The sequence below is a fragment of the Loxodonta africana genome, chromosome 1 (assembly GCF_030014295.1).
Source record: "Loxodonta africana isolate mLoxAfr1 chromosome 1, mLoxAfr1.hap2, whole genome shotgun sequence".
Lineage (NCBI taxonomy): Eukaryota > Metazoa > Chordata > Mammalia > Proboscidea > Elephantidae > Loxodonta > Loxodonta africana.
In genome coordinates, this window is record NC_087342.1 from 31,326,235 (window position 1) to 31,469,696 (window position 143,462).

At 44.4% G+C, this 143,462-nt stretch overlaps 1 protein-coding gene across 3 annotated transcripts; it reads left to right on the forward strand.

Annotated features, from left to right (window-relative positions):
- The first annotated feature begins 49,981 nt into the window (after positions 1–49,981).
- KLHL6 (kelch like family member 6) lies at positions 49,982–120,520 on the forward strand. 3 transcript variants are annotated; one of them, XR_010321066.1, is made up of 8 exons: positions 49,982–50,503; positions 74,549–74,714; positions 95,325–95,774; positions 104,801–105,038; positions 110,448–110,650; positions 112,396–112,609; positions 114,728–116,814; positions 118,266–120,520. XR_010321066.1 is itself a non-coding variant. In XM_003412879.4 (7 exons), exons 1-7 carry the CDS (start codon positions 50,211–50,213, stop codon positions 115,027–115,029), a joined length of 1,866 nt encoding a protein of 621 aa, XP_003412927.1. In that variant the 5' UTR covers positions 49,982–50,210; the 3' UTR covers positions 115,030–120,520. The 3 variants fall into 3 exon arrangements, 2 of the variants coding, with proteins under 2 accessions (XP_003412927.1, XP_064135566.1); XM_003412879.4 differs by having other exon boundaries at positions 114,728–120,520; XM_064279496.1 differs by lacking the exon at positions 49,982–50,503 and adding an exon at positions 68,459–69,089 and having other exon boundaries at positions 114,728–120,520.
- Positions 120,521–143,462: the final 22,942 nt, after the last annotated feature.

Here is a 143,462-nt window from a genome sequence, read left to right on the forward strand (position 1 = left end):
CTTTTTTTATTATATCAGGTGAGGAAAAAGCTAAATTTATAGTATATTTCCATTTTTATTAAGCATTTTAGACATGATTGGCAGCATGTTGTATACATAATTTTTATCCTTTTTTTCTTAATATTTCATGACTATTCTCATGATCACAAAAGCATTCTTTTTAACTCTCATTTTTAATGATTGCTTAGTATTCTATAGCACGATCTAATCACAATTTATTTATCCCTTTTCATTACTTTGGACCTTTAAGTTGCTTCTAGTTGTTTGCTGTTAAAATACCGCAGAGAACATCTTGGTCCATAAATCTTTGTCTTAAATTTGGTCTAGTTTGTTTATGGACCTGATTAGGTCAGAATCTAAAAGAGCTTATTTAAGGCTCTTACTATATGTACGTTGGAGTTGTATCCTTTCACCATACTTATTCAAACTGTATGCTGAGCAAATAATCTGAGAAGCTGGACTATATGAAGAAGAATGGGGCATCAGAATTGGAGGAAGACTCATTAACAACCTGCGTTATGCCGATGACACAACCTTGCTTGCTGAAAGTGAAGAGGACTTGAAGCACTTACTAATGAAGATCAAAGACCACAGCCTTCAGTATGGATTGTATCTCAACATAAAGAAAACAAAAATCCTCACAACTGGACCAATAAGCAACATCATGATAAAAGGAGAAAATACTGAAATTGTCAAGGATTTCTTTTTAATCGGATCCATAATCAACACCTATGGAAGCAGCAAACAAGAAATCAAATGACATATTGCATTGGGCAAATCTGCTGCGAAAGATCCCTTTTAAAGTGTTAAAAAGCAAAGATATCACTTTGAGGACTAAGGTGTGCCTGACCCAAGTCATGGTATTTTCAATTGTCTCATATGCATGAGAAAGCTGAACAATGAATAAGGAAGACCAAAGAAGAGCTGATGCCTTTAAATAATGGTGTTGGCGAAGAATATTGACTATATCAAGGAGTGCCAGAAGAATGAACAAATCTGACTTGGAAGAAGTGTGGCTAGAATGCTCCTTAGAAGTGAGTATGGTGACACTGCATCTTATATACTTTGGACATGTTGTCAGGAGGTCTTCAAGGTGACATCTTTGCTTTGCAACACTTTAAAGAGGTCCTTTGCAGCAGATTTGCCCAATGCAATATGTTATTTGATTTCTTGATTACTGCTTCCATGGGTGTCAATTGTGTATCCAAGTGAAATGAAATCCTTGAAAACTTCAGTCTTTTCTCTGTTTATCATAATGTGGCTTATTGGTCCAGCTGTGAGGATCTTTGTTTTCTTTATGTTGAGTTGTAATCCTTAAGAAGGCTGTGGTCTTTGATCTTCATCAGTAAGTGTTTCAAGTCCTCTTCACTTTCAGCAAGCAAGGTTGTGTCATCTGCATAACGCAGGTTGTTAATAAGTCTTCCTTCAATCCTGATGCCCCGTTCTTCTTCATATAGTCCAGCTACTCGGGTTATTTGCTCAGCATACAGGTTGAATAGGTATGGTGAAAGGATACAACCCTGCCACACACCTTTCTTGACTGTAAACCACTCAGTATCACCTTGTTCTGTCTGAACAACTGCCTCTTGATCTATGTACAGGTTCCTCAAGACCACAATTAAGTGTTCTGGAATTCCCATTCTTCGCACTGTTATCCATAATTTATTATGATCCACACAGTCGAATGCCTTTGCATAGTCAATAAAACACAGGTAAACATCTTTTTGATGTTCTCTGCTTTCAGCCAGGAACCACCTGACATCAGCAATGATATCCCTGGTTCCGCGTCTTCTTCTGAATCTGGCCTGAATTTCTGGCAGTTCCCTGTTGATATACTGCTGCAGCCACTTTTGAACGATCTTCAGCAAAATTTTGCTTGCATGTGATATTAATGCTATTGTTTGATAATTTCCACATTCAGTTAGATCACTTTTCTTGGGAATAGGCATAAATATGGATCTCTTCCAGTCAGATGGCCAGGTAGCTGTCTTCCAAATTTCTTGGAGTAGATGAGTGAGCACTTCAGTGCTGCATCTGTTTGTTGAAACATCTCAATTGATATTCCGTCAATTCCTGGAGTCTTGTTTTTTGCCAATGCCTGCAGTGCAGCTTGGACTTCTTCCTTCAGTACCATCTGTTCTTGAACCTACCCGGAGCAAAGAAAAATGAAGAAGACCAAAGACACAAGGAAAATATTAGCCCGAGAGACAAAAGAGTCACATAAACAAGAGACTCCATCAGCTTGAGACCAGAAGAACTAGATGGTGCCCAGCTACCACCCATGACCACCCTGACAGGGAACACAACAGAGAGTGCCTGATGGAGCAGGAGAAAACTGTGGTGCGAAACTCAAATTCACGTAAAAAACACCAGACTTAATGGCCTGACTGAGACTAGAGGAACCCTCAAAGACATGGCCCCGGACTCTCTGTTAACCCAAAACTAAAACCATTCCCGAAGCCAACTCATCAGACAAAGATTAGACTGGACTGTAAAACATAAAATAATACTCATGAAGAATATGCTTCTTAATTCAAGCAGATACACAGGCAATGGGAAGAGTGCAGAGTTGAGAGACACAGGGAATTCTGTTAAAGTACTTATTTATAGTCTGAAGGTAGATCATATCCTAAGGAACTCCACTGTCAACTGACTGGGAAGATTATATTAGATTACATTATGGAAGATGATTGCGTTAATTGTATTCGATTAGATTATGGAATAAGCAGCTCATCTAGCTTTGGAAAAACCACTGGGAACCATAGCCTAGCCAAGTTGCCACATGAAATTAACCATCGAAGTTTGGTAAGGAGAGAGGGCAACAGTTTGGTGGGGGGAGGATGTGTGAGTTCCCCAGCCAAGTGAACTCTGCAGTGGGTCCTACCCCAGATGCTATCTGCCAGGACTCCAGCAGTAGGAGGAGTGGCCACGGGTCAGGAGCTGGGGGGGGTGGAGGATAACAAATTAGGCAGAGGGAACACCACTCACGTCCGGGAACCACGCAGTGCAAAGGTTCCCAGGGGGATTCCGAAGAACTAACGAATGCTTCCCTTCTAAAGAGCTAGCTTTTGAACATCTACCACAATGGTGGACACACTGGGTAGCTAATGTTAGTCAAGAGACACCACAAACTGCACCAGCCTAAGTGACAAGATCTTTGTCCCCTTTTTCTCCTCCCTAACTGGATCCTGGACAAGTCTGAAAACTGAGAAAGGAGGATGAGGGGGGCCAGGAGAGTAAAGTTACAGACCACAAAGGGTGCCTTCTCCCCAGATGCTTACCCCCAGCCAGAGTCAGGCTGCAGGTAGGGAAAGGTAGTGAATTGGCTGTGAGGATTTTTGTTGAGATTGGACTGGACTTTAAAACATATCCCCCCAGTGAGGCTATTCATATAACTGCAAGACCTGAAAAACTACAAGATCTTCCTGTCTTCCTGAGAAGTTGTCCAGGGGCTAAAAAAAGAGATCCAGCAGGGCACTTTGCTAAAGGACAATGTTAGAAGACAGGTAGAACCATTTCCTGTTTGTACCTCATTGAGTTCAGTTATGTGTGCGCGTGTGCATGTGTGCCTATGTGTGTGCATGTGTGTATATATATGTGTGTATACATGTGTATATGTGTATATACGTGTGTGCATAAGGGTATGTGTATATGTGAGTGTATTTTCATGTGTATATATATGTGTGTGTATGTGTGTGTGCCTGTGTGCATATATGTGTATGTGTGTGTATATATGTGTGGTGTGTGTTTGTGTGTGTATATGTGAGTGGTGTGTGTGTGCCTGTGCATGTGTGTAGCTTCAGCTGTGTTGGCGGAGTGGGGGTGCGTGGAGAATTTCTCCTCCTTTACTATAACGCACACCTTTCTAGCGACCCATTAAAAAACCTAAACCTGTTGCCATTGAGTTGATTCTGACTCATAGCGAGCCTCTAGGACATAGGAGAACTGCACCATAACGTTTCCAAGGAGCGTCTGGTGGATTTGAACTGCTGATCTTTTTGGTTAGCAGCCGAACCCGTATCCACTGTCCTGTCTCTCGCCTTTGGGCAGTGCTAGGTAAATACAGGCAGAGACTATCTATTTTCGTTATGAATCTTGGAAGGATTCTGTCTACAGCTTTTCCAGATGCTTCTCAGACTTGACATGTTTCCACACCTGCAGGTCCTCTCTCAGGAGTTACTTTTGAAATTTGTGCCTCTCTTTTAAGAGCTGCATCCTGGGCCCCTTCTTGGAAATTGATGAAACAATCACATTTATCAGTAACACATGCAAATTAGTGACTGCAAACTGGCAATACCAGTATTTCTGTATTTATTTCAGAATTTGTAAAATAAAATAAAAATCATGAGAACTGCATATGTGTTTCAACCACACACACACAGAATTAAACCCGCCATGAAACACCTGTTTGACCACTGCTGCTGCTGCTGCTGCTTGGACTTTGGTCCTCTCTGTCTGGGGGTGGGTGGGGGGGTGGGGGGGTGGGGGGCTCAGTCTGAGTGGCCACAGGGAGATGCTGGGCCAACCTGCTTTAGTATTTTTCTGTTCCGTTCAACTCTTCGGAGGTGATCTTTCTGGCCTGCTTATAGCAAGTTTGATTTCCCTTTTCCAACCCTGGAGAGATGGCTCTGCCCTGGGTCTTGCTTGTTCCCCTTCCCCAGCAGAGAGACCTACCCGATTTAGAGGGGGGAAGGGGGCCTGGAACAAGAGATGGGAGGGGACAGGTAGGAGCTGACTGGGCAAGACAAGGGCTTGTGACAAGGGGTGCCAAGGAGGGTGAGAAGGTATAGAGAAAAGGTTTGGAGAGAGAGCGAGGAAGAGTGCATGAAACCTTTGATCAAAAATGGCATCACTTCAACAAAAATACTGGCATTTGGGTACTTAAAAATAGTGCAGTGTGGAACCTTTATATGGCAATCATGATCACAAATCTTCCGGGAAGATCGCTACAGGTGGCCCGGAATATAGAGTTTTATTTTGATTATTGCTAGCTTTGGTCTAATTTTTGGTCTAAAGGTTTGCATCCTGTGACTTTTTCTCCAGACTTTGGGATTTGTCCTTTTTGCATCCTGCAGCTCCCACGGTAAAGTGGAAAAGAGTTCGTGAAAGGTTTTGGAATCAAACAGACCTGAGTTGTCTGTATCATCTATTATTAATTGCAACCTTGGGCCCATTACATAATTTCTCTGAATCTTGATTTTCCCATCTGTAGTATCTATCTGAGAGACTATTAAGTTATTGAATATAAATATAAAAATTAATTTTTTGGAACACCCAGCACAATGTCTGGCACACAGCAAATACTCAATAAAACAGACCAAATCCATTGCCATCGAGTTGATTCCGACTCACAGAGACCCTACACAACAGAGTAGAACTGTTCCACAGTGTTTCCAAACAGTAGCTGGTGGATTTGAACTGCTGACCTTTTGGTTAGCAGCTGAACTCTTAACCACTGTGCCACTGGTGCTCCAAACGCTCAGTAAAATAATGGTTAAAATTATCAAAATAGTTGTGTATAGTATTCCATCATGTTAAAAATCTTAGTTTGATTAATTATTTTCTGTAGCTGGAGTTTTTTGGTCTTTCCAAGGTTTTGTTTGTTTGTTTGTTTTTTAAAAATCTATTCAAAATAGTCCTACCACAAAAACTTTTGCCCAGAACGCAAATTTCCTTGGTGCACATGCCTAGAAGTGAAATTACTAGGTCAAAGGGTGTAAACAGTTTTGTAGCCTGAAAGTTTTTTTTTCCCAAATTTCTGAAACTTTTTGTTTTGCAAATTTTGTTATTTATTTATTTTTTATTGTGATTTAGGTGAAAGTTTACAGAGCAACTTAAACACTTAATACAGAAATTGCTTTGTGACATTGGTTGTGAACCCTGTGATATGTCAACACTCTCCCCTTCTCCACTCCAGGTTCCCTGTTTCCATTCATCCAGTTTTCCTGTCCCTTCCTGCCTTCTCATCTTTGCGTTTGGGCTGGTGTGTCCATTTAGTTTCCTCGTATACCTGATTAAACTATGAAGCACGTCATTCACGTGTATTATTGTTGGCCCTATGGACCTGTCTAATCTTTGTCTGAAGGGCAAAGTGATTTCGGTACTGAGTTAAAAGGGTGTCCAGGGGCCATATTCTTGAGGTTTTTCCAGTCTCTGTCAGACCAGCAAGCCTGGTCTTTCTTTTTTTTGTGTGAATTTGGTTTTGTTCTACATTTTTCCCCCACTCTGTCTAGGGCCCTCTGTTGTGATTTCTGCCACATCAGTCAGTGGTGGTAGCCAGACACCATCTAGTTGTTCTGGGCTCAGCCTGGTGGATGTTGTAGTAGTTGTGGTCCATTAGTCCTTTGGATGAGTCTTTCCCTGGTATCTTTGGTCTTCTTCATTCTCCTTTGCTCCAGCTGGTATGGGACCGGTAGATGTATCTTAGATGGCTGCTCACAGGCTTTTAAGTCCCTGGCCACTACTCACCACAGTTGGATTTAGCCTGAAAGTTTTTGCTGGAGAAAAAGTCAGACTAATTTGAAGCACAAAGGAGTTATCTGAGTGTATCTGGCCAATAGTCATAATCTGGTCAATGATTATACCTTAAAATATTAAATTTGTGTGCCTTTGATTGCTAGTGAGGCAGCAAGGCTGAACATTTTGCTAGACGATGTGTCAACATTTTGCTGATGAAACATTCTGAGCTCATCTCTAAATACCACTTACCTATCCATTGGGTTTTTTTTTTAATCCGTTGGATGGAGCCCTCGTGGCGCAGTGATTAAGAGCTCAGCTGCTAACTAAAATGTCGACAATATGAATCCACCAGCCACTCCTTGGAAATCCTATGGAGCAGTTCTAACTCTGTCCTATAAGGTCGCTATGGGTCAGAAATGACTCGATGGCAACGGGTTTGGTTTTTTTCCGGTGGGTGCTAACAGCTGTCCTTGTATATAAAGTTCAAATCTTCATACTTCTAATGAGCTTTTTCAGTCATCTTTGTCTTGCATACTTTCCTCCAGTCTGTTGGCTTTATTTGTGGTAGGATCCTATTCCATTTCATTGTACTGAAGTTTTTGGATACATTCAAATGTATCTTATCATAAAAAATGCATTTTATTTTTCTATAATAGTCATAAATTTATCATACTTTAAAATAAAAAATTAAAAATATTAAATTCTTTAGCATGCTTGAACTTAAGACGCTGAACAAACTCATTGCCGTCGAGTTGATTTCTGACTCACAGCTACTCTGTAAGAGTAGAACTGCCCCATATGGTTTCCAAGGAGTGCCTGGTGGATTCGAACTGCCAACTTTTGGTTAGCAGCAATAGCTCTTAACCATTATGCCACCTGGGTTTCCAAGACACCAAATAGTAGGTGTTATTATTAGGGCATTTTCCAGGAATATTTATTAAATAACGTTTAATATGCACAAATGTGTTACTTGTTTTACCCAGTGGGTTCTTACAGTCTGGTATTTTGAACCTATTTCTGGGATCTTTTGATTTAATTTCACCTGTCTTTTTTTTTTTTCCCCCTGATTTTAGCCCCATATGAAACAGACTTCATAATTATGGTTATGCTTATTTAAATAGTCATTCCTAATCTTGAGAATTAAAATTCATCATAGAGTTTTAGTTTTCTGAAATAGCCTATGGTATTTTAATTGGTATTCCTGCAACCTGTACCTAAACCTTGGGTGAGTGTTCATTTTATTATTATTATCTGTATGTTCAATTTTTTTTCCATAGTGAACATGCCAGATCAATATGATTTTTAATTTTTTTTATTGTGGTAAAATATGTATAAGAAAACATTTACCATTTTAACCATTTTTAAATGTACGATTCAGCAACATTAATTGCATTCACCATGTTGTGCAAACATCACCATCCATTAGGTACAATATACTTCTAAAACTTAAAAAAATATATATGGTATAAAGATTCTGTAATGGTAATACAAAGAAATATAACAGGGCAATACAATTGTAACTTCCTGACTAAAAGTTGATTAAAATAGGCAGAGAAGTGTGGGTTGCCTCACTGGATTCTGTACATGGATTTTCCAACCTCTCAGATTTATTGAGGACTGGCGCATTTAACTCTTCTTAGCTAAACTCTGAAAGAACCATATCAAGGTTTGCCTAACCAGGAATAGTCTTGGCATAACACAGGTGTTTGTTTGGCATACATATTGGTGTCACCTTGATAAATTTTTTTCTGTTTTCCTGACTAATAATAATTGACACAACTATTGGTGGTATTTCAAATAAAAGAGGTGATTGGAGGAGATTCACGTCTGATTTCTTTTTTTGATTGAAATGAGGTGACTTTGCTTCTGGACTTGATGGAGTAATAGGGCCTGATATGATACCCCAGCCTTTATCAGCTAGAACATTAAACCAAATAGCTATAACCAAAAAGCTATAACAATAGCTTTCAGAATTTGGCAAACAGGCTGTACAGATCTATGATCCTTGAAAGAAGGAAAGCAAATGAGATACGTTTTACAACTGACCTAATTGACTGCTTACAGGGAGATTTCAGGACTCCGTACAGGGAGAGGGAGCACAGAGACCAGAAGTCTGTCTGAGTTGAAAACATAAATTGGAGTTCAAAGGGCCAACACAGGTAGAATTTGTGGGGCACAGTACAGAAGAGGATGGAACTGCACAAAGGGAAAGCTCTGGATATTTACAGAGAAACCCCATTAAGCCTTTTGCTGAGTAATATGGACATGCATGACAGGAAACTATGGAGACCACAAAGCAGTAATCTGAACAATTCCTGGAGCTCAATTCCTGGAGCTCACACGGGGCTGGGAATAGTTGGTGTTCCACCAGCCAGGGTGGTAAGATCTCATAATTTCCAAGACACTAGGTAGAGCTCTCAGAAGTGTATTAAAACAAACAAGCAAAAAAATACCCATTGCCATTGAGTCAATTCCATCTCATAGAGACCCAATACGATGGAGTAGACCTGCCCCCATGGGGTTTCTAAAGAGTGGCTGGTAGATTCAAAGTGATGACCTTTTGGTTAGTAGCCAGAGCTCTTAACCTCTGCACCACCAGGGCTCCCAGAAGGGTCTTAGTGGGGCTAAGTTATCCCCTAGGCTAAAGGATGTTCTGAACCTACCCTAACCAAACTTAAAAGCAAATTATGAAAGGAACAAATTGATTCCAAGTAATATAACTGCACACCAAACAAAATCCAACACTGATTGAAGAAATTCAGCACCCAACAATGTAAAATTCACAATGTTTGGCATGCAAATAAAGAATGACCAGATACACAAAGAATCAGGAAAATATGACCTGGAACCAAGAGTAAAATCGGTGAATAGAAGCAGACTCAGAAATGACAGAATAATGGTATTAGAGGGTAAAGATACTAAAAAGGCTTTTGTAAATATAATCTATATGTTCAATAATGTAGAGGAAAACATAAGAGACAAATGGAAGATACAAAATTGACTCAAATGGAACTTCTAGAGATGAAGAATACAATATATAAAATGAAAAATATAGTGGATGGGATTAACAGCAAATTAGATACTGTAGAACACTAAAAAAAAAAAAAAAGTGAACCTGAAGTCATAGCAATAGAAACTATTCCAAATGAGACACAGAGATAAAAAATACTGAATACAAAAGAACAATAAATAAATAAATATATTTTTTATAAAAGAACAGATTATCAAAATTTGAGGGACAATGTAAGCAGTATAACATACATGCAATTGGAGTCCCAGAAGGAGAGGAGAGGAGGAGTGAACAGAGAAAAGAGAAAAAAAATTTGAAGAAATAATGGCTAAAGTTTTTCAAATTTGATGAAAACTATAAACCCATATGCAATGAACTTCAAGTGGAACAAATGTAAAGAAAACTACACAATGGCACATGATAATAAAATTGCTGAAAACCAGTGATAAAGAGAAAAACTTAAAAAACAGCCAGAGGAAAAAGGACACACTGTTTACAGAGGAACAAAGATAAGATAAACAAGCAAATTTCTCATCAGACAATATGCCAAGCAATTACCTATCAATTTCTTATCGATCATTCTGTTTAATAGAATACAAGTAATAATTCTCCCCAAATTAAAAAAAAAAGATGAGTTTTCTTTCTCATTTGTGATTTTCCATTTTTATAAAATTCAGCTAGTGGTTTATGAATTTTAGTAAATATTTAATCAAGCCAAATTTTGATGATTTCTATAGTTTAAAAATTTTCTAAATTTTAAATTCTATCTTTTTATTTGCTTTAAATATTTTTCTTAGTTTATTTTGGCTCTTTTCCATTTCAGTTTTTAAAAATAGTTATAAACTCAATTAAAAAAAATTCAACTTTCTCTTTTTATGAAGTCCGTATAAGCATTCATGGCCTTATCTTTTTTCTTGTACTTAATTCAGCAAATATTTAGGATGCATCCACCTTACGCTATGTTTTGTGGCAAGAATTCTTGCTTCAATACATATCATGTATACCTATGAATGAACTGAGTCAGGAGGCAAATTGTGTTTCTCTTTGTGTATCGTGACCAAAAGCATTTTGAAAACATTGTTCAGTCTCCCTGGTGGTCCAGTGCTTAAGAGCCTGGCTGCTAACCAACAAGTGGGGGGTTTGAAACCACCAACTGCTCTGTGGGAGAAAGATGTGGCGCTCTGCTTCCGTAAAGATTACAGTCTTGGAAACCCTATGGGACAGTTCTACTCTGTCCTATAGAGTCACTATGAGTCAGAATTCACTTGACAGCAAGATTTGGTTTTTCGGTATAGGAGTTGAAAGCAGTCCTGGTGGCACAACGCTTAAGTGCTCAGCTGTTAACCGTAAGGTTGATGGTTTGAACCCACCCAGCAGCTCCAAGGGAGGAAGACCTGGCATTTTGCTTCTGTAAAGATTACAGCCTAGAAAACCCTATGGGGCAGTTCTACCCTGTCACATGGGGTCACTGTAAGTCAAAAATCCACTCAACAGCACCTAACAACAACATAGTTGTTGAACACATCAAGGCAGAAAGAGCAGATCCAAGAACTCAGAAAGCATAGATTGTGGAAATTTAGTGAAGATGCTGGCTGCCCTCCATATTTCAACAGTTCTTAGGGACAATTTGATTTGAAGTTTCAGAAACTCACTCAGATTGACTTAAGCTAAAAATAGACATGAGAATACAAGGGTGTTTTACAGAACCTAAGAGGTAGAGAACGTTGCATGAGGTATCAGAAATGGATGCTGAAAAGCCATCAGAAACCAAGTTGTCTCTCCATCTTTGCCTCTTTATGTAAGGCTGCATGGTGTTTTTTTTTTTAACTGAGCTTTGGTGGAAGTTTACAGATTAAGTTAATTTCTCATACAAAAATTCATGCACATATTTTGTGACATTGGTTGCAACCACCACAATGTGACAGCACACTACCCCTTTCCACCCTTGGTTCCTGGCGTCCATTCAACCAGTTCCTGTCACTTCCTGCCACCTCATCTTGCTTTTGGACAGGAGCTGCCCATTTGGTCTCATATATCTCATTAAACTAAGAAGCATGTTCCTCACTGTATTATTTTTTGTTTTATAGTCCTGTCTAATCTTTGTCTAAATAGTGTGCTTCGGGAACGGTTTCAGTTCTGGGTTAACAGAGCGTCCGGGAGCCATAGTTGTAGGGGTTCCTCCAGTCTCTGTCAGACAGTTAAATCTGGTCTTTTTTGCATGAATTTGAATTCGGTTCTACATTTTTCTCCTGCTCCGTCACGGACTCTCTGTTGCGTTCCTTGTCAGGGCGGTCATTGGAGGTAGCCAGGCACCATCTAGATCTTGTGGTCTCCATGGTATTTTATTTCTGTTCTCTCTGAGCGTGTGCTTCAACCTTTTCTTTCCTTTGCTTTTCTGCCTGCTCAGCGCCCCGCCCACCCTCTTAAGTACTCATAGAGCCTGACTAGAATGAGTGTGTCCCAGTGCAAATTTCCACGAGAGACAATCTGATTGGTCCATGTGTGCCAGGGGTCTATCCATGGAGCAATCAAATGTGGCCAAGAGAGTGAAGTCAACAAGCACATGTCTATGGAAATTATCTCCATGGGAGAGGGCAGCTCTCAAAGAGAACCCCAGGGGTTTGGTACGATAATACTATATAGTCGATGGTCATTGCAAGGACCCATCAAGAGAAAAAGCATCAGGAAGATAACTAATACCTGCCTTATTCTAATAAGAAATGTTGCTTGGTCCTGCACCATCTTCACAATTGTTGGTGTTCTTGCGTCCGTTGTTGCAGCCACTATGTATTGTTGAGTGCCTTCCAACCTAGGTTACTCATCTTCCAGCACTATATTGGACAATGTCCTCTTGGAATCTGCAGGGTTTTTATTGGCTAATTTTCAGAATTAGAACCCTAGGCCTTTCTTCCTAGTCTTAGTCTGGAAGTTCCCCTGAAACCTGTCTACCATGAGTGTCCCTGAAATACCAGTGGCATAGCTTCCACCATCATAGCAACACACAAGCTACCACAGTATGACAAATGCTTTAATTCAAAACTATTAAAATTTTCAAGCATGATTCAGTAGTTTGAATTATCATCCTAGGTGGAAAATCTTATCCCTAGTGATTTCAGGCAAGCGTGGAGATTTTTAAAAGTGAGAGTTTGGCTGGTTGGTTTCTCTTTACTTAAACACAGTCCATGTTTTAACCAAAATTACTTTAGTAAGAAAGTGTGGTAAGACAAGAATTAGTCAATCAATTTGAATTTAATCAACAGAGGGAGCCGATTTTAGATATTTAAAATATTTTGGTCGATAGTAATGTTTTGGTTAACGAATTGTTAAAATTACATAAGGAAATGAAACCTAGTCGCCTGGCTTTCACCAGGTGTTTCTAGATGATTGTAGATTCTTGCACCCCACTGCAAGGGTGTTAAACATTTTGGGCTAAATATCTTCTTGTTTCACCGATAAATGAGGAGGGGAAGTGAAATGCGGAACAAATCATTACTCTGGACAGGAAGCAATAGAAAGGCAAATCGACATTGTTCTTGACTTGGTCCTTTGCATTGTTGTGATACTTTTACTGGATATGCTTTATAGCAATGCCCTTTTGGATCAACATTTACTTGCTCAGTAAGTATGTCGTCTGATATAGCTCAAGCCCCAGCTGGGACCGAATGTTTCTGTTCCCCTGGGGAAAGACCCTGAACCCTGAGTAATTTGCATATGGCTTCAGGTGGCTGGGAAAGGGAGCGACTGGGTGCCTTGGGGCCAGGCTTTCCACCTTGGAGGAGAGGGTGATGTGCTCCAACAGGCACGAGTGTGTGCCCTTCTGTGCAGTTATACTTGGAAAGTAGAATGTTAGGGGAGGGTTAAGTAACAAAAAACCGGGTTAGGTTGAGCTGACCTGCTGTCCTGGGAGTGAGACAAGTGAAACAGCTTGGAGGGTAAGACACTAACTGCAAGCTAGGCTTTTGGTTGGATCATGTTCCTTTATGAGAATGGCCCCCTCCTCAAAAAAAAAAAAAAAAACCCAAACCTATTGCCATGGAGTTGATTTCAACTCATAGAAACCCTATAGGCCAGAGTAGAGCTGCCCCATAGGGTTTCCAAGGAGCAGCTGGTAGATTTGAATTGCCGACTTTTGATTGGCAGCCTGAGCTCTTAACCACTGCGCTACCCAGGCTCCATCTTTGTGAGAGGAAGTGAAGATTTATGATGTCGGAGCCTCCCTGGGAAGAACCTCAAGAAAAAAGAGCTGGGCTCCTGCTGGTCTTTTTGAGCAGAGGCTGTCCTAGAGAGACCATCCCTGAAGGATCAGCCCTTGCCTCATCTCTAGACAAGAAGCTCAGATGTGGCCAAAGGGATTCTGTTAATAGGCTGCTGGGGCACTGTCGTAGTTATCTAGTGCTGCTACAACAGAAATACCACAAGTGGATGGCTTTAACAAAGAGACCTTTATTTTCTTACATTCTGGTACGCTAGAAGTCAGAAATCAGGGCTCCATCTCCAGGGGAAGGCTTTCTCTCTCTGTCGGCTCTGGAGGAAGGTCGTTGTTATCAGTCTTGCCCAGTCTAGGAGCTTCTCAGCACGGGGACCCCAGGTTCTAAGTATGTGCTACCCTCCTGGTTTTTCATTCTTGGTGGCATGGGATCCCCCTGTCTCTCTGCTCGCTTCTTTCTTTTATATCTCAAAAGAGATTGATTCAAGGTACAACCTAATCCTACAGATTGAGTCCTGCTTCATTATCATAACTGCCTCTAATCCTGCCTCATTAACATCATATAGGTAGGATTTACAACACATAAGGAAATCACATCAGATCACAAAATGGTGGACAACCACACAATACTGGGAATCATGGCCTAGCCAAGCTGGTACACATTTTTAGGGGACACAATTTAATCCATAACAGGGAGCATGCAAGCAGCAGTTGTCAGACAATGGGGAGAGTGGTAAGAAAATTGGCGCACTCTTATTCATAGTGGTTTCAGAACAATTAATGGGGAAGACTCCAGGAAAGCCTTTGTATTTTAAGTGAGGGGGCAAGAAAATACTTTCTCCTGCAACTATGCCCTCTTCCCTTTCTACTGGATCATTCTCTTCAAATTGAAATTTGCTACAGTATCACCCATCTTTAAAAAAGCCTTCACTAGATCCCTTATTTCCCTCCAGCTGTCAGGCTACTTCTTTGCCCCTCTTACCAGAAAAAGATCGCAGAAGAGTTGCCTACACTCTGCCTCCAATTTGTCACCTTCTTTTTTTCAGTCTGCTGTTTATCTTCAGGATGCTTTTGGCAATAAATATCATAAACCTCTGAATCAACTATCTAAAATAAAATGAGGCTCAAATAATTAGAACCCCACAGGTATAGTGGGCTCCAAGCATGGGTTCTGGCTCTTCTTTGATTCCATTCTCTTGGCTCTGCCCTCCTCTTTGAAGCTGACTTTATCCTCAGGCTGATACTGAGGTGGTTTCCACAAGTCTGGGTATCACGTGCAGATATGACAATAGCCGATGAAAGAAGAGGAGCTGTCTTTTCCTTCAGTCTCTTTTTAAGAAAAAAGAGACCTCTACTGAAATCTTCCAACACGCTTACCCTCACAGAATCGTATCCCGGGTCCATTCCTACACAAGCCATTGACAAAGGGAAGTGGACCACAGTGGTTGGCTTGGGCCAATCAGGATTTATACTGGAGCTGGTGGTTCTCTTTGTAAGGGAGGTGGGAAGAACAGATTCTGGGGAAGCATCTAACATTTCAATCTAACTTTTGTCCCCAACAATACACTCAAATGGCACTACATAAGGCACCAGTGATGTCCTGTTTCTCGATCCAATGAGCATTTATTTGTCTTCATTTTATTTGACGATTGTCTTAGACTGGGTTCTCTAGAGAAGCAAAACCAGCAAAGTGCATAAATGTATACATAGAGAGATTTATATCAAGGAAATAGCTCATGAAGTTGTAGAGGCTGGAATGTCCCAAGTCTATGGGTCAGGATAGAGGTGTCTCCTGAATCACATAGCTGCAAGGGCTGGTGAACCCAAGATTGACAGGTCAGAGAGAAGGGCTCTGGCTCACAGGCTGCAAAGATGGACAAAACTCAAGATCGACAGGCAAGACTGCAGGTATGCTGCTAGCTCAAGTCCCAAGAACCAGCAGTCAGACGAACAAGAGCCAGCTGCAGGATCCAGAGTGAGCAAAAGCCCATGAGCCTTGCCAGAATATCCACTTATATTTGATGCAGGCCAGACCCCCAAGGAAACTCCCTTTCAACTGATTGGCTAATCACAGCAGATCCATCATGGAGGTGATCACAACATATTAAGTCTCATCATGGAAGTGATCACAACATCATATGACTGTCAAACCACTGAGAATCATGGCCCAGCCAAGCTGACATAGAACATTAACCATCACAACCGTTTAGCAACATTTTACATAATTGAATACCCTCAGCTTCTGATAATATCACACTCCTCTGGGTTTTCTTTCCTTCTGGTTGCTCTTTCTCATTTTCCTGATTTAGGACACAGGATTTAAAAACAGGACTCATCCTATTCCATCTTCAGGGGAGGTCCCAACACAAAAGAAGGGTGCCCACATTTCAAAGTGAGGAATGAGGTGATTAGCTGAGACTTGGCAAAGGAGGTAGCCAAGAATGGATTTTTACAATCCTTAGTTGATTTAACAAGGAGTCCTGGTGGCACAATGGTTGAGTGCTTGGCTGCTAACCGAAAGGTCAGCGGTTCGAACCCACCAGCCACTCTGAGGCAGAAAGATGTGGCAGCCTGCTTCCGTAAATATTGATAGCTTTGGAAACCCTATGGGGCAGTTCTACTCTGTCCTATGGGAGTTGGAATTGACTCCAAGGCACAAAACAACAACAGTTAATTTAACACATCTGGTCTGCAAAAGAGGTTGAAGAGACCAAGTCGAATAGGAAACTGGAGAGAAAATTCCTTTAGAGAGATCTGCAATGCAAGTTTTCCCTTACAGTACGGAAGCGGTTGGGGTGGTGGTGGTGGTTGCTCTTCCCTGTCAGCTCAGGGAAACAGGCTTCACTGGGGACCACTTGGAGAGGGTGGGCACAGAGGATGGGAGTCTGACTAGCTACTCTGATGGCAGGGTAAAGGAATGAAGCTGTGTTGGGATGGCTGCTCTCTGGAATTTTGGACAAAGGATGCTTGAACGTTTCTCATGAACTCTATGTAGTACACATAGAGAGAGACTAGGTTTGGGGCTTTCTTGGATCCCAAGAGGGCTGGTTGGAAGGGGAAACCCCTCCCCCAAACAAACTCTGGAGATATACGATTAGCTTCCGAGGTGGTGAGGGAAGAATTTTAAGGGACCAGCCTTAGGAGATACATTCACTCACGGCAAGGGAACTGCCATTGCAAAATTTTCTGAGATGGTGGAGTCTCTGAAGAAACCATAAAATTGCCGCATGAGGGAGAAAGACTAAGCCTTAAACACTGCCAAGCCCCAGATAGCTCTGGTTAGTACAAAGCAGTACTAGTCATGTAAGATCTTTCCCACTCCATATCTTTTCTCAATTTTATGGCTTTAGTACCCCCCCGCCCCCAGCCCATGATGCTGACTTCTAAATGTTAACCTTTAGCCAAAATATTTTCTCTGATCTTCAGTATCATAAGTCTGATTTCCTACTGGCAGCTCCACTTGATGTTAAATAGGCGTCTTAACATGCCCCAAATTTCCCTGCCTCGTGTCCACCATCTTTTGTTCCCCCAATTCTTTCCTATAATAATAAAGAGTATTATCCAGCCAGTTCATTAAACCTAAAATCTGGGAGCCATTTGGATTTCTCCCTTTTCCTCATCACCTGCATCGACTCCATAACCTAATGCTGTCAGTTCTACCTGAAGAATATATTCCAAGGTCATCCTCTTTTCTCTACCGTCACCTCCAAGTCCAAGATACCGTTGTCTTTTGCCTGGACTACTACTGCTAAACCCTCCTATATGGTCTCCCTTTGTCCATTCTTGCCCCGTTTAGTCTGTTTTCTACATTGCCAAGTAAATTTTTAAGCATTTAAATCTAATCATGTCACTGCCCTGCTTAAGTTCTCCGTTATTTTCCTATTTCACATAGAATAAAATTCAAACTCCTGACCATGGCCTACAAAAGCTTTTATGATCTGGTCCCTGACTTCTTCACATTCATATTGACCACTCTCTCTCTCTGTCTCTCTCATTATTCTACAACCACTCTTCCTTGAATGCCCCAGACTCTTGCCTACCTCAGTGACTTTGCACTTTCTGTTCCCTCTGCCTGGAATGTTCTTTTGCTGGCTCGTGTATGGCACATCCTTCTCAACGTTCAGGTCTCTGGTCAAATATCACCTCTTTGAAGAAGCTTTCCCTGAGTGCCCTTTCTAGAGTAGTTCCTCCCACACCCTCTATTACCGTTTTTCAAATCACCTTATTTCTTTCACCCATTGTGCTTGCCACAAATTTAAATTATTGTACTACTTCTTTATTTACTAATTTTATTTTCTGTCTCTTTTCCAAAGCATAAATTTCATACAGATGAGGATCCTTCCATCTAGTTCACACCAACATTCCTGGCACCTGGAATAGTACCTGGCAGGTAGTAGATGCTCAATAAATACTCGGCGACTAAATGAATGAAAGGGACAGCACCCGGTAATGGTGTCCTCTGGAAGAATCACGTGGATCTGGGCTGGATGAGTCCAGAGTGAAATTAGAGGGCCCTAGGGCTTGTTCAAAGGGGAGAATTTCCTTCAAGGTGGGGTTTCCTCCAACTGAGTGCCCCATACCACCATGTTACCTGGGAGGAGGGGGGATGGTTATTTGGGGTCTGGGGAAGCTAGATGTCAACGGTGATTAATTCTGTTTTCTCTGCAGTCGAATAAATAGACGACGAAAGAGAAGAAAGCTTATGCAAGTCTTGGGCAGCCTCTTCTGCAAGAAAATCCTGTTAGAATGGGGGGAAACAGAAACATTTTCAGCATTCCACTCTTCAATGGGTAGACCGAAGGGACAACCCTTTGCTGCAGAGGGCCTAGATGAAAACCTCTCTCCTTGTGACAGAATAAGAGTACTCGAGACTTTCTAAAACCGAAAACATCTGGTGTACACTCAATTAATAGAAGATTCCAGATGACTTGGATGGGGTGCCATGAGTCACAGAAGTGATGAGGAATTCTGGAATACCATTCTATGTTTATAACCCCTGTTTCCTCCTCTACAGCCAAATTCAGATTTCAAATAGCAACAAGTGACAGTGACTATTTGGGTAGCATGGTATGGTAGAAACCACAAGAGCTTTGGGGTCAGAGACATCTGGGTTCAAATTACATCTCTGTCAATTATTGGCTGAACGATCTGAGGGGAGTTGCTTAACTTCTCTGAACCTTAGTTTAACTATCTATAAAATAGTTACCTTTGCAAAATTGTTGTTTCAATTAAAGGTGGCAAGTACCCAGCAAATGGTGGTCTGATCATTATGGCGGTAGATTTTTGGTTTATACCTCACAGTGCTAAAACCCTTCATAAACATTACAAAAGGTGTGCCTTACCTTTTTCCTCCTGTTTCTATAAACCCTGGAGAATCTGAGCCTTGCAGAGAAGCCAAATGCTTTAAAGCAAGAAGTTTATTTCAACTTGGGTCAAGGTTGATATCCAACATATCATGAGTGTATTTTAAGACTAATGGCAGCTGTGATCCATGCTGGAAGCAAAATGAAACCTAATTCCGAGGGATGGGAAGTTACCAGGAAGTATCAGGGTTATAATGTGGCAGGCTGAATCATGACTTGAGGGTAAGTCTAAATATAGCCAACGTATGCCAGATAAACTTCTTGGTGGGTAAATGGGAAACCACTTCCCAAAGGCCATTAAACCATGTTAAGTATCCCATCATATCATCCAGTTTCTTCAAAGCCTTTACCAATGACATCTTACACATCCCCTCAAGCAGTGGGTAATCGTCTGCCATGAGAGATGAGACTACAGCATATAAATATGCATTGCAGAGGCAGCCATGTTTTCTAACACATGTGTGGGGAAGCTGAATGAGCCAGTCTGCAGTGAGAAAAAAAAATAAAGCAGATATTTAGAGACTAAAAGAGAGTGTCTACTGGTTCATTTCCTGCCCGAAGCCTATGACCATTCCTTGTCACAGATCCAAAGAGTTATCCCTGTACCCTAACTAAAGCCAGTTTGAGTTGGGTTTTATCACTTGTAACTGCAAGAACCCTAACTAACAGCATATAATACAATGCTTTGTACATCGCAACCCCCCAGCAAATTATCACTATTATTATTACTGTCACCTTAGTACCAGTTCATGAAGATCATACCCCTACCTAGCCTCATTGGGGCATTCCTGAAACTCATTTTCAGTATGACCATCAGATACAGTTTGGGCAGGGTGATAAATCCTGGCCTTAAACTAAATCCTTGCAACTGGTTATATCTATGGAACATACCTATTCCTACATCCCTCTGTCATCCATCCATCCATCCACCCACCCACCCGTCCGTCCGTCTGTCTGTCCGTCCATCCATCCATGCATGCATGCCTCAAGTTCAAAAGAGTTTCCTTTTAGTCGAACGGTCTGATCACAAGACTCCTTAACCTCCCTGAAGGAACCCTCAGTAGAAGTCACCTGGAGTGAGGGAGTACATCTGGTGATGGTGTCCTATGAAGGAAGCCTTGTTAGAGTTGTATGCTTAGGGTTTTCTCATCACTGGACAGTACTTAGATGGGCCACGCCTTGTCTGCCAGTAGCTGTTATGGATTGAATTGTGAATCCCAATAACGTGTGTCAACTTGGCTAGGCCATGATCTCCAGTATTATGTGGTTATCCTTCATTTTGTGATCTGATGTGATTATTCTATGTGTTGTAAATCTAACCCTTATGATGTTAATGAATTAGGATTAGAGACAGTTATGTTAATGAGGCAGAACTCAATCTACAGGATTAGGTTGTATCTTGAGTCTTTTTTGAGTCTATTTCTTTTGAGAGAGAAGCGAGCAGAGAAGAGAGGGACCCATTACCCCCAAGCAAGAAGAGCCAGGAGCGGAGCATATCCTTTGGACTTGGGGTGCCTGTGCTGAGAAGCTCCTAGATGAGGGGAAGAATGATGACAAGGACCTTTCCCCAGAGCCAACACAGGAAGAAAGCCTTCCCCTATAGCTGGTGTCCTGAATTCGGACTTCTAACCTCCTAAACTATGAGAGTAGCTAACCCATAGCTTACAGGCCTGAGCTGATCCATGTTCTTCCTGACCCTGCCCGACCCTCGCATCAGCCTGGTCTCCCCTGTGCTTTGCCTGACTTTAATTATAACAGCTGCTGCCTCCTTCCCTGATCCTGTACCAAACCAACCCTGGCTTCCAGCTGGCTCCATGAGAAAAAAAAAAAAATTTTTTTTTTTTTTTTTTGCAGGCATCAAAAGGGCTGGGAGAAAGTTCCTGCATGTCTTTGCGGAGAGGTATTTTTCCTAATAGCATTGACCTCTTTGAGCTGCAGCAAGTCTCTTTTCTGTAATTCTTGCCATTCGCAGAGGAGTTTTCTGCTATTTGAGCTCACCATTGCCAGAGGTAGCCAGAGAAGCAATACATATTATTTAAGGAATGTGGCCTTGGATATGGGTCACTTTCATCAGGGAGGGAACCAAAATCACTCATTCTGCCTCTCCTGAGATCCACAGCTGTGAACTCACAAACTGCACAAAGAAGCAAAGCAGCTTAGTTAATGTGCTAGAAAATGCTCCACAAAGACATCAGAGGGGGGATGGCCCTGGGTCAGTGCCAAGGTGCGGTGAGTTGTCACCCTGCAGAGCTGTGGTCTCTTCTCTCAGGGCCCCACCAGCAGCCTTGGGGGACAGTATTTCAGGGAGTAAGTGCATCCACAGTTTAAAGGGGGTGGGTGCTTCTGGGCTCGGCACTATGGATTCCTGGCCTGATACCATCCTCAGTTCTGGAGATAGTTCTATTCACAGTAATGAGGCCAGGGTATGACGGTCACAATCTTGTCAGAAGGGGAGGGCTGTTTGCTGGAAGCAGCCCAAGACCATGCAGCCAGGGTGGAGATCCAAAATCACCCCCAAACAAGCAGCATAGTCAGAACGGAATAATGTGTGAGCATTGGGTCAAGGAGACTGGTCCGAAACAAAAAGGCTGTGGACCGCAGGTTTGTGGGGAGTTTCCCTTCCCTGTTGGGTTTACTGTGTGGCGTACAGGGCATGCAGATGGAAGGCTGAGCCTGGAACCTGCTGGAAGGGGAATTCCTCAAGTTCCTAGGTCTGAAGAAGTGTGGGGTCTGACAGATTCTTGATGCAGCCTGCCTCCCTGTCTATAAAGCTAAGTTTTGTATTATCTGTGGAGCTTCTCGTTTTCGTTAGCTGTGATAGTACAATGTGGACTGTTGTCATGTGAAGAGTATCTGGGAAATTTGCAAGCCTATAAACAACCTTCCTCACCCTTTTTAGGTGCTCTTCCTTGGGCCCAAGGTGGAGGCCTTGGTGTCTCACCTGTGCTAAGCCCTGATTTGTCACAGGTGCAAACTTGCTAGATGATAGGCAAGCCCTGTGTTCTCGCTCACAGCCAGCTGAGGCTCCTGAAATTGACTGATCCACAAAGCAGGTGACTGTTGTTTGGTTCAGGGTCTTCCATGTGGTCTCCACAGGGGCTCCATGATGTCTTTCTCGAATTTTTTTTTTTTCTGTTATGTCATCTAATCACTACCAGCAGAAAAGGAAACCATTTTTTTTTAAATTCAATGTTTGTGTTCTTTTAAACAGAGGGATATCATAGACAGCTGTGATAAACTTGAAAAAGACCACATCATATACATTTTGAGGAATACCTATTAGCCGAATCTGAAAAATAAATAATACAATGGAAATTCGAGTCTCAAATTAACATCATGGCCTCTCACGTTCTTTAACCTCCTCGAGCTTCATCTCTCTAAGGAGTGCGTGCCTAGAGCAGTGCTTCTCAGACTGTGATGCACACATGGCTTACCTGGGGTCTTGTTAGAATGCAGATTCTAGATCAGTAGCTCTGGGGTATGGCCTGGAAACTCCACATCCCATGTGATGCTAATGCTGCTGATCCAACTTCAGCAGCAAGGGTGTTAACCAAAAAAAACCCAAACCCATTGCTGTCCATTCCAACTTGTAGCAACCCTATAGAACAGAGTAGAACTGCCCCACAGGGTTTCCAAGTAGCACCTGGTGGATCCAAACGGCTAACCTTTTAGTTAGCAGCCATACCTCTTAACCGCTGCGCCATCAGGGGATAGAGGCCCTCTAAGTAGGGCCTCTGAGTCCCTAGGTGGTGCAATGGTTGCTAACCAAAAGTTGGAGGTTGGAGTCCATCCAGAGGCACCTTGGAAGAAAGGCCTGTAATCTGCTTCTGAAAAATCAGCTTTGAAAACCCTACAGACACACACGGGGTTGGCATGAGTTGGAGTTGACTTGATGGCAACTGGTTTTTTAAGTAGGGTCTCTAAGTAGTTCTCAATCCTGGATATAATGTCAGAATGTCCTTGGGAATTTACAAGTGTTCATAAAATATAGATAATACAGGTGCCTGGGCCTTACCTCCAGAGAGAATGGTACAGGTAGTCTGGGATGGGCCTAGGCATCCCAAAAAAACCCACCAAACCCATTACCATCGAGTTGACTCTGACTCATAGTGACCCTATAGCACAGAGTAGAACTGCCCCATAGGGTTTCCAAGGAGCAGCTGGTGGATTTGAACTGCTGACCTTTTGGTTAGCAGCTGAACTCTTAATCAGAGTTGAGTATTGCTATGATGAGCTCTAGGAGTCTATTAAAAAATATACATACACAAACATACATAAATACCTGTACACATGCATATGTGTATGTATACGTATGCATATACACACTTACGGAGCCCTGGTGGTGCAGTGGTTAAGAGCTCGGCTGCTAACAAAAAAGGTTGGCCGTTTGAATCCACCAACCACTCCTTGGAAACTCTATGGGGGGCTGTTCTACTCTGTCTTATAGGATCACTACGAGTTGGAGTCGACTCTATGGCAATGGGATTTTTGGTTTTATACGTACTTATATACACATATAAATATGCATACAGAGAGAGAGAATTCCTTTTAATTTTTTCAGAAAATGTGGAAAATTAGACTCTGCCCCTTTCTGCTTTTGCTGTGGGAGTGAAGAGAGCAGAGAAGGATTAGAGGAAACAGCAAAGTGTCCAGCCAAGGGCAAACAAGGCCAGCCCTTTACCTTGTGTAACCTGCAGAACAGCCAGGCGGGACTGGGCTCCAGTAGGCAGCGCTGGCTAACACTGAGCTTGTCACCTGTGGGGCCCACCAGACCTCGGGCTGGGGCCTGCCCAAGCTTTTAAACTAACACTCTTTCTCTTTGTAAATCTGAGTAGCTAGCACTATAAACCAGCAGGACCAAGTCACCGGCTAGCTCGTCATTTGGAACTTTATTCTAAGCTTGGAAAAATTGAGTTCACTTAGTACAGACGAGGCACCTGCAGTGAAAAGGAAAAAAAAAGAAAAAAAAGGTTTGCAGTGTTTATTCAAGCTGAAGGAGGCTCTTGTGCCTGATTTCCATTGCACCATTCACCAGAAAAGCTTTTGCCGTTAAGTCCTGTGAAGGGGAGAAAACGGCTCTTTGCAACCACAGCTGTCTTGAAGGAGAGTGAATGCTGTTAAAGAAAAAAAGGATAAAGTCAAAGCCTCTGATGAAAGGCTAAATGGTTTGTTCAGCAGAGCCATTAGTCAGGGTTTTCCAGAGACGCAGAACCTGTAGAGACCTCTCTCTCTCTCTCTATAGTGTATGCCTAAAAAAAAATGCCTACACAGTGATAAATACGCACACACACACATTTCTTTCTTTTTTTGAGAGAGATTTGCTCTAAGGACTTGGCTCACAGTTGTGCGGGACTGTCAAGTCAATATTTGTAGGTCAGGTGACAGGCTGGAGATTCCTGCAGTCTTGTGTCCCCAAATCTGTAGGCCAGGCGATGGAAAGAGAAGGTTCTGGAAACCCAAACCAAACCCGCGGCTGTCGAGTCAATTCTGGCTCACAGTGGCCCTATAGGACAGGGTAGAGCTGCCCCATAGGGTTTCCAAGGCTGTGAATCTTTACGGAAGCAGACTGCCACATCTTTCTCCAACAGAGCCACTGGTGGGTTCAAATTGCCGACCTTTCACTTAGCAGCTGAGTGCTTAACCACTGCACCACTAGGGCTCCTTTGAGTTCTGGCAACGTCTACGTATAGTCTGGTGGCAGAATATACTGTAAGGAAAACTCCCTTTTTGCTCTTAAGGCCTTCAGCTGGCTGGATGAGGCCCACCTGCTTATAGGGGATAATATGCTTCCTTTAAGACCAACTGATTCAATCACAGGTAGCAGTGCAGTGGTCACCAGCTCAGCTGCTAACCGAAAGGTCGGCAGTTCGAATCCACCAGCTGCTCCTTGGAAACCCTACGGGGAAGTTCTACTTCATCCTGAAAGGTTGCTATGAGTCAGAGTCGACTTTACGGCAACGGGTTTGGTTTTGGTTTTAACTACTTGACAACAGCATCTAGGCTAGTGTTTGACCAAAAAACTGGGCACCATAGCTTAGCCAAGTTGACACAAAGAATTAGTCACCACAAAGGGTTTGTTAAAAGGTGGATCTGGGGTAACTTTGGAATGATGGGTGAGTGGCTCATCTAAAAGTGTGAGGAAAATTTGGACTTTGTGGTAGTGGTGGTGACTGGAAAGATGGGGCAGAAGGAGGGAGAGGTACAAGCAAGGCCAGGATGTCCCAGGCAGTAAAAGAGGTGGAGAGGTATACCCTGGGGCTGAGTGTCCTAAGGGGCTTCAAGAACAGGTTGTCCACCTGAGTATCTGAGCTTGTGGTGTAGCACAGCATTGTAAAGCCCCCTCCCCCATGCCCCACGCCACAGCAGCCTCATTTCCACATTTTCTTTGAGAGGACTAAGCGGAAGCCTTGGTCCTGCCCTTGAGTAACATCAAGGTTGAGATAAGGAACAAGCGCCGGGAGCAGGATGGAGAGCCGGAATTCAGGACTGAAGGAGTCCTGAGCACTGAGGATTTTTCCGCCTGGCCATTTGCGGAAATACTGGAGACAATGAATTGGGATTTGAACCTGCCTTATCTAGATCTTAAAAGGGCAAGGCTAACCCAGCTGACATGAGGGCCACATTTCCAGTCAGGTTCATTGGATGATGTGATGGAGGGAGTTTGTCTTCCTCATGCCTGTGATCTGAACCATTACCAGGTGATGGGCATTTGGCAGCAGTCGAAAACAAAGGGTAGAGATGGTTGGCTTATTTTAATAAAATCAGTGGCTAGGATGAGGGGATTTGTTGACCTACTTCTTAAGAAAAATGACCTATTGGGAGTTTAAGCTCCGAGAGCCTCAAAGTCTACTAGACTGCCCTTCCTTAGGGACAAAACTTTGATACCTCACCTGGACACTGACCATGACACTCGTCCAGGGATGAGCAGTCCTTTGGCCCCAAACTGCACAACCAGAGATGGCCCTCACTTTCTATTTCTGAACTGCTCAGAGGTTGGTGAAGTCACAGGTTTTGAAGAGTTACAGAAGAGTTATTTTAAGTCAAATTGCAATCTTGGAACAAGTTTGATGAATTTGAATCATGCTTTGAATTTCTGTGGCTGCAGCTGGGATCATAGGAAAGGATTTCCAGAGTTCAGTTATTTCTCAGAAAAAATTGGTTTCTTTTGTTACGAATGTTAATTGAAAATCTGAAAAATGAGAAAACACACCAATGCACTTTGCCCTCAGTGAACGGGTGGACCGGGAGGTAAAGAGTGCTGGTAGACTACAGTACTATGCTGAGGTGGTGAGTTGGGATTGAAAGTCTTCCGGAGCTCCTCACACCAAGCTGTGTACCCCTGAGTGAGCCTGTATCTGCTGGGGAGAAAGGGATGCCTTTTTCTTTTTTTAAACTGTGCTTTAAGTGAAAGTTTATAGCTCAAGTTAATTTCTCATACAAAAGTTTATATACATATTGTTATGTGACACTAGTTGCCATCCCCACAATGTGACAGCACACTTCCCCTTTCCACCCTGGGTTTCCCATGTCCATCCAAGAATTAGGATGCCTTTTCCTAATTCTTCTGCCCAGAGGGAATACCTGTTGCTGGGAATTCGATTCCAACTCATGTTGACCCCAAGTGTGTCGGATTAGAACTGTGCTCTATAAACTTTTCAGTGGCTGGAATCTTATGGAAAGGAGGCCCAGTGGCACTATGGCTAAGTGCTCAACTGCTAACTGAAAGGTTGGTGGTTCAAACCCAATCAGCAGCTCTGCGGGAGAAAGACCTGGTGTTCAATCTACTTCTGAAAGAAAACCCGATGGGGAAGTTCTACTTTGTCACCTGGGGTACGCTATGAGTTGAAAATTGACTCAACCACACCTAACAACAACAATTTTATGGAAGTAGATCACCAGTCCTTTCTTCCTTTGTGCTGTTGGATGGATTTTGAACTGCCAACCTTCTGGTTAGTAGTTGAGTGCAAACTTTTTGTGCCACCCAGGGACCTCGAGAGGGGATACCTTTCCCTAATTCAAACAAGGGTGGCATGTAAGCAGGTTATTGAAAGACAGTAGCAAATGATGTCCCACGAAGGCAGGCCTCATTGTTTCCCTTCGCTATTCTGCCAGGGTAATCTGGGCGGGAAGCCCCGACGCAGGATGCAGGTGCTCGCATTGAAGGAGGCCGAAGAAAACTTAGGTGTCTCTCAGTATGGATCCCTTTGGACCAATGGTTTCTTAGTTGTCCTGGGAAAATTTAAAAAAGTTCATCAGACTTGTTATTTAGATTTGACTTCAAACTTCTAGATGTTTCTGAATTAGCATGGATGTGCCTTATGTGTTAAGGATTGAACTGAGTTTCCCCAAAATATGTGTTGGAATCCTAACCCCTAAGTACCAGTGGATGTAATCCTGTTTGGAAACAGGATTTTCTTTGTTACGGTAGTTAGACCACATCTGAGTAGGGTGGGCTCTAAATGTAATCACTTCTGAGTTACAGAAAGAGCAGATTAGACACACAGATGGGCACACCTGGGGGAAGACAGATGCTGTGTGAGGATCAACAAAGAACCAAGGAACACCAGAGGTTACAGATAAGGAAGGAATCAATGTGGTGGAGACCTTGGTTTGGACTTTCAGCTTCTAGAACAGTGAGAAAATAAATTTGTGTTCTTTAAAGCCAACTACTTGTGCTATGTATTTGTGTTACAACAGCACTAGGTAACTAAGACATCAGTGTATAACATTTCCAAGAGTTTAAACGTGAAAACATATTATGCCCATGAGGAAGTCTCAGGGTATCTGGAATTTTGGAAGTGAGTAGGTACCAGTGTACTCTAGACTGGATGCTCCATGAGGGTGTGGAGCTGGGTCTATTGTGTTCACTGCTGGGTATTCTGCCTTTAACACAGTGCTTACATAGAGTACCTGTTGCTGTCGAGTCGATTCTGACTCATAGCAACCCTATAGGACACAGTAGAACTGCCCTACAGAGTTTCGAAGGAGTGGCTGGTGGATTTGAACTGCTGACCTTTTGGTTGGCAGCCATAGCTCCTAACCACTGTGCCACCAGGGCATAGAGTAAGTGTTCAATATATATCTTTTCAATGGAAGGATGTATGAATGGTGCCCTGTGGAGTTAGACAAACTCCATGGAAAAGGTGAACTGCATGAGGTGGCTGACCAAAAAGAAAACCATATTTATTTGGGACACATATAAAACTGTTCCTTCATAAGAAGGACTTTTCAGGGAGATGGGGCTTGTGTTGGTGGTGGAGCCAAGAGTCAACAAGACTTTATGAAATTGCATGTTTATATCATATAAGTATCAAAGTATCTTTATTGGCGATAGAGTTGCCTGAGAAACACGTGTCTAGGGCATTCACTGTTTCATTTATCAGATTTTATTGACTATTTACTAAATTCCAGACACTGTGCCTGACCCTGGGAGATGCAAATACACAGGAGAGTTTCTTTCCTCGCATTGCACATAGTCATAGTGGAGGAACAGACACTGGAACAGATGTTTCCAGGAAAGGTGGCACACGCCATGACGGGGAAGTTCAGGGTTCCATGTGAGCAAATGAGAGGCACAGCTAACCCACCCAAGGCTGCTGAGAGAAGGCTTCCTGGAGGAGGTAGCCTCCTTGAACCCTCCTCAGCTGATGGAGTTCCTTTGCATTTGGTGGGCTGTGGCTGTGCTATTCTCTCAGTCTTCAAGAAGGCAGTCAGTCTTGCCTGAGGTTCTGTTCAGGTCATCACTATCCCTCCTTCCATGGAAAGCATCTTCACCACCTCCTCCCTGCAATTGCTACTTTACCCATTGCGAAGGAAACAAAAATTTCACTTAAATCTCTACCTTCTTACACAGGCCAACCATTGTTTAAAAGAACCTTGTACCTAGGGGATTTCTGAAGTAAAAATAACTGCTTATTGAGGTATTTCATTACGTTTTCTGATTCTAAGCCTGCCACATTCTCAGATTGAGAAATCTGATTTGATGTTGTGGCACTTAGAGTTTTCCATGGAAGAATAAAGATTCAAGTTAACTTGTGTTCCATTCCTTAGTGTTCAATTTTGTGAAGAGTAATTAGACAGGGAGGTGTTCAGTAGAGATGAGACCTTCTATCCTGGTAGGCGGTAGCAAAAATAAAGAGCGAAAATTTGGTTTGAGTTTAGAAAGTGCCCATCAACTGAAATAACAAAGGTCTCATTTTAAATAGAGTTTACAGGACATACATAATTATTTGTCTTTTGTACCCACATCCTGTTCTCACTTAGAACGGATCTTGAATGGGAGCAAATTTAAATTGATTGGTTATTAAAATGAGAGGCTAATAATATTCTAGACAGCAGGCAGCCCTAAAGGTGCTTACTGGTTGGTCCACAGAGAGCTCAGCAGCGTGGACAGGTTTGATGGAGGTCAGCAGTTGAAGAGGGAAAACAGGATACATGAATGTTTGTGGAGAACCCCGTGACTACTGTTTATCTCCATCTGGATGACCCCTGGACAATTCAAACTCAACCTGTCCAAACCTAAGCCCATCATCTCCTTCCTTAAATCTGCCCTGCCTCCTGTGCCCCCCGTCCTAGTAAAAGACATTACCATCTCTCCAGCAGGGTAGAGTAGAAGCTTGGCTGGTTTCCTTAATTCTTCTCTTTTATTCCTCCTCCCTTGCCTCCTGCCTCCTCCCTACCTCTAACCGTCACCAAATCCTGTTGCTTCTACTTTTTAAATACTAGTCGAATCCTTTCACTTTTCTCCAACCCCGCGGCCACTTCACTACTGCAGATTTCCGTCATCTCCCATCTGATTTGCTGCAAGTAGCAGCTTTCTGATTTCGCCATCTCCAGTCTTACTTCACTCCCAAGCCATCTTCCACAAGTCAGCCAGAGCTGGTTTTCTTAAAGTGCACATCTGATTGTTACTCACTTCTTAAAACCCTTCAGTGGTGCTACACTGCCTTTTAGGTAATGTCCAGGATCCTATGGCTCACACAACCTTAAGAAAGAACAGATCCTGAGTGTCTCTCCAGCTTTATCTGTTGTGCATCCAGAGTTCCACACCGCAGTCTGCTTCCTTCAGTTCATTGAAGGCTTTTTGTTCCCTCTTACCTTTTTCTTTACCTCAGTGTTTTGCCTCATGCTGTCTGTTCTCTTTGTCTGGAATGTGTGACTATCTCCTACTTGTCCTTCAGGTTTCAAATTAGATGTGACTTCCTCCATGAAAGTGTTCTCTGACTTCTGCAAGTATAGCTCAAGTTCCCCTGTTGTAGACTCCCAAAGCATCTAGTACATCCTCCATCATAGCCATTATTTTGTATTGTCATTGCTGATGACAAGCAGATGAGGAAAGACTTGAATGTGGGTCTGTCTCTGACTCAGTGTTATTATCTCCAGTAATTACAATAAACATTTGCCTAGAGTCCCTGAGTGTCCACGAGGGATGACTGCCTTCAGAAAGATTCGATCTCAAATATAATATGATTAAATATGATTAAAAATTTCTTTTAATAATTTTGTCCCCAACCCGTTCTCCTCTCTTTTGCAACCCAATCCCCCAAGTACTCTAAAGTTTTTATAATGAGTACATATAATGAGACAGCATGATATGGCAGAAAAAGCTTCAAATTTGGGATTTTAATAATGGCCTACCTTTATTGAGTTTTTACTATATGCCGGGCTGTGTCCAAAGCACACACCATCTGTTAACTCATTTAGTCCTCATAAAAGCATCAAAAACAGCTGGAAGGCTTATTAACACCAAGGTTTCTAGGCCCCATACTCAGAGTTTCTGATTCAGTAGGCCAGGCCTGAGGTCTGAAGATTGGCAATTTCTAACAATTTCTCAGGTGATGCTGGTCCCCGAACTATGATTTGAGAACTGTTGCACTGGGCTACAGATCTCAGAAGCTTAATGTAATTCAGGCAAAATGGAGACAATTAAGCAGGCTTAAAATGGTGACAGTGATGTTCTCAATTGACTGTCCATTGGCCTTAAATCCATCAGGTGTATATTGTAAAGGAAAGGAATGAAAATAACATTTTTAAGGAATATTTCATTGAAGAGTTTGTCAACCCTATTAGGTAGTGTTATGCATTGAATTGTGTCACCCCCCAAAATGTGTATCAACTTGGCTAGGCCATGATTCTCAGTATTGTGTGATGGTCCAACATTTTGTGATCTGATATGATTTTCCTATGTATTGTAAACCCTACCTCTATGATGTTAACGAGGCAGTAGAGGCAGTTATGTTAATGAGGCAGGACACAATCTACAGGATTGGGTTGTTTCTTGAGTCGATGTCTTTTGAGATATGAAAGAGAGAAGCGAGCAGAGAGAGAGGGACCTCCTACCACCAAGAAAGAACAGCCAGGAGTGGAGCATGTCTTTTGAACCCAGGGTCCCTGAGCTGAGAAACTCCTGGACCCAGGGGGGATTGATGACAAGGACCTTCCATCAGAGCTGACATAGAGAGAAAGGCTTCCTCTGAAGCTGGCACCCTGAATTTGGATTTCCAGCCTCCTAAACTGTGAAAGAATAAATTTCTGTTTGTTAAAGCCATTCACTTACGGTATTTCTGTTATAGCAGCACTAGGTAACTAAAACAGGCAGGTACTATTATTATCGACCCTACTTTGCAGATGAGAAAACTGAGACACACAGAGGTTAAATAACTTGTCCAAGGTCACACAACTAATGAGTGGTAAAGATGAAATTCAGACTCAGGTAGTAAGATGCCAAGTACCTTCTCTTAGCCAGGAACTGGTAAATAAGAGTGTGTTTCTGGGGACAATGTAACACGACATATAACATTAGGATTGTCCTGGGAAAGGTTGCTACATTCCTCTTTGGGCAAACTTCCTCAGTAGAGGGCCCATCAATGCTTCCTCCACCGGGGACAGTCAGGCAGCCCAGTGAGGTTGCAGTCTGAAAACGCTGCCTGCAGCTTAAGTGCCATACAGTCCTCTGGTAGGCAGACGGACCACCAGAATGATGTTGAAAGTGTGTTGCCCAGAGATCCTTTCTGGCATAGTCTTCTCCAGACTGTTATGTACCGTTCCTCTGATGCTAATGACAAGAGCTGAGTCCAGTTCCTCACTGAAAACCTCCATATGATTTGACCATAAACCCACTGCTATCGAGTCGATTCCAATTCATAGCAACACTGTAGGACAGAGTAGAACTGTCCCATAGAGTTTCTAAGGAGCGGCTGGTGGATTCCGACTGCCGACCTTTTTAACCGGCAGCCAAGCTCTTAACCACTGGTCCACCAGGGCTCCAAGTCAACAATAGGCAACTGCAAAGGCTTTGTCTGGCAGACCACAAGGGAAAGGTGCCCTCCCACCTGACTTGGTGCATGGACAGCCAATGCATTTTGTTCTCAGAAAGGAGTCAGCCAAGGATACAGGTGCCCTCCTGCCCCCCACCAGCCATGCTCTTTCACATCTCTGTATTCCTAGCCTAGGCACCCGCATACCGAAGCCTCTTTATTGGGGCCCTTTGGCAGATGACTTCTCAGGCACCTCTGTGGAAGACTTTTATCAGGGGGAATAGTGGGGGGCCCTGAAGACACATCCCCCCCCCCCCGCTTTGACTCAGTACTTTTCTACCACTAGCCCTTCCCCCTCATGCTCCCCCTGGGCTCCAAGGTCCATAAAATTGCAGGAGTTTCTGTTCGGGGTTCTGTTAACAGTGAGATGAACCCCATCTCAGCGCTGGTTCACCTGACCCTTGCCTAGTTGCTGTTCCTGGAGGATATGAAATGGGGGGAGCCAGGCGCCCCTCTCCAGGTCTGGCCTCTCGCTCATACTACTGCAGTTAGTGATTAGAAGCTTGACTGCTGCTTTCATTTTGGCTCATTGTCTTAATTGGCTACTTCAGACACCTGGCAACTCAGCTCAGCTCCTTGGCAAGAACCACAAGACTCACAAATTTAGCATAACGAGGCAAAGATGGACACTTCCAAGCAAACTAAGAGTTGTGGATTTTATTTTCTCATTTGAATGTACATAAGACTTAAATCCATTTGCTGAGTGTCCATTTGTTAAGAAAAAGAACTAAATTAAGCAACAGTAAAAACGCAGAAAGTGTACAATTAAAGCTTGGATCTAAAAGGGTCCATATAATTTAAAACCAGTTGCCCTCATGTTGGAGCCCTGGTGGCACCGTGGCTAAGAACTTGGCTGCTAACCAAAAGATCAGCAGTTGGAGTCTACTAGCTGCACCTTGGAAACCCTGTGAGGCAGTTCTATTCTGTCTTATAGGGTCGCTATGAGTCGAATGCAATGGGTTTGGTGGTGGCTTTTTTTTTTTTTTTCCCTCATGTTGATTCTGACTCAAGGCGACCCCATGTAGGTCAGAGTACAACTGTGCTCCGTGGGGTTTTCGGTGGCTGATTTTTTAGAAGCAGATTACCAGGCTTTCCTTTTAAGGCATCTCTGGGTAGACTGGAACCTCCAACCATTCCGTTAACAGCTGGGAAGATTAACCGTTTGCACTACCCAGGGATTCCTCTGCATAATTTAGGACTTCTTATTTTCCCATAGTACCCTGCAGAGTCCACATTCTGCTTGGAGATTTTATGTTCGCACGTTGGCCTCATTAGGCCAGAAGCTCTTAAGGGTAGGGCAGTGGGGGTGTTTATTCATCTCTGTGTCCTCTAGAGTCCAGCACAGTCTTGGCACTTAATAAATATTGATTAAGCCAACAAATTCTGGAAAGACACCTGCTTCAAAATTCTCATGGTCAGTATCCTTGTGGACACGTTGATGTCCTGGGACAGAGCCCACAGACAAAAGGGCAGCCTGCTGAAAGGTGTGTACTTCGTCCAGTTTAGGCAGAAAGCCTACGTTCCGTTATTTTGAGAGGGTTTGAGATGATTTACATGTCAGTCAGTCCGTGGCCAAAATGCTTCTCATTGTACCCGAAGGGAATTTGTGTCTCTGCCCTTATTTGCCTGCAGCTGGAAACTTTCGCTATTAATAATAATAGTTATTATTTATTTAGCACTATTGTATGTCAACGAGGCATTGATGGGTGAGTGATAGAATCCTTACCTTCCATGCCAAGGCACCCATGTGCAGCCAGCACCCATCTGTCAGGGGGCTGGGGACGCTTGTGTGTTGCTATGATGCTGAACAGGTTTCAGCGGAGCTCCTAGACTAAAACAGGCTAGGAAGAAAGGCCTGGTGATCTACTTGTGAAAATAAGCCAATGACAGCCCTGTGGACCATCATGGCCCGATCATGGGGATGGTGCAGGACCAGGCAGCATGTCATTCCTTTTTGCATGGGGCCGTCATGAGTTGGGGGCCAACTTGACGGCAGCCAACACAACATTCTTCCCGAAAAACCTCCAACTGCAAAAATAAATCCCCCAGAGAGAGAGAGTCACCTGGGTATGCCCCCTTAGAGTTTAAGTTGGGAACCTGCTCAGCTGAGAATAAGACCAAGGTACAACATGGGGTGCAGAAGATGGGGGCCCAGGGCTTCCAGTCAATCTCATTCTGGAACAACCAGGTGGCCTTCTCACATTTAAGATACTTCATCCCAGTGTAAAGAAATGTGATCAAGTCTGTTTGAAATTTCAAGCTAGAGATCTTCAACATACCCCTCAAGAGGGAAGTTAAATATATCCATGAGTGTATCATCCACATTATCCAGAGTTCCCTTAATTAACCAAAGTTCTTCTACACTTAGCAACCTGGAAATCCAAGACAATAAACTGGGGCAATAACTCCAGTCATTTATGATTTTTAAAAATATGTAGAAACATTTTAACACATTCCATAGCCGTTTGGGAGGGACTTTTAGATAATCTCAGTTTGCGTTAATGGTACGGCTGCTCAGCATTGTGGATGTGCATAAATAAGAAGAGAAAATATTATTAAAAACCAAAAAACCAAACCCATTGCCACTGAGTCAATTCCGACTCATAGCGACCCCGAAGGACGGAGTAGAACTGCCCCATATCGTTTCCAAGTAGGGGCTGGTGGATTTGAACTGCCAACCTTTTGGTTACCAGCCAAACGCTTAATCACTAAACCACCACGGTTAAGTGATATGGCTGATAACCAAAAGGCTGGCAGTTCAAATCCACCAGCTGCTCCTTGGAAACCATATGGGGCAGTTCTATTCCGTCCTACGGGGTCGCTATGGGTCGGAACTGACTCTACAGCAATGGGTTTAATGTTATTACAAAAAAAAAAAACAAGATGCCCTAAATAGCCAGCAATCTAGCCATATATAGTTAATCATCATATTAACCCTCCCAGGTACAAATATGGCAAGAGGTATTGAGGGTGGTGGGATGTAAAAGTTCAACTTCCTGCTCACTTCTGACTCTCCCACTGCCACTCTGCAAACGGTCTCCTTCAGCCTGGCGTGTGGGAAGGTGAAGGTGACCCATCCAGCTCAAACTAACCTGTTGCCGTCCAGTAGATTCCAATTCATGGAGACCCTATAGGGCAGAGTAGAACTGCCCCACAGGATTTACAAGGAGCGGCTGGTGGATTCGAACTGCTGACCTTTATAATCGAGGTTAAATTCACGTAACATAAAACTAACCATTTCAAAGTGAATAATTCAGCGGCAACTAGTACATTCACAATGTTGGGGACAACCACCTGTCTAGTTCCAAAACATCTTCATCACTCCAAAAGGAAACCAAATACCCACTAAGCGGTTGCTACTGTTGCCTATTGCTTTGCAGCTCCTGGTAACCACCAATCTGCCTTGTGTCACCACAGATTTACCTATTCTGGAGATTTCACATATGTGGAATCATACAACATGTGGCCTTTTGTGTCTGACTTCTTTCAATTAGCAACATATTTTTGAAGTTTAGCAGTACTGTAGCATGAATTAGTGTTTCTTTTCTTTTTATGACTGAATAACATTCCTTTGTATGGATATACCGAAATTTGATGATCTTTTCATTCATTGATGGACGTTTGGGTTGTTTCCATCTTTTGGCTGTTGTGAACAATGCAGCAATGAACATGTGTGTCATGGATTGAATTGTGTTCCCCCAAAATATCTGTCCAATTGGCTAGGTCATGATTTCCAGCATTGTATGATTGTCATTTTTTCAGCTGATGTGATTTCCCTATGTGTTGTAAATCCTGTCACTATGTTAATGGAAACCCTGGTGGCACAGTGGCTAAGAGCTATGGCTGCTAACCAAAAAGGTCAGCAGCTCAAATCCCCCAGGCGCTCCTTAGAAACCCTATGGGGCAGTTCTACTCTGTCCTATAGGGTCACTATGAGTCGGAATTGACTCAATGGCAATGGTACACAGCTGTGCTGTCTCATCCCTTTTCAGGGCCTATCTCTGAACCTGGAAACGGCCCTGGTCTGTGGAGAAGGGGTATCACAGTGGTTAGAGTGTGGGTCAGACAAACTTCACCATACCGTTCTGCCTCTATTTTGGTGAGGCCCATTGGATGTAAGAAACAGAGTCTCAATCAAGCTACCTTAAGGCTAGGGCGGTTTAGGCAGAAATCTCTATGAATTCCAACAGCAGAGTCCTCAAGGGACCTGGCAGGTGGGTCCAGACTCAGCGTGGGGGAGGTGGCTTCAGGACTTCAGCAACAGTAGCCCACATTCTCCACCCCATCTCAGATTGACCTGTCTCAGCCACTCTCTCTCCACACTTGCTTCAGTCTCCTCTTTTTACCTTCCAGGTCCCTCTGCTGACTTACAGTTCTTGCTTTTCAGAAGTCTGGCTTGTCATGGCTTTAACTTGTCATAGTTTCGGCTCTGTCTCATCTGCCTTCTATTTCTCCTCCTAGGTGGCAAGCTTATTCTGTGTTCTTCACTTCAGATTCCTGACAGAGGGTCTCTAATTGTCCCACCTGGTCTTTTAGAGACTGGTTGTACATGGCCTTGAACTAATCTCTGCAGGTGGCTATCTTTGGATGGGGGCACCTAACTCTAGTCAAATTAACAAGGTCATGTTATAGCTCAGTGGTAGAGCATGTGCTTAGCATGCATGAGGCCCTGGGTTCAATTCCCAGTACCTCTACTTTGGAGCCCTGGTGGTGTAGTTGTTAAGAGCTTGGCTGCTAACCAAAAGGCTGGGAGTTCGAATCCACCAGCTGTTCCTTGGAAACCCTATGGGGCGGTTCTACTTTGTCCCATTGGGTTGCTATGAGTTGGAATAGACTTGATAGCAACAGGCTTTTTGTTTTGTTTTGTTTTTTGATAGTACCAAAAATCTCTTTCTGGGCAAGAAAGGGCTTCGTCTGGGAACTTTTCATTAGAATAGAAGGTGAGCCGGTCAGATACTATATCTGAATTACCTAATACAGCCATCTACCACCTTTGTGACTTGGGACAAAGCACCCAACTTCAGTCACAATCGAGCCTCAGTTTCCTCAGTTGTAAAAAGAAGAAAGTAATCAGTTACTATCCTGTTCTATCAAGTTATCAGGACAGAAACAAACAAATAAATAAATAAGACGAGATAAAGCACACAGAGCACTTAGCCCTAACGGTAGTGTCATCTACAGCACATTAAACTGTTTTTCAAATTGTCTCTTTAAGGCTGGTTATTTCTGAGAAGACTTTTCCAGATGGCTAAATCCTTTTAGGAATTATTGTGACTCTGGTTAGAGTAACACTTTCTAACGCACAGGGTTGGGTGATGGGAATGTGTATTTCCCTGGGGGAGGTGGTGGTCTATGGGCCCCTCTATGGAAATGATCCAAGAAAACAAGGGGACTATGGACGGCCTGTAACGAGTCTGTCAAAGACCATTGTTCCACAGGAGTTTCTGGGTCAGCAGCCAGAGGCCAGACTTGTAATGAAACGCTCACACTTTCTCTTCTACAGAAAGGTTTGGATAATAATAGTAAACGGTTATATAGAGCATATAATGTTCCAGACACCGTTCTAAGGGCTTCGTTCATACTCATCTCCTCCTCCTCACAACACAGTGAGGTGGGTGGTATCATTACCTCCAGCACTGGTGGCTCAGTGGTAGACTTCTCACTTTCCACACAGAGACCTGGGTTCTGTTCCCAGCCAGTGCACCTCATGTGCAGCCACCACCTGTCTGTCAGTGGAGGCTTGCGTGTTGCTATGATGCTGAACAGGTTTCAGTGGAGCTTCCAGACTAAGAGAGACTAGGAAGAAAGGCCTGATGATCTACTTCTGAAAATCAGCCAAAGAAAACAGCACAACCCACAACTAAGCATGGAAACCAGCCAATGAATAAAAGGCTGACCCGCAACAGATCATGGGGATGGCGCAGGACGGAGCAGCATATTGTTTTACTACCCATGGGGTTACCATGAATTGGAGGCCAGCTTGATGGCCACTAACAAGAACAACAGATAAAGAAACTGAGACATTAAAAGACTAACTTGCTGGAAGTGTCACAGTGTGAACGTGGCAGAGCCAGGATTATGTCCTGGGCCGCCTGACTCCAGAAGCTGAGCTCTCACTGCCAAGCTTGTTTGCCTAAAAGGAGGCCCGTGTTACAGGGATCCTGGTGCTGGCTCTATGACCCCTCGCCAGAATCAGGTGTGGATTGAATAAAACCTCAGTCTGTTTGCAGTTCATTTCCAAGTGATACTGCAGGCTAGGGTAACCATCTCATCCTGGTTTGCCCAGGCTTGAGCCCTGGTGGTACAGTAGTTAAGAGCTTGGCTGCTAACCAAAAGGTTGGCAGTTCAAATCCACCAACTGCTCCTTGGAAACCCTATGGGGCATTTCTGCTCTGTCCTGTAGAGGCGCTATGAGTTGGAATTGGCTTGATGGCAACGGATTTTTTGGTTCCTGGTTTTATCACTAGAAGTCCTGCATCCCAGGAAACCATTTAGTCCTTGGCAAACCAGGATGGTTGGCCACCCCTGCTCCACCTTCACACTATCCCCTGCTCCCAACCCAGGCTCTGATTTAGTGAACACCTCGTGGGCACCCCCAAGATTCAGGCTCCCGTGGGCCCCAGATTATACTCTGAGACACACCTGCTGTAGGGAAATGACTGGACAGCCCTTAAGAGGAAGCTTAGTAGTCTCCTGCAGTGTGCCAAGCCCCAGCTGATACCATTTGTCCCCTATTTGCAGCTTTGGTCTGTCCTGAGTTCTGGGTCTCAGTCTGTGCCTACTTAAAGGAAACATAGGGTACCCTACTTCACAGCTTGATGCATGGGAACTGCTGGTACTAGGAACTGCTTTAGCAGCTATGGCATCCTGGGCTTGATGGGATAACAGTAAAAACTGAGCTTAGGTGGGTGAATTGTGTCCCCCCCGAAAAGTTGTGTTAGTCCTAACCCCTGTACTTATAAATCTGAGCATGTTTGGAAATAGAAGCTTTCTACTTTTTTTTTTTTTTAATATTAGGAATCTTTGGATGGCATAAAGGGTTAAGCTCTTGGCTACTAACTGAAAGGTTGTGGTTTGAAACTACCCAGAGGTGCCTGGGAAGAAAGAATCACAGCCACTGAAAATACTATGAAGTGCAGTTCTGCTCTGAAACACGTGGGGTCGCCATGAGTCAGAACTGACAGCACAGCAACTGATTTGGTTTTTGTTATGTTAACGAGGCCATACCATTGTAGGGTGGGTCCTAGACCTAATCCTTTCTGAGTGGTATCTTATACAGATACACACACACACACAGACACACACACAGACACAGACACATGCACACACACACCCAGACACACGCGCCCACACACACACAGACACACGGGCACATGCACACACACATACATAGACACACACACACAGACACACAGACACAGACACATGCACACAGACACACACACGGGCCCATGCGCACACAGACACAGGCACATGCACACAGACACACACATACACAGACACACACACAGACACACAGGCACAGACACATGCACACACACACACGGACACATGTGCACACACACAGGCGCATGCACACAGACACACACACAGACACACAGACACAGACACATGTACACAGACACACACACGGACACATGCACACACATGCACACAGGCACATGCACACAGACACACACACACTGACACATGCACACACACACATAGACACACACAGACGCACACACACAGACACGGGGAAGAAATGCTAAGGGTTGCAAACAGTTACTAGAAGCTGAGAGAGGCAAAGAACAACTTGCCTTTGGAACTGATGCCCTGAATTCAGACTTCTAGCTCCCTGAACTGTGAGAAAATACATTTCTGTTCTTTAAAGGCACCCAATTTGTGGTATTTTGTGATCAGCAGCCCTAGGTAACCAAGATGGTGAGTTTGCAGATTCTTATGAGACTTTACTGACTGAGGCTCACCGGCATCAGGGAAGCAGGTGACACAATGTCTTAAGACCAGCTCAAAGAACTATCTTCGTGCCTAGAGTTTATCAGGCTAAGTTTCTCTCATTGCAGGAATTCATTCACAATTCAGATTCCTTTTATCACCATGGCAACCTACATATCAATATAAGCAGTGGGAATTGCTGTTAAATGAGGAGCTGGATGAACTTTTCTGGAATTTCTTTTTTGGGAGGGATGTCTCAGCCGGTGGTCCTGCCTTCTTATGAGGCTTTGGTAACTTCTGATGCGTAGTTCTCTCCTGTTCACCCTGGAGCAATCTCTAGGCACTTCCAACATCTCAGCACCAAGGGCTTCTTCCAGCCCTTAGGGAACTAGCCTCCAGGCCTGGAGTCCGTGGAAGAACTTTAGTCTTGAGAAGAGAACCAGGAGGGGCAAGGCAAACAACACCAACCACAGCACCTAAGGGCCTAAGGACTGGAGATGCGTAGAAGGTCCCTGGAGAAGATCCCCACTGGCCATCCATACGTAAGATACAAGGAGAAAACCAGGAATGCATGAATTAATGGAGCAAACATGGAACAGGTAGGATTCTGGCTCTATCAGACTATATCCCAATTGTCAAAGGAATCAATAAAAAATTTTAAAATAAAGTAAAATGCAAGATGCTACTGAACACCATTGTGGTTGTTGGTTGCTGACTCATGATGACCCCGGGCACGATGGAACAAAGTGCTGCTGAGTCTTGCACCTTCCCCGTGATGTGTTGGGGATTGGACTGTTGTGATCCATAGGGTTTTTGCTGGCTGACTTTTGGAAGTAGATTGCCAGGCCTTTCTTCTGAGTCCATCTTAGTCTGGAAGCTCCGCTGAAATCTGTTCAGCATCATAGCAACAGGCAAGCGTCCACTGACAGACGGGGATTGGCTGTGCATGAGGTGCATTGGCTGGGAATTGAACCTTGGTCTCCTGCATGGAAGGCGAGAATTCTACCACTGAACCGTCGCTGTCTTGCACTGAACTCCATTAACCATAGTCAAAGAGATGCAGAATACCTGATTAAAAAAGTACTCTCCATGGGAACAACAAGCAAAAGAAATGCTGGCCAAATCACTGAGGCAGGATTCAGACCAGTAGAACTCACCCCAATTCTGTTGAATGTTTTGTTTTTTAAATCTTTCAATAAACCACAATCAACTGGCCTTACTTAGACCTTCCGTTTTTGTTAGGTGTCATCGAGTCACTCCAACTCAAAGCAATCCCATGTACAACAGACCGAGGCACTGCCTGGTCCTGCACCATCCTCACAATCGCCCTTATGTCTGAGTTCATTGTTGCAGCCACTGTGTCAATCCCTCTCACTGAGGATCTTCCTCTCCACTGACCCTTTACGAAGCATGACGTCCTTCTCCAGGGACCTTCTACACATCTCCAGTTCTTAGTCCCTTAGGTGCTGTGGTTGGTGTTGCTATTCCTCCAGAACTGGAGTCTTGCCTTGCCCCTCCTGGTTCTCTCCCCAATGCTAAAGTTCGTCCATGGACCCCAGACCTGGAGGCTAGTTCCCTAAGGGCTGCCACCAGGCCCCTTCATATCTTGAGCAAGCCTGGCCAAGAGGCAGACCAGCACACAAAACCATAATAGGACAATGGGTTTGAGGCTACAATAAGGCTAAATGGTTAAAAATTAGCTGTCTCTTGGGAAATTCCCTTTGTGAGAATACTGGGTTTGGCCTCAGCGCAGGCATTGAAGCTTGAAAGTGCCAAGTTGGGCTGCAGATGTGGCCTTCATAGCAATTACTGGAGGTGAGGGCAACACTGGGGTCTTGGAGAAAGTGTAGCATGGTGGAACACACCGTCAGTTTCCCAACACTGCCCTGCCTCTGGTCCAGTGAGCACTGTTTGGATGTGAGGAACAGAGTCACAGTCAAGCTACTTCAAGAAAAGGGATTTAGGCAGAATTTCTCTGGAATCCAGAGGAAGGCTTAAAAGGAGATGAAGGGTGATCCAGAGTCAGTCAGGTCTTCAGTAGTGGCACTCAAGGGGAAGGTTGGGATATCAGTAGTATGATGGTAAATTTTAACAGCCAGCTTAAAAAAAAGAAAGCCCTGTTTTGAAGTGTTTACCTGTTCCCATAGGTCCCTGGGTGGTGAAAAGGGTTTGTGATCAGCTGCTAAATGAAAGGTTGGTGGTTTGAACTCACTCAGCAGTGCCATGGAAGAAACACCTGGCAATCTGCTTCTGTAAAGATTAAACCAAACCAAAACCAACCCACTGTTATCAGGTTGATTCTGACTCATAGCGACCCCATAGGGTTTCCAAGGCTGTAAATCTTTATGGAAGCAGACTGCCTCATCTTTCTCCCATGAAATGGCTGTTGGGTTCAAACTGCTGGCCTTTCGGTTAGCAATTGAGCACTTAACCATGTGGGGTCGCCATGAGTAGGAATTGACTCAACAGCAATTTTTTTTTCTTCAATTCCCATGGTGTAAGTACTCCTACCATGGTGGATTTCAAGTTACCAGCACGATGTCACTGACCTTGAACTTGGGAAGAAACGCACACCGTTGACTCTCTCCAGGCAGCACAGCCTACTCCAGCACACCAAACATTCATTTTGATGCTTTTCTGAATTTCCCAAGTTTTCAACAAGGTACATTTATTATTTTTTTAATCAGAAAAATACCTAACAAAAGCTATTTTTTTTAAAAAAAGAAATACATGAGAAGCGAGATTTCTCCCCTGATTTCACCATTTGTTGAGGGTCAGTCTTGGCTATTGCCATCAGCTGTCTCCAGACAGTCCCCTATCTTATTGTGTTTTTATGAAAGCATTTATCTTTTTTTTTGGTATTATGCGGGGATGTGGCTGACAGAGGGAGTTGGCCCAAGGGACCCAGGGCTGGCCGTTTGGCAGACAGAAGCCAAGGAGTGTTAAACAGCCTGGATGAGGCTGGGAGCTGTGTCTGAGAAGAGGCAGGAGGGACTTTACTGCCTCACTCCACCTGCGTGGAAGAGGTTGCTAACCTGTTCCGCAATAGCCATTCATTACCAGTGGGCAGGGATATCGTGTTAAAAATCAACACTCCTGCCTGCCTTCTTTCTTACGAGCTTGTGCCAGCCTTAACGTCAGGTTGACCAGCCAGGTAAGCTGAGTCAAGGGCCATCTGTGGACCAAGCCATCTTTTCTCTCTCTCCACAGGCATGTCTAAGTGCACGGGTTCATATCTTTAGATGATGAGAAAACCAAAAAACCAAACCTGCTGCCGTTGAGTCAATTCCAATTCATAGTGACCCTATAAGACAGAGTAGAACTGCCCCATAGGGTTTCCAAGGAGTCGATGGTGGATTCAAACTGCTGACCTTTTGTTTAGCAGCCCTATCTCTTAACCACTATGACACCAGGGCTCCAAAGGAGGGAGTAAAAAGAAGGAGGCCCCACTTTAGCCTGTAGCCAGGTGGTCCCAATTGGGGCTGATCTTGTCCCCCAGGGGACAATTGGCAATGTCTGGAGACATTATATTGGTTGTCACACCTGGGGAGGAGGCACCTAGTGGGTAGAGGTTAGGGATGTTGCTGAGGGTTTGCCTCCCTTCCCATCTCACTTTCCCACCCATCACTGCACTTTCATGCACAAGACAGTCCTCCACAACAAGGAATTATCTGGCACCAAATGTCCATAGTGCTGAGGCGAGGGAACCCTACCCTTGTCTCAAATGTCCATAGTGCTAAGGCGAGGGAACCCTGTCCTTGTCTCAAATGTCCATAGTGCTGAGGCGGGGGAACCCTGTCCTTGTCTGAGTTCTCCAGTTTGACTTTAGCCAGGACGTGCCAGTGGAGTAGTGAGCAATTGCCTAACCATAAACAAATTAGCATCCCAGTTTGATCAATACTAGGACACCAAGTTTTTGAGTCTACAAGGCAAAGATCAACTTCGAATGAAGTGAAATATGCAGAGTAAATGCCTTGGTGGGATCTTTCTGGGCACTTGGCCAACCTTCTGTTGGTGATACGTTCTTTTAACTCATTGTACACCTTTCTCACCCATCTACCGTGTGTTAATGCTTGGTATTATGTGCCCCTATTCACACATTTTTTTTTTCAAAAAATGTAGCTATTCTTGTCCATTTATGAACTTTAAAATAACTTTGTTAAGAATCGCTCTCCCCCACATTCCATTGTGATTTTTATTAGAGTTAAAGCAAGCTAAATTCATTTGGAAAGACGATTTGTTTTTGCAGTATCTGATTTCCCCATACAGGAACTTGGCATTTTATTCAAGTCTTCTTTTAAATCTCTTAGTAAAGTTTGTTAGTTTTCTCTCATACTTCCGGTTAAGGTTATTCCTAGGTATTTACATATGTTTTATTGCCATTGTGAATGGCATTATTTTTCCATTATATTTTCAACCTGGCTATTGCTGGTATTCTGGGAAACAATTTTTATATGTTTATCTTGTGTCTAGTCACTTTATTGATTTATTTTATAAATTCTGCAGAAGTGATGCCCAACTGTTCCTTCATTCCCAGGCTGTGAGGAAGGAGAAGCTTCTGTGTAGAGAGGCATAGGTGGCTTATCCTGGTTCCTGCCTGAGCTAGTTATAGCCCCATGCAGCATCATGTAGTATCACATGATGTGATGGCCCCATATGGGAGGGATGGAAAAGCAGCAACTCAAAGATTCTGAGAAGCAGGATGGAAAAGATGCCAGGATAAGCCCTTTCAACCATTCTGCTAAGATCAGAAAAGGAGAACAAACTTCTTCCTTCTCTGGGAGAGAGCAGCGGAAACAGTAGGAGAGTATCAGGGCTATTGGCAATTGTGGTGTTCAAGGCAGTGTGGCCCTGGCAAACGTAGTAGACAGAGGCATCAGAGGGGCAGCTTGTGATGTTTTGGTGCCACAGGAATTGTGACTGTGCCTTACAAAGGCAGGCATGGTCTCAGGTGGCTTGGTGAAGTCCTTGCTGTCAGCAATAGGTCAGGCCCTTGGGCAGCTGGAAGCAGCAGCAGAGAGCAAAACTGGACATTGGCTGGGTTGGTGGAAAGAGGCTCTTGGTCAGAGAGGGCTGGAAGACTGGATCCCTGACCATGAAAGATCAAGGCCACAGTTGCATTGGACTGCTGAGGCTAGCTCTCAGAGTGCCTTTCCTTGGGACAGGGATTCCCTTACCATCAGTAGAGAACAGTGGAAAGTGGAAACCATGGACTTTAGACTTAGCCAGACCTGAGTTCAAATCTTTGCTCTGCCACTCAGTAACCATGTGTCTTAATTCAGCTTTTCCCCAAAGATGAGCTTGAGATGAGGATTGGGTGCAAGTAGTTTATTTGGGAAGCACAGTGGTGGGTGGGGAAGTGAGTTGGAAAGGGATAGAAGCTCTTAAAGGATGAATGAGTTACCACTGTGGGCACCTGAGCTTAGTGCTCTGGAAGTCCTTTGAGAGAGAGTATATAACACACTTCAGAACTGTTCCACCAAGGGACAAGGAAGCCAAGGCATTTCTCTAGAAACTCCTGATACCCAACGGTTGAAGGTCACTTTTGGCGGCATTAACCCTTCAGCAGCTGGACAATGAATAAGGAAGACTGAAGAAGAATTGATGCCGCTGAATTATGGTGTTGGTGAAGAACATTGAATATACCATGGACTGCCACAAGAATGAATAAATCTGTCCTGGAAGTACAGCCAGAATGCTCCTTAGAAGCAAGGATGGCAAGACTTTGTCTCGCATACTTTGGACATGTTATCAGGAAGGACCAGGAGAAGGACATCAAGCTTGGAAAAGGAGAGGGTCAGCGAAAAAGAGGAAAACCCTCAATGAGATGGGTTGACGCAGGGGCTGCAACGATGGGCTCAAGCATAACAATGATTGTGATGATGACACAGGGCAGGGCAGTGTTTCATTCTGTTGTACGTAGGGTCACTATGAGTTGGAACCGAGTCAAGGCACCTAACAACAACAACAACAGCAACAACAGCAGCTCTTCTGCACCTCTGGTGGGCCAGCATGAGAATGTTCTTAAGCAGAGAGGTGCTTTTGGTGTGTGTGGGAACCGTCTGTGGGTCACCTCCAGGGTGGACCGTGGGGATGCGGGTGAGGCACTGACAGTGTCTGCTGCAGTAAGTGACCTTGCCTGCTTTCATGTCTCTACAAGGGAGATTAGGAGGCTTAACCGCACTGGATCCGTAGGAACCTTTGGTGTGTTAGCGTTCATAAAGTGCTTATCATAGCTCCTAGAACATAGCTGATGCTCGATATGTGATAGTTTTGTTGTTGTTGCTGTTGTTAGGTGCTGTCAAGTCGGTTCCCACTCATGGCGACCCTGTGTACAACAGAGCTAAACACCGTCCGGTCCTGCACCATCCTCACAATCGTTGCTATGCCTAAGCCCATCACTGGAGCCACTGTGTTATCCATCTTGTTGAGGGTCTTCCTTTTTTTTTCGCCTCTACTCTACTTTACCAAGCATGATGTCCTTCTCCAGGGACTGGCCCCTCCTGATAACATGTCCAAAGTACATGAGACAAAGTCATGATAGTTTTATTGGCAAAAAATTAATATAAGGAGCAGCACCTCTTCCTCTGTAGCTGATTTAAGACTTGTTTTTATCACTATAATTTGTGTTAGAGAAGACAGCCGGCTGGATTCAGAAGGGGAAATCTGTGGCCTTGGGAATAGAGATTTTTCTTGCATGAAGCTACTGACTTTATGGGAACAGTATCTATTTCTTACAAGCATCATAAAGCCAACTAGCCCGGCAAGATGAAATTAGATTGTTTTCTCAGCAGTAAAGCTTCTGCCAATGGCTTGTGCATTTTACTGCCTGAGAGGAGAAATAAAGCTCCCACAGAACTGAATTATTTTACTTAGAGTGATAAAGAATATTCAGTAGTTCATGCTTAGTCGCAGAGCATATCCAGGTCGACATGGATACCAAACAGTGTCTTTTTATGTTTGCACTAAAATCTAATCCTATGGGTAACTCTGTGTATATTTGCCTACTAGGAACACGGACGGTTGGGAGAAGGTAGTAGTTATCTGCTTACTTGAGTGGAGGTCCAACTTCAGGGAGAGAGAGGATAAACAGGATCAGCATCAGCCCAAAGCCGATTCCTATGAGGCGGAGGTCAGACATACCTCCATCCTCCAAGACTTTTTGCCAATTCTGACACCAGCCTCCCATGGCACTCCCTACTTCTCTGCTAGGTCAGATAATTCATTGCTAGGGCTACACAGAGCTCACAGACCACGCTCACGATTATGAGTTTATTAGGGAAGTAACAGATTAAAATTCAGTGTTAGGATCAACTTCAAAGTAACAGGAATAACTCAGGATACACTTCTTTGGTAAGAACAGCTTCTTCTTGGCTGCTGCTGCTGGACCTTTGTTCCTGACCTGGATCCTTGCTCTCAGCCCCGGGTCCTGCTCAGGTGCCTCTGCCCTGCTCAGGCAAGTGTCTCCAAGTTCTTTAGCTCTGCCCAGAGGCACTCCATTCCACCAGCAAGCCTCCTGCCTGAAGGTGCTCAGCTCTCTCGCTCCGCGGGTCAGCAGGCCTGGCCTGTAGGTCCCATACTGCTGCCGTCTGTGCAGACTCCAGTGTTACAGCTCTCTGTCTCCTGGACCTAGGAGGTTCTCAGTGCAGGGACCCCGGTCCAAAGGATGCCCTGTGCTCCTGGCTCTTCTTGATGGTAGTGATCGAGGGATTAAAGGTATTGGCTCCCTTTAAGTCCAGCGGGATGGCAAAACTGATCAATCCCCTACAAGTTTCCATGCACCTTATTTGCATAGTTCCACTCAATCATGTTTTGAGAGTTAAGACCATGGCTAGAAGGGTCATATAATAGCAATTCACTGCACTGCAGGAGAAGTCTCTGGGTCTCGCAAACCGTCAATGGCTTGGCTGCTAATGGAAATGGTAGAGGTGTGAGTCCACCCAAAGCCACCCTGGAAGGAAGCCCTGGCAATCTACTTCCAAAAAATCAGCCATTGAGTACAGTTCTACTCTAACATGCATGGGATCACTACGAGTGGAGATCAGCTCAGAAGTAACTGATTGTTGGGGGTGGGCTTTGGGAGGTATATAAAAATAGCATAAAGGAACTCTGTGAACAGAATCCCTCATGAATGAGGACTTGAGTTTTATTTTATTTTGGAAGGGGAGAGCTGAGTACGGCCAATGTCATTTATAATTTGAGAGGTTTTGGAGGGTAAGGCACCATGAGAGGGATTGGGTTATATGTTGTCCTTGGCCCCATTAAGAGGTGGTGGTAAAGTCATAGAGGTGGAAGGGTTGAGCTCTTCCCAGCCAAGGGGTGCAGGGAGTTAGGGGTGAACATGCCCTTGTGGCAGGCACAAGAAGTTAACTGCATAAGAGCGCTTCACCCTCTTCTAAGCTAACAGAGCCTGGATTTCATTCAGTTATTAGACAGATTTCGTTGATCTTAGAGAAGGTGGCCTAGTTCCAAGCAATGAATCATGTTTGGTCCAAGACAAACATGATAATCCATTTATATTTCCTGGTGTAGCCAAGTGACCCAGGAGAAGTCTGATGGGGGGTTTTGGGAAAGATTTTCTCCCTTGTAAAAAGAGATATCGACATAGAAGAGGCCTGCCCTTTTTCTTCGAGATTTTGGATTGAGGTTGTATGAAAACATGATACTTGGTACTATGGCAGCTGTTAAGTGATTTTGAGGAGACATCTCCATCAGAACAAGGGCGGTAGAATGGAAGAATGGGAAAATCCTATGTCCTGGATGACATCACTGAGCTGCTGAGTCAACCTTGGCCTCTCTAACTCCCGGCTTATTAGAAGTGAGACCCGTATTGTTTAAACTGTTTTTCGTGGGGTATTCTGTTATTTTTCACCTAAGAGCATCTTGACTGATAGAATGTGGGTAAAGGAGAAGTTTATGGGGAATACCAAAGACCCTGAGTAGGCGCGTGATGGTTAGTTTTTTTTTTTTTTTTAATGGGCCAACTTGGCTAGATTATTGTACCCAGTTATTTAACCAGGCACTAATCTAGGTGTTGCTGTGAAGATATTTTGTAGATGTGGTTAACATCTACAAAATGTTGACATGACTCTTGATAACATGGGTGGGGCCTTGTTCAGTTAGTTGAAGTTAAAAGCAAAAACTGAGGTTTCCCAGAGAAAAAGAAATTCTGCCTCAAGGAGGCAGTGGTTATAGGGCCACTATGAGTCAGAATCGACTCGAAGGCAACAGGTCTGGTTTTGATTTTTTTTACCCTGGTTGGCCATCTAAGGGGGAACACCTGGGGTTGGAGTCTGGAAACCATCTCTCCTGTCTCCAGAGGCACATCTGAAACAATAGACATTTTCAGGGGAGGTTAGTGTTTGCCAGGGCCCTGTTTCCCCTGAGCAGTGGGGGAGACAGACAGAAGTTGTGTAGTGCTGATAGAAATAAGGAATGCCAGAGATTAAATGGGTTTCCAAGGTCCCCAAGGGATTGAGTGGAGGCTGATTATGGGGCCTCAGACTCCTCAGAGGAGGGAAGGGAGAATTGCAGCCTGTCCCCATTGCACCTTGGACAACTTCGGTTCTAGAATCACTGGGATTGCAAACGTAATAACCAGAACCAGAGACTTCCTGCTCACGGATGTGAAGTGGGGCGATAGACAGAAATAACCCCATGGCACTGGTATCAGATTCTGAGAAGCCACCCTTCTCTCCCAGAGCCTCCTCCTGTGCCCCCTCTCAAAGCAGGTTCTGCCCCCATGATAATTCACAGAAAGGAGAAGAATAGAAGTGGCTGGTGTTTGTAGCAGCAGATGAGAAAGTGCGAGACTTCCTGTTGGGTGTGTGACAGCTGGTGATAAGTGGAGACCCAGCACAGGAAATCCGCTCGCTGCTGCAATGTGACCTGACTGAGACTTGGCTGCTCCTTCAGTCTGCATGTTGATGGCAGGACAAGGGGGCGCCTGGACCATGGGTGACGTGGTAGAGAAGAGTTTGGAAGGGCCTCTGGCCCCTTCTGCAGATGAGGCCACCAGGAAAAGGGGGGACCTGGTAGAAATCTTAAATGAGGATAAGGTAAAATTTGATGACACCGGACTCTCCTTAATGCTTCAGAATGGTTTGGAGACCCTCCGAATGGAAAACGCTCTCACAGACGTCATCTTGTGTGTGGACATCCAGGAATTCTCCTGCCACCGCGTGGTGCTTGCTGCGGCCAGCAACTATTTCAGGTCAGAAGGCCCTGGACCAGAGTCAGATTGGGTGCAAGTTGCAAGGAAAGTCTGGGTGGGTGTGATAGCCCAAGCTGCTGCGTTTTTGTATCTCTTAAGCTTCGTGCGTCTACTTAAAAGACAGGAAAGAAAGCCATAGAATGCTAGATTTTAGGATTTAGGCCACACTGAAAAAGAGATTAAAAAAAAAAGATTAGCATCATTTAAAAGCAAAATTCATTTGACAGTGAGTCTTCCTTTATAGGGCTTTGTTCCAGAGGATGGAAAATTTACTTAAGTCGTGCATTTTTTGTTTTTTTTCTGCGAAGTCTGACTAATGTGTTGGAAACACAATGTTGTCTTTGTTCATCTATAGGAGGTAAAGTCTAAGGATGTGGCCCCTCTTTTGAGTTGTCAAACGACTTGCTAAAGATTACGAGCTTCTGTATGTGTACAAGAAGCCCTGGTGGTGCAGTGGTTAAAGTGCTGTGTTGCTAACCTAAAGGCCGGAGGTTCGAGCCCACCGGCGACTCCACAGATGTGGCAGTCTGCTTCCATAAATACTACAGCCTTGGAAACCCTATCAGACAGTTCTACTCTGCCCTGTAGGGTTGTTACAATGTCAGTGGGTCAGGTGTGTGTGCAGGGGGTGGGTGGCAAGGGACTGAGGAGCAGTTACACAGGTGCCTGAGAAGCCAGGAGCCTATAGACACAACCAATGCGTGATCTCACGGTGGGAAAACCCAGAGTCAGGAGACCTGGGTTCCATCCCAGTTAGCCAATTCCTAACTCGTGACTGGAAGCAAGTCACTTAACTCTCTGAGCTTCTGTTCTGCCCTCTGTAAGATGGGGACAATGATGAGCACCTCTCGGGATTGCTGGGAGAATTAAATTTGAAAGGGAAAAGGGCCTTACGCAGTGTCTAGCATATAGTAGATGCTCCATATGTCTTTTTTTAAATTCTTCACCTGGTTCTGCTTGGTTTAGCTTGTTGCCGTTGAGTTGGCCCTGACTCATGGTAACCCTGTGCACAATGGAACGAAACACTGCCCAGTTGGACTGTTGTGATCCGAAGGGTTTTCACTAGCTGATTCTCAGAAGTATATTGCCAAGTCTTTCTTCCTAGTCTGTCTTAGTCTGGAAGTTCTACTGAAATCTATTCAGCATCATAGCAACACTCAAGGCTCCACTGACAGATGGTGGTAGCTGCACATAAGGTGTGTTGGCTGGGATTGAACCTGGGTCTCCCGCATGGGAGGTGAGAATTCTATCATTGAACTACCAACGCCTCATTCTGGTTCAGCTATTTGGTGGCTCAACAGTTAAGAGCTTGGCTACTAACCAAAAGGTCAGCAGTTCCAATCCAACAGCCACTCCTTAGAAACACATGGGGCGGTTCTGCTCTGTCCTATAGGGTCGCTATGACTTGGAATCGACTTGACAGCAATGGGTTCAGGTTTTAGGAGTCATTTATTGAGTGTTGGAAACCCTAGTGGCGTAGCGATTAAGTGCTACAGCTGCTAACCAAAGGGTCGGCAGTTCGATTCCGCCAAGCACTCCTTGGAAACTCTATGTGGCAGTTCTACTCTGTCCTATAGGGTTGCTATGAGTCGGAATCGACTCGACGGCACTGGTTTTGGTTTTTGGTTTTATTGAGTGTTTGCTGTGTGCAAGTCCCTGAGGGTAGGACTAGGGGGGATCAGTAACCCAGTGAATACAGCTGGATCCAGTGTTCTCCATATCAGCCTGGCCAAGGTGGGAATCAGTCCCCAAGGGCAAAGGGAATGAGGGAGGCATTTTGGGAACTTGAAAATAACAAACAAACAAAAAATCCATTTCAATTCTTCTTAACAAACTTCTTCTTAACTTTCGCTTCCAGCTGAAGAAATGACAAACAATTAACCTAGGCAAATATCATTGCAAGTATCTTATTTTTCTATTTTTTGAGATGCTTTGGGAGAATCTTTGTTTGGAATTCAAAGAGCAGGCTTGAGTTGTGGGACTGACCAGGTCCCACATGCAGACAACGCAAGGGGACGTTGTGGTCTGCAGGGGTAGTACCTGCTTTGTGCCAGAGAGACACAGTCATCTGATCTGATTTTGCAACAGTGCGATAAAGGTGGCTGGTGGCAGATGAGGAAACGGAAACCCAACGTTAGATACCTGTTCACTGCCGGAGCAGAGATTGGCACATTGTAAAAATCTTTGTTTTTACTGCAATATAAACGGCCACTAAGTTTGGGGCTTCATTCCACAGGAAGTATGTAGAAGGCAAAACACAGACAAGCCATGAAAATGAGTTGACAGATAAACGCGCCATTTACTTCACCAGTATTGGTCACGTACTCAGCCCGTTTCAGGAGTGCATGAGAAGTCAACTGAGCTCAACGCCTGGGCCTCTTCTGGGTTTATTCTTTCTGTTTTGAATCACTGGAAAGCTGCTATCATTAAAGGTATACCTGATTAGCAGTTTTGTTGGTGGTTCAGCTTGGCTATGGAATAGGATCCCTGGCTGTGCTTCCTTGAGAAAATCACTGGTCTTCTCTGGGCCTTGGGATACAAACCCACTGCCATGGAGTTGATTCTAACTCATAACAACCTTATAGGACGGAGTAGAACTGCCCCCTAGGGTTTTCAAGGCTGTAATCTTTACAGAGAGTCGACTTGGCAGCAGTGGTTTTGGTCAATCTTTATAGAAGCAGGCTGCCACGTCTTTCTTCCGCAGGGTGGCTGGTGGGTTCAAACCACTGACCTTTTGGGTAGCAATTGAGTGCTTAACCACTGCGCCATTGAGGCTTTTTGGGCCTAGTAATACTCACCCCTAAAAACAAGGCTTTTGGGTTCAGGTTCCTTCCAACCCTGCTGATCTAGAATACTTAGGGGTGGTCTCTCTGCCAGTCCTCTGTGCTTTGGCAGGCCTGGAAGCTGGTAGTAAAATTATGAAGGTTCTTTTGTCTTTATTCATGGAGAAAATAAATATTGTCTACTAAGTGACTGAACCATAATTTATTTAACCAGTGTCTAATCTTTTGCTGTTACGATGTTGCAGTGATTAACCTGATACATGTGCCATTTCCCAGGTGTGCAGGAGTGTCTGGGGGTTACATTTTTAGGAGACGGATTGATGAGTCAATGAGAAATGCGTCCAAAGTCTCAGTAGACATTGCCAGATACTTAGAGAAGATCGCTCTGCCAGCCCTCAGAAGCGGTGGCAGCAATGAGAAGCTGGTGTACGTATCTGCCTGACTTCCAGAACTGCCTGGTCCTGAAGGGAAATTCCTTCTATTCTTTTCTTGAGAGCAGTGACTTTGGATTCTTACCTTGGAATTTCCAAGATGACTTTCCTCCTACAGTGAATGCAATCCTGGAAACGGAATTCTTTCATCCTGTCTGCTGCTAATAATAACTTCTCTTTGTTGATTACTCCATGTGTGTCAAAGTAGAACTGTGCTTCCTAGGGTTTTCAGTACCTGGTTTGTTGGAAGTAGATCGCCAGGCCTTTCTTCTGAGGCACTTCTGGGTGGACTCAAACCTCCAATCTGTTGGTTACCGGCTGAGTGCGTTCACCGTTTGCACCACCCAGGTCCTCCTGAGTCACATACACAACCCTACTTAATCTTCACAAGAACTCTTCAAGGTAGGGAATTTTATCTTCACTTAAGAGACGAGGAACCAAAGCCTGTAGTGTCAGAGTTAGTGAGAAGTGGCCACGTTGGAATTTGGATTTAGGACTAACATTAAATCTGACATGGCCTCACTGCCTCTCTGGCTTTGTTTCTGATGTTTTGAAAGGGGCAAGGTTCCTCTTCTGCTCATACTTCAGTTAGTCTGCAGCCAGAAGTCTTCAGATACAGTCCTCTGTGCTTGGTAGGGCCTGGAAACTGGTTGTAAAATTACATAGGCTCTTTTGTCTTTATTCATGGAGAAAATTAATATTGTCTACTAAGTGGCTGAATCGTAATTTATTTAACCAGGCCCCTATCTTGATGGACATTTGGATTGTTTCTGATCTTTTGCAGTTACAACGTTGTAATGAATAACCTGATACATGTGCCACTTCATACGTGTGCAGGTGTATCTGAGGGTTACATTTTTAGGAGACAGATTGCTGAGTCAATGAGAAATGCGTCCAAAGTCTTAGTAGATATTGCCAGGTTCTTCTCCATACGGGTTGACTCGTTGTTCACTCCTGCAAACCATATAAGAGAGTGACGGTTTCTACACAGCCTCACCAACAGAGGGTGTTATAAAATTTTGGATTTTTAAGAATTTGATAAATGAAAAGTAGTTTCTCAACATAGTTTTAATTTGCATTGCTCCTATTTTGAATAAGGTCAAACATCTTTTTATTCATTTAAGGATCATCTGCATTTCTTTTTATTTGAATTGTCTCTTTATATCCTTTGCAAATTTTCATGTATCCTTTTTCAATGAAATTCTATTTTTACTTGCAAATAGTTAACAAAGTCAAATAATAGTTTTAAAGTGTCTGAAGTATTAAAGTCAAATTGTATTTTAAAAAAAGTATTCATAATGAAAAACGAAAATTTTGCTTCACCTCCTCTACCCTTCAGTCTCGCTCCCTGGAGCTCCCCATTTTTATGTTTTTAGCTGTTTCTTCTCATTGTTATGTAGCTGTTAGGTGCCACCGAGTTGGTTCTGACTCGTAGTGAACCTATGTACAACAAAACAAAGCACTGCCCGGTCCTGTGCCATCCTCACAATCATTGCTATCTTTGAGCCCATTGTTGCAGCCCCTGTGTCAATCCATCTTGTTGAGAATCTTCCTCTTTTTTGCTGACCTACTTTTTCCAAGCATGATGTCCTTCCCCAGGGACTGGTCCCTCCTGATAATATGTCCAAAGTACATGAGACAAAGTCTTGCCATCCTTGCTTCTAAGGAACATTCTGGCTGCACTTCTTCCAAGACAGACTTGCTCGTTTTTCTGGCAGTCTGTGGTATGTCATATTTTGAGTACCTTCCAACTGGAGATGCTCATCTTCGGGGTTATATCAGACAACGTTCTACTGCTATTCATAAGATTTTCATTGGCCACCTTTTTAGAACCAGATCGCCAGACCCTTCTTCCTAGTCTGTATTAGTCTGGAAGCTCGGACAAAACCTTTCCACCATGGGTGACCCTGCTGGTGTTTGAAATACGGGTGGCATAGCTTCCAGCATTACAGCAACATGCAAGCCCCCACAGTACGACAAAGTGACAGACGAGTGGTGGTTTCTTCTTATTCCCCCTCTATATTTTTACATAATGTAGTTATACTGCTCCTTCTTGATTTCTCGATGTTAGACATTATTGACTAATTTCCTATTCTGTCACATGCAGATTTAACATTTATACCTAACTTCTTTATCATATTCTTCCCTTCTCTATAATCTCTCAACAGAGTGTTATCACAATTTTTGGATAAATCCATGTTGAGAGTTCACATTATTATGTCCATAAAAACATTGTTCCCTGCCGAGCCAAATTGTATGATACAATTACACCTCCTTTTTTATAAGCTTCTGTCTTTCCTCAAGTTAATAATTCACTCCTTTTCCCATTTGCTTAATTAATTGAGTATCTTTTGCTAACAGCCTTTCAGGACCACCATTCACGTGATCTAATGCATTAGAGAATCTACCACTTCTATTTTCCTTCCAACTGTCCTCATTTCCATCATCCTACACATGTTCTCCAGACCTGCTGCCCAACTATTGTCCAGGTGCTTGCCCCCATTCCAGCAATTCCCTTTGACTCTCCCACGTTGGAGCTATTCTTCCTTCATCCCATATTGTCCTCTTTCTTGGCTGATTCTCTTATTTTGATGGAGCACATCCTTCAGTAGCTTGCTAAGAAAAGGTGCCTGGGAAGTAAATTTTTGAGGGCTTGAATGTTAGAAATATTTTTATTCACTTGGTGTGGTGAGCTCAATGATGTCCCATCGACCACCCTCACCCCCTAAAATGTCCATGTCCTAATCTCTGGAACCTGTGGCTGTAACCTTACATGGTAATGGGGACCTTTCAGGTGTGATTAAGTTAAAGCTCTTGAGGTGGGGTGATTATCTTGGATTATTCAAGTGGGTCCTAAAAAAAAAAAAAGAGGGCAAAGCCCTGGTGGTGCAGTGGTTAAGAACCTGGCTGCTATACAAAACATCAGCAGTTAGAACCCATTAGCCAGTCCTTGGAGATCATGTCGATCAGTTCTACTCTGTCCTATACAATTGCTATGAGTTGGAATCTACTTGACGGCAATGGTGTTTTTTTTTAATGAATAAATAAGTAAACATGAATATATATATATGGCAGGAGGATGGGAGTTAGAGGGAGGAGATGTGATGACAAGAGCAGAGCTTGGAGTGATGTACTCTGATGATGGAGGAAGCAACCACAAGCCAGGGAATGCAGACGGCCTCTGAACCAAAACCAAACCTGTTGCTGTTAAGTCGATTCCAGCTCATAGTGAGGTTTCCAAGGAGTGTCTGGTGGATTTGAACTGTTAACATTTTGGTTAGCAGCTGGAGCTGTTAACCATTATGCCACCAGGGTTTCCAGACAGCCTCTAGAGGCTGGAAAAGGCAAGGAGGCAGGTCCTCTCCCAAAGCTTCTGAAGTGAGCCTGACCTTGATTTGGGGTCAGTGAAACCCATTTTGTACTTTTGATTTCTAGAACTGTAAGATAATACATTTGTGTTGTTTTAAGCCACAGAATTTGTGGCTATATGCAGCAGTCATAGGAAGCTAATGCATTTAGTTATAGAATTCTAGGTGGAAAATCATTTTCCTTCAGGATTTTGGAAACATTGCTCCATCGTCTTCTATATGCTTATATGGCTGTTAAAAGTCTGTTGTCCTTCTAATGTTTTTTTTCTCTCTAGAAATTTCTAGGATTTCCTCTTAACATTTTGATATTTCACAGTGATGTGTGTGTGACTGCAAACATTGAGCCTTGATTCAGTGGACCCTTTTAATCTGGAAATATACCCTTTAGTTTTAAGAAATTTTCTCATATTATTTCCTTGATAAGTCCATGTTCACTCTCTTCTTTGTTCTTTCTCTGAATCACCTGTTAAGTGGATGTGAACTTTGAAAACAGGGCATCCATTTCTCTAACTTTGTTTTCATCCCTCTCCTTTTGTCCATCTGTTTTATCTTCCAACCTTCTGCTGTCTAATTTTTCATTTCTAAGATCTTTCTTATTTTATGATCATTCCTTTTTATAATAGCCTTTTTATTCACATGTAATGTACGCCATATTTTTATGTAATCTCTCTGAGGAATATTCTTTTTAAAAAAAAAAACTTTTCCTTGCACTGTTTCTACTTCCTCTGTTTCTTCTTTCTCTTTATTTTAGTTTCTGTCTTTTACTGTAGAGGCTTTACTGAAATGTTTGGTGGTTTTTGAATGTCTGTTCATATTTAAAAGTAAAGCACAAAAAAATCAAATGGAAGCTTTCTCTTTCTGTGTGTGGGGGGAGCTGGGAGAGTGGTTTAGGATGGGGGGTTTGCTACGGAGTCATTGGAGGCTGAGCTCACTTTTTTTGGTAGGGGGGAGAACTTCAAAATGTCAGTATTTTGTCCTTTCCCTACTGCTTTTAGTTTTCTTAAAGAAGAATTCTCCATCTTCCTTCCTGTGGGAATATAAGCCTAACTGCTTATATTTTGAGGAAGGAAGAAGCTGGGGTATATATATCATCGTTCAATTTTTAAATTTATATTTAATTATCCTGTTTTTTGTCCCCCACCCCCACCCCTGTGCCTGGTACCCAGGAAGCAGGCACTCCATTGGTTGAATTTCTCCAGAGAACAAACCTTCTGTCTCCTATAAATTGCAGAGGGGTTGTTGCCTTGATTGGCCACATAGTGATATGGACTTGAGTATAGGGAGATGTACCTGCTTCTTTTATACACAGTCTCAACCTGGTTCCCTGCTTTTGGTTCCATGATGCCTCCCTATCTTCTAAGGTGTCGTCAATTCCTAAGTCTTTCTGGGGTTCTCTGGAGAGAACGAGTGAGCATCCCTCTTAGCTGGCATTTGGGTTTCACCTTTCTCCACTTGGATCTTACCTATGTTTGAATCCTACCAACTCTAGGAGGAATTCTGCAATGGTAAGAAGTAGGACTTATCCCAGGCTCAGGATTTATGTAAAATCGATCTTCTGTGGATTTCTCTTAGACCCGATGGATAGTAGTGGTTATCTTATTTTCTTGGGTTGCCATGACAAAATACCAGAAAGTGGGTGACTTTAAAGAACAGAAATTTATTTTCTTATGGTTCTGGAGGCTAAAATTCCAAATCAGGATCTTGGCCGTGTTGATTCCCTCTGTGGGCCTTTCGCCTAGTTTCTGGTGACTGCCCGGGTTCCTTGGGTTCCTTTGCTGCTTGTAGGTGCATCTACCTCCATCTTTACTGGTGTCTCCTCCTGCATGTCCATGTCTGTTCTGCTGTGTTTATAAGACACCACTCAGAAGGGATTAGGATTAGGACCCACCCTACTCTGGTATGACCTCATTAACACAACAACAAAAAAGCTCTATTTCTGAACAGGGTCATAGCCATTGAAATAAATGTTGAGGACCTACTAGGGGCTAGGTCTTCAGCAGATATTTCAACACAATTCAATCCATCATAGTTGTAGTACTGGTAATACCAACCACCATTCTTCTTTGCCTCTCTGCCCCCTTCAGTGTCTTTTTACCAGGCATCTACCTAAGTGCTTTACAAACATTATTTTGTTTCAGCCTCACAATACTTACTTCGAAGAGTTATTAATACCCCCATTTTACAAATGCAGAACTTGAGATTCTGGGAGGCTGAGTAACTTACCCAAGTAATGAGTTTAGTGTATAACAGAGTGTCCTAGCTATCTGGTGCTGCTGCAACAGAAATACCTCAACTGGGTGGCTTTAACAAAAAGAAATTTATTCTGTCACGGTTTAGGAGGTAAGAAGTTCAAATTCAGGGTGCTGGCTCTAGGGGAAGGCTTTCTCTCTCTGTCAGCTCTGGGGGAAGGTCCTTGTCTCTTTTCAGCTTCTGTTCCTTGGCTCCTTGGAGATCTTCATGTGCCATGGCTTCTATCTTTCACCATCCGGGTTGCTTAATCTGCTTTTTTATATCTCAAAAGAGATTGATTTAAGGCACATCCTACTATACTAATCCTGCCTTATTGACATAACAAAGAAAACCCATTCCCAAATGGGATTATAACCACAGGTATACCATTGCCAACAAGTCGATTCTGACTCATAGGAACCCTATAGGACAGAGTAGAATTGCCCCTCAGGATTTCCAAGGTGAATTTGAACTGCCAACCTTTTGGTTAGTAGCCAAGCTCTTAACCATTGCACCACCAGGGCTCCAACCACCGGTATAGGGTTTAGGATTTACAACATATATTTTGGGGAGACACAGTTCAGTCCATAACACAGAGCCTTTCATCAGTTTCTAACCACTCATTTTTCAAAAACGCGTTCCCTTTAAAAAAGGCAGAATGCAGAGCTATGACTATTTATATTTCTGTTAGTTAGAGGGATATTGAAACCAATGCCTTGCATCCATTTTTGTATGAGGGGGAAACATGTTTGGCCACAAGTTGTCCCATTGCCTCTGCCACAAACTGTCCCTGTAACCCCAACCATACACATAGAAAAGCAGTTTCAAGAATTTATTTTTGGTGCCAGATAGCTGATGGGGTGGGAATGTGTTAACCCAGAAATGTAATCATGGTGGCAGTAAACAGAGACTGTATCAGTATCGTAGACAATGTAGTTCCCTTTGGAGGTGATTTAAGAGTCTTGGGTGGAAAGTGAAAGTTTGAAAAAAACGTATGTTTGAAACTGAGAAAATGCTGAGGGAGAATAAAGCTTAAAAACCAGCTCATTATATAAACTTAAATGTCAAACAGCCAAATGTCAAAGGTACCCAAACACTCTCATGGCAGAAAAATGGGGGTGGGTTGAGGAGGGGGCATAGATATAACATTCCTAATAGAATGAGTCAACAGTAAGCTCCTTTGGTGCTGTTGGTGCCTAAAATTTGTGCCTGGACTCTGGCCCCTCCCTCAGGCTCAGTCTCTGCATCCGGTTTCCTGAGGTCACCTTCAGGGGACTTTGACCACCGACTACAAAAACCAGGCATGAGGCCAGGAATGGGAAGGGTATTATGGGCACAGTCTGTACATTTAATCATTATCTTGTATTTACTGGATGGCAAAAAGCAGGGCAAGAGGCCATTCTTAAGTCATGTTTAGATGTTGTAATCCTTAGCCTTTCGTCCAAGAGTGGTGTAAGATGTTTAGAAAGAGGCCAGGAAGCCTAGGTGATAGCATAAGTACAAAGGAAAACAAGAACGAGTTAAGGTTTCCTGGGTCCGAATTCAAAATGCGACTAATGGCAAAGCATTGAGAATGGCTGCTGCCATTGTGGGTATACTTGGTGAACGCGGGTAGAGCTGATGATCACACTACCCCTGTTGGGTTCTGTGTTTGAAACTTTTAATATTTTCCTTTTTGCAGAACCAACATGGTGGTTAATATTTTTAAGTACTATAGGTCTACGATCGCTTATCTGTAATACCAAAATCCCCAAAGTGCTGATAAATGAAAAATTTTTCATTTGATGGCAAACTCAGACTTGATCTGTACTCACCTGGAGGAGACCTGAACAGAGACACTATTTACAGTCTTGATTTTTCCACTTAGGGTAACTCTTCGTGCGTTCACTACTGAATCACCGATGGGTCCATTAAGGGGTCTGTTCTAGACTTTGCTGGAGGTGCTATACAATATTCAAGATATGCTAATATCCAAACAATTCTGGATGCCAAACACATCTGGCTGCAAGATTTTTGGGTTAGGGGTTTTGAGATTTACTGATAAAGTTAGGAGTTTTCATTTGGTGACTTCGTTTCTACCTTTTTTCATACATGTATTTTTACATACTTGTAAACATAGCTTACATACAGTTTTGCTTTGCATTTTGCCTCCCCTTTTTTTCAAGATAAATCTTTTATCTATGGTACTCCATAGTTTCCAGAACTGTTATATATTTATTTTTTTTGCTATCACATTTAATAGATGCATAGTATGAAAATCATTCTCTCATTGTGGACATTTAGGTTGCTTCCCATATTTTGTTTTTGTAAGTTATGTGACAACAAGCAGCTTTGTACTAAGTATTTTTTCGGCTTGGAGTATTACCTTAGTGAAGGAAGGCCAACGTTTTTTTGAGTACTACTGAGTGCATGCCTGGCACTTAGCTGGATTCTTTTCATTTCATTCCTTGCAACAATATCAACAATTAGATGACAACACAAGTAGCTAACATTGTCTCCATATTTCACTCTTGTGGGAACTCACTTTGACAGGAAGACTGGTTCCTCCACTGGGTTCCGAACTGCAAACAGCCCTCCCACAGGGCAGAAATGTGGCTGTTGTGCTATTTCCTGTGCAATCCCATTAACTTTTCTTCCGCCCCTTCCACATACTGGTGTGGACAACATGAGCAGAAAATGAGGAGGAAAGATAAAAATTACAATCTCCATGTGCATGTATACACATACACATGTGTACATGCAAATGTAAAGATATGCACACATGTTCATGTATGTACATGTATGTGTACACACATGCACAGCATGATACTGTTAAAGCATTCAAACCAACACATGTCTGGGGGCAGAGTCTGCAGACTTTCACAGAGTAAAAGCCCAGAATGCCCAGGGCATCAGTCTGGGGCAAAAGGTTAAACCAGAAATAAAGAGGCTGGTCAGGGTGTGGGGTGAAGAGCTAGAGGACTCTGAAAGCATAGGGCCTCAAGAATTCAGACAACGTCATTGGGTTTAGAACCCAAAACTGCTTGATATAGTGGAGCAAACACTGACCTTAAAGTCCTGGTGCTGAGACTTGAGTCCAAGATGTAATGTACCAACTGTGCCATCTTGGTGGGATTGCTTGGCCTCGCTCACCATTATCTACAAGGCAGTGAGGCTAATGATTTGCACCTACTTGTACCCGTGGGTTGTTGTGAAGTGCAAATGGTAAAATAATTTAATTCACAATAAATAATAAATTGAGCTAATGAATTAAGTTAAATAATATTAGCATACCATGCCTCTTATATAGTACCTCCAGCAAGGTCTAGACAGAACTCCTTAATCTGACAGATTAGTGAATGTATGAATAGTTACCTCATATGAAATTAATAATAGTAATAATAATAAAAAAAAACTGTCTCAGTTCATGTCTTAGTCTGGGTTCTCTAGTGAACCAAAACCAGTGAGACATTAAAAAAAAAAAAATTTCCATTGCTGTTGGGTCGATTCTGACCCATAGCAACCCTATAGGACAAGGTGGACTGCCCCATAGGGTTTCCAAGGAGCGGCTGGTGGATTCAAACTGCTAGCCTTTTGGTTAGCCGCTGCAATTCACTGTAGCCCTTAACCACTGTGCCACCAGGGCTCCTGGTGAGATGTATGTATATACGAATACAGAGAGATTTACTGCAAGGAAATGGCTTACGCAATTGTTGGGGCTTTAAGTCCCAAACCCATAGGTCAGGCAGCTGGTTCGAGGCCTCTGCTGACTCATGGGATTGTGAAGGCTGGTGAATCCAAAACCTGCAGGTCAGGCGGCAGACTGGAGACTTCTGCAGGCTCGCATGCCAGGAACCAGTGGTCAGGCAATGAGAAGAGTGCAGGGTTGAGAGAGAATGAGCTTTGCCAGCTTTACATACTGGAGGCAGGCCACACCTCCAAGGAAACTTCCCTTTCAACTGATTGACTGGTCACATCGTGGAAAGTGATTACATTACATTACGTTATGTAAGAACAGCCAGTCCAGTGTCTGCAAACCACTGAAAATCACAGCCTAGCACAGCTGACATATGACATTAACCATCACAGTTCAAGACAGGTGTTTCCACTGCATGAGTGCAGACCGAATCTGAATAATAAATAAACTCATTTATAAATTTATTTCCCTAAACATTTTATGCACTGTAATCAGTCACTGGTCTTAGTTCCAAGGAACAGAAATGAACTGATTGATCTCAGAAGAGGAATTTATGCAAAGGATGGTACGTAGGTAACTCACAGAATCTCCCAGAAGGCTAGAGAACCAAGCTAAAAAAACGGGCAGGAGCAGGGGAGGCCAGGTAACAATCAGGACCACGGCCAAAAGCCACCGGAATCCTCTTCAGGGAAAGTGCCCGCTGCTGCAGGATCCTGGGGCCATTGCTGTCTCTGGAATCTGGAGGCTGCTGCTGCAGTTTCTGGGGCCTCCTCTAAAACAGATTCATCTCTGCCCCTGGTCCTTTACATCACTAACTCCCAGTTCGAAGACGGAGACTGCTCCATCTGACTAGTTAAGACTGTGTTACTCCTGTTTATGCGTTAACTGCAATAGAAGCTTTTACAGCTTCTGGAGTGGGAGGCAGCTTCGGCCAGCCACCAGATCTCATTCAGAGGGATAATTAGGGAAGGGGTCACCCGTGGTGGACAGTTTGCAGCAGAACTCCAGACTAAGACAGACTAGGAAGAAAGGCCTGGAGTCTACTTCTGAAAATCAGCCTGTGAAAACCTCCCGGATCCCAGCAGAACATTGTCCGACTCTCTTGCTTTGGACCCGTCATCAGGCAGAATCACTTGCTACAGGAGGTGAAGTGGAGGCCAGCGGAGATGTGGGAGACCCTGGGTGAGATGGATTGGTCATCGTATAGACTCCATGTCAGCTAACAACAACAGCAACAGGGAGAAGGTTCAGATGCAGGGCAACTCCAAAACGACAAGCATCTATTGTATGTACTTACTACACGCCACGCCAGCCTGCAGCAGGTGCAGAGTAGGTGTTATGCTGTCATGAAAAATGTACACATATTAGGAGATTCTGTCACTTTTATTGATCACATATACATCAGAGATACAGATTCTGGGGTCCTAGCTGTCAAGAGGACAATTGTTTGTACTTTCTCTTCCCTGTCCCTCAGAAACTCTGAGCAGTCCTGGCAACAATGGAGGGAGTGCATGGCTCGAAGGCACCATCCATCATATGTGGATTAGAAACAGGTCGCAAATGCGAGCTACAAAAGGACAATGTCTGCCTCATTTGTCTCTCGATCCTTGGTACTGGCTCGATGGCTGGCATTCAGCAGACATTCTGTAGGTATTTGAGTTGAATAAAAACCTGGATACTCCTGCAGGCTTAGTCCCTGAGTCACCTGGCACGTCTGTCTGGGGCAGAAAGCCCTCCCAGAGTTGTGAGGCTATGGCACAACTTTAGAAAAGGGAAGGATGGTAAAATGTGGTCGTCTCAGGAAAAACTGGAAGGAGCAGCTTTAAAAGCCCAAAATGCTTCAGAATAGTGTGCCTTCTACAGGTCATTCACGTGACCAGCAGGGCAGATGCAGAACTAGGCAATGGTGCTTCTGTAGGAGAATTCTCGCCTTTCATGCAGGAGACCTGGGTTTCATTCCTGGCCAACGTACTTCACGTGCAGCCACCACCCATCTGTCAGTGGAGGCTTGCGTGCTGCTGTGGTGCTGAACAGGTTTCAGTGAGCTTCCAGACTAAGACAGACTAGGAAGAAAGGCCTGGAGATCTACTCCTAAAAATCAGCCAATGAAAACACTGTGGATCACAAAGGTCCAATCCACAGCCCATCATGGGGATGGCTTGGGACTTGGCGGTGTTAGTTCCATTGTGCTAAAAAACCTCTAAGCAGAGGCTGACCCTTGACTTCTGGAAAATGATGAGGTGGTCCTAAGGAAGCCAGGATGTGTCCCGGAGGTTGAGACGGAAAATATTTGGAAAAAGAGGTGATACGGAGCCTCTGGGTTGGCCAGGATATGGCAGTGGGCAGTAAGCACAATGCTGACTCTCCTCCCAGCCCAATGGGGAAGTGAGAATCAGACCAGACTTTATTGAGAGGATTGTAAGGAAAGTTGTGTTTCATTAAGGGGAGCCAGGTCCCATTTCTGACAAGGAGGTGCAAAATCAAAAGCCATTGGGCAAAGAGCAATCACCATGTTTTGTAACGTAGAATCTCAGATAGGAGCGCTTAGAATAAACATCAATGGGCCGGAGTTCTAATACAGAGAATTGCTAGACAATGCAGTCTCCAGAAAACATGTTGTGCACCGAGTCACTCAGTCTTGGGGCTCATTGATATGTGTTGTTTATCCTCATGGCTGTTAGAAACGGGGGTTTGGGTATATGGAGTAGAATGGACAAACCCACCTGGTCTGCTTGAAGTAGAGGGCTGCTCTGCATGTGTGGTTTCTTTCCCTCCTTCTCTCCCTCCCTCCCTCTTCCTGTCTCTTCTCTTCCTCCTTCCTTCCTTCCTTCTATTCATCCATTCATCCTTCCTTCCATCCAATCTATCCAACAAATATTAAGTACCTACTATGGGTCAGTAAATAATAATTGAGATATAAATAAAATCCAACCCCTCTTCTTCAGATCCTTTCAAATCTGATAGAGGAGAGAATACATTAAAAATAAACCCAGCAGAATGTGTATAGAGAAGCCCAGTGGGGGCGTGAGGGAGAAGAGCTTTGATATGAACGAAGACACATGCTGGAAACTGCTAGGTGTTGGGTGTAGGTGTAGCTGTCTCATGGGACGGAGAAGGGTGAGCAAACCAGACTGTGAAGGGCCTTCTATACCAAAGCCGAGAGTGCTTTAGATTTTCTTTTTTTCTGGGTGCTTCTTTTAGTGCAATCTTCTTTGGCATTTGGGCCCATCTGCTGTTCAGGGTTCCTCTTGTTTTATTGTGTCAGCTAGGACTCTGCAATGCAAGTGACAGACACTCAGCTCAAACGGTTTCAAGCACAGTTATTTGTTTGCTCACGTAGTTAAAAAATCCAGAAGTATTGATTTCAGGCACAGCTGGATCCTTGTGCTCAAATAATATCATCAGGACTCAGTTTCTCTCTCTCATCTCTTGACTGTACTTTCTCTGTGTTTTTTTTTCCCCCTCAGGGAGGGTCTTCACACACAGAGCAGGCAGGCTGCCCGCAGCTCCAAACTTTTGTTTCTACCAGTTCAGCAATCCCATTGGGAAGAGAGTTGCTTTTTCCTAATAATTTCAGAGAAAGTTCTGGAATTGGCTGTGATTGAACCAATTTCTTCCTGTGCTATCTTAGTTACCTAGTGCTGCTACAGCAGAAATACCACAAGTGGATGGCTTTAACAAAGAGAAGTTTATTCTCTCACAGTCAAGGAGGTTAGAAGTTCTAATTCAGTGTGCCAGCTCCAGGGAAAGGCTTTCTCTCTCTGTCAGCTCTGGGGAAAGGTCCTTGTCATCAATCTTCCCCTGATCTAGGAGCTTTTCAGCGCAGGAACCTCAGGTCCAAATGATGCGTTTTTCTCCCCACTTTAATTTCTTAGTGGTAAGCGTTCCCCTGTCTCTCTGCTCACTTGTGTCTTTTATAACTCAAAAGGGATTGATTTAGGACAGAACCTAATCTTGTAGACTGAGTCCTGACTCATTAACATAACTGCCTCTAATCCTGCCTCATTAACATCATAGAAATTGGATTACAACTCATAGCAAAATCACATCAAATGACAGAATGGCGGACAACCATGCAATCCTGGGAATCATGGCCTAGCCAAGTTGACAGATATTTTTGGGGGACACCAATTAATGCATAACATGTGCCCATCTCTGAACCAATCACTGTGGCTTGGGGAATGTAATTTGTGACTTGGACAAGCCTGGGCCATGCTCACCTCTGGCCTAAGTGGTGGGGCCACTACCAGCCAAATCTCCGAGGCTGACAATGGAGGAAGGGTAGTTCCCCAAAGGAAACTCTGGGACTCCCACTGAAACAGTTAGGAATGATGCTGGGCAAGCAAAACAAAAACTGTTCATTGCAACTTTGTGGCTGAATCTTCTCTGAAAGCTGGCCACAAGCATTTGTCACGATGTGACTGATGTTCTATCCTGCAGGGTCCACAGGACAGAAAAAGCCCTTTTTTCTGTCATAAATGTGGATGAGTAGAGTTACACGGCATGCTGAGGCCTCAGCAATGGTCCAATGGGGCTGGGAGAGACTCTGGTTCCACGGGAACATGGTGGGGTTCTGGTCTCCAAAGGGGAATGTGCAGTGTCCTTGAGAAGAAGTGAACTTGGTCAAGGAAAGTCTTTCTAGGCGTGATGATACTTAGAGGCAGGCGGGGCAGCTCTGGAGTTCCAGCTCCTCTGCCAGTTTGGAGCAGACTCAGCCAGCAGCTGGGGATTCAGGGAGTGGACTCCAGGCCCTGGAGAGAGCTGGCGAAGTGCTGTTGGTGACATCTCTGGGAATGGAAAGAGATGGCCACGAATTCCCAGAATCTCCTTTGAAGGCACCCCTCCAGGTTTTTGAGATTTGCTTGCACATAGCAGACAAGAACAGAGTTGCGCACTATTTATCACTGTCTTTGTCATCTAGAGCTTCTGTAACAGAAATATCACATGTGGATGGCTTTAACAAGCAGAAGTTTATTCTCTCACAGTCTAGGAGGCTAGAAGTCTGAATTTAGGGCATCAGCTCCAGGGGAAGGTTTCTCTCTATGTCAACTCTGGAGGAGGGTCCTTGTCATCAATCTTCCCTTGGTCTAGGAACTTCTCCATGCAGGGACCCTGGGTCCAAAGGACACGCTGTGCTTCTGGCACTACTTTCTTGGTGATATGAGGTCCCCCATCTCTCTGCCAGCTTCTCTCTTTTGTATCTCAAAAGAGATTGACTCAAGATACAACCTAATCTTGTAGATTGAGTCCTGACTCATTAACATAACTTCCTGTAATCCTGTCTCATTAACATCATAGAGGTAGGATTTACAACGCATAGGGAAATCACATCAGATGACAAAATGGAGGACAATCACACAATACTGGGAATCATGGCCTAACCAAGTTGGCACACATTTTCGAGGGGACATAATTCAGTCCATAACAGTTGATTGTTTTTGCATCTCCTTGGCTATGACTGGCTTAGGAAAGGGCAGGTGAAAGATCTCAGTGCCTTCAGGTAAGAGGTGCTGGAGACTGTAATGTAAGGTGTAAAACCAAGGCTAAGTGTTATGTGCTGCCCTGACATCTGGTGAAATAAGAAGGGCCTCAAACAGCCTAACTGCAAGTTCCGCTCCCCGTCGGCTCCCATGAATAAGGCCCCCTAGCCAAACAATGGAGTCCTGGTGGTGCGGTGGTGAAGCGCTCTGCTTGCTGACTGAGAGGTTGGTTGTTCCAACACACCAGCCACTCTGCAGGAGAAAGATGTGGCATATCTGCTTCTTTAAAGATTTACAGCCTTGGAAACCCTACGGGGCAGTTCTGCTCTGTCCTGTAGGGTCACTGTGAGTCAGAATCGACTCCACAGCAATGGGTGTGTCTTAGTTATCTAGTGCAACTATAACACAAATACCACAAGTGGATGGTTTTAACAAAAAGAAATTAATTTTCTCACGGTCTAGTAGGCTGGAAGTCCAAATGCAGGGCGCCATCTCCAGGGGAAGGCTTTCTCTGTCTGCTTTGGAGGAAGGTCCACGTCATCAATCTTCCCCTGGACTAGGAGCTTCTCTGCGCAGGAACCCCGGGTGGAGCTCTGCTCCTGGTGCTGCTTTCTTCATGGTACGGGGTCCCCATGTCTCTCTGCTTGCTTCTCTCTTTTACATCTCAAAAGCAATTGGCTTAAGACACTATCTAATCTTGTAGATCTCATCAATATAAATAACTTCATAGTGATAGGGATTTACAATACACAGGGAAATCACATCAGATGATAGAATGGTAGACAATCATATAATACTGGGAATCATGACCTAGCCAAGTTAACAGATATTTTTTGCGGACACAATTCAATCCATAACAGGCTGGGTGTTGGAAACCAAGCAATTCACCTTATCGAAGGGACCAGGCACAGTTCCTGCTCATCCCTGAGTAGTATGTTACAGTTTCTTGCCAGCCCCAGGAAAATTCCAACAGCCAATCACATCCTGCCACAGGATCAAGGGGGCACCTCACCCTCTTGTTAATATCAAGTCTGCCTCCCACAGCCCCTAGTTGCTCTGTCTGGTCTCAAGTATGGCCCCTGTGTGGCGCTGTGAGGTGTGTGGCATCTTCCTTCCCCAGGCTGTGAGTACATGGACTGATAACCTCCATCAATTTTATCTGTCTAGTGTCGTGTGGACCCTAGTGGCCTAGTGGTTCAGAGCTGTGGCTGCTAACCAGAAGGCTGGCAGTTTGAACCCACCAGGTGCTCCTTGGAAACCCCATGGGGCAGTTCTACTCTGTCCTGTAGGGTCATGATGAGTTGGAATTGACTCGACGACAACGGGTTTTTTTTTTTTGGTTTAGTGTTGTGTGTGTGGTTGTTGAGTGGTTGACCATCCCCATAACTCTAGATTGGGAATCCCTCCCTCACCAATGGGGTGAATAGGAGGAAATTATAACAGGGACCATAGAGAGTAGTGTCATTCCATGCCAGGTCACACTGCACACACTGACTCTCTGCTCTCTTTGCTGTGAAAACCCCTATGATTGACTACGTTGGGTTTGTATCCAACAATCCTTTCCTAACAAGAGTGCTAGCTGAGCAGCCATGATGGCTAGTTAAAAGAATTTTTTAATCGATCATATACATTTTGACACTTGACACATATTCTTAAGCAGAATTTAGCTCAGTTTGCAATTAATATTATAGCCACTTCAATCCACAGAATCTCACGGATGCAGAGGAATTAGTTTCTGGTATAAGTGGAGGGGGTCAAGGGATCAAAACAAGAGCAGAGTAGAGACGGGCAGGGTAGAGCTGGGCTAGGAATGGAGTAACAAGGGTGGCGGGAGTGGGTGTCTGTTTGTAGGACAGCGCTTGGGGTTAGAGGTAGAGGAGGCAAGTTCAGAGACAGGCGTGGAGGTTTGGGGAGGGGTGAGCAATGGGGGAGTTGGGCTGGGTGAAAAATTCTGAAGTTGGTGAAGTTTAGGGACTGTAGCAGCATATAGAACTCCTGAGCCCAAAGTTCAAGTGTGGGTGTGGTTTCTTCAAATTTTAGGCACTAGAATCTGGGATGTGATAGGATTTTCCTAGGGCGGTAGAGAGGGTCCCTGGGTGGTACACATGATTTGCACTTGACTAACGTAAAAAAGGTTGACGATTGGAATCTACCCAGAGACACTGTGGAAGAGAGTCCTGAAATTCTGCTTCTGTAAGGATTACAGCCAAGAAAACCCAACGGAGCAGTTCTACTCTGTAACACATGGGGTCACCATGAGTTGGAACCAACTGGAGGGCAACAGATTTGGTTTGGTTTTAGGGGGCAAAGGGCACAGGGGGACAGGCCTCATCCTCCAGGGGGTGTCAGGTAACTTGGAGGTCCAGATTCCTGTCAGAAACAAACACAAAGGGACTAGGAAAGACAAGTATTCATCCATTCATTCATCTTCTCCGCAAATATTTACTGAGTACTTACAGGGTGTCAGGCACTGTTCTTGGCCCTGGCGATGCAGAGGTGAACATGGCACAGCTCCTGCCCTCAGGGAGCTCCCATTCTATTGGGGAGACAGTCATAAACAAGGCTACGAATAGGTGCGTAGTATAACCTCAGGCCATGATGGGACTGTGAAGACACCTGAAGAAGATGAAGACGGTAGGGAGGGTCCCTCTCAGGAGGTGATGTTTGAGTAGAGAACTGAATGGAGGGAGGGAGAAAGCCCCACGGAGCTAGGTGGGAAGAGCTTGGGGCCGCGGCACTGCTTCATTTGAGGAGCCACAGATACTCGGGCCCCTGCGTGTTTTCATGGCTGATTTAGGAGACCAGTTGGCTGGCCGGCTCTATTTCAGAGTGACACTGACTCACTGCTGAAACGTTGGGCAATTGGCTAACGGCAGTGAGGCTCTTCCTACTGTAAAATGAGGATCCTAACAGCTGCCTCTGTTTTATAAGAATCTCGTGAGAATTGGTCAGTGTCTGTCTAGAAAGTATTTGCTAAGAGGTAAAGGGCTAGCAGCTAAGCCAGCTGTGTTCTCAGAGAGCAAGACTTGGGGCTATTAGACTGAGTGCTGACTCTGAGCTGACCCCCAAGAAGGTGGCTTCACACTCCTGCTAATTTTCTCGGTTTTAGTGTATGGTTGAGTCCTGGGCTAACAGCCCAAAGCTCTAGGTTTTGGTCCCCATTCTGTTGCTAACAATTTGTATGGCCTTGGGTGATTCACTTAACTTCTACCTTGGTCAGAAAGAAAAAAAAAAAAAAAAAACCAAACCCATTGTCCTCAGGTTGATTCTGACTCATAGCAACCCTATAGGATGGAATAGAACTGCCACATAGGGTTTTCAAGGAGTGGCTAGTGGATTTGAACTGCTGACCTTTTGGTTAGCAGCCGAGTTGAGTGAAATAAGGCAGCCACAAAAGGACAAAGATTATATGACCTCACTCACATAAAAAGACAACAAAAGGCAAATGTGTATAGACCAAAGTTTATTAGTTGTTATCATGGGCGGGATGGAGGAGGAAAGTGGGGTTAATGGTGATGGAAAAAGTACATTGATTAAGGGTAGTATTGCACAGCCAATTATTGTAATTGTTGTCAATAAGTTGTGCACCTGTGAAAATTTGAACTGGCAAAAGTTGTGTGATATATTTACAACAACAACAAAGAGTAGCTGTTGAGACTGTTTATGTATAACAAAACACCTCATGGGATTTGATTCCTTGGTTGAGGTTTAGGGCTATGGTATCACAGGACATTCCAGTTAATTGGCCTAAAGACATGTTTAGTGTTCCTTTAGACTTTTTGTCGGTTCGGCCCTGGGGCTCCACAGTAGTGACCTTTGTTTTGCATATCGGGAAGTGGGGAAGAGAAGTTGATGAGTAATTTATAGACATAAACAGGTGGTGGAGGAGGGGCAGGAGCAAGACTTAGGGACATGATCCCCTTTGTGTTGAGACCTGGTGTTGAGTCCCAGTGCTGGGAAGTACATTCTGTCATCAGGGATCCAGCCTGGGAGCCTGTAGTGTCAATGACTTGGCTGGTCTCAAGAGAATGGCTTTCTAAGGCACCTGTTCATGCTTTTGCAGCTCAGAAGGTTCAATGACAACTGGTTGGAGAAATTCCCTAGTAGTGTGGATACTTCCTCAACAAGCGCATCTTCTGGGAAAAATCTCCGGTGTTGTTACTCCCAGCTCTTTTTTTAAAAATAATTTTTATTGTGCTTTAAGTGAAAGTTTACAAATCAATTCAGTCTCTCACACAAAAACCATATACACCTTGCTACACACTCCCAATTACTCTCCCCCTGATGAGACAGCCTGCTCTCTCCGTCCACTCTCTCTTTTCATGTCCATTTCACCAGCTTCTAACCCCCTCCACCCTCTCATCTCCCCTCTAGCCAACATAATCTCAAGTGTCCACCCGATCCAAGAAGCTCACTCCTCACCAGCATCCCTCTCCAATCCATTGTCCAGTCCAATCCATGTCTGAAGAGTTGGCTTCGGGAATGGTTCCTGTCCTGGGCCAACAGAAGGTCTGGGGGCCATGACCACTGAGGTCCCTCCAGTCTCAGTCAGACCACTAACTCCCAGCTCTTTTAAGTGTGGTTAGTTTAATGCTTGACACCAAGGGCACCCAACACCAGCAAATGAAAGTGAGAATGTGCTTGTTAAAAATGTTCTCTTAGAGTTCTGCTTCTGCTCATAAACCCGAATAAAGACCTAGTTCCCTAGCCTATCTCCAGTGCCGTCCACAGTCAGGACTCAGTTTACCCTTCCAGACTGACTTCCCCATGGCCTCCGCTGTACTTCCATCTTCCATCTCCATGCCTCTGCTCTGTGTTTATCACCTGGAAGCCCTGTTCGCAGATGTCACATGTCATGATTTTCCTTCTCCGTGAACACTATTCCTGGCCCCTTTTTATGGTCCTTGTAGCTGTTATTTGTGCTTGTTCCTCTGCTAAATTGTGAACTACTAGGGATGCAGGTAAACCGAAAAACTCCACTACTATTGAGTCGATTCTGACTCATAGTGACCCTATAGGACAGAGTAGAACTGCCCCATTGGGTTTCCAGGGAGCGGCTGGTGGATTCGAGCTGCTGACCTTTTGGTCAGCAGCCGAGCTCTTAACCACTGCGCCACCAGGGCTCTGGGATGGGGACAGGTAGAGACTAACATTGAAATGTTCTCCATCTTATTTTCCTGCTTCGAAGACAGAGGCTAAATATCCAAAAGTCCAGCCCTGGAGAGGGCGCTGCAGAGGCATAAGCCTAGGCAAGATGGAGTAATGGCCTTGGGGAGCTTGTACTGGGATGTGGGGATCCACAGGATTCAAAGTTGCCAACTGCAACTGGGAACTCAGGGACAAGGGTCCAGTTCTGGGGATGAAAGCCAGCATCAGGAGCCGCCAGTGGTGGGTTCTGGGCCCCAGCCGGCCAGGCCAGGATGTGAGGCCAGGCTCCAACCAGAGAGGGCCTGAGAGAGGACAGAGAACTTTGTCGTGGACCCTGTTTGGGTGCTGGGAATTGAGAAAGAAAGGATAAATATGGCTTAGGAGTCCTACAGCCCTCCCAGAAGAATCCCCAGCATGTTGAACGTAGTCTTGAGCCAGTAAAGTAGTTCTAGACCCCACCAGGAGACGCTGGGTGGTGCAAACAGTTAACACACGTAGCTGCTCACCGAAAGGTTAGCCTTCTGAGTCCACCCAGAGGTTCCTCAGAAGAAAGTTCCAGCGAGCTACTTCCAGAAAAATCAGCCATTGAAAACCTATAGAGCATAGTTCTATTCTGACACACATGGGGTTGCCAAGAGTAGGAATTCACTCCACAGCAACTGGTATCTGGGATAGATGCCACCAGGTGTACCAGTAAGGCTCCTAGCAGCCCTTCAGACTTTTGCATGGCCTTGGCGACCAGAGATGGGCATGGCAGAGAAGTTTAGTAAGTGCTGATCGAATGCCTGATGTGTGCTGGGCGCTGCAGAAACAGCGCAGACTCAAGTCCTGGCCTTGGGGTCCTCACAGTTCCTGGGGGGCAGACAGGCTGACAAGGGCCTGGAAGAACAAAGGTCCTGTAGGATTCATGTTCCTGTATCTCTCTTCCAGGGCCATGTTCTGCAACGATTTAAAGGAAAAGTATGAGAAGAGGATCGTCATCAAAGGGGTGGATGCTGAGATCATGCACACTCTCCTGGACTACACGTACACCAGCAAGGCGCTGATCACCAAGCAGAATGTCCAGCGGGTCCTCGAAGCTGCTAACCTCTTCCAGGTGTGTGAACCAGTGGGCTTGGAACTCTACTCTGGAGCCCATGGAAGCTGTGATTCCCTCAGACACCTGCCTGGGCTGGGTCCTAGGCCTGTACCTGGGACATGACATAGACCTGAAAATCAGAAGACACTCATGTGGAAGCTTTCCGGGAGGTTGTGAGATGGGGCACTGACTCCTTAGTAAGATGAAGCCAGGGGAGCTTGATCTGGAGCCTAGTGTGGTACTTTTTTTTAATTGAACTTTAGAAGAAGGTTTACTGAACAAACTAGTTTCTCATTTAACAGTTAGTATATACATTGCTGTATGGCGCTGGTTAACAACCCATGACATGTCAACACTCTCCCTTCTCAACCTGGGTTCCCTATTACTAGTTTTCCTGTTCCCTCCCGCCTTCTAGTCCCTGCCCCAGGGCTGGTGCACCCCTTTAGTCTTGTTTTGTTCCATGAGACTGTTCAATCTTTGGCTGAAGGGTGAACCTCAGGAGTGACTTCATTACTGAGCCGAAAGGGTGTCCGGGGGCCATACTCCCAGGGTTTCTCCAATCCCTGTCAGGCCAGAAAGCCTGGTCTTTCTTTTTGGGTTAGAATTTTGTTCTACATTTTTCTCCAGCTCTGTCTGGAACCCTCTATTGTGATCCCTGCCAGAGCAGTCAGTGGTGGTAGCTGGGCACCATCTAGTTGTACTGGACTCAGTCTGGTGGAGGTCATGGTAGATGTGGTCCATTAGTCCTTTGGACTAATCTTTTCCTTGTGTCTTTAGTGTTTTTCATTTTTCCTTGTTCCCGAAGGGGTAAGACCAGTAGAACGTCCTAGATGGCCACTCACAGGCTTTTAAGACCCCAGACACTACTCACCGAAGTAGAAGGTAGAACATTTTCTTCATAAACTCTGTAATGCCAATTGAGCTAGATGTTCCCCGAGACCATGGTCCCCACAGCCCTCAGCCCAGCAATTCGGTCCCTCAGGGAGTTTGGATGTGTCTATGGAGCTACCATGACCTTGCCTTGTACAGGTTGTGCTTGCTTCCCCAGTATCGTGCACTGTCTTCCCCTTCACTAAAGTTACCACTTACCTATTGTCTATTAAGTGTTTTTGCATCCCCACCCCTCCCGTCCCCTCCCTCATAACTATCAAAGATTGTTTCTTTTTGTATGTAAACCTTTTCATGAATTTTTACAGTAGTGGTCTCATACAATATTTGTCCTTTTGTGATCGACTTATTTCACTCAGCGGAATGGCCTCCAGATCCATCCATGTTATGTGATGCTTCACAGATTCATCGTTGTTCTTTATTGTTGTGTAATACTCCATTGTGTGTGTGTAGCACAGTTTGTTTATCCATTCATCTGTTGATGGGCATCTAGGTTGTTTCCATCTTTTTGCTATTGTGAACAATGCTGCAATGAACGTGGGTGTACATATATCTATTCATGTGATGACTCTTACTTCTCTAGGATATATTCCTAGGAGTGGGATTGCTGGGTCATATGGTATTTCTATTTCTAGGTTTCTAAGGAAGTGCCATATTGTTTTCCAAAAAGGCGGTATCATTTTGCATTCCCACCAGCAGTGCATAAGAGTTCTGATCTCCTTGCAGCCTCTACAACATTTGTTATTTTCTGTTTTATTGATTCCTGACAGACATGCCAGGGTGAGATGGTACCTCATTGCAGTTCTGATTTGCATTTCTCTGATGGCTAGTGATTGTGAGCATTTCCTTATGTTTCTGTCGGCCACTTGAATGCCTTCTTTGGTGAAGTGTTTGTTCATTTCCTTTGCCCATTTTTAATTGGATTATTTGTCTTTTTGTTGTGCAGGTTTGAATTTTCTTGTAGATTTTACAGATTAGAACTTTGTCTGATTTGTAATAGCCAATTTTTTTCCCCAGTCAGTAGGTTCTTTTTTTACTCTTTTGGTGAAGTCTTTGGATGAGCATAAGTGTTTAATTTTCAGAAAACCCCAGTTATCTAGCTTACCCTCTGGAGTTTGTGTGTTGTTGGTTGTGATCTGTATCCTGTTAATGCTGTGTATTACAGCCTCTAGCATTGATCCTGTTTTTTCTTCTATGAGCTTCATAGTTTTTGGCTTTATATTTAGGTCTTTGATCCATTTTTAGTTAGTTTTTGTACATGGTCAGAGGTATGGGTCCAGTTTCATTTTTTTTTGCAGATGGAATCTAATTTTGCCAACACCATTTGTTAAAAAGACTGTCTTTTCCCCATTTGATGGACTTTGGGCCCAGTGTGATTCTTGACTCTAGGAACAATGACTACAGTTTGCAGAAACCTAATCAGCGCCTGGATGGCACAAGCAGTTTGCGATCGGCTGCTAGCCTAAAGGTCAGCGATCCAAACTCACCCAGAGATGCCTTAGAAGAAAGGCCTGGAAAACCCTATGGAGAAGTTCTACCCTGTAACACACAGGGTCACTCTGAGTCATGATCAACTCCATGGCAGCTAACAACAGTCAGCACTCCGTATGCATCGCCTCCAATCCTTAGCACAATGCGTGCAAGTGATTGCTTTCACCCACTTTACAGGTGGGGAAAGTAAGGCCCTTGAAGGATAAGTGACAGGCTGTGATTTGCACCCTGGGCTTTCTGAGTGTTGAGTCCACAGGCTTGCCACCACCCCAGGGGTCTCTAGGGAAGTAGTGTCTAGGTTCAGAGAGAAGTAGGACCTTGTCTGCTCAGCGGTTTGTGGTGACAGTGAAAGAAGAACATTGAGAAGTGGGGGGTGTTACGGAAGGTGAGGTAGAGAACGCTCAAAATTAAGTTTTATTTTAAAACAACGTTTATTCTTTCCATTTGATTATGCTTGCTTCGATCTGATGATAATAATTACATTTAAAACCCATGGCCGTTGAGTCGCTTCAGGCTTATAGCGACCCTATAGGACAGAGTAGAACTGCCCATAGGGTTTCCAAGGAGTGGCTGGTGGATTTGAACTGCTGATCTTTTGTTTAGCAGTCAAACGCTTAACCACTTGTGCCACCAGGGCTCCATAATAATTACATTTAGCTTTATAAAATAACTTGGCCTATGGACTTTGTCAGCTGTATCCACATAGCCAAAACCACCTGAGTTGCTGTCTCTGCCTAGGTCTAAGATGACACCTTGAACTTGGTTCTGATTGGTTAGGGCAGAGGTGACTCACTGAGGGTGTGAGGTTGAAAATAAACAGAGCCCAGGGACAAGTATCAGATCATTTCCAGGGACAAGTGCCAGATCATTCCCAGGGGCCAAGGACAAGTACCAGATCTTGCTCCTGGTCTGGGGATTTGGGAGGTGGCATCTGCTTGGGTCAGCAGTGGAGGGGTGCAGAAAGCTGAAGTCTGGGAAGGTGGGGAATGAGGGATCCAGCTTCAAAGACCATGGACAACGGTGTCAGCTTTGCTGAGGCTGGAGTCTGGGCAGGATTGATGAGGTCCAGCAAGGACCGGAGAATGGAAAGAGGGAGGAAAATCAACCATGAACCAGCTCTGTTGAATTCTGAGTAAGGGTTGCTGCAGTTGAAGCCAATTTTATTGGCTTAGCTTCCCCAGAGCTTCTTAAAGATACAGAGCAAGTCACTTCCTGCAGGGCTGGTTAAGCCTTGCCTGGTGAGGTCTCCAAGTCAGGTACCACCCAAGCACCTGCCCCTTCACCATTTCTCTGTCCTCACCTGCTTACACCCTCAGCCTCATTAATGGGCAGGGAAATGGTCCCTCATTATCGGGGCGGGGGGGGCAGTGCTCCGCAACTTCTTGCTCAGAATCCCATCCGCAGCTCCAACAATCTAACTGCAGAAAAACCCTTCCTGTGGCATGGAGGGGCCTCTATGTAGTTCAGGTTTTATGCTTTTTCTGAATCTTCTCTTAAAAGACAAATACCCCCTCCTTGGTTCCCTCCTAAAACAGCCAATAACCTTGAGCAGGATCGCCCCATTCACCATGTCAAACCACAGCTGCCATTGTTATCTTCAGACTGATCTCATTCACTGGGGCACAGAGGCTTGCTGACGTATCTAAGGTGGCACAGTTAACACTGGCAATAGCAATAGTAATAGCGTGTATTACTTCAAGTGTATGGTTTGACACCAAAATAGATGCTCAATCAACACTCGTTTTATTGAGCACTTGCTGTGTGCCAGGAGTGATAAAGCTGGGACTAGAAACCAGGTCTCCTCTTGTTCCCACCACTAAAATAGGTCTTATCTAATAGGTTAAGGAAATACATTTTGTTTTTCAAAACGCAGTTTTTAATATTTTTATGTTGCAATAGAATTACAAACTATGGGAAAAAAGATTTAAAACTGATACAAGCAAAAAGAACCTCAAAATTGCCTACCACCCCTCCTACTCAGAGACAATGTGGTATGTATGCTCTTTGGGGTATATACTTCTATGTCATTTTCTAAGGGTTTTCATGTACAGAGGCAGATCGGTAGGGTTGTTAATAGCACAGATTTGGAGACAGATGGCTTGAACTTAAATCCCAGCTCCGCCACTTATTGGCTGTGTGACTTTGAGCAAGTTTCACAATTTCTTTGCACTCCAGTTTCCTTTTCAGTAAAGCAGGGGTGATAATAGAGCTTACTTCATAGCGTTATAATATTTGTAAAGGACCTAGTACATAAAAAAAAAAAGTACATAGTAAGTGCTATATGTATGTTTATAATATTATTACATGTTATATAATATTTGATAAGAATGGGCTCCTATTAGACACACTGTTTTCATTTTTCCTGTGTTATATTGTAATCATATTTTCCTGCGAATAGATACATTTCTGTAGCAACACTGTAATAGCCAAATGGAACTTAACAGTACAGTAATTTAGTGAATCAATACCTGTAGCTGAAAGTTGAGGTTGTTTTCATCTACTTGGCTATTCAAAAACAATGTTATCATAAACATCCTTTTACTTTATTTAATATGGATGAGACAAACGTCCTAACAGAAATAAATGAATGAAGGACATGAACGAGTAATTTATAAATGAGGAAGATCAAATGGTCAACAAATATATTTTTAAATGCCAAACCTTGTTAGTAATCCAAAAGGCAAATTAAGTCAACAGTAAAATCACTCTTTGTGTATCATGTCGGCCAAGAGTATGATGTATAATATAATATTCAATGTTGGCAAGAGTTGGGTAACATAGACATTTTGATCCATTGCTGGTGGGAGTGTAAATGGAAACCCCTTTCTGGAAGTCACGTTGAAGGTAGATATTAAAAACATTTTCAGTGTGCATGCTAAAGAAATAATTCAGGATGTTCAAAGTATTTCATATAAATAACTTAAAAAGTCAACTATAGCTAAAAGTCTTAAAAAAAAAAAAAAAAAAGAAGTAGCAATTTTCTGCCTCTCCTCCTTGCTCCAGCCCAGTCTTTAGGAGCAATTACTTTCACTTTCATTAATTGTTTCTTCTAAATGATCTGTGTACGTTGCTATCTCTTGATGCGCTGATTTTAGATAAATTCTTTTCCCTCTGTCCTCCCACTTTAGCCTGAAATGGTTGCTCTCCAGACCTGAAGCACAGCTGTTATCCTGGGACTTCTCTTTGCTGTCAGCCTGGGAGTTCCTTCTATCTCTTTTCTATGTTGGATCTTCTGTTCTTGGATGTCAAGTCTTCTTTCTTCTAAAAACCTTTATTTTAAAGGATCGTGACCTACAATGGCTTACTATGAAAAGTATACATTGTTGTCGTGTGCTGTTGAGTCAATTCTGATTCATAGTGACCCTGTAGGACAGATAGAGCTGCCCATAGGGTTTCCTAGCCTGTAAGTCTTCTCAGGAGCAGACTGTCAGGTCTTTTCTCTGCTGGAGCTGCTGGTGGGTTTGAACTGCTGACCTTCTGGTTAGCAGCCAAGTGCTTTAACCAATGTGCCACAAGGGCTCCTTATGGTATTTGAAGTTTTCTTCTGCTTTTTCTCTTCCCTTTGAATTTCTTTTCCCTGCTTGCTTATGTCGGTCTCCAACTTTTACCTTAGACGGTGTATCGGCTTCCTACTGTTGCTCGAGCTAATTGCTACTGGGTGGCTTGAAACAATGGAAATGTATTCTTTGACAGTTCCAGAAGCCAGAAATCAAGGTGTTGACACGGCTGTACCCTCAGGAGGTTCTAAGGGAGAATCTATTTTTTGCTGCTTTCCACCTCTGGTGTCTGTCAGCATTCCTTGACTGGTGGCCATATCACTGCAATTGCTGTATCCAGGTCACGTGGCCTCCTCCTCATCTGTGTGTTTTCACCTCTGTCTGTGTCTTATAAGGATACGTGCGATTGCATGTAGACCCCAACCAGATAATCCAGGATAAGCCATTCCTCAAGATCCATAACATAATCACATCTTTTCCCATATAAGGTCATAGTTACAGGTTCTGGGGATTAGAACACGGACATATCTTTTTACACCGTTCAACCCATTACAGAAGGTTTCCTCAAATACTCTCTTGGTTATTTGATTCTTGGCTGTCTAGTTGTATTTAAGATAGAGGCCTTAATATACTAGTATGAAGCTTGATGTACACGGAATGGGGTCAGAGGCTTGTAGATGAGAAGGTTTTACTGGGGCTGTTGGGTTTTGTATTGGTGATCCTCAAATGTTGGTATCTGTTGGATTTTTTCTTTTTCTTCAATTTCACCAGATAAGAATCCTTTAGTCTCTTGTCTAAAGGGGTTATAAGTCAGCAGGCATTCTGGACTGAGCACGTATGTGTGTGTATAGGTGTGGCTACAAATCTTTACTTAACCATCCTTGTTTTCAGTGTGATATTTATACCTGGCTTCCTCAGTGGCTGTTGTCCCTGAGTCCAGAATCTGGCTGGCTTGCTTTCTCCAGAGAATAAAACATCTTCTCCAGTGGGTGTGAGAATTGGTAGTTATTGACCTACAAGAAAGAGGTGGGATAGAGGACCAGGAGACTTAACTTCTGAAACCCTCTCCCTGTTATCAGCCCCCACCTATCCTTGCCTTGCAGCTTCCTTGGAATTTTAATTCCTGCTTTTTTGGGGTTTTGGGGACAAACTTGTTTTCCGTAGGCACTTGGCCTGACCTTCCTTCTCTCAGCAAAGTCACCAGCCTTTGTGCTCTGTGGTTTGGGGTTACTGATGTTTCCCAGTTTCACTGAGGATGGAGTTTGTGTTTCTGTTTCTTGTTCTCCTTTCAGTTTGGTGGTGATTTTTCAAGAGCACTATAAAAGCTCTTTAGATATTCAAGACTAATCCTTTGTCATGGGTGTTGCAAATATTTTTCTATTTGTCATTTGACCAAATTTTCCTTATAGCCTTTTTTTTTTTTTTTAAGTTTTTTGTTGTATTTTAGATGAGGGTTTACAGAGCAAATTAATTTCTCACTAAATAATTAATACATTCCCTTGTGACGCTGGTTGCCACCCCCATGACATGTCAACATTCTCCCCTTCTCAACCTTGGGTTCCCCGTTACCAGCTTTCCTGTTCCCTCCTGCCATCTTGTCTTTATCCCTGGGCTGGCGTTCCCATTTAGTCTTGTTTTATTTTATGGGCTTGTCTAATCTTTGGCTGAAGGGTGAACCTTAGGAGTGACTTCAGTGCTAGATTTAAAGGAAGTCTGGGGGCCATATTCTTGGGGTTTCTCCAGTGTCTGACAGACCAGTAAGTCTGGTCATTTTTTTGTGTGTGTGAGTTAGAATCTTTCTCCAGCTCTGTCCGGGACCCAGTAGCCTTTTTTTTTTTTTTTAATGTACAAAAGTTTAAAACTCGTATTTAGTCAGATGTGTCAATCATTTCCTTGATAGTTTTTGTCTTGTGTTCATTTTTGGAAAGGTCTTCCCTATTCTTTGATCATGTACTCATTCACCTATAATTTCATTCAGCCTTGCTGTGTTTCTAGGTTTGATACATAAATCTTTAATACATTTGAAGTTTATTTTGGCTTAAAATTTCTTCTTTTTTCATTTTCTCCCAAGTGAAGATGCTCAGTGGAGAGGTTAGTTTTTATTAGAGAGTTGGGCAAGGAGGGCAGAGACAGGGTAAGTGGTGTTCTGGGGGCCCCACAGGGAGGCAGAAGGTACCAGAGACGCTCTCTACCTACTTTCTAACTTTGCTTAACCAATCTAAAAACCAAATACATTGCTCTTGAGTTGATTCTGACTCATAGCAACCCTATAGGACAGAGTAAAACTGCCCCACAGTGTTTCCAAGGAGCGCCTGGTGAATTCTAACTGCTAACCTTTGGTTAGCAGCCGCGCTCTTAACCACTACACCACCAGGACTCCTAACTTTTCTTAGGGCAAGCTTTATTTTTATTAATGGTTCCTCTATTCTGGTAATCCCTCACCCCCAAATTTTTAAAATCTCTTTCACTTACCAGGCAAAAAATAGCAAATTTCTCTCTGAGACTATTTTACTCAGTTTTCCTACGAGTGTTAATTCTTATGAAAATGAGAAAAGAGTCCCGTGAACTTCTGGATATTTATTTAACCCACTTTCTGATTTCCATTGCCTCTGGGCTACTTGTTTAGATGTCTTCAACATAGAAAACTGGGACTATTTTCATGCTTGAAAGTACAAAAGGGACAAGTTGAGATTACTTTGTGGGTTTTTAAAAATTATCTGTTTTTTTGAATGGGTATACATACCCCTGTTCCAAATTCACAAATACAAGGAGGAAGGCAGTGAAACATTTTGCCATCTTTGTCGTTAGCAGTGTCTTGCTAGTCTTCATACTCTATGCCTATACCAGTATGTATGTATATATACAAATCCCACTCATTGCCTCCATTTTTTAAACACTAATGTTGGCTTACCATACACACTCTTTTGCATCTTTTTTTTTTTTTTGCTTTGCAATATATTTTGGAGATTGTTATAGGTCAACACATGTAGGCCTACGTGGTTGTTTTTAATGGTTGCATAGTATTGTTGGGGTCTCTTTAGATACGAAATATGTCTAGTTATCTGTAATTGTCTCTTAAAAGCAGAATAATAGCATGGAAAGAACATGGGCTTTGGAGGCAGATTTAAACATGGGCTTTGGAGGCAGGTTTACCTGGATTTAAATCCTAGTTCAGTTGCTTATTTGCTGCATGGCTTTGGATGAGCTACTGAAACGGCCTCAGCATTCTCATTTGTAAAATTAGGATAATAATAACACCTACCTTGCAATGAGAATTATTATGAGGATTAAATGCTGTGAGGTTTGTAAGGTTCTGGCACATAAGAGATGCTTCATAGGAGTTTCTTCCCATCATTTGTCTGTTAATTTTTACTTTATTTTGGATAGTTTGTGCTTAGGATAGACTGGTCTGACATTTAATTGTGAGAACATTGCACTAAGCTGTCCCTGAATCTTTGTTTTCTTCTGGATTAAGACTATAAAAGATCATGCTTAAACGATTTTATCAGGTCCATATGGCACACTGTTAGTGCAATTAGCCGGACAGATGCTGCATTTTAATTGATCAGTGCTATATTTTTTTTTTATAGGCAGAGAAAAGTGTGCCAGAGTTGGGATTTTCTCTTATTTGAAAACACCAATGGAAGCTGATACCACCTTAGTGGGACTGAAACAAACCAATGGGAGTTAGATTATCTGATGTCCCCAACCCCACCCAGCAGCAAGAGTTTCTTAATCATCACACCATTGATGTTACTCAGCTGCTTTCTTAGACTCCACTTCTCTTTTTAGGTTTTCTCTTTGTCTCTTCCTGTTACCCACTGATTGCTTCTCTCCCAGAATTTCCCAGTCTAGAAAGAGAGGATTCAATTGGTGAAGCCAATCATCACTGTCCTTGTTTGAGTGGAGCTTTTCACGGCAGGCAACTTTGCAGGTTCCTGGCCAGCTTACACACACACTGGTTGCCCTTGGTCAAAGTCCCTGGGTCCAATCACCTATGGCATGGAATGGGACACTTTCCTCTAGGAGGAAACTCTGGGTGTGGCAAGTACTGTTTTGATTGAGCTGCCCAGTAGAGAAACTTCACAGTGGCCTGTCCATAATTTATTGGCCAATTATGATAAACATACTTTATCCAAGTAGCTTTTAGAAAGGTAAAAGTGAGAGAAGCCTCTACAAGGAAAGGCCCCAAAGACCTCTTCTCAAGCAAGGACCCCCCTTGTCTTAAATGGACCTTCAACCACCAGAGTTCTAGATAACCGAGGCAGCTAGAAACTATAGACCTAGGACATTGACTATATGAACTGGTAAGATTTTCAAACTTGGTCTTTTGTTTGTTTGGAGAACTTTGCTAAGTTTGTTATTTTCATTTTTATTATTAAAAAAAAAAAAACTCAAGGAAGACTAAGGGCTTATGAGTTAATCTGCATGCCAACAAGAATGTGAGGCCAGGAGATCATACTAGCCCTGAATTTAGTCTTTGGAGGGAAGGATCTCCAAGGCACAGATCAGCTGGTGGCAGCTTAGAAAAGCAGAATAGGCTGAGTCCTTGGGGCTACAGGAGGAAAGACTGGGAAACACTGGAGTGGGAGCCTGGTCACCTGGCCTGGGCCTGAGGAGATCCCACATGGTACTTCCACAACACCTTCTGGGGCAGTGATATAACTTCTGTTGTGGTGGCAGTTTGGGAGGACTTTGGTGAAGGTCCTGATACTGCTTACTTTTGTATTAATTTATTTGCTAATGACCTATAGGGATGAGGTAAGACCTATATGGATGAGGTAGCCATGAGGTAGATCAGTGACTGACTTGATAGCTTTGGTTGGCTTCTCGGCTTACATAATACCTGGAACATAGTAGACACTCCATAAATATTTGTTGAGTAGATGAATATGTGAATAAACGAATGAGCATGGCGCTCTTGTTAGTTAGTAGGTGAATATAAGGATCACCTCAGAAATTGCCCAAGACCCCAACAAAAAGTCAGCCATTGAAAACACTATGGAGAACAATTCTAGTCTGACACACATGGGGTGGCCACTCAACAACAATGGGCGATGGTGGATACGACCGTGTAACCACCACCAAGATTAAGATCTAGAACATTCCTAGCATCCCAGAACACTCTTTTGTGCTCTCCCCAGGCAGGCCTTCCCCAAGGGTAACTACTACTCCAGCATCTATCATCATGGATTAATTTTGCTTGTTTTGAACTTCGTATTGTTCTTTTTGAGTTCTAATTAGTATAAAAACCAAAAAAAAAAAAAACAAAAAAACCCCAAACCCATTGCCGTCGAGTTGAATCCAACTCATAGCAAGCCTATAGGGCAGAGCAGAACTGCCCCATAGGGTTTCCAAGGAGTGCTTGGTGGATTCAAACTGCTGACCTTTTGGTTAGCAGGTGAGCTCTTAACCACTGCTCTACCAGAGCTCCCTGATTAGTACAGAGGATCCAAAGCTAAGGCTACAAACTCAGGTGTGCAAAAAAAAAAAAAAAATTGAACGTGGTTTATTTTTCTATTATTGGATTTAATCTCTGTACTGAGCTCCCCATTCTACCAGTGGCGGAATAGTAGTTAACTTAATGAAAACTCACTTCAGGAAAATATCATCGTTTCAGGATCAGGGTTGTTTACATAGTTCCAGCAGGTGTTTACACAGTGCCAGGGCATCACAGGAGAGGCCATCTAGCCCAGGGTCTTCATGGTCATTGGTCCATGCTTCATCTACTGGAGTATCTCCATTCCCATTGGTCTCTCTCTGGTCATCAGCCCCTCCCCTGCTGGCATCACCTGAAGGTCCATGATCCCACCAGGTTCTGGTCATCAGTCCTTGCCAGTCACTCTTCATTCTCTTTGTCCTGTTTGCAAGGCCTTGTCAGGGCTGCTGAGCTTTCAGCTGCTTCTCTGCCTCTCTCAGAGGTTCTTAAGAAACTCCTTTGCTCCTGTACCACTCTGTGACCATTGGGACCACAGAGTGACTGCCTTGGGCTCCCTTTGTCTAGAAACGAGACACTCCAGTTCCTCTCCTGCTGCCCTTATACTGGACAGCTGCCTTTTTTTTTTTTTTTTAATTACTATTAAATTTTAATTTGGTAATCAAAGTGTGCATTCTTTTGCTCTCAGGTCTACCACCTGTATGAGGCTTTTCCCATCCTCCATTACTCCCAAATTTTGGGCTGGATTGGGAGATAGGATGCAGGGAATCTCAGGGACCTGCTTTTTTATCATCTCTGAGGACCATGCTTCTCACTGTATTGATAGACTCACCCTTTCTCCTCTCTCTTCCTGGAAATCTTTATCTCCTCCATAGTGGGAAAAGCTGACCCTTCAATTATCATCCATTCTCCTATGTTTACTGTTTTGGCATAAACTTTATACCTAGAATCCTTAGGGTTCTGGCTTTTGAAGCTCACAGGTCCAGATTATTATCAGTAATTGGTGTTTCACTCAAAATTGTTTTTCTAGTATGGATTCTGTGCATTTACCTTTTCCTTTCCGTTATGAGTTCACTTCTGAGGTCGTCCACTTCTTTAGTTGTCTCAGTCCCCTAGAACTGCTTCGCCTTAGTGAGTGAGTTTTTGCAGGTTTTAGCTTCCTCTTTTCCTGCCCAACCCATACGGCTTCCAGGAGCCAGCAGGCCTCTCAGCCATGTCGAGAGCAAGGATGGAAAGTCTGGAGGGAGCAGAGAACATCCTGGGTGAGTGAGAGGCATATCCTCATGGAGTTGGAGCTGGGTGCATCACCTAAGAATGAGGGAAAGAGGTAAGAATGGGAAATTAGGATCAAATGCCCCATAAACATCAATACTAGAGAACAGCGCTATTTTTAGTATCTATTTTCTGGAGCCTTACTGGCACAGTTGGTAAGCGTTGGGCTGCTAACCAAGAGGCTGGCAGTTTGAATTCACCAGCTGGTCTTTGGAAACGCTATGGGGCAGTTCTACGCTGCCTATAGGGTCGCTATGAGTTGGAACTGACTCAATGGCAAAGGGTATCTATTGTCTGGGAAGAGAAATGGTAAGGAAAAAACCGTATGGTGAATTCAGAAACACTCTTGAACAACTTACTCTCTCTTTATGCATTGATGTGTTGGCACTAAAGATAAATATTCCAGCGTCTTCATAAATCCTTTGCAATAACAACAAGGCTGCGTAGACTATGGTCACGGAATTGCTGATTCAGACAAAACAGGACTGCAATTATTCTGGAGCGAATTTGGAGGAACCTTTAGGGAGATGTGGAATTACATTGGTAGAGCCTCTTAGGACCCCAGGCTTTGGAGACCATAAAAGGAAAGCAGAGGAAGGGCAGTGGAAATGAGGGAGTAGGGGTAGTGTCCTCCTTGAGGCATAAGCTTCTCATGGGAGCTACAGTCATGTCTCAAGTGGTTTCTTTGATTGTATTTTTAGTCTCCCTGTTCAAGAGTCAGGTGTCTTGCTGTCACCTTCTGCTTGCATGTCCCCCCAAACAGGAAGTTGGCTGACTTTCACCATTATCTGTCATCACTCAGCTTTAATAAACAAGTTCATGTGTCACTGGGGCAGGGTGAGACAAAAACTTACCCTAAAGTCTTAAATCATCTTGGATATGAAAATGCAAAAAAAAAAAAAAAATTTTTTTTTAAACAAAAGAATTTCTTGTTCCCATGACTGCCCTGCACATCAGCAGATTCCTAGCCATGTGATGCTGTCTTACACCCTACACACTAAAAAAAAATGTTTATTGAAGCATATTTTAGGGGAAACTTAGGCATCCTTGAGACCCCCTCACCCAGCCTTGTCCTCATAAAGCCTTGTTCGACTTTCCTGGTGTTTTGTTAGCTCAACAATGAAACAAATTATAGAGACAATGTCATGCTGAGTAAGAAATTAGTTGGCTGTGATCTTGAGTATCTTCTGTACCGCCTACTAGCTGTGCGACCTTGGACAACAAACTCAATTTCCTCCTTTCCGCAAATGGTAATGCTAATACTCATCTCTTGGATTTGTTAAATGTAGTAGGTGGGAAAGTGTCTAGCACAGATCTTGGTATATGCCAGGTGTCTGATAAATATTTCCTTCTTCTGTCTCTCCTTCCTTTCTTTCCTTTATTTTCCCAGACTTTGTGCTAGATGCTGCTGGAAATAAAAACACAGATATGACCTAGAACCTGCCCTTGAGATGCTTAACTCACCATAGCACAAGGCAGAAACATAGTTGGTACTCCACATGAGGGGCATTTGAGATGTCCATGGAGCACAGAGGAGAGAGAAATTGATACCATATTGGGGAACTGGAGAAGTCTTCAAGGCAGAAGTGGCTTTTGAGAAAGAACTTCATGGATAGGAAGGATTTATCCACTTCTTTTTTCTTCCGTTCCTTCTTTTCCTTTCTCTTCCCTTCCATTTCCCCTTTTTCTTCTTAAGAAATTATCAACTTAGGGTTAAACACGTCCAGAGTCAGGGATGGCTTCAAGCACGGTCTGCTTAGGGATCTGACCCTGTTTCTCTCTACTTGGCTCTTTCTTTTGTGTTGGCTTTGTCTTCAGGTGGATGGATTCCTGGGTGTCAATTCACAGTGTCCTCTGGAAACTCTATTCTCACAAAAATGTCACATGTACAAACAGACATTAGCATTTAATTGCAGGCGTTCATAGACTCTCTGGAGCCCATCTACTGATTCAAGATTTAATAACTGAGAATAAAGACAACTGTCCTGTGTAGATAAAGTGATGGCAATGGTAGTCAGTTCTTCCTTCTTCTTGAGATAAATTAAACGGGACTTCTCAATTAAAAGTGGGATGAGCTAGCCTGGGTCCTTCCTTAAAAAGTGGACTCTGGAGTCAAACTGGCATGAATGGGGCGAGCAGGATGTTAAGAGATAGTGATGAGGGAGAAAGGCTGTCCCTGCTGAGGAAATGACATGAGCATTGAAAGGCTCATCAGGGAAGCTTAGGAAATGTTTGGAGAAGGTGAGTAGACAGGCCTGATTGTGGCTGGGGTTCCATCAGGGAGAATCTGGTGTTGAGTTAGAACCAGATTGTAGACAGCCTTGAGGAGTAGGCAAAAAAAGGAACCATTGCCATTGAGTCGAATCTGACTCAAAGCGCCTCTATAGGACTGCATAGAATCTCCCTATAGGATTTCCAAGGAGCAGCTCGTGGATTTGAACTGTGGACTTTTTGGTTAGCAGCCAAACACTTAACCACTAAGGAGTAGGACTTATTTCAGATGTAGACAGTGGAATCACCAAGCTTTGTTACGTAGCATTTATCAAAACCAAACAAAACCAAACCTAGTGCCGTAAAGTCGATTTCGACTCATATTGTTATTTTACATTATTTGGGTGTATTCTATTAATGTCTGCCTTTCCCACTAGTCTATCAGTTCCAATGAGCACAGGCATTGTGTCTCTTTCTGCTCATCTCTGCACCCCCAGCACTAGTTGAGGGCCTTCTACATAGCAGATGCTCAATACACGTTTGATCAGTGACTAAGTAGAAGAATGAAAAGTTTCTAAGTGGAGAGAAGTATGTTTCTGACAAACGTGAGTGAGCTTCAGTGCTTATTTGATTCACCTTCATGGTTTCCTTCTTTGGTCATCTAAAGTCATTAAGCAGGGAGAGGATTTGGTGTCTGTTTGTCAATCCTTGCTGGGTCTGGGAAGATCAGATAACCTGAGCTATCCTATGAAGAGCACAGATGATGTTCAGCAGCTGCCAAGCCTTGGTCCGTGCATTCACTACGTGACCTGGAGCAGCTTGGAAGAGTAGAAAGACATGCATTTCTTTTATTTTTTGGAGTCTTATAAGACTGATTTAAATCCCAGCTCTATGCCATACCTATTGAATCCATATGCCGAGCAAATAATCTGAGAAGCTGGACTATATGAAGAAGAACAGGGCATCAGGATTGGAGGAAGACTCATTAACAACCTGCATTATGCAGATGACACAACCTTGCTTGCTGAAAGTGAAGAGGACTTGAAGCACTTACTGATGAAGATCAAAGACCACAGTCTTCAGTTTGGATTACACCTCAACATAAAGAAAACAAAAATCCTCACAACTGGACCAATTAGCAACATCATGATAAACAGAGAGAAGATTGAGGGTGTTAAGGATTTCATTTTACTTGGATCCACAATCAACGCCCATGGAAGCAGCAGTCAGGAAATCAAACAACGACATATTGCATTGGACAAATCTGGTGCAAAAGACCTCTTTGAAGTGTTAAAAAGCAAAGATGTCACTTTAAGGGCAAAGGTAGGCCTGATCCAAGCCATGTTTTTTTCAACTACTCATATACTTTCAAAAGCTGGACAATGATTGAGGAAGGCTTAAGAAGAATCGATGCCTTTGAATTACGGTGTTGGTGAAGAATATTTAATATACAATGGATTGCTGGAAGAATGAACAAATCTGTCTTGGAAGAAGTACACACAGAATGCTCCATAGAAGCAAGGGTGGCAAGACTTTGTCTCATGTACTTTGGACATTTTATCAGAAGGTACCAGTCCCTGGAAAAGGACATTATACTTGGTGAAGTAGAGGGTCAGCAAAAAGAGGAAGGCCCTCAACAAGATAGATTGACACAGTGGCTGCAACAATTTGGCTCAAGTATAGCAATAATTGTGAGAATGGTACATGACTGGACAGTGTTTTGTTCTGTTGTACATAACGTTGCTATGAGTTGGAACCGACTGAATGACACCTAACGACAACAACCACTTACTAGCTAAGAGCCTTTGAGGAAACTATTTCATCTCTCTGAATCTATTTTCCTCTTCAATAAAAGAGGAATGATAGTAAATATCTACTCTACAGTATTGTGAGAATTAAATGAGCTTGTTAAGACACATAGTAGGTGCTCTTTGTTTTTGTCTATAAGTTTTACATTTTATTTTATTTCCTCATTGTGTACTCTAAAATCAAAAGAAAGGATTTATTTTATATTTTCATTTTTTTCCTGGTTTTAAAAGCAATTTCATGCTCAGTACAGCATTGTTTATAGAAAGCTTGGTCTATACATCAAAGTCTAAAAAATCAAATTAGTAGCTTTCTATAAAACCACGATTGAGATAACCACTATTAACATTTTTCTAGTATCTTCTCTAGCATTAAAAAATTTGCTTATGGTAGATGGGCAGTTCCTACTGATGATACACAATTCAAGAGATACAAAAGGTAAACAGGGGAAAGTAATTCTCCCTTTCCACCTTGACCCCAACCACCAGTTCCCATCCCCAGAGGCAACCACCATTCCGAGGTTCTTCAGTGGCTTCCCAGAGATAGTTTAAGTATTTTATGGTATCTATTGAATTTTCATAGGATCTTCCCCTCACACACGGTGTGCGTGTTGTTTTGTACATTTGAGTGTCGGCTTCCTCTTAGCCCTCAAGAATGTCTTTGTGAGTAGGCCCACATAGGGCTTTGGTGACAGGCTGTGAGAGCTCGCGAGGCTTGGTCCCGGTTGCATATTTTTACTCTTTGAACTGAAAATCTGGAAACAACTGCACAGATGTTAGAATTCTCAGTCTCAACCGTTTCCACAGCTGCTCATGCGAGGAGCAGATCTGCAGGCAGTTGGGGCCAGCAGACAGGGCAGCCTGGGGCAGAACTCAGGCTTTCTCCAGTACTGTGTTGACCCTGTTTTCTAAACCGACCATTGGAATGTGTTGGCTGACATGGGAAGTTAATAGTTTGCAATGGGACTGATCCAAAAATCAGGGATGTGTGCCCCCTAGTATGCTCTGGGGTGAAGGGCATAGCCCAAGGTAAGTTGGTCCATTTGAAGACCAGTTCTGCCCTTCCCCCACCCCCAACCCTCAAGCCCCACAGCTCTGCTACCTCTGGCTCCTGTCTCCAGAGCCTCTCCTCTGCATGCTGCATGCTTCCCTCCCGGCTGGGTCTGTCCCATCCATACCCCCACCAGGCCCTACCTCCTCAGCCTCCAACTGCCCCTCTTTCATTAATTAATCAACCCAAGCACACTGAGAACCTGACCCTATTCAGAGGACAAGAAGAGGAGATAGGAGGCTAGAATCGTTCAGAGCTGAGCTTCAGAGAACAATGACTAAGAACGAGCAAACGAACGATGCATTGGAGACACGAGGATGCTACCTCATCTGTAAAATGGGCGTTAATACAGTGGGTTTGACAGGGCCTTGAAAGCTATAAAGTGCTGTTCATCCACTAGGGACTCATTGTTAGGAAAATGACGCTAACTTAAAACCAGGATGTGAGAACCAATGGATAATTTTACAAAGTAAATTTTTACTTACAAAAATGGTAACTTACTGTGGTGATGGTTGCACAGCATGATGAAAGTAATTAATGTCACCGAATTGTTCATTGTAAAAAATGTGGAAATTGCAATTTCTTGTTTTATATATATATATAAACATATATATGCCATACATACGTGCACATATATATTTACCATAACTTTTTTTTTTAAAAAGTAGTGCTTATGCATTTTAGAGGATTTGAAAGTATATAAATACACAAACATTAGAAAAAATTCCACATGATCTTATTAGAGAGTGTGGTACATCATATTATTTATACAGTGTATTCCCTGCTCATTCTATGGGTCCTGTATCTGTGGGAGTAACATTGTTCCCTTGACAACAAAATTTGCCACGTGACTGACTTCAGCCAGTTAAGCGTGAGTGGAAATGGCACGAGTCACTTCTGAGCAGAAGCTTCAAGAGCTTTTGTGTGGTTGGCCATCTTTTTCTCCTCCTGTCACGGTACCAGCATATCTCCATTAAGGGCTCTTCTGTCATCCTGGGTCCTAGAGTGAGGAAGCCTGTGAAGGACATGTAATGTGAGTGAGAAATAAATATCTATTGCATAAGCCCCTGAGATTTTGGGGTCGTTTGTTACTAGAGCATAATTTGCCCTAAGTTACCTGATACAGAGAGGTACCTGTTGCTGTCCAGTCGACCCTGACTCATAGTGACTTCACAGGACAGAGTAGAACTGTCCCATAGGGTTTCCAAAGAGCCGCTGGTGGATTCAAACTGTTGACCTTTCGGTTAGCAGCCGAGCTCTTAACACTTCACCACCAGGGCTCCATGCAGAGAGATAACAACTATTAGTATTTTGGTATATATCCTTCAGACCTTTTTCTATGCCTATTTTTATATTTTCTTCTTTATAAAAATAAGGTCATAATGTACATATGACTTTGTGAAGTGCTTTTTTTTTTCATTTCATCTGAAATATTTTAGTATGTATCTCTAAAAGGTAAGGAATCTTTAAACAGACACAATACTATTATCACACTTAAAATTAATAATTGCTTCATATTATTCATATCAAATATTAGTCATTGTAAACATTTTGTGGATTTTTTGTTTGTTCAAATCAGAAATCCATATAAAGTCCATACTTTGCAATAGGTTGAAATGTCTTTTAGTGTCTGCCTTTGTTATCTAGTGCTGCTGTAACAGAAATACCACAAGTGGATGGCTTTAACAAAGAGAAATTTATTCTCTTAGCCTAGTAGGCTACAAGTCCAAATTCAGGGTGTCACCTCCAGGGGAAGCCCCTCTCTCTTTGTTGGCTATGGAGGAAGGTCCTTGTCCTCAATCTTCCCCTGGTTGAGGAGCTTCTCAGGCGCAGGGACCCTGGGTCCAAAGGACGTGCTCTGCTTCTGGTGCTGCTTTCTTGGTGGTCTGAAGTCCCCAACTCTTTGCTTGCTTACCTTTCCTTTTATCTCTTGAGAGATAGAAGGCGGTGCAGGCCACACCCCAGGGAAACTCCCTTTACCTTGGATCAGGGAGGTGACCTGACTAAGGGTGGTGTTACAATCCCAACCTAATCCCCTTTAGTATAAAATTAGAATCACAAAATGGAGGACAACCACTCAATACTGGGAATCATGGTCTAACAGAGCTGCCACATATTTTTTGGGGGGATACAATTCAATCCACGACAATGTCTTTTAATCTTTAGATTCTCCCTTCCCTCTTCTCTTTCTTTTTTCCCCCTTAATGTGTTTGTTGAAGAAATGGAATCGATTGTAACGTAGAGGTCCCATAATCTGAATTTTGTTGAGCATATCTTCATAGTGTCATTGAACATGTTCCTCTCTCTTCTACATTTCCTATAAATTGCTAATTATATCTAGAGGTTTGACTAGATTCAGTGAACAGATTTTTAAACTTAATACATTAAGATCTTTTTCCATATAATTTAACGTTCTTCTACAATATGTTTTTTAATGACTGTATAGCTGTCTGCTGTAGTGGTTAAGAGCTATGGCTGCTAACCAAGAGGCTGGCAGTTTGAATCCACCAGGCACTCCTTGGAAACCCTATGGGGGAGTTCTACTCTGTCCTATAGGGTTGCTATGAATTGGAGTCAACTCGATGGCAACAGGTTTGGTTTTTTTTGGGGATATATTTGCCTACCATATGGAAACCCTGGTGGCGTAGTAGTTTAAGAGCTACAGCAGCTAACCAAGAGGTCAGTAGTTGAAATCCACCAGGTGCTCCTTGGAAACCATATTGGGTAGTTCTACTCTGTTCTGTAGGGTCACTATGAATCGGGAATAGACTTGACAGCAACAGGTTTGGTTTTTTTGGCTTTGGCCTACCATATGGATGTGTTATAATTTACTTAGTCCCCCATTGTTGGACATTAGGTTGTTTCTAATTTTTTGCTACTGTACCCAACTCTCTAATAAGCATGCTGGTGGACTAATCCTTTTCTGGCCTTATTTGCCTCAAAAAAATTTTTTTTTCTCTTTTTTTGTTCTGATAGTTCCTGCGGATGGTGGATGCCTGTGCCAGCTTCCTCACGGAAGCCTTGAACCCGGAAAACTGTGTTGGAATACTGAGGCTGGCCGACACACACTCCTTGGACAGTCTAAAGAAACAGGTTCAAAGTTACATCGTGCAAAACTTTCTGCAGATCCTCAACTCCGAGGAGTTCCTTGAGCTTCCTGTGGACACTCTGTACCACATCTTGAAGAGCGATGACCTTTATGTGACTGAGGAGGCTCAGGTGTTTGAGACTGTAATGAGCTGGGTTCGCCACAAACAGTCGGAACGGCTCTGCTTGCTCCCTTATGTCCTTGAGAACGTGCGCTTACCACTTCTGGACCCGTGGTACTTTGTGGAGACGGTCGAAGCTGATCCTCTCATCAGGCAGTGCCCGGAGGTCTTCCCGCTGCTCCAGGAAGCCAGGATGTACCACCTTTCTGGCAACGAGGTGAGTCAAAGATGAGGGGTGCCGCATTTAACCGGTGAAGTAGAGTAGCTAATCAGGGCCTCCCAGGCGTACATGTAAGGCTGGTTCACAAACCCGCTACTTATAGTTTGAGTCATGTGGTTCTAGAAGCCCTGGATTCCTGATCTGTAAAATGGGGAAGGTACTGCACCTTCAGACAGTTACTGAAATAATTAGGTGATACACAGACATCACCTAGCACCAAGCCTGGCACATTCTTCCTCTTCCCAGTTGTGTAAGAGTGGGCTTGTAAGGCGGCGGGGCGACATGAATACAAGTGGGCGTATCCCCCATCCAGGCACAATTCCACTGGCAGGGGTGGGGGCTGCTTTCCTAGTTTGACCACTCTGGGGAAACCTTGAGTCTCTAGCTTCGGACTATCATTATTTTCTTTCCGAATTTCTGAAAATTCTTTGAAACTCATCTCCTGTCCCCAGCCTGGTCTCCCTCCAATTCATCCACCAGCTGGATGATGATCTAAAACACCAGCCCTATCATCTCACTTCTGACCTTTCCCTCTTCACTGACTCCCCGTTACTTTCTGGATAAAGCCCACAATTCCCGGCTAAGCGCCCAGAGCCTGACCTTTCATGGTTTGCCTCCCACCTGCTAATCTTACATCTTCTCCAGCTTCTGTCTTCTGCTACAGTCCTAATGCGCTGCTTGTAGTTCCCCAAAGTGAATGTGCTTTCTCAGCCTTCAGGCCAGTGCAGGTGCTGTTCAAATGCCTTTTCTCCTTCTTCATCTAACTCCTATTCATACTTAAAACTCTGCTCAAGTTCACCCTCTCCAGAAACCCCTCTGCACTGTCATAGCACCTAGTGAGTTGCACTGTCATAGCACCTAGTGAGTTGCTCTGTCATAGCACCAAACATGCTACCCGGTAATCATTGAATTCCTCATCTATAAAGACCTCTACACTAGGAGCTTGTTATGGCAGGAAACACGTTTTATTGGGCTCGTTATCTCCAGAGCTTAACAGAGTCCCTGGTGTATGTATGCGTGTGTGTGTGTGTGTGTGTGTGTGTGTGTGTGTATCACAAAACTCACTGCCGTCGAGTAGATTCTGTCTGACTCACAGCAATCCTACAGGACAGAGTAGAAATGACCCATAGGGTTTCCAAGGCTGTAAATCTTTACAGGAGCAGACTGCCACATCTTTCTCCCATGGAGCAGATGGTGGGTTTGAACCGCCAAACCTTTGATTAGAGTGTTTTAACCACTGCACCACCAGGGCTCCTTAAAGGTCAGCCCACTGCGTTGACAGGGAATCAAACCAGTCCCCAGTAAATGTTTGTTGAATTAATAAATCGTCAGCAGGATGGGGAATACGCAGATCATTTGGATCTATCTCTTAACAATTCCTGAAGAAACTTTTTTATTCAGAACTTTTTAAAGAAAAGAAAAGGCTTAGTGGAGAGGTACTAAGCCATCAGTTAGTGGTGACATGGGGTAGTTTGTTAACAGTTTGTGCACATGAACACCCACATATTTGTTGTTAGTTCCTGCTGAGGCAGATCCGAGTCATGGGGCCCTTATGTATAACACAACAAAATGTTGCTCCGTCCTGTGTCACCTTCGTGATCCTTGGTATGTTTGAGCCCATCGTTGCGGCTGTTCTGTCAATCTGTCTCACTGAGGGTTTCCCTTATTTTCGCTGACCCTTTAACAAACATGATGTCCTTTTCCAGCAATTGGTCTTTCCTGGTGGTGTGTCCAAAGTAAGCAAGCTGAAGTCTCACCATCCTTGCTTCTAAACAACATTCTGGTCGTATTTCTTCTAAGACCGATTTGTTTGCTCTTCTGGCAGTCCACGGTATAGTCAATATTCTTCATCAGCATCACAGTTTGAATGCATCAATGCTGCTTCTGTCTTCCTTTTCATTGTCCAGCTTTTGCATGCATATGAGGTGATTGAAACGACCATGGCTTGGGTCAGGCACACTTTAATCATCAAAGTGATAGCTTCGCTTTTTAAAACTCTGAAGAGGGTTTTTTTTTTTTTTTTTGGCAGCAGATTTTTCCAGATTTTTCATTTGGTTTCTTGACTGCTGCTTCCATTAAAAAAAAAAAAAAATTTTTTTTTTTTTTTTGCTTCCACGAATGCTGATTATTCATCCGAGCCTTCTTCATTAGTCCGTTGGTGGAAAATAGCCAAAAGTGCTCAGGAATTGTCTAACTGAGACTCCTCTGGAGTCTCTTCCTTGTTCTGTATGTCCTTTTCCAATTCTGTGTTGTTTGTAGATCTACTGCTTATTTGTTCACTCTGAAAATAAATCACCTGCAAATATATATTCATCAATGAAGCTATCAAGACCTGGCATTTTCATTGTGAGAATATTTTTAACTATTAATTGTGTTTCTTTAATAGATATAGGGCTATCCAGATGATTTATTTCTTCTTCAATGAGCTTTGGTAGTTTGTGTCTTCCAAGGAATGTTTGCATTTCGTATAAGTTGTTGAATTCTTTAGCATAAAGTTGTCCATCATATCTCTTTATTTATCTTTTATGTCTGTAGAATCTGCAGTGATGTCACATCTTTCATTCCAGATATTGGTAATTTGTGTCTTCTCTCTTTGTTAGAGGCTTATCAACTTTATTGATCTTTTCAAAGAACCAGCTTCTGGATTCACTTGATTTTCTGTATTATCTTCTGTTTTCCATTTTGCTTATTTCCGCTCTTGATTATTCCCTTTCTTCTGCTCACTTCTGCACTTGTCTTTGTGTTTTCTTAAGATGGAAGCTGAGATCATTGATCTGATAATTTTCTAATATTGGCGCCAGTGCTGTAAATGTCTAAGTACTGCTTTAACAGTATCCCATAAGATTTTATCCCATAAAATCTAATACACTATGCTTTCATGTCTCATAAATAAATCCTGAATGCCAACAACATGTCAGATATAGCACCAGACACTGCAAAAAAGTCTCTGCTTTAGGAAGCTTATGGTCTGTCAGAGAAGACATTAAGTGAATGAAGGAGGGAGTCTGGGCAACTTTATGGGTTCTATCCTATACTGGCTATGATGGCCCCTGGCAGATAGCTCAGCACTGGGTATTAGAGCCTGTATACTAGTTACAGACAAGTCTCAGTCTCTGTCTGCAACTGCTCTCAGTTCAGCCTTTAGAGTGCAGAGTCCTGATTAATTATAATCCCAATATGCTAGCTATTTTTGTTTCTGCCTATTATTTTCCAAGTCCCTGAAATCGGGTGATAAAAGGCTTTACTCTGATATGAAATGTCTCTACTGTGTCTTCTGCAGAGTTCTTGCTATGAAGAATCTGCACTGCCCTTTGTATTTGCAATGCTGGGGTGGGGCTGGGGGAGGAGTTTATAATCCTTGGATTTAGAAGGAGTGAGATTTCTTACATATGGAAAAGTCTCCAGTGGCTGGAACCTGGGCTTGAAGTCAGGCAGACCTGGGTTTTAATTTTGACTGCACAACTTATTGACAGTATAAACTTGGGCAAGTTACTTAGGTGCTCTGAGGCTCAGTCCAGATGTATAACATGAGGATAATAATACCGTCTTAGGCTGGGTTCTCTAGAGAAGCAAAACCAGTAACGCATATAAATACATATATAGAGAGATTTATATCAAGGGAACAGTTCATGCAGTTGTAGAAGCTGGAACATCCCAAATCCGTGAATCAGGATAGAGACCTCTCCCAATTCACACAGCCCCAGAAGCTGGCGAACCCAAGATTGGCAGGTCAGAGAGCAGGGCTCCGGCTCACAGGCTGTTACGGTTGACTAATCCCAAGATGGGCAGGCAAGACCACATGGTTTCTTCTGATTCACGTAGCTGCAGGGGCTGGCGAACCCAAGATCAGTAGGTCAGGGAGCAGGACTCTTGCTCATAGGCTATGAAGATCAATGAATCCCAACACAGACAGGTAAGCTACTAGTTTAAGTCCCAAGAACCAGTGGTCAGATGACAAGAGGCAACTGCTGAATCTAGAACAAGCCAAAAGCGGTGGCAAGTCGAGCAGGAAGGAAGTAGGTAGTGGAGGGTGGAGAGATGAAGGCTGAGGGGGCGGTGAGCTGCCATAGGCCCTGCGCCTACCGGTATCACTCAGTAGATTCTATCGTGGGGGTGATCACATATCAGATTTCAACAGGGAAGTGAGCACAACATTATACAGCTGCCAAAATACTGAAAATCATGGCCCAGCCAAGTTGATACACAATCCTAACCATCACAAATATCTACCAACTGATAGAAGTGTTCTGAGAATTAAGATAATTAATGAGATGTGCTTAGTGCAATATCTGGCACATGACAAATGCCCACAAATGAAGGCTGTTGTTATTCCCATTCAGTTTCTTTGTTTTTGTTCCATCTTGCACAAGCATTTTTCTTTCTCTGAGGATAAACTCTCTTTTCAATGTACCCCAGATTTTTGCTGCCTTTCTGCCCAAAAGCAGCTTCCAAAACTCATTGCCGCTGAGTTGATTCCAACTCATAGCAATCCTATAGGACAGAGTAGAACTACCCCATAGGGTTTCCAAGGAGTGGCTGGTGGATTCAAACTGCCGACCTTTTCGGTTAGCAGCCAAGCGCTTAACCATACCACTGCACCACCAGGGCTCCAAAGCCAGCTTAGGAAACTATTATTCCCATTCTATACCCTGGTCAACTGAGTTTGTGAATTATCCATGAACCAAACAATGTAATATCCGAATTAGGGTCTCATTGCCAATTGATTCACTACAACTATGTCTGCTCACTGCTTGAATGATATTGGGTTTATTCCCGATGACAATAGCATGAGCCTGGAGGCTACTCTGTGAACACACTTCTCCCTTTAACCTTCTTTTCCCAAACTCTAACCCTTCCTGACCTGTCTACACCCCCTCTTTTCAACCTTGTCCTTCCTCCAAGCTCGTGCTGATGATGATGATGGTGGGAAATTTTAGAATTCTAAGAGGAAATATCACCCTACATTTGATTTAGGAGTGATGGTTGGTGGCCTCATGGAAGAGGTCTTTTGAGACACAAGAAAGTTGCCCCTTTCTCCTAAGTTTCCAGGGATCACCTTGATGCATACCGAAGGCTGCTCTGACATACGTGTGTGGGGGTGGGAGGACAGGCTTATTGAAGTAATATGGTCACTTCTGTTTGCTCTGCCAGTACAGGCTCTGTGAACAGTGAGCAGTCAGTAAGATGCAACTGTCTGCTCTATTTTTATCAATCTGAAAATAAACTGGTTAAGCCTGATTATTGCGTGCGAGTCATTAACAAACACTTCTGTATGCCTACAGCCAAACTTGGACACCTCTAACTTCAGATTAGCATTTGTCACGCCTTGGGAGTTAATATTTCACCAAATGTAGCTGAACTTACAATTAAGTAATAGTACCACCACCACTTGGCAGTTCTATGGGGCCAAGTTATAAGGCAGGTCTCAGTACCCCAGCCAATTCCATTAACTAGATGATTGTTTGAGTTATCTATTGGTGGGTAACAATTTACCCCAAGAATTAGCAGTTTAAAACAGTACACATTTATTATCTCACACAGGTTCTGAGGGTCAGGAATCTGGGAGCAGAATAGCTGGGTGGTTCTGGCTCAAGATCTCTTATAAGGTTGCAGTGAACTCTGTCTAGGGATACAGTCATCTTTAAGCTCAAATGGGGTTGGAGGATCCACTTCTAAGCTCTCTGAAAGGATCATTGGCAGGCCTCAACTCCTTGATGGCTAATGGTTAGAGGCCTCAGTTTCTTGCTACATGGGTCTCCCCATAGCAGCTGGGTTCCCTCAGGGCAAGCAATGTATGATAGAGACTGAGAGAAGTGACTAAGATGGAAGCTGCAGTGCCTTTTATAATCTCAGTTCAGAAGGGACATACCACTACTTATGCCACATTCTATTTGTCACAGAGACCAACCCTGGTACAATGTGGGAGAGGAACTGCCCAACGTGCCAATACCTAGAGGCAGAGATCATTGGGGCCATATTAGAGCTGATACCACCATGATTTTGACTGCAAATAATTTATTAGCTTTCCCATTCATTCATTCATTCGGCCAACATTGAGGGAAGTCCATGAGTTCCCGTCACTGTTCTTGGTGGTGGTTAATCCAATGGAGAATAAAAACCATTCCTGCCATCAGGGACCCTGTAGTAAGTTTCAGTCGAATGTGGAAAGTGCTGTGATGAGGGAAATTCAGGGCTATGGGAACACATGTGGGAAGTCAGGAACGGCCTCCTGGAATAAAGGACAAAGTGACATTGCAAAAATTCAGAATAGCTTACAGAGTGAGTGGATGGGGGAAGGGTGTGGTGTGGGAAGTTGAGGATAGAAATGGTGATAAACCAGGAATTTCAGTCAGGAGGAGCAGAGTCTTCCACAGGCCAGGAGTCGGGCATGGTGAACAAGATGGCACACTTCAGAGTGGTGTCTGCAGCCTGGTTCTCAAAACTGGAGTAAGGATCATAAGGGAGCCAGTTTTGTGAGGTGCTGACCTCTAAGCATTGTCCTAGAACACTTAAATTCCCTATGAAAGAGGTCTAGACTGATCCTGGAGGTTGTGCCTCAGCTTGGGAGCAGTCTAGTGCTGCTATAACAGAAATACCACAGGTGGGTGGCTTTAGCAAACGGAAATTTATTTTCTCACAGTTTAGGAGGCCTAGAAGTCCAAATTTAGGGAGTAGTTCTAGGGGAAGGCTTTCTCTCTCTGTCAGCTCTGGGGAAAGGCCCTTGTCTACTCAGCTTCAGTTTCCTGGTTCTTTGGAGATCTCCATGTGGCTTGCCATTAATCTTCCCCCATCTGTGCTTGTTTAATCTGCTCTTTTTATTTTTAATCTGATAGACTCAAGACACACCCTACACTAATCCTGCCGCATGAACACAATAAAGACAACTCATTCCCCAATGGGATTATAACTACAGGCATACCAACCAACCAACTTGTTGCCATCGACTCGATTCCGACCCATAGCAACCCTATAGGACAGAGTAGAACTGCTCCATAGGGTTTCCAAGGAGCGGTTGGTGGATTCGAACCGCTGACCTTTTGGTTAGCAGCCAAGCTCTCTTAACCACTGTGCCACCAGGGCTGCAAAACACAGGCATAGAGGTTAGGATTTACAACTCATATTTTGGGGGACACAGTTCAATCTGTAACAGGCAGTAACCAGGACTGGCATCTGGAGAGAAAACTGAGGTGTGGCAAAATTTGTCTTTGGTGCCAACTCAGCGCTCAGACCCTGCCCTCCCAGCCTGGTGCTCTCATCGGGCCTCCAGGATCCCTGGACCACTTCTCCCACCCCTAATCCATGGTCTCTCTGCTATCAACGCTCTCAGGCTCAGCCCACTGCCAGGATCTGTCCTGCCACATGTCCCATCCCTTTCTGCTGACCCAGAGGGGAGAGCCCTACCACAGACTTATGGCCAGGGTCCAGTCTCAAGGACTGAGGATGCGAAAATGAAACATATGGAGTTTTTCAGCATAGAAAAACAAACAAACAAAAAGACTCTTATGGAAAAGCAGAGATTGGGGGCTGGCTGGTCTGATGAGTTGTAGCCACTGGTAGGATGCTACAGTGGTCTCCACTACTGTCATCTGTTCTGCCGCCACCTGTGGACGAGATCAAAGTCGCCATAGTCCACGTTAGGTCAGCCTAACCTTGTAGGAAAAAGCAACTGCTTTGGCCACCTGGGAACTGAGCACTGCCCCTCGGTCTCCTGTTAGCACACCAAACAGAACCTTCCCCATCAAGCCCAGGGGAGGGATGGAACCAGGAGGAAGACGGCTCTTCCTTTTTCCTAAAAATATCAAGGTACAAAAACAAAACCAGTTGTCATCAAGTCGATTCTGACTCATGGCAACCCCATGTGTTTCAGAGAACTGCACTCCGTAGGGTTTTCATGGCTGTGACCTTTTGGAAGCAGGTTGCCAGGCCTTTCTTCCAACACTCTGAGTAGGTTAGAGCTGCCAACCTTTTTGTTAATAGCTGAACTCTTAACTGGTTGTGCCACCCAGGGACTCCAGTATTAATATACCAAACCCCAAACCAAACACATTGCCGTCCAGTTGATTCCAACTCATAGCGACCCTATAGGACTGGGCAGAACTGCCCCATAGGGTTTCCAAGGCTCAAATCTTTATGGAGGAAGACTTCCATATCTTTCTTCTGCAGAGCAGCTGGTAGGTTCAGACTACCGATCTTTCAATTAGCAGCCAAGCACTTAACCACTGTGCCACCAACCCACTGCTGCCTAGTCAATTCTGACTTGTAGTGATCCTATAGGACAGAGTAGAAGTGCCCCATAGGGCTTCCAAGGAGCGTCTGGTGGATTTGAACTGCCTACCTTTTGGTTAGCAGCCAAACTCTTAACCACTATACCACCAGGGCTCCTATGTGTATGTGCCGGGTGCTCTGCTAATCTCTCTACCTCACGAACATTCCAGTGGCCCACAGGCATAGAAATAACTACAGGCGTTTAACAAACGTTGAGCTGCTTCTCCAAGATCGCATGGCCACAGGCGGTGGAGCCAGGACCAAGCCCGGGTATATTTGACTTCCAAACCTCGATCTTTCAGTTGGGTTCACGTGCCTGTGGATTTACACACTTGTTCAAGGCTCACATGTGCCTACTGTCTAGGACTTCTTGGGGGAGTGGATGGTGGCCAGAATGAAGTTCCAGGATTCCAGGCTTCAGACCAGGCAGGCAGGAACAGGCAGGAAATGCATTGGATGGTAAAGAGACCTGGACTTCTTAAAATAGCAGCAAAAGGCAACATTTATTGAGTTCCTATTATGCGCCAGGCCCTGTGCCAAGCACTGTACCCATATGTCTCACTTAATCCTCACAGCAAACCTGTGAAGTAGTTACCATTAAACTCCCCATTATACAGTTGATGAAACTGAGGCTCAAAGGGGTCAAGTCACACGGTTGTGCAGTGGCAGAGTTGGGAGTTGGGCCCTGCTGTCTGGCTCCATGGCCTGAGTGTGAACCACTGAGCATCCTGCCTCTGTGTGCTCCCGTTGGTTTCCAGATCATTTCCGAGCGCACCAAGCCCAGGATGCATGAGTTCCAGTCTGAGGTGTTCATGATCATCGGCGGCTGCACACGGGACGAACGCTTTGTGGCAGAGGTTACCTGCCTGGATCCCCTGAGGCGCAGCCGTCTGGAGGTGGCCAAGCTCCCACTGACCGAGCACGAGCTGGACAGTGAGAATAAGAAGTGGGTGGAGTTCGCGTGCGTGACGTTAAAAAACGAGGTCTACATATCAGGTAAGCAGGACTGTGAAGTGCCAGGTACGCCTCCAGGGGCACTATGTGTTTTCCTGAGTGAGCCAACCGTCCTAAAAGAAGCACTGTAATTTGGCGACGGTCTAGCTCTGACGGGGTCAGGGTATGGAAACCAGGGGCTCGGGGGTCTTATGTTGGCAGTGTCCAAAAGATGAAGAGCAGATTACTGTTTAATAAACAGTTAACTGGGAGCAGCATTGTATTAGGATCTGAGGGAGCAGACAGACAGGTCTCACCCTTCACAGAAAAGGAAGGAAAAGTGATACTAGAGTTTGTATGCCACAGGGCCCTAAGCTAGGCTCTGGGAATACAGCAATGAATGGAACTTCCGATCTTCCCCTCAAATGGGACCCCCACCCCCAAGCTTATTAGATCCTACTTTAGTACTCTCCAGCAGCACCCAGCACTTTTTCATCACGCACTTCAAATCTGTTTGCTTAATCGTCTATAACTACTTTATGCCTGCCTTTCCTGTTTGACCTTAAGTTCCATGAACATCAACCCTGCATCTCCAGTACCTAGGGCTGTGTCTGACCACACAGTAAATGCTCAGTAAATATTTATTGACTGCGTAGTTGCTACTGGAAGCTCTGGTGGCGTAGTGGTTAAGTACAAGGGCTGCTAACCAAAAGGTGGGCAGTTCAAATCCATAAGGCGCTCCTTGGAAACTCTATGGAGCAGTTCTACCCTGTCCTATAGGGTTGCTATGAGTTGGAATTGACTCGACAGCAATAGGTTTGGTATTTTTTGTTTTTTTTTTTAGTCACTACCATCCTTGGAAACCCTGGTGGTGTAGTGGTTAAGTGCTACGGCTGCTAACCGAAGGGTCGGCAGTTTGAATCCGCCAGGCGCTCCTTGGAAACTCTATGGGGCAGCTCTACAATAAATATTTATACCACCCTTACCGTTTAGTAAATGAATTTGTACTTTAATAGCATTTAATCATTTGTTCCTCACATCAACTCTATAACCAAACTCGATGCTGTTGCATCGATCCTGACTCACAGTGACCCTATAGGACAGAGTAGAACTGCCCCATAGGGTTTCCAAGGAGCAGCTGGTGGATTCAAACCACCAACCTGTTGGTTAGCAGCTGAGCTCTTAACTACTGTGCCAGTAAGGCTCCTCAACTCTGTAAAGTAGGTGATTTTCATCCCCAGGTTACAGACGGAGAAAAAGGAAACTCAGAGAAGTTAGGGAACTTACCTAAGATCACACCTGGTGGGTGTCAGGCAGGATTCCATCCCAGGTTCTCTGAGTCCAAGTCTTACGCTCCCCATTACGTCAAAAGCCACCTAGCTCTTTGTGGGCCTTTAAGGGAGAAATGAGCACCCCTTTCTCTCCTGGGGGCCTTCTCTGACCTGAACTTGTTTTGGGAAGAGCTGCTTCCCAGAGTTGGTTTCCTCCAAACCCAAGGAAGTTCAGTTCTCCTTTGGCTATATTAACACAGTTGGTTAGGTTATCGCTTTCTATTGTCTTGTAGAAACATTTTCTAAATTGCTGTGGAAGGTCCAAACACCACGGAGTGTGTAAAGTAAAATAGAACAATTTCCCTGTGCCATTACAATTCCATATATTTTATTTTTTATAAAAACAGTTTTATATTATCTTAGGGTAAGGAATGGTAACTGCTGTAACAAACCCTAAATCTCAGTGGTTTCCTACAGCACAGTAGTGTGTAGGGGGTAGGTGGGTGGATCTGCTCCACTCAGTCATTCAGGGACCCAGGATCCGTCCATCTCGTGATGCTGCCATTTTTCACATAAGGCTTTCAGGGCTGATATGTTTGGGGAAGAGAGGGTCAGCAAGCTGAGAAGTTATATCTGCTGTTAACACCCTCAGCCTGGAAGTGATGCATCACTTCTTACCTTCCATTGACAAGGAATAGCCATATTCTCCTAACCTGCATGCAGGTGGGCAGGGAAATGAAGCCAGGCTGGGGGTCTGGCAGGAGGAACGTGTTTGGGAATCATAGTCTTTACCACATAGACTGTACCTGTTGTTCTACAACATGTCTTTCCCCATCTTAAATTTGTTTTCTTTTTAAAATGATGTAGGCAGTAAGTGAAAATATGCTTGTTGTAAATAATCAGTCAACTGAAACATGTGCATTAATTATCAATATATTCCAGACATCACTACATGTTGGCATAAACGGATCGATCATATGTATGTATTAACCGTTACAATATGTATAAAGCACTTAGCACAATGCCAAGCGTGGAGTAAGAGCTCAGTAATGTTAACCATCATTATCACAATTGTTATTCTTTTTACCAGCCGCAGGGCAGTGTACTGAATGGATAAACCTTTCTTTTTTGTTTGTTTGTTTAATTCCATTCCCTCAGTTGTTTACAGCTTTGTTTTTCTTACTGAAAAAAGTGCTGCAATAGGCGTTCTGGTAGACTTAACTTCGCATACTTGCGTTAGTTGGATAGATTCCTGGAGGTGGAATTGCCAGGTTATAAGACATTTAGAATTTTGATGGATATTGCGTTATTTCCCCCCAAAAATGTTGTACCAACTTATTGTTCAGCCACGACAAATGACAGCACCCATTTTTCTACATCCTTGCTAACATATTTTGTTATCATTTATATTTTTTAAAATTTTATTTTCTTGTTGTTGAGAATATACACACTAAAACATACACCAATTCAACAGTTTCCGTATTACAATTCAGTGACGTTGTCATTCATTCACGGTTTGTAATAGACTAGAATATTTAGCTTTATACTTAACTTCCTGGACCGCTAATGAGGTTGAATATATTTTCTTAGATTTATTAGCTAATTATATTTATTTTGAATATTTGTGTATATGTCTACTAATTTTCTATTGTTTGTCTTTTATTAAGTCTTTAGAAGTCTTAATACATGTCCTTTGCTATTTACGCGCATATACTGTGGTTGTCTTTTGACTTTGATTTGTATTTTATATACTTAGTCTCTTTCCTATATGATTCTGGATTTCATGCCACGCTCAGAAAGATCCTCTCTGCCCCAAGATTATTAACATAGTCTATATATATTTTTTAGTTACTTTTAAAGCGTTTATATTTGAATTTTATTTTTAAGTATGATGTGAAGTAGAAATCTAACTTAAATTTTTCCCCAAATGAATTGCCAATTGTTATGATGGCATTTATTTAATAATCTCTATATATTTTGGTTTGTTTCTATACTCTTAATTATTTTTAATTGATCAGTTTGCCTAGTCTTATGCTATCACCAGTTTCTATTTTCATAGTTTTTTTAGTGTATATTGATACTTGATAGTATAAGCCCACTTTCTTCATTCTCCGTTTTTAAAATTTCTTGCAAATTTATGCTTCCAAATGAAATTTAGAATCATCTTGTCAAGTTCCCTAAAAAGTCCTCTTGAAATTTTTCTGATAATGTACTGAATATATAGACATAGCTGGGGTAGGGTTGACGTCTTTGCAATAACATGTCTACTCATTTATGCACATAATATCCCCTTCCAGCTAACTAGGTCTCTTACGTCCCAAAGTAAAATCTTAGAGTTTTTTTTTTAAATACAGGTTGTCTTAAAATTTTTAAATAATTTTTGATACTATTTTAAATGGGGTCAATACTGCAGTATCTTGAATAAGTGCCAGTAACAGTTGCCTTCAAATCAACCCCGTCTCCTGGCAATCTCCTGGCAACCCCCTGTGTGCCAGAGTAGGACTGTGCTCCTTAAGGTTTTCAGTGGCTGATTTTTCAGAAGTAGATTGCCAGGCCTTTCTTCCGAGGTGCCTCTGGTGCACTGGAACCTCAATCCTATAGCGGCTGAGGGTGTTAATCATTTATACCACCTGCAGACTTCTTCTTTTTTATATATATATAAATGAAGCTCTAAAAGATATATGACCCCAAAACTGTTAACAAGGCAAATTTTATGTTATATATATTTTACCACAGTAAGAGAAATTTATAAATTAAAAAAGGGTACACAACTCAAAAGAAAAATGGTCAAAATAAATGAATATAAGTTTATGGAAGAGGAAGAAACTCAAACCCTGCCCCCCCCAAAAAAAATCCCAGTGACATTTTTCTCCATCAGACTATAAAAAGACAAAACAAAGGAAAAACACAAAAACCCAAACTCTTAATATTTGCCATGGATTCAGTATGGGGAAAGGTAAATCTGAACACTTTTGGAGCCCTCTTGGGCAACACCTATAAAAATTCAAGATGCATATTCCTGTTGACCTAGAAACCCCACTTCTGGTTTCCACCTTAGAGAAAAGCTTGCCCATGACACAGAGCACCGCCAGCACACAGTGTAAGTCCGTGAAGCTCATCTTCTGTTCTAAGTAGCTGGTGGTGCTTTGTCCTGATGGGGAACTGGAAGCAAAAGGTGGTAGGATATTTGGTCACAGTCACCAAAAGAGTCAGTTCTCCTTTGTCTTGGCCTCTCTTCCTTCCTGCTGAATTATACATTTTTTGTTTATGAAGAGAGCTGTCTCGAGGAAAATATTTACTACCTCACTCTCAGATTATGACTATCTCCTACTTTTATAATAAAAAATTATTTAAAAATAGAACAAGCCCCACTTATATTTTTATATAGACCAGAGACGAATTTTCTGATTTCTTGGTCATTTTTCCAGGCTCGTATTTTTAATTTTTGTTCAAGTAATTAAGCAAACATAAGGCTTATCTGTGTCTTCTAATTTGCCTGCTGATCTTCTAATGTGCCCTGGCCTCAAGGGTCCAACCTTACCACCCAGCCGTACCTCCTATTCCTTTTGGGGGCAAACACTTGCGTTCAGGCTCCTGCGGGCCCTGCCACCCGGCTGGCCTGGGCCCCATCTCCCCGAAGTCTTCTCTGGCTGAAGCTCACCCTCACCCACACTCCGGCACATAGTCTTCCTCTGCCTTAGGCTGCTGTCTCCCTGTTCACCTGGGTTTGCTTTGAGGGGCTGTGAGGCACTGGTGGCTCAGCGGTAGCGTTTGCGCCTCCCACAAGGGAGACCAGGTTCTATTCCCAGCCAGTGCAGCTCATGCACAGCCACCGCCCATCTGTCAGTGGAGGCTTGTGTGTTGCTATGAAGCTGAACACATTTCAGCAGAGCTTCCAGACTAAGATGGACTGGGAAGGCGCCTGGTGATCTACTTCTGAAAATTAAAAACTAAAAATTAGCCGCTGAAAATCCTGTGAATCACAATGGCCCCATCCAAGCCATCACGGGCTGGTGCAGAACTGGGCAGCGTTTTGTTCTGGTGTTGCCATGAGTTGGGGTCAAGCCTACAGCAGCTGACACCGACAACTGGTGGGGCTAGCCTGGGGACTCAGCACTCATGGACCTGTGGGAAATACCAAGAGAAGCTGTATTTCTGGTAACTCAGCAGGTTCCTTAAATGCTTTGTATCCCTCATCCAGGCGGCAAAGAGACACAGCACGATGTTTGGAAATACAATTCTTCGATCAATAAGTGGATCCAGATTGAGTATTTAAACATAGGCCGCTGGCGGCATAAGATGACCGTGTTGGGCGGCAAGGTCTACGTGATCGGAGGTTTCGACGGCCTACAGCGGCTCAACAACGTGGAGACCTACGACCCCTTCCACAACTGCTGGTCGGAGGTACAGGCTATTCCCGTGGGTGACTATGTATTTCTGACTCAAAGCTCAAAACATGGGTCTGTTCCTGTAGCAGCAGCTGGCCTTCTGAGCTCTCTGCTCTCATGAGAACATTTGTGATGGTGCCTCTCCTTGTGGAGACCTGGTGGTACAGTGGTTAAGAGCTCAGCTGGTAACCAAAAGATCGGCAGTTCAAATCCACCAGGCGCTCCTTGGAAACTCTACAGGGCAGCTCTACTCTGTCCTGTAGGGTCCCTATGAGTCGGAATCCACTCGACGGCAATGGGTTGGGATGGGGGCTGATGAGGTCGCAGAAATGACTTCCTTCTGGGTGGGGAGGCTCTGTGTAAGCACGTGTTCTATCCTGGCCAGTCCCCAAAGGAGCCTCACATGGCAGCCTAGATCCCATGGTCTGCATGTCTTGGCCCAGAGCCTCTGTCTCCTCAGATGCCCTCTGCCCTTTTCTTCTCCATATTGGACACAGAGATCCCTTGACTGCACTGTTTGTTGTGGTGCTTAGGAATCAGACCAGAAATTCATTTCCGTCAAGTCAATTCTGACTCATAGCGACCCTATAGCACAGAGTAGAACTGCCCCGTAGGGCTTCCAAGGGGCAGATGGTGGATTCCAACTGCTGGCCTTTTGGTTAGCAGCTGAGCTCTTAATCACTGTGCTACCAGGGCTCCACACTTAGAAGTCAGCCCTTTCCGATTTATCTATTAATAATGAACCATTTACCTGATTGACTTCAACACCTCAACCTCAGGTATGTTTCATACCCAGGAAAAGGTAAAGCGACTTCACCTCCTAGTCCCGGTTTCAAGTTCCCTTCTCCTTATCAGACCATATGTCAGAGCACAGAGTGTAAAACATGCTCACTGCAGGCATACGCAAAAGTGGCTGGGTCTCCGCGGCACCCAGCCAAGATATGATAACCTGAAAAGTGCTGTATATATAACCAGTTGCTGTTGATTCTGACTCATGGTGACCCTGTGTGTGTCAGAGCAGAACTGTGCCCCACAGAGTTTTCAATGGCTGATTACTTTTTAAAGTAATTACCAGACCTTTCTTCCAAGGCGCCTCTTGGCGGGCTCGAACAGCCAATCTTTCAGTGAGCAGCCAAGCAAATGTTAGCTGTTTGCACCACCCAGAGCCCTTAACAAGTCCCATCACAGAGTTGTTCCAAGACCCAAGAGGGTCACGTCATGAGCAAGAGGCCCTTGGGAGTCCCCTTCAGCACCCTGAAGTTCACAGGGTAGAAGCACAGCCTGACTCAACCCCAAAGTCTGCAACATTGCTCCAAAATGGGAGAGTCTGCTTGCCTTGTACCGACTTCCCTTCCTGGTTATAAGGACAAAGCCTGACACTCAGCAGGCACTCAGTAAACATGTTTGGAATGAATGAACATGAATGTTTGCGAAACCATTTCTTTTAACATTGGCTGGCCTCATCTGTACAAACACTTGTTCCAGCCAAACCCTCCATCCCTGAGAGCTGGTCCCTGGAGAAACAGGCTGGAAGCACCCCAGCACAGTAGGCCCTGGCTTTCCTGGATCCTGGAGGGAGGGTGGGAAGTGCATGGCTTGATCTTCTCGTGGCTAAAGGAAAATCAAATCCAGGAGCCTTGTGACTTTAGGCAAAGGATGACCACTGTTACATCCTCGGCTTCTGGTCTAGGTCCTGTGAGCTACTGTGGCCATCTGGGCAGCAGGAGTGACAGCTTCTTCTCTTGCCCCATGCCTCTGCAGGCTGCGCCACTTCTTGTCCACGTCAGTTCCTTTGCAGCCACCAGCCATAAGAAGAAGCTCTACGTGATTGGGGGAGGACCCAATGGGAAGCTGGCTACAGATAAGACTCAGTGTTATGACCCTTCAACCAATAAGTGGAATTTAAAGTCACCCATGCCAGTGGAGGCAAAGTGCATCAACGCAGTGAGCTTCCGGGATCGCATCTACGTTGTTGGTAAGTGAGTGAGTGGCCTTTTCTTTGTCCACCTCAGTCCCATGCAGCCTGTGGACTGATCACCAGACAGCCCCTCCTAGGAACTCACAAATTCCGGGTGATGTCGGTGGGGTTTAGAAGGAAGAGAAGATGGGGTCAGGCCAGGCCTTGGTGAAACTTACCTTCAGTTCATGCTTACAGACTCACAGGGAGCCGACTGACACACTGTGGCCCAGGGGAGGAGCCAGAAGTTGCTGCAGGAACAATGTTGTGTCTTAAGCATTAGCAAAGTGTGCAGAAATTTACATGTGCTGAGTATAATAAACACTGATTGCCACTGAGTTGATTCCGACCCTGACGGCTCCTTGTGTGTCAGAGCACAACTGTGTTCCATACGGTTTTCAATGCCTGATTTTACGAAAGTGGATCACCAGACCTTTCTTCCATGATGCCCCTGGGCAGACTTGAACCTCCTATCTTCAGGCTAGCAGCCAAGCATGTTAACTGTTTGCACTACCCAGGGACTCAAGTACCCGATAAATGGTAGCTATCATTTTCTCTTATTTTGTGTTTCTTTGTTGTAGCAGCCTTTAATGTCTTATGGAAGTTTATTCTTTCATATCATTGTATGCATGCAGTTCGTGGAAATTTGGGGGGCCCTGCTGGCACAGTGGTTAAGAGCTCAGCTGCTAACTAAAAGGTCAGCAGTTCGAATCTACCAGCCGCTCCTTGAAAACCCTGTGGGGCAGTTCTACTCTGTCCTATAGGGTCACTATATGAGTCGGAATCGGCTCAATGGCAATGGGTTCGGTTTTTTTTTTTTTTTTTTTGCTGTAGTGCCTCCGAAAAATTGCATTTTGCTCAGAGGAAAGACTGGCCAGGCCAGACCACAGCTGGCCTGTAATTGTTAAGGATGGTGGTTCTCTATCATGACAAATCATTAGGATCAGCTAGGGAGCTTCTTGGAGTCCCTGGGTGGTGCAAAGAGCCCTGCTGGCACAGTGGTTAAAGCGCTTAGCTGCGAACCCAAAGATCAGTGATTTGAACCCACTAGCTGCTCTGTGGGAGAAAGATGAGGCAGTCTGCTTCCGTAAAGATTTACAGCCTGGAAACCCTATGGGGCAGTTCTACTCTGTCCTATAGGGTCGTTGTGAGTTGGCATCAACTCAATGGCAATGGGTTTGAGTTTGGGGTGGTGCAGATGAAACAGCTGACAGTTCAAACCCACCCAGAGGTGCCTCAGAAGAAAGGCCTGGCAATCTGCTTCCAAAAGGTCACAGTCATGAAAACCATGAGGAGTACAGTTCTACTCTGAAACACATGGGTCTCCACGAGTCAGAATTGATTCAAAGGCAACACTGACTTGGTTTCAGGTTTAGAGCGCTTTTCACAAGAGGAAGACACTGGGCAAAGGTGCAACTGTGTGTTTAAAAAAACTCCAGGTGTTTTTAATGTGCAGCGAAGGTTGAGGATTGCTGATTAAGGAGATGCCAGAAAAGAAAAACTCCAGCGAATGAGAGCTAATCAGAGAACGCTTCCCGGAGGCAAAGCATTGAACAAATTGAGGAAAAAACATTTCTCTCCCCTTGCCTCAGGTTTCATGTGAGTTAGTTTATTATGGTCAGCCTCGTGTCTCTGCTTCAAAGGTCTAATCTCAAGATGGGTAGCTTGGGCGGGCTCTCAGGTCATGCTCGTGTACAGAGAGAGGCCACCCTCTCTAGCCAGTACCCTTGATGGCTTCTACGTGCCTGGCCGTCTGCCAAGTGCTTTTTTCAAGTGGTCCTTCAGAGGTCTTATAATCTCCACGGTCGTGGTTCTCAAGGGTAAAGATAAAACAGTGGCAGAGCTGGGGTTATGAACCGAGTCTACCTGCTGTACCACGTGGTGTTTCCTCAGGCAGCAGTCTGGGGACATTTGGCAGCCATGTTAAGCCAGGTGTCCTTTAGAATCCAATGAGCACCTGGCTGCAGAAATTAAAGGGCGTGGTAAAGTGTCTCAGCATTAGAAACTTCCAGCCCTACTGAGCCTCCCTGGCTTTCTGGGAAGCCATCAAAGCTACAGTTTCTGTTTGAGAGATGGTAGGCTTGACTTACCCAGAAGAAGGGTGGGATGCTGACCGTGTTTCTCGTTTCTCTTCAGGTGGGGCCATGCGAGCATTGTACGCCTACAGCCCCCTGGAGGACAGCTGGTGCCTGGTGACCCAGCTCAGCCACGAGCGGGCCAGCTGCGGCATCGCCCCCTGCAACAACCGGCTCTACATCACCGGGGGACGCGACGAGAAGAACGAGGTCATCGCCACTGTGCTGTGCTGGGACCCCGAGGCCCAGAAACTGACTGAGGAGTGCGTCCTGCCCCGGGGGGTGTCCCACCATGGCAGCGTCACCATCAGGAAGTCCTACACCCACATTCGCAGGATCGTGCCTGGGGCTGTGTCTGTCTGATGGCCTTGGGGTGGGGGTCAGCATGGGACCAACACCAGGAACCTGGACAGCATACAGGCAGCCTCTGTGCCTCCCTCCCTCGCCACTCTCCCACCCCAACCCCACTTCAGGCAGCAGGCTTGGCTTGAGTTTGGGGGGCTCATCAGGGGCTCAGCCTCACTGACTGTGGGGGCACCTTGAAAGTCACAGCATCAGAGACACTTGAGACCAGCCAGGAATGTTTGCCTGACCTACCTCAGGAGAGAAGGAGGAAAAAAGAATAATATTTAACTTTCAGGGCACACCTACCGGGCATCAGATTCTATGCCAGGCACTTGGGTATACCAGTTGGCTTACTCAGTGTAATGACCTGCTGGCTGGATTACTATTACTCCTGTTTTACGGATGAGGAAACTGAATTTCAGAAATGCAAAATGACTTGTCCCAGGTCATTCAGACAGCAGGGAGCTAACCCAGGAGCCTAAAACCCAGGTCTTTTCATTTCGAAGTCAATGCCCTGTCCACAATGGTGACCATCTCAGAAAGCAGAAAAAAAATCTGGCTCACTTTTTGTTTTAGCAAATCTGCTGAAGGAGTCGCTTGGCAAGGCAGGGAAATAAAGGTTTCTTTCTTCTTCTTTTTCTCTTTGTATTTAAACCACCTGGAATTCTTGGTGTTGGAGCCTTGAGTCTCAGGTTCTTCCATTTTATGGGTCTAGGAAGACCCGTTTGCTTTGAAAGACATAAAAGACTTGCGTTCTGTTCTCTCCCATCAAAAATCTGTTTTTTATGATCACAGGATGCTCCATTTTAGATTAGACCTGTCATTGCTGGACCAAATTGTACCTTCTGTACCATCTGGTGGCCTCGTCTCTCAGTGTCCAAAAGTTGTATCGCAATGCAGAAAAGAGGTTTCCAGAGATTCAAATTAGTGTTTTAAAAAATGTAACAATCAACACTGCTGGGCACTGTAGCAATGACAGGCTCTTCTCGATGCCTTACGTTCTACTCTTTAGACAGTGACTTGGGGCTCGTGTCCCTGAGACCCACCACCCCTACAGGAACCTTCTAGGCCCTTCTACTTGGTGTTTGGATCAGCTTGGCTCAATTTTGAGTCAAAGAACAGAGTCCGTCCTTCACCCTAATATACAGAGCTTTCACATGAGCTCACTGGAAATTCATTCTAATCCCCAACTTGTTGAAACAGGTTAGGAGATCCTGTTCATACACTGTGTTTAACAGGCAGCAATGATAACAACGTAGTAACTGCATTACCCAACGTGCTTTATTTTCATCATATGATTTCAGCTCTCTTTATAGAGTTTTATTTCATGTCAGATGTGACATGTTGTGTGTGGTTTCCCAGAAAGTTTGGGAAGTCAGAGGAATTAGAGTTGACAGTGAATTTGATTTTCACAAAAAATGTCATGGTTAGAAGAAGCTACTATTCAAAGATTGAAAAGACTTGGAAAATTACAAGTGAGATTTCTGTTCATACGTAGATTGTTGAGGATAAATACAAATGCGTGTTTGAGTGTGAAAGGTCCTGTATCTTCGGGTCAGGGGTGACCATTCAGCTCTCTGCTATGAAAAGCAAGATGGAAAATAACATATTTGTGAGCTGGCAGAACACATTATCACTTACACTTACTCGTGAGTTATTGGTTAATAACCTTATCAAAGCTCTCAGCTGAAACAGTTCATCTATTTCAATGCAGCACACAGTCATGGAGTTCTCTACAGTTTGCCAAGCCTTGGGGATACCAATGATTAAGACAAATCCCAAGCCTAAAGACTCAAGAAACAGGTAAATAGGCCACTAATGAGTATTCTAATTTTTTTTTCCTCCAAGTTTACTATGAAGTTATGAAGCTGTAGTCAAGTCTTTAGAGCATCCCCTTGGGATGCTATGCACTTAGGTCAACCATGTGACCGCTTTTTTGTCCCTGTTTTTGAGATCACCTTCAGAAACCACTTATGAGAGAAATCAGTCTTATTCCAAAGAAAATTTAGCATGCACAGAGAACCTCCCCTCAAACAGAGAGGCCTCCTTGTCGCGGTGGTCCTTTGATAAGAACAATCAGTGAACTTTGAACCTACTGGCAGGCCAAACATATGCTTTAAAACTAAGGATCTGAGATCTCTGTCTATAAACTTGATTCTACCTGCAGGACGCATGTTTCAGGGTGGTTCAGAATGCCTAAATGCATAAAAGGAAGGACTTGATATGATTCTTGTACCACCAAATATGCAGGTGAATTGTGGTAAAATTCAGGTACCTGGCACCCAAGAAATAGAGATTCTCCATAATGGCATGGGACATAGGGCAGATATACTTATTAAGGTGATCAAGAGTCCTGTAGCTTTTAGGGAAAGAAAATGTTCAAGTCATTTTAGGAAAACTTAAGATCCCTGGGTGGCGTGGATGGTTTGCACTTGGCTGTATTCAAAAGGTTGGCAGTTCTAACCCACCCAATGGCACCTCGCGAGAAACAGGCCTGACAATCTGCTTCCATTAAGATTGCAGCCAAGAAAACCTACGGAGCAGTTCTACTCTGTAACACATGGGGTTGCCATAAGTCAGAAGTCAACAAAAACAACAAGGTGTCATTTTAGGGAAACTTTTATAAGGACAGTCATCAGAAGTTATACTTTTAGGCACTAGCCAGGAATGGGAGTTCTTAAAATCTGATTTCCATTCCAAGATAACCAGTTTGCATAACCCATACCATCTGCAGGGGGATGAGCCAGGGTGGGAAGGATCGCGGGACTCAGGCAAGACATGGTGGGCCCTCCTGGCACTGCGGACTGGATATTGAGGCAGGTCCTGGGAGTGGAGAGAGCACCTCTGGCTGGGAGGAAGAGGATGGAGCAGGAGGTGAGCTGATGTGTCAGATCATAAGGGCACAGGTCTAGAAAATGATATTGGGGCCCTGGAGTTTGTGAGCATGGCCCCAGTCCCAGGAAGGGTGAGGGAGAATAAGGAAGAGGAATTCTAGGCAAGAAACGAGGAAGGAGGTGACTTAGAATTGAAGCAGAAATTAGAGCAGGACCAGCACTTAGGCCAGTTTGCTGTGGAGCGCCTAACCTACCCACCCGGGGCTTCTGTCGTACCAGACCAGAGAGAATGAGGCCCAGAGTCTTTGATGGGGTAGAAACTGTGGGTGAGGTTGGGGGACCCCAGTTTCCAAGGCTGATCTACAATGGACAGGGAGCTAAGCTCACCAAAACGCCAACTGATAAATGTTCTCTTCTTAGCTTTCATACATTTTGGTCTCCAGTAACTTCAGGAAACACACACACAGCTCTTGAACTCAAAGCCAACTACACTCTCAGGGAAATGCCAATATCATTTGCTTACAGCTGCGAAAATGTAGTTTTGCTAATTATAAAAGTTCTCGTGGTACTGTTGTTAGTTATTTACTTATCCAGCTTAATTTTGAAAAAGAAAACAAAAGTACTTCTCAAGAGAATCTTTAAAGTGGATAAATACCCCTGAGGAGAGATGAACAGAAGATTTCAAAGAGCGGCTCAAGAAGACAAAGTTTTATAGTGACATGTGCAAAGACCTGGAGTTGGAGAACCAAAAGGGAAGAACACGCTTGGCATTTCTCAAGCTGAAAGAACTGAAGAAAAAAATTCAAGCCTTGAGTTGCAGTAGTGAAGGATTCTATGGGTAAAATATTCACTGACGCAGGAGCCATCAAAAGAAGATGGGAGGCATACATAGTCACCGTACCAAAAAGAATTGGTTGACCTTCAACTATGTCGGGAGGTAGCATATAATCAAGAACTGATGGCACCAAAGGCATTGGCAAAAGGCAAGTCTGCAGGAATTAACGGAATACCAACTGAGATGTTTCACCAAACGGATTCAGCACTGGAAGCACTCAATCGCCTATGCCAAGAAATTTGGAAAACAGCTACCTGGCCAACTGACTGGAAGAGATTCATATTTGTACCCATTCCAAAGAAAGGTGATCCAACAGAATGTGGAAAAATTATTGAACAATATCATTAACATCGTGGGCAAGTAAAATTTTGCTGAAGATAATTCCAAAACAGTTGCAGCAGTACGTCGACAGGGAACCGCCAGAAATTCAAGCCAGATTCAGAAGAGGATGTGGAATGGGGGTTATCATTGCTGATGTCAGATGGATCCTGGCTGAAAGCAGAGAATACCAGAAAAATGTTTACCTGTGTTTTATTGACTATGAAAAGGCATTCGACTGTGTGGATCATAACAAGTTATGGATAACGTTGTGAAGAATCAGAATTCCAGAACAATTGTGCTCATGAGGAACCTGTACATAGACAAAGAGGCAGTCATTCAAATAGAACAAGGGGACACTGCATGGTTTAAAATCAGGAAAGATGTGGATCAGGCCTGTATCCTTTCATCATACTTGTTCAGTCTGTGCAATGAGCAAATAATCCGAGAAGCTGGACTATATGAAGAACATGGCATCAGGATTGGTGGAAGACTCATTAACAATCTGTAATATGCAGATAATACAACCTTGCTTGCTGAAAGTGAAGAGGACTTGAAGCACTTACTGATGAAGATCAAAGAAAACCTTCAGTAAGGATACCTCAACATAAAGAAAACAAAGATCTCACGACTGGACCGATAAACAACGTCATGATAAATGGAGAGAAGATTGAAGTTGTCAAGGATTTCATTATACTTGGATCCACAATCAACACCCATGGAAGCAGTAATCAGGAAATCAAAAGATGCATTGCATAGGGCAAATCTGCTGCAAAAGACCTCTTTAAAGTGTTGAAGAGCAAAGATGTCACCTTGAGGACTAAGGTGTGCCTGACCCAAGCCATGATATTTTCAATCACTTCATATGCGTGCGTAAACTGGACAACGATTAAGGAAGACTGAAGAAGAGTTGATGTCTTTGATTTATGGTGTTGGTGAAGAATATTGAATGTGCCATGAAATGCCAGAAGAATGAATAAATCTGTCTTGGGAGAAGTACAACCAGAATGCTCCTTAGAAGCAAGGATGGTGAGACATGTCTCACGTACTTTGGACATGTTATCAGGAGGGATCAGTCCCTGGAGAAAGACATCATTCTTGGTAAAGTAGAGGGCCAGTAAAAAAGAGGAAGACCCTTAACAGGATGGATTGACACAGCGGCTGCAACAATGGTCTCAAACATAGCAACGATTGTGAGAATGGCACAGGACTGGGCAGTCTTTTGTTCTGTTGTATATAAGGTTGCTTTGACTTGGAATCGAAACAAAGCGCCAGTAGAATTTCTTACATAAAGTCCTATCTTGAGTTTGCAAGATCTTTTTTTCTTTAATATCTATTCCGGGAGTTGTTTTAGATCTCATAATTAGAAGAGTTAGGCTTCAAGGAAATCCGCAATTATCTCAAATATGGCTACTACCAAACCAATTTGACAGGCCAGATTTTCATCTGTACATGTATAAATAGTCAACTTGGTTAATGCTTAGTTAACACTTGGTTACATGCGGTTTTTTTTTTTTTAAGTGATAAAACTAAGGATATTGTTTATTTGAAAAAAATACAAATAAAGATTTTATTTATTCAATAAAACATGTATGGAATGTTGTATACAGCCACTAGGTGATTTTTCTATGCTTGTTTTGGTCAATTTAAGTGGCTTCTGAATCTGAATAGAAATTAACTCAAGAGGTGGAAATTTAAACATTTCAGTTGGTTCAAGAGTGTTTAATAAATTTATAGGGTAAGATTTATCAGGTTTAGCTTACAGACGGGCAGATAGACTGCTTTTCCCACCTAAAGGCTCATTACCTCTCTGAGCGAGCTTTCACCAGCCCACCTGCAAATTCGGAGACCCCATCATGCGTTGCCTTAACCCTCCTTCAAGGAGGCCTCTGGTAGGGTCTAGTTCCTGGATGGCCTCTCAGCCCTGCCTCAGCCAATGACGCCCTGTTGAGTCTGAAGCCCTGACTGACCTGTGCTTCTCATCCTGGGATATGCATACCTTGGGACCTAAGGCCAAGTGCTGTGGTACTTACTTGATCACTGGAAAACTTGTCATCAGATCAGTTTGTTTTGGATCACAGTGCAAAGCTCCTATGCATTTGAAAAGTACAACTTTGGGTTCCCTGAACAGCTTTAGACCATTTCCCTGGGCCCCCCCAGTAACAGATATTCTTGCTGCTCTGCCTTAGGGCATCTTTAGTGGCAAACCCTCGAAGCCACAGCCCCACCTCACCAGTGAGTGGGGTGTTCTGGAGTTAGCCTTGGGCCATAGATCTGACAGCTCTGAGTCAAGGTGGGTGTTTGACCTTAACGTCACAGTTGAGCCCTTGGACTTCCCTGCTGGGTCTAGTGGTGACTGGTGTCCAGGCAGCTTAGCTCCCCGCCACCCCCTTGTTCTCTGTGGGTGTATGGTGTCCTCAGGCCCAGCCTCCCTGTTGCTGGGGATACAGCCCTTGCCTAGGACCTCACGTCATTCCATATAGTCCTCTGCTCCCCGCCTCCCGTGGGCCCATGGCCTTGTTTTCTGCTTATGTATGGCATCATAATTCCAGACCCTTGTGCTGGGGACCAAGCTGCCCAGCATCAATCAGCCTGCATGCTTACCAACCCCTCTAGTTTTCACTTCCCAGTTTATTTCTGGCACCCGGGGATTTTCCTTTTGCTCTTGCATGCTCAGGTGTCTGCTTTGTTACTGATTCCTGCTGTGGCAGCGTACCTTGAAACCCATGCCTGCCCCATCTCTGGTCATCTGCCTGGGCTTCTAACCTGCTATCCCCCCGGGATCTCCAAACATGGAAACCTCTTTGCTCTTCTTGTTTTGTCTCTAGCTACCTCAGCACCAGAGTGTCGCCAAATTCTTCTCATTTCCGAGATTTGGAGAAAGAAGAGCAAAACAGGATATAGGACTTCCTGGCTACAAATTCTTTAGGAAGGTCAGAGCTGGGTGGAGGGATGAAGGGTGTTGCCTTCTGTGTGTAAGACAACTATAAGGAAACTTTCCCCCTTCCTTACTGAAACGGAAACCTGGTTCCTCCAAGCTGGGCAATAGAGGGAGAAGCTCCCAGTGGGGATGGAGCTGGACCTCAAAGCACCCCGCTGTTTTTCCTGTAAGAAAGAGTCCCACCCCCAGCTTTTCCCTTAATTTCCTGAAATACATCTAAGATAAGACTGGGACATTTAAGTAAGATTTTACTGATGACTTGGAGAGAATATGGGAAAATAAACACAGAAAGAACAATACCCTAGATAATAAGGATCCCGAGATGCAGCTATTCTTGAGAAGTAGTGTTTGTCCTTGCAGGTGTATGTGTTTGTTCCAGGTGTCCTTGCTTAGGAAACAGGTACTGTTAAAGAAATAGGTGTGTCCACTGCCCATACTGCCACTGGGGATATTTTAAAAGAGAACTGACCATTTTCTACAACCTGACATGGACCACCAGGAGTGTCAACACCCCCTCCTAGCATCTTCTGAAGACAACTAACGAGAACAGATAGTACTAAAACTTCTTTCAGCCCACATAGGCCAGAGCAGGGCTTTCAAACTTGTTTGACTATGTCCCAGGGCAAGAAACACACTTTCAGTATCTCCTCTTCTATTTTTTTTTCTTAAAATGCTGTTCACAATCCACTAAATTAATTTTATCACCATCAATGGGTCACAAGTCACAAGCCATATTTGAAAAACAGAAGGCTGGAGGGTGCTGGCTGAGCAAAGACAGGCAGAGGGAGAGGAGAGGGGGTTGGCAAACCCTTGGGTCAACATTTTAAGCAACAACACGCAGAAACCAACGGGAAAAATCTGACTGCACAAAGAAATGTGCCTGTGTGATCTTAGACAGGTCTTTTCTGCATTAGATGCTATTGTTTCATAATAAAAATGTAGTAACAAGGGCCATCTATTGAGTAACTTCTGAAAAACATGGGACTGAGCTGGAAATACGGATTGGGACAATGGTGAAGCTGGGCCTGCTAGAAGTGATGGGGCTTTTAGTTATCAAAGTGCTAGCTGCTGGAAGAAGCCCCAAGACTATGGCCTCCAGACGCCCTCTTAACTCAGAGCTGAAGCCATTTCTGAAGTTCACCCTGGAGCCAAGCTTTAGACAGGTGTGTAAAACAAGCAATAACACACTTGAGGAACGTGCTTCTTAGTTCAGTCATGTACATGAGACCAAAAGGGCAACACCTGCCCAAACGCAAAGACAAGAAGGCAGGAAGGGACAGGAAAACTGGATGAATGGACACAGGGAACCTGGGGTGGAAAGGGAAAGGGGGAGAGTCCTGACACAATGTGGGGATTGCAACCAACCTCACGAAAACAATTTGTATATAAATGGTTGCATGAGAAACCAATTTGCCCTGTAAAGATTCACCTAAAGCACAATAAAAATTTTTTTTTAGAAAGTGCGCACTGGTGGAATGTTGTACTCCCAAAGACTGCTCTAGAAGCCTGGAGGAAAAAAACCACGTTAGACTTTGTTCTGCCTGAGCCCTGCATGAACGTGTGTGAGGGAGGCAATGGGGTGAGTCTTTGTGAAAAAAATACAACCAATATTTGTGAGCACCTGCTGTGTGCCAGGCGATTCCAGGTACTAGGGCTCCATCAGTGCACAAAGTCCCTGCTCTCATGAGCTAACATTCTGGCAGAGAGGGAAAAACCAAACAAGTGCATCATCTAACACCAAGTAGTGACCCATGCTTAGAAGAAGCAAGAGAAACAGGGTAAAAGGGTGTTATGCCGTCTTACAGAGTGAGCAGAGACACTCTTACCCATAAAGTGACATTGAAGCCGAGACTTGAGTGAAGAGAAAGCGTAAGCCTTGGGATACCTGAAGGAAGTGTGTTCCAGTGGGAGGGAACAGCACGGAAAGGCCCTGAGGCAGGAGCAGACCTGTGGCACTGGAGCAGGGCTTGTCGAACTCAGAGCAAATGTAGGGAGCCCCCAGGGCTCAAAGGACTTGGGGTTTGATTAAACTCAAGATGATGGAGTTTAAGACAAGTTCTTAGTAGAATACTTAGAATTCACAAATCCAAGCTTGTGTGCAGCTTGCAAGTTCAAGCCCGCTACAGGAGGTGGTTAACAGCTAGGCAGCACCACCCTGAACCCAAGGTTTTGTGAACACAGCAAACACGCAACCAAAACATACAAACACAGTGACCCAAAGGTTTGCCAACTCCTCTCCCTTGCCTTTGCCACATCTTTGCCCAGGCCAGCTCCCTCCTGCTTGATGTTTTTCTGCATAACCCAACAAGGCAAGACCAAGTCCTTGGTCTTTCTGATCCCATCCTTGCACTCCTGTCATGGTGGGCTGGGGCTGGCTCTGAAAACTGCCTTGCCATACCAGCCTAGGGGTGGTGGGGAAAAGCCTCTCGAATAACTAAGATCTAACCCTTCCTCCCCGAGTGAACAACAGTGACGCTCGAATCTTGTTGTTGGTTGCCATCGAGTCAGCTCCAGCTCATGGTGTCCTTATGTATAACACGGTCCTGCACCATCTTCATGACCCTTGGTCTACTCACATCCATTATTGTGGCTATTCTGCAGTGCCTTCCAACCTGTGAAGCTCATCTTCCAGCACTATATAGGACCATATTCTGCTACGATCCATAGAGTTTTCACTGACTAATTTTTGGAAGTAGATCACCAGGCCTTTCTTCCTAGTTGTCTTAGCCTGGAAGCTCTGCTGAAGCCTGTCCACCATGAGCAACCCTGGTGGTATTGGAAATACTGCTGGCATAGCTTCCAGCATAACAGCAATGTGCAAGCCACAACAGTACCGCAATCTGACAGCCATGGACTCAAATCACTCAGCCCCCCTTTATACGTTCAGCATTCTGGTGGCGTCAGAAACATCAACGGTGGTATTGGTGAGGGCAGTGGAAGGGGGATGAAAGCTAGAACTTTGCACGTCAGCGAGCCCCAGGAAGCCTGGGCAATTGTTGAAAACATCTTTTCCAGTAGCCAAAGACTATGGGGACTGAGATTTAGCACGCTGAAAAGCAGACTGACAGACGTCCTTAGGGGCTAAGTGGCAAGCCAAAAAAACTGTTTAAAAAGTGTATGGAAAATGTATGGCAATTCAGGTGCAAACTAGAAATTCCGTGCTAGAAATGTTGTTTCCAGGTGATTTCAATACAGCATCTTCCTGTGAGGTGGCTTGGGGTCTTCACAGGGGCTCAGGCTGGAGGGGTGGAGGAGGTTAGAAAAGGCTGCAGCTTTGTGGCTCACCCTCCCTGACTCTCAGTCGCCTTATCTTGAAAAAGGAGAAATAATGGTACACACTTCACAGAGTTTTTCTGAGGATTAAACAAGACCACACATGTGAGATTCATAGCTCACTGCCTCACATGCTCCGTACATGTCAGCTGCTGTAACTGTCCTTACCTGTTGCCATTGCGCCGCCAGGGATCCGTAATTGTCCTTAAAAAAAAAAAAAAAAAAAAAACGAGTCGAGTAGATTCTGACTCAAAGTGACCCTATAGGACAGAGTAGAACTGCCCCATAGAGTTTCCAAGGAGCGCCTGCTGGATTTGAATCGCTGACCTTTTGGTTAGTAGCCGTAGCTCTTAACCACTACGCTGCCAGGATTTCCATATTTGTCCTTAGTTGCCCACAAAATCCACGGGGCTGTGGGCTGTGTCCTGTTGGTCTTGGTGTTTACAGCACCCCTCACACAGAGCCAGGCTCACAGCGAATAAACAAAAACTGTCCCTACATCAACACCTGCCAGGGATAGCGTTTAGGGGAGTCCTGAGGAGCTGCCAGACAGTAATAATCCCCACCGTTACTGGTCATCTCCTGGACACATACATGTTGGAGGTGAACATGGAAAACCATAGATGGAGCCATGTTTCTACTTAACACCTGGCCGGGCCAGGGTGGGGAAGGTTCTTTTGGGAAGGGGCTGTGCTCTTTGGTTTGTGAGTCTCCTGTGACCTGCCTGGCCCCTGAGGCATTGGAGTTTGCAGCCCCCGACACACACTATCTCATTTAACCCTTGCACAAACTCTGTGAAGCACATTGATTTCTTTGAGGTTGAGAAAACTGAGACTCGGGGATGTTGAGTAATTCTCAGAAGTCACACGACCAATTGGAGGTATCAGGATGGAACACAGGCCCATGGCCTGATGCTGGTGATGCTTCTTCTGTGCCCACTGCCGCTTGGAAGGAAAGGGGTGTGGGGGGAGGGAGGTGAGGGGCTACTGATAAAGTGATGTCATGTGTTCCATCGAAGACCATGATTCTATGATTTGAGGGTTTTAGGTCATGGATGTTACTTACAATTCTAGTGTTGCCCTGCTGAATTCCGAAATCTAGAAATATTATTAGTTCACCGTGTGATTGCTGCAAGCCCAGGGACCCTTTAAGAAAAAAAAGGTAGCTTTGAAGATGACCTCAGATAAAAAAAAAAAAAAAAACTACAGATAATCACGCTGAAGGTAGACCTGCACTTTTAAAGTTTTCCACCAGGGGGCAGAAGCGCCTTAGTTACTGCCTAGTGATGGGGTGGAGCCAAGGGCTCCGAAATGATTATTTCCTAAACGGGAAGAAAGGACCAGTCTCAAACGCCAGCCCTATAGCTCTGTTCTGTTCTCATCATTCCCGGCCAGGGCCCCTCTCTCAGAGTGAGCTTTTAGAATGGCTGTGGTCTGTTCTGTCTTGGGATCGCGGTATCAACGGGGCCGTGGATTGTGGGGCACATTCAAGTCCCTGCGCGGTGCAAACAGATGAAGAGTCATAGGGTCGAGTCCACCCAGGGGTGCCTCGGAAGAAAGGCCTGGTGAGCCACCTCTGAAAAATCAGCCATTGAAAACCCTACGGCGCACAGTTCTACTCTGACACTCATGGGGTCACCATACCCACCACCCACTGCCATCGAGTCTATTTCAACTCATGGGGTCACCATAGTGGGAATCGACTCGAGGGCAACTGGTTTGGCTTTTCTTTTTTAAGAAAAGGAAGATGGTAAAATGAAGTGCCTTGATGATAAAACTGCACAACCCAAGAATCCGTCACACCAACTCTTCTTCCCTCTGAGATTTCTTTATTCTATTCTGAGAGATTCCGCCATTTGCCCTGACTTTACTTGTTTTGGAGCCCTGGTGGCGCAGTGGTTAAGCACTCGGCTGCTAACCAAAAGGTGGGCAGTTTGAATCCACCAGCTCCTCCTCAGAAACCCTATGGGGCAGTTCTACTCTGTCCTTTAGGGTCCTTATGAGTTGGAATTGACTTAATGGCAACGAGTCTGGTGTTTTGGTTGGTTTCACTTACATGACTTAGCATCATGTAGGCAGTTCTTTTGCAGACATTCTCAGTAACACAGCAATACACAGAGTCATTATTTAGGTGTCCTATAAAAAAAAATAGCACTTGTTTATTGCTTTGTGGGAAAAATTAGTCAGACTTCTCCAGATAGACAGAAAGCAAATAGGTACATACATACCTACATAGATTCATATATATATATATATATTTTTTTTTTTTAAGGAATTGTGTTACGAGGTTGTGGGGGCAGGTAAGCCCAAAATCCATGGATCAGGTGGGCAGGCTGGCGAGTCTGGCAGGCTTTCTCTCTGCCTGCATGTATCTTGAGGATCAGGGATGTGACCTGAGCAAGGGTGTTACATCCCACCCTAATCTTCTTTAACCACAGGGAGAGATTATGATTTATAACACATAGGCAACTCACAAAATGGTGGACAACCACACAATACTGGGAATCATGGCCTAACCAAGTTGACACATATTTCGGGGGACACAATTCAATACATGACAGTTGTAATCCCCACAATGTGTAAGCACTCTCCCCCTTTCCCTTTCCACCTTGGGTCCCCTGTGTCCATTCATCCAGTTTTCCTGTTTGCTTTTGGACAGGTGTTGCCCATTTGTTCTCGTATACTTGATTGAACTCACAAGCACGTGCCTTACGTGTGTCGTTGTTTTATAGGCCTGTCTAAGCTTTGGCTGAAAGGTGGACTTCGGGAGTGGCTTCAGTTCTGAGTCAGCCGGGTATTTGTCTATGTTGATGTCAGTAACACAGTGTCTTGATTATTGCTTTATAATAAGTCTTGAATTCAGGTGGTGTGAGTCCTCCTACTTTGCTCTTGCTTTTCAAGATTGTTTTGGCTATCCTACGACTTTTGCATCTCCATATGAATTTTAGAATCAGCTTGTTAATGCCTACAAAAAAGCCTGCTGGGATTCTGGTTGGGATTGCCTTGAATCTATAAATCAGTTTTGGAAAAATTACCATCTTGACAATATTGAGTTTTTCCGAACCATGAACACAATGTATTCCCTTATTTATTTAGGTCTTCTTTAATTTCCTGAAACCCTGGTGGCATAGTGGTTAAGTGCTACAGCTGCTAACCAAAGGGTCAGCAGTTCGAATCCACCAGGTGCTCCTTGGAAACTCTATGGGGTGGTTCTACTCTGTCCTATAGGGTTGCTATGAGTCGGAAATGACTCGATGGCACTGGGTTTGTTTTTTTGTTTTTGTTTAATTTCCTACAGAGATGTTTTGTATTTTCAGAAAATACATTCTCCTCCTCTGTGGCTTGCCTATCATTCTCTTAGCAGTATCTTTGGATGAACAGAAACCTTTTTCTTCCACGTGACAATTCAGCCTTCAGCTAATATTCTCACTCTAACCTAAACCCAACCCAATATTCTCACTCTATTCCTCTGGAAACCTGAGAAGGTCATATGTTGGCTACATCTGTACCCATGAGCCTGTGAGTGCCTCCTTGACTTCTGTGACCTGGGCATCTTGCTGGCCTTACCCTAGTCCTGGCCTGATGCCAGGTCTTGGGGTGTGAGGTGTGGGGGTTTTGAAGCACGTATACAAAGTCTCTGACGCGCTTCCCTTACAAAGGCGGAGCCTAATTCCTCCCTCCATGAGTAGAGCTGGACTTAGTGACATTTATAATGAGTGGAGTCCTTGGGGGTAGAAATGGTGGCCCCAGGCTGGGTGTCTCCAGAGAATCAGGGGCTTCAGCGTCCGGCACAGGGCTGAGCATGAGGGCGCTCTCAAATGCTGGGTGACGGTTGACTGAATGATTTTGGGTGTCATGTAGGCCACTTTCTGCCTCCAGATAAGGATTTGCCTGAGCGTGAGAAGAAGTATGGTCCTCCGAGCACCATTGTCCTAGTTACCTAGTGCTGCTGTAACGGAAACACCACACGTAGATGGCTTTAACAAACAGAAGTTTATTCTCTCACAGTTTAGGAGGATAGAAGTCAGAATTCAGGGCCCAGCTCCTGGGGAAGTCTTTCTCTCTCTGTCGGCTCTGGAGGAAGGTCCTTGTCCTCAATCTTTCCCTGATTGAGGAGCTTCTCAGCACAGGGACCCCAGGTCCAAAGGACGTGCTATTCTCCTGGCTTTTGTTTCTTGGTGGTATGAGGTCCCCCTGTCTCTCTCCTCCTGTCTCTCTTTTATATCTCAAAAGAGACTGATTGAAGACACAATCTAATCTTGTAGATTGAGTCCTGCCTTATTCACATCATAGAGGTAGGATTTACAACACATAGGAAAATCTCATCAGATGACAAAATGGCTGACAATACTGGGAATCATGGCCTAGCCAAGTTGACAAATATTTTGGGGGGACACAATTCAATCCATGACAACTGTCAAGGACTAGATTCTGCCTCACAGTCATTGTGGCCTGTGACAGAGAAAGACCAATAGTCCACCTTGGAGAGTCACCCAGCCGGCACCACGGCCTCCCCAGCTGGAGGTGACACAGGTCTGGTGGGTGAAGCCTGGGGCACCAGGTTAATCCAGAGGAGGATATTCCAGCCTCCTTAGGCTGCAACCCGCAGGAAGAGGCAAGCTTTACATCCCAACACAGTGCACACATGAATACGTTTATAAAATTAAAACCTAAGTTCTATGGAACAATATTTACCTTTATTGGAAATACTGTTTTACGATACGCGTGACGTCCTCAAATCTATTCTATTCCATTCCCTTCTGTTCCAGTCTATCATTTTAAAATGCTGATCCAGGATCTCTAATGCAATGAAGATGTCAAAGTTGAAGACAGTGGTTGGCCTTGGGGCTTAGGCGACAGGGCGGGCAGGTAGGGTATACACAGGCGGATACAAGCTACTGTTGGGTTTATCTCTTGCTGACAAAGTTTAAAAAATGCAGGAGTAGAACAGGAAAGAGAGGAAGGGAGGTGGGGGACAATGGAAAGATGAGGCAGATAGAGGGGAGACAGGTCAAAGGAGTAAAGAGGTGCTGGGGGAGTCACCCACACTTCCTCATGAGGAGCCCTCAGGGAGAGCCTTTTTCTGAGACAAGCTGTGTGTGTCCTCACGGTGTCCCCAGGGCACCCTGGGCTTCTCGCTGCAGAGTCAGTACCTTGTCGACCCTGCGTATCCCCTGGCTCCTGGGAGAAGCCCAGAACCATAAGAACTGATGTGCCTTAGAGAATGTCCCTCAGTCCAAGCCTCTTGTTTTACAGGTGAGGATGGTGCAGCTCACGGTGGCCAAGCAGCCAGGGGCAGTTATCAACCACCAGGCTCTGGTCACAGTGGGGACTCGCTCTAGGCCCCATGGTGGGTCAGGAGTGGGGTTGGGGCCAGGACCTGGCTCTCCTGACTCCTAGACAATGTCCCCTCCCCTTGCCTAGGCCTTTCCAGCCACAGCTCCCTGGGCTGCCTTTTGCTCTATCTCCATAATTAATCCCTTCCCGCTGGATTTGCTGGCCACGGAGCCTGCACCACCATTGGTACTGAGGAGATGGCAGCACCGAGCAGACTCCAGAGACCCCAGGACAGGCCCAGAGTCTGGCAGGTCACAGGCCTGTGAGCCAGTAAACGAGGGGCCTACTGCCCAGTGGGAGGAGCAGGAGCTTTGGAGTCAGTCAGACCCAGGTGTGATTTGACTGCCACTCAGTGCTGTGTGATCTCGGGTAAGTCAGCTAGCCTCTCTGGGCCTCAGTCCCCTCACTCTGTGATGAGGATAACAGTGTCTATTTTGCATGAGCATCAGTATCTACTTTGCACGCTAAGGACAATGGTTTCTATTTTGCAGGGTTGGTGTGAGGATTAGCAAAAGTGTTTTTCAAGTGCCTGGCCCATCACAAGAATTCAATCAAGAGCGCCTGCTATGACTATTGTCTGTTAGCAATTACAGTAGCACTAAAGAGAGGGCCTCAGAACAGCTGTGGGCACCCAGGTGTGCTATTATTACTCACGTTTGGGGGCCAGGTGACTGCCGTTGTCCTCCTTCCTCATCACAAACACCTGGGCAGGGTGGGGTGGGGAGCCCTAATCATAAACCAAACCAAAAAACTAAACCCAGTGCCGTCGAGTGGATTCCGACTCATAGCTACCCTACAGGACAGAGTAGAGCTGCCCCATAGAGTTTCCAAGGAGTGCCTGGCGGATTCAAACTGCTGACCCTTCGGTTAGCAGCCATAGCACTTAACCACTATGCCACCAGGGTTTCCTAATCATGAACAGCCTTAATTTAAAAAGCAGAAGAAAAACACACCTACAAAAAACCCACTCAAAGCACAAGCCCTTGACCAGCATTCAGCTTGGTTACAAGTGATGGTTGCATTCTTTTTTTGTTGTTGTTGTTTTTCCCGTTTTTCTTGGGGTCCGCATTATCAGCTTACCTGTTCCCTCCTGCCTTCTAGTCCTTGCCCCTGGGATGTTGTGCCCCTTTAGTCTTGTTTTGTTTTATGGGCCTGTCTAATCTTTGGCTGAAGGGTGAACCTCAGGAGTGGCTTCATTACTGAGCTAAAAGGGTGTCAGGGTTTCCCATGTCTCTGTCAGGCCAGTAAGTCTGGCCTTTTTTTGTGATTTAGAATTTTGTTCTATAGTTTTCTCCAGCTCTGTCCAGGACCCTGTATTGTGATCCCTGTCAGAGCAGTCAGTGGTGGTAGCCGGGCACCATCTAGTACTGGACTCAGTCTGATGGAGGCTATGGTATGGTCCGTTAGTCCTTTGAGAGTTGCAGTCTTGTAAAATGTTTTGGGAAGACAGAGCCCTGAGTCTCTGGGGCATTTCCTGTCCATGTGCCAGAGTAAACACAAAGTGTTGGTGGAGAAGGACAAGACGGATGGGTAAGTGGGCGCTGAAAATTCACTCTCTCCCCCCTCACTGACCACCTTCTAGGTCATACTAAATGACTTGGGAAATTTTGTGTTGGGTTTAGTGCTTATAACGTTGTTGTTTTGTTTTAATTAATTGAAGGAAATCTCTTAACAGGTGAAACCAATAGAGAATTTAAAGTATTCCGACGAGAAAACACTTTTCCAGTAAATGAACTTTGAAAACAAAATCTTGACCAGATCGTTTCGCTCTGTGTCTTTTCCCTTTATGTCCACAAGATGGCGCAATAGGTCCACTATAGATCCTGCTAGTTCTGAGGTAGCTTTTTCCACGCAAGCTTAAAACGGCAAACCATAGTGTTTGTTTTGTTTTTATTCCCTCTAAATTTTTCTTTTCCGTTTAGAAAAGAAAGGTAAACAATTTATACACAATCTTCCAGGGCTCTTTCCAGCTCCTAAGTGGAGGTATGCCATTTCCCTGTTTAAAGGTGCGTGTGAACCCCAGGTATTTTCTCTCACCTGGAGGATCGCACAGCTGATGGCACCAGGTGGCAATGAGTGAAAGCCCATCCTGAGCCAGGAGCTGTGCTGAGAGCTTCATCTCATTTATTCCTCATGGGAGACTCCAGGGTGTCACTTTTTTTTTTTTTTTTTTAGTAAGATCATTTAGTTGTGTGGATATTTTGTAGGTAAGAGCTCTGATAGAAGAATTTAAAATGTAAGCATGTCAACCAAATAAGAATCTGACTGACAGTGTCTTAGTGAAGCCAGGCTTCAGAAAGAGACCTCTTTGGGTGCCTGGGTTGTCATTCCTTGTGGTGACAGCTAATGTGATGGTATCGTGGACCTAACACTTTTTGCAAAAAGGAGGAAACATCTGGCTAAATGAATCAGCACAAAGCCAGTGATTAGCCAGAAGCAGAGGGTTCCTTCCTTCCATCCTAATTAAAAACCCATTAAACCCATTGCTGATTCCAACTCACAGACACCCTATAGGACAGAGGAGAACTGCCCCATGAGGTTTTCTTGGCTGTAACCTTTAAGGACGCAGACTGCCACATCTTTCTCCCACAGAGCATCTGGTGGGTGCAAACTGTTGACGTTTCGGTTGGCAGCTGAGTGCTTTAACCAATGTGCCGCCAGGGCTCCTTCCCGTCTGATTAAAATCCATTGCCATCAAGTTGATTCCAACTCATAGCAACCCAAGGACAGAGTAGAACTGCCCCATAGAGTTTCCAGGGAACGGCTGGTGGATTTGAACTGCCAACCTTTTGGTTAGCAGCTGAGCGCTTAACCACTACACCACCAGGTCTCCTCCAGCCTGATTAGGTACCCCAAATAATTCAAACCTAAAAAAAACAAAAACAAAAACACAGAACAGTTGCCATCCAGTCTATTCTGACTCCTGGCGACCCCATGTGTGTCACAGTAGGACTGTGCCCCACAAAGCCTTCAGGGAGTGATTTTTCAAAGTGCACTCCAGGCCCTTCTTTCGAGGTGCCTCTCTGGATGTGTTAACAGTTTGTGCCCCCCTCCCCCACAGACTACAGTTCAGGTCTGTGGCCATTTATTCAGCATTGGCAGGATGCCGCCTTGGTGTTAGGGGCCTTTCCTGTGATTTCATCCTCATTTACTGCTCACAAGGGTGGGAAGATCCACAGGCAATTCCGCTGTGTGATTAAGGTTATTTCCTCAGCCTGTCACAGTGGTTAAGAGCTCGGCTTCTAACCAAAAGGTTGGCAGTTCAAATCCACCAGCTGCTCCTTGCAAACCCTCTGGGGCAGTTCTACTCTGTCCTACAGGGTTGCTATGGGTCAGAATCAACTCGACAGCAACAAGGTTTTTGAGGGGTGGATCTCTACAGCCAACGTTCTGCTGAGGAAAACGGGGACTGGAACAGGAATATAAGCCATGTTCTAGCCTGTACAGAACTTGGGATAAAAGTACTCCCATCACTGAATTACACACACTAGCCTCAGAAGGGAAAAACAGCTTTCTCAGCACGATTACTCAAAGGTTGGAGCTTGTTCCTGACCAGTCAGGAGCTAAATGGAATCCAAATTTCAGCTCTATTACGTGCTGGATTCGATAGAGACAGGCCTCTTGATCCAAAGAGAGAAATCAGCTTCATTTTGCTGAGATCCAGAAAGATGGTCTCTAAAAGTGTCTTCCACCCTGTGATTCAGCTAAGCTGAGCAACAGGCGAAAAATTAAATATCACAGGGGAATTTTCCCCGAGGTGTTTTACTTATGAATTTTACTTACTACTTCCTATTACAAAACAAACAAAAAAATGAACAAATCTGTCTTGGAAGAAGTACAGCCAGAAATCTCCTTAGAAGTGGGGATGGCGAGACTTTGTCTTATGTACTTTGGACATGTTATCAGGAAGGACCAGTCCTTGGAGAAGGACATCATGCTTGGTAAAGTAGAGAGTCAGCGAGAAAAGAGGAAGACCCTCACTGAGATGGACTGGCACAGTGGCTGTAACAACGGGCTCAGGCGTAACTACAATTGTGAGGATGGCGCAGGACCGGGCAGTGTTCCCTTCTGTTGTGCATTGAGTTGCTATGAGTCGGAACTGACTCAACAGCACCTAACAAAAACAACAGCATTACAAAACTAGTTTTGTATTCTTTAAAAACCATAAGTCAGATCATGGCATTTCTCTGCTCAAAGCCCCCTAATGTCAGAAAAGGAGGGTGAGAATGGTTGCAGGACTTGAAGAATGTAATCAAGGTCACTGAATTGTACATGTAGAAATAGTTAAATAGCTGTGTATATTCTCAGCAACAACAACAAAATAAATTAAAAAAAGAAAAACCAACCCTCTAATAGCTCACGCTTTCACTAAAGCCAGAGTTCTCACAGAGACCAGCAGAGCCCTGAGTAGTCTGGATTCCCTGTTATTTTTCTTTCTAACTCAACCCTCTAACCTTCTTCCCTCTCCTTTCTTTCTCCCTTTCTGTCTTTTTCTCTTTTTAAAACATCGATTTACAACTAAGAAAAGATTGCTCTTTGCATTTACCCCGAAACCCCGTCCTCTGCCTGTTTTCTATAGCAGGGGTCAGCCAACTACAGTCTGTGGAACAAATGTGCATTTTGTATGGCCTGTGAGCTAAGAATGGTATTTACATTATTAAATGGTAAAAAAAAATCCAAACAAGAATGCTACTTAGCAACACATGAAAATTACATGAAATTCGAATTTCAGTGTGCATAAATAACATTTTATTGGAACGTAGCTACCGCCATTCGTTTATGTGTTCTCCATGGCCGCTCTCACACTACAGCTGCGCGGTTGAGTAGTGGCCTCTGAGGCCATATCGTGCATGAGCCTAAAATATTCACCAACTTGATCTTCATAGAAAAGTTCGCAGACCCCTCCTTTATAGCATGATGCTGACAAAGGGTTGTGTATTTTCGTGATCTCTGCTGAAGCCCTGGGTATGAGCATTTTTGGTTTCAGAGATTTAAGCGTCGGGGCTGATGAACAGAGGGCTCATGCTGCCTCCACTCAACAATGTGCTGTGGACTGGAACCTTCTCACTCACAGGAAATGTGCTTCAGTTCCTGGTAAGAGACCACAGCCTCTCACCTGAGCTTATTTTAACACCATCATGAAAAGATGACAAGTTCATAGAGCAGGGGTCTTCCTTCTTACCCCGCCTTAAAACTTGTTTCCTCTCAGGGACTTACCCGCTCCGTCCCTTCTCCTTCCCACTAGCCCTCCTCCCACAGACACACCAGGGATGGTGGCTAGTTTTACATGGTGCAGTGTAGGGTTCAGGACGATCCTTGCAATGTTATTAAACTGCAATTTTTTTTTTTTTCAGCCAAGGCTAGGAGCTCTGGTGGTATAGTGGTTAAGAAGCTTGGCCAGTAACCAAAAGATCAGTGGTTTGAATCCACCAGGCGCTCCTTGGAAATTCGATGGGGCAGTTCTACTCTGTCCTATAGGGTCACTATGAGTCGGAATTGACTTGATGGCAATGTTTTTTTTTAGGATAGAAAAATGAGCTAGATATAATCCCAGCCCTTAGTAAGCTTGTATACTAATAGAGGAGATAAGAAAAAACACTAAGAATACAGAACGATAAGGCGATACTATTTACACTGTGCAGGACTGGGTGGTGTTTTTTTCTGTTGTACATCAGGTCAGACTCGACAGCACCTAACAACAACAACATGTGTAATTATGACATCTGGTGTAGCCAGGGGTGGGGAAGACACTGGCAATATTTAGCGAGTGAAGTTTAAGCAGAATTTTGGAACAAGTCAGTATTGAGGAAAGGGAGGGAAAGTGCATCTCAGGCAGAGGGACTGCATGGAGGAGGGAGCAGAGGCCAAGAGGTGGGAGATGTACCAGGTACCTGTAAGTTTTTTGGTGGCCTAGGCCAACAGCCTAGGAGACTCGTAAAAATGCTAGAAGCAGATATAACCTTAAAGACCACCCAGTTCAGCCCCTCATTTCATAGACAGGAAGACAGAAGTGGGAGACATGGGGGTGACTTGCCACATGTTGAAGGCTCTGGAAAGTTAGAAGGGAGTGAGACATCTTGACCTCACCCACTTCAACACTCTTTCCCTACACCATGTTGTCTTTGGCCTGTATTCTGGTAACTATGTAGAATCCTATTTGCCAGCGATTAAAACACACGATAAATTAGTGTGTTATAAAAATACTGGGATTCCAGAGACGGTATTCCAATACCCTTTTCACTGCTCACACGCTGCATAAACTTGGCTAGGCCACACCCTTTTGCAGGCTGTTTCTTCATGTGTAAAAGGGCTGGATTAGATAATCTTGACATCCCTTCTTGCTCTGGGAGATTATTCTCTAAATGTTTTAATTTCTAAAATGTATGATGCAGTCTTTGTTCTAATGGCCCCTTGCTTTTCATTTCCACAAGAAATGAAGCAAAAACCATGAGACTTTCTATTTGTTTGTAACTTCAATTAAAGAATTGATGTGTAACTGGTGTGTTGAGTGGAGACAGCAAGGAGGAGGGGAATTAATGTGGGCTGGAGAGGTCTTGGCGTAGACGAAATCTGCACTATCTTCCTGGTGGTGCAGTGGTTAAGAGCTCAGGCTACTAACCAAAAGGTTGGCAGTTCGAATCCACCAGCTGCTCCTTGGAAACCCTGTGGGCCAGTTCTACTCTGTCCTATAGGGTTGTTATGAGTCTGAATCAACTCAACTGCAACAGGCTTGTTTTTTATTTTTTTGTTCTCTGAGAGGAGCAGGGTTTGGGCAGGAAGACAGGGAGACCTTCCAGGGAGAAGGAAACATGAGCAGGGGCCTGGAGTCATGGCTAAACATGGGGCCTTGAGGGAACGAGGCACCAGGGCAGGGTTTGGATGAGCAGCCTGGGAGGCAGAGTGGAGCTGGACCCAGGAGATGGTAGTCACCACAGGTAGAGCACGGATGCTTCTCGGGAGGCCGGTGGAGGGCTTAGGGAGGTGGGCTTGGGGAGATGGGTCTGGCAGTGGCCAGCAGGATGGATAACTGTCCAGGAGCCTGTTTCATGAAGCACAGAATAAGGCCCCGAAGTTCAGACTTAGGGAACGTGTTCTTAGCTTTCCATCCTCCTTCGGGTTCCATTAGGTCTTCCATAGTTGCACAGTCAGTTCTCAGAGCTGTGCATGACTTCATTCACGGTAACAACGTGAAGCACCACAGACTCATACCATGATCATGTTGACACCAATCCCATTTTAAGCATTACGTAAAGATCTGATGAATATAAACACCTTGCTGGTTCTTGGGGGACTAAAGGGTGAGAGTTTCGCTCAGTTGCTGAACTGCCATCTGCTCCCTCCTCTCCCCTTCTGTACCTCAGTTTCCATCTGTCTTGTGTTAACTGGAATTGGTTTCATTCTCCTGATGGTTTTAGAGCAAACTATCTCAATTCCTTTTTGGGAGACGGTGGGGGCATAAATAAACTATTACTAAAGTTTATCTGAACGGACGCACTTCAATATAACATTATACTAAATAATGAGAAAATAATTTTATGCACACGACACTTTTTGAAAGTGGGATTGGCTATAAAACCAATCTCATTCATCTTAATTCAAGGTAACAATCCTCACCATTGTAGAGCATTTTGGGGGATTATGAAGGTTTTTATGTGTATTTCCTTACTTGGTCCACTGAGCACCTGACAAGGAGCTCTTCCAGGGCGGATAATCTGTCTTATGCATCTTTGTCCCCAGTGCCTTACAAGTAGGTAAAGTCTCAATAAATGCTTCCTGAATGAATGAACAGTAGATTTAAGGAACAGACACGAATTCTTTGAGCAAAAATAGGTACTCACTGTTACCTCATTTCACAGAAGAGGAAACTAGGAGGTGGAGCATGCAATGAACGACTTGACTGAGGTCAACCTGCTGGCCGGGCACTCCCAGCTAGAGGTCAAATCCAGGTCTCCTAGCTCTCAAACCTGTGACAGGGGAACTGATGTGCCAAGGCAGAATGCCAGTTCTCTGAAATAGTCGCCAGCTTCTGACTCTGCAGTATAGCTCCACAGCACAGCAGCCACACAGGTAAGGGGCTAGAGGAAGAGGGCTGGCTCAAGCAAGCCCTCATCCGTTCATGCCTAGGATTCAAGGAATCTGTGTTGAATCTCCGAAACTCGGTGCATAAGCACATCTGCAATCCAAGGACAACAAGACACTGTGTGAGAGACTGCTGGTGTACCAAGGAGCTTCCTGGAGTCCTGCTGAAAGGAAAACCATCATTGCTTCAATTCACAGGAAGGGGCGGTACTGGTAATAATCCAGCAGGGGTATCCAAGAAACTCAAAAATCTTCAGTAAAAAAAAAAAAAGAGGAATTGTGAAATATTGAATAAGCTTCTACTTTGTGCAGATAAAAGGAAATTCCCCCAAATAAAAAATACGTCTACAAAATAGTCAAAGAGCCTAAAATGTTGAGAAGAGACACCTTGCTTTCTCTGCCCTGTGTGGCTTTCTGCAGACCCATCAGCATCTTTACCTAGGAGCAGGTCTCCTACCATTCCATTCATCTCTTCTCCAGAGTGTTGTTAATAGGATCAACATCTCAGGAATCTTGGTGTCTCTTTCAAGGGCTTCTTAGCCCTAAATCTGCAGATCAATTAGGGCTTTACAACTTTAGACCATCAGACCAACCAGGACTAAACGCAATTTATGCTGTTTCAGGCTACATGGATTTATCAAGGACTTGAGAATTGGCTTCTTGGGAGCGCTGTTATCAGAAAAATCTCAGTGTAGCAAAACGAGTTCTAACTCTTAATTAATGGTCTGTTTAATTTAAATTATATTATTAAAAATAATAATAATATTTAAATAATTTAAATAATACTCAATATAAAACCCAGAAAGACTTTTAAGCTGCCTTTTGGAATTGGTTTGAGTACGATTTGAACCATGTAAGCTTCATAAAAAAAGCTATGAGAACTTAGTAATTATGAACTACTAAGAAAAGTGAAATAGAGAATCATATTTTAAGTGTCCCTTAAATATCAGCACAACTGAATTTCAGTAAGTGCCAAATTCCCAACCCAGACTACTGTGTCTGGGCCTGGCATGTAGCCCCCACATTGTAGTCAGTGGCTATTCTCTGAACATCTCATGGGGTCTATGCTCTCCCTTCCCTCTGTATCACCGTATCACAGGACTCTGTTTCGCTCAGTTTAGACAGCTTTGGCAAGGCTGAGTGCCAACCGCCTTTTGAAACATGTGTTAATCATTCAGGCATTCAAGATCGTCCCTACAGAAATGTCACTCTATTTGGATGTGCTCTCCTGAGTGGGAGAGGAAGAGGTGGCGTTAGAGGCAGCCCCTGGGCACCTGCCCAGAACCCTGGGCACACCTGGGAGTGTGGAGTGGGTGTCTGATCTGCAGGTGGGGAAGGCAGAAGAAATGCTGAGAGACCCCTGTCAGGGAAGGAGACCCAGTCATTGTCAGAGGTGCCATCTGCCCATTTGAGGATCTAGGAGGACTGGTCATTGTCACAGGTGCCATCTGTGCATCTGCAGGATCTAGGAGACCTGGTCACTGTCACAGGTGCCATCTGTGCATCTGTAGGATCTAGGAGAACTGGTCATTGTCACAGGTGCCATCTGTGCATCTGCAGGATCTAGGAGAACTGGTCACTGTCACAGGTGCCATCTGTGCATCTGTAGGATCTAGGAGAACTGGTCACTGTCACAGGTGCCATCTGTGCATCTGTAGGATCTAGGAGAACTGGTCATTGTCACAGGTGCCATCTGTGCATCTGCAGGATCTAGGAGAACTGGTCACTGTCACAGGTGCCATCTGTGCATCTGTAGGATCTAGGAGACCTGGTCACTGTCACAGGTGCCATCTGTGCATCTGAGGACCTAGGAGAACTGGTCACTGTCACAGGTGCCATCTGTGCATCTGCAGGATCTAGGAGAACTGGTCACTGTCACAGGTGCCATCTGTGCATCTGTAGGATCTAGGAGACCTGGTCACTGTCACAGGTGCCATCTGTGCATCTGAGGACCTAGGAGAACTGGTCACTGTCACAGGTGCCATCTGTGCATCTGTAGGATCTAGGAGAACTGGTCACTGTCACAGGTGCCATCTGTGCATCTGAGGACCTAGGAGAACTGGTCACTGTCACAGGTGCCATCTGTGCATCTGCAGGATCTAGGAGACCTGGTCACTGTCACAGGTGCCATCTGTGCATCTGTAGGATCTAGGAGAACTGGTCACTGTCACAGGTGCCATCTGTGCATCTGTAGGATCTAGGCTGGTCATTGTCACAGGTGCCATCTGTGCATCTGAGGACCTAGGAGAACTGGTCATTGTCACAGGTGCCATCTGTGCATCTGAGGATCCAGGAGACCTGGTCACTGTCACAGGTGCCATCTGTGCATCTGTAGGATCTAGGAGACCTGGTCACTGTCACAGGTGCCATCTGTGCATCTGTAGGATCTAGGAGACCTGGTCACTGTCACAGGTGCCATCTGTGCATCTGTAGGATCTAGGAGACCTGGTCACTGTCACAGGTGCCATCTGTGCATCTGAGGATCCAGGAGACCGGGTCACTGTCAGAGGTGCCATCTGTGCATCTGAGGATCTAGGAGACCTGGTCACTGTCAAAGGTGCCATCTGTGCATCTGAGGATCCAGGAGACCGGGTCACTGTCAGAGGTACTATCTGTGCATCTGAGGATCTAGGAGACCTGGTCATTGTCACAGGTGCCATCTGTGAGTCTGAGGATCCAGGAGACCTGGTCACTGTCACAGGTGCCATCTGTGAGTCTGAGGATCCAGGAGACCGGGTCACTGTCAGAGGTACTATCTGTGCAACTGAGGATCCAGGAGACCGGGTCACTGTCAGAGGTACTATCTGTGCAACTGAGGATCCAGGAGACCTGGTCATTGTCACAGGTGCCATCTGTGCATCTGAGGATCTAGGAGACCCGGTCATTGTCACAGGTGCCATCTAGGCATCTGCAAGATCTAGGAGACCTGGGCACTGTCACAGGTACCATCTGTGCATTCAAGGCTCTAGGAGATGTGGTCATTGTCACAGGTTCCATCTGTGCATCTGAGGATCTAGGAGACCTGGTCACTGTCACAGGTGCCATCTGTGCATCTGAAGACCTAGGAGACCTGGTCATTGTCACAGGTGCCATCTGTGCATCTGAGGATCCAGGAGACCTGGTCACTGTCACAGGTGCCATCTGTGCATCTGCAGCATCCAGGGGAACCGTGTGCTGGCCTCATGCTCCCTGTCCCTGTGGGGCCCTACCAAGTGCTGGCCTGGCATACAGGAGGTAAGGTGGTGTGGGAAGGAGGTAGTCAGCTACAGGAGCCTCCCCACAGAGGAGAAGAGAGTGGGACAAGATGCCTTTTTGAATGGCCTGTGGTGAGGGCCTCTTTGTGCTATGAAGCAAACTACAGGGTCAGGTCCCTTCATCCTCCAGGTCTTGGTGGACCTGGCATGGTTTCCTCCAGCTGCCAAGGTCCTGGAACTAGCGAGGGTGCTGAGTGCTGCCAAACCACAGGAGCAGCAACAGGGCTGGAGGGAAGGGGCTGTGCGGCTCCAGTCACTGCTTCTGGCCCTCGATGGCAGCGAGGAGAGGAACGCTGGGGACCATTGTGCTGTTCGGGAGGCTTCTTGGAAGAGAAGTTTGGACATTCGATATATGGGGGAAGTGCTTGCCCCCAATTCAGTTCAGCTGGCATTTCATCTGCATTCCCTCTCTGCAGGGCATCTGGGGGAGGGGTGGTCTGAGGGAATTGGTGTGAGCAGGATGCTGTCTCCTCCCTCAGGAGTCCTGAAGATTCTCAAGGAGTGGGGGAACCAGGCCCACAGATAATTGATAAGAATGCTATCGACTGTTATTTACATTAACACCCTGGGCTGAGTCCACTGGAGAGAATAAAGAGGATTCTGGGCTTTGGGGCATTGAAGTTCCATCCACTCACCGTTCACAAGAAGGATGTATCTAGATACTTCTTTTTAGACCCTTTCAGCCTAAGATTTACAGGACACTTCTCATGAAGACAGTCAAGTCTGGAGATAGAGTCTGGGCTAGAATATACACATGGGGTTAAAGGCCATGGATGGGGTCACCAAGAAGCAAGTGCGGAGTGAAAAGAGCCCCCAGGAAGGACACGTGTGCAGGTAGGAAGGGCTGACGGGGCAGTAAGAGGTGGCAGAAGAGATGCTGCGTCATTTTAATGTGTAGTTTTACAGGAAATATGCATCCAGAGGCATGAATAGAGGGGTCTGTTTTGCGGCAGCGATGTTGGGGTACAGCATGAAAAACAGCTCACCAAGTAAGAGCCAGCTTCCTGCAGCCTGTGGGCATGAGGACAACAACCGTTTGTCCCGCCCATCAGGACACCCCAGACACTGCTAAGCACTTTTTCTGCATTACTGTATTCAGTCTTCTTGCTCCCTTGGAGGCAGGTGTTACCACGGGGAGCAGAGAAGTTGGGTAACTGGCCGAGATCCCGTGGTCAGTGGGAAGCCAGTCAGGAGTCACCCGGGTCTCTAACGCCCCAGGCCATGCATGCAGGCTTGTCGGAACACAGGGCCTGGGCTGTGCCTGAATCCACAGGACAACAGATCCGAGTCTGTCAGGGCCTGTGAGGAAATCTCCTGACCCGACAGAATCGGGAGGAGCAGATTTAGCTGAACAGTCAAGCCTGACTCTCTGTTCGTCTATATTAGCCTTGTTAGGCAGTCAGCCAGTCAGTGGTCCAACCTGCTTCTTGTTCCTGATTACTCCTGCATTCTTCTGCATTTGGGTTTTGGTCATCTCTTTCATCAGTTAATAAAACTCGCCCTCCTCAGTGGATTTAACCCTGAAGTCTGTTTCTCCCTAGTGCTTCCTCTGCCTTGGCTATCCCTTCCAGTGCTGACACA

Bases quoted from the DNA above. Each gene is read 5' to 3' on its own strand.
- KLHL6 (XM_003412879.4), top strand. From the start codon at position 50,211: ATGTTGATGGCAGGACAAGGGGGCGCCTGGACCATGGGTGACGTGGTA. The intron at 74,715-95,324 runs GTGTGTGAACCA...TTGTTCTGATAG, and splicing joins AAGCTGCTAACCTCTTCCAG to TTCCTGCGGATGGTGGATGC. The intron at 95,775-104,800 runs GTGAGTCAAAGA...GTTGGTTTCCAG, and splicing joins ACCACCTTTCTGGCAACGAG to ATCATTTCCGAGCGCACCAA.